The 144,179-nt window shown below is 40.1% G+C and overlaps 2 protein-coding genes across 4 annotated transcripts; one reads left to right on the forward strand and one right to left on the reverse strand.

The window, feature by feature from the left end:
- Positions 1 to 19,279: 19,279 nt before the first annotated feature.
- FANCB (FA complementation group B) lies at positions 19,280 to 50,976 on the reverse strand. The gene is made up of 9 exons (XM_066356441.1): positions 50,875 to 50,976; positions 41,717 to 42,728; positions 31,571 to 31,723; positions 29,780 to 29,872; positions 24,313 to 24,441; positions 22,693 to 22,859; positions 21,046 to 21,479; positions 20,693 to 20,930; positions 19,280 to 19,807 (listed from the first exon to the last, which is right to left on the reverse strand). The coding sequence occupies exons 2-9, from the start codon at positions 42,656 to 42,658 to the stop codon at positions 19,411 to 19,413; spliced, it is 2,553 nt and encodes an 850-aa protein (XP_066212538.1). The 5' UTR covers positions 42,659 to 42,728; positions 50,875 to 50,976; the 3' UTR covers positions 19,280 to 19,410.
- Positions 50,977 to 51,281: 305 nt separating this feature from the next.
- On the forward strand, positions 51,282 to 93,969 carry MOSPD2 (motile sperm domain containing 2). 3 transcript variants are annotated; one of them, XM_066356491.1, is made up of 15 exons: positions 51,282 to 51,400; positions 51,563 to 51,632; positions 66,661 to 66,816; positions 68,309 to 68,395; positions 70,003 to 70,157; positions 73,320 to 73,380; positions 75,649 to 75,687; positions 80,400 to 80,524; positions 83,351 to 83,527; positions 84,430 to 84,542; positions 86,902 to 86,998; positions 87,855 to 87,951; positions 88,237 to 88,366; positions 90,741 to 90,843; positions 91,436 to 93,969. In XM_066356491.1, exons 1-15 carry the CDS (start codon positions 51,392 to 51,394, stop codon positions 91,571 to 91,573), a joined length of 1,557 nt encoding a protein of 518 aa, XP_066212588.1. In that variant the 5' UTR covers positions 51,282 to 51,391; the 3' UTR covers positions 91,574 to 93,969. The 3 variants fall into 3 exon arrangements, with proteins under 3 accessions (XP_066212588.1, XP_066212589.1, XP_066212590.1); XM_066356492.1 differs by having other exon boundaries at positions 93,053 to 93,969; XM_066356493.1 differs by having other exon boundaries at positions 51,294 to 51,400; positions 66,666 to 66,816.
- Positions 93,970 to 144,179: the final 50,210 nt, after the last annotated feature.

The following is a 144,179-nucleotide window of genomic DNA, read 5'->3' on the forward strand; positions in this document are numbered from 1 at the left end:
TGACTGAATTATATAAACTGGATTTATAACTAGAATTGTTATTAGCTGAACTACCTTGAGCCACTCTGCTTCTCTGAGCTTCAGTTTACTCATTATAAAAAATGAGAAATAGTGGACTTCTCAGGGCTTTGGAAAGCATCACGTATAATTATATGTGTGAAAGATCTTGATAAATGATAAAGTACTATACAAATGTTATTTATTGTTTGGTGTCTGGGGAGAGACATAAAAGCTTAGCCAAGTGTAAGACAGGGATAGGAAGCTAATTCCACGAGTCTGGGAATGGTGTTATTGTTGACTCAGATCCCAAACAAAATCCTGAGAAATATCCCTGGCTTCTACCCCTAACACTCAATAAGAACCCTTATCACCTGTTTCACCATCACTGAGAATACAAACATGAATAATTATACAGTCAAGGCTCTATCCCTTCTAGTAGCAGCAAAATCATATCCTGTATCTATATCACATCTTCCCATATTTCACCATGACTTCAAGTCACTACACCATTCAAAAGGTGGGATCAGCATGAGAAGGATGGTCTTGGTTCTTCAGACAACCACCAAATAGAGAACTGCTAACAGAATTCTCACATAATCCTCCTGTTACAAACAAGTCCTGTACAGCTGACTGATCTGGAAAGATTAGTCAAGTTCCCATCTCAGGCTGCAAGGCATGTCTCATTATGTAATACAATAGACCAGGGGATTAAGGCTGGAGGAGCCTCCAGGATCAGCCACAGACTTGGCCCAAAACCTTCTCCATAAGAACTCTCCTCTACAGTACCCAAAACTCTCGTCTCAATTCCTGCTCAGCAGCCCCCTTCTTCAGTCTGCATTTATCAGATCTGATTGCCCATCTCAATCACTAGGGCTCAGAAGACATCTTTCCAGCCTATTTACAGGCGTCCCTAACTTTGAATCTTGGGAAGCAGCTATGAACTTCTGGTATCTTTTCCCATATTGAATAATGGGTGCTTTCACCTCTTATATTTACATAACCAAAGAAGATCAGTAGATTTTATGGGACAATGAATATCAAGTTTAAGGACACCACTTGTTACAGGCACTCCAGTCAATATCTGCCTTGACAGGTAATATATTACACAAGCAGTCACAAAGTTCTGCCATTCTGAGAGCCAAACTATTTCTCACTTTCCTTCATTTGCTTTGCCTTTGTCCTGGCCACATCTTTCAATGGGATTATTGTGGCAGCTTCCTAATGCTGCCTGCTTGGTATTGCTCTTTTCAACCCACTTTCCAAATGGTAGCCAGAGTACTCTTCCCAAATACACATCAGACCATGGCATCTCCTTGTTTAAAACAATTCAGATGCCTCCATTGTCCTCCTAGTGAACCCCTGACTTATCTGATCCACTGATCAATAGCTTATAAAAGGAGATATTTTTCACCATTTGTAAAGGCCAATTTGCTTCTATCAAAATTGACCATGTTCTAGTAAAACAATCTTTTTAGAGGATATTTCAGAGAGACAAAGACCTGGCAATTTCATCTACTGAAGGAAAATTAAAAAAATGAAAAACCTTCCTCCAAAAAGACTCCCTTAAACTTTGCTGAAAAGGCTCCTATCAGTTACTACTAGACAATCTTTGTGCCATATAACTTCAAGGAATAGACTCTTGGGTTCACATGACATGAAAGAAAGTACTAAACCCTGACAGAACTTGCATGTCATCTGTTGACCTGAAAGTAAAGATTTCCTTGAAATTGAAGCAGACATCTGATGACACAGCTTTCCCAAGAGATTGGGACCAGATCTATTGAAAGTTATCTGCCAAACCTTTGATGCTGACTTTAGCTCCTTAAGCTGTAAAGTTGTTTGAATTTTCTATTTTTTCTTAATGTAGGCATTCATTGCCATAAACTTCCCTGTTAGCACTACTTTTATTGCATCCCACAAATTTTGGCATGTTATTTCCATTTTTGTTTGTCTCAAGTTATTTTCTGATTTTCCTTTTGATTTCTTCTTTGATTCATTGGTTGTTCAGAAGTGTGTTGTTCAATCTTCATATTTTGTGAATTTTCCAGATTTCTTCCTGTTATTGGTTTCTTGTCTCATACCATTGTAGTTGGAAAAATACTTTACATTATTTCAGTCTTCTTAACTTTGATAAGACTCTTTTGCAGCCTAACATATGAAGAATGTTCCATGAGCCTTTGAGAAGACCGTTTATTCTGCTCCTGTTAGATGAAATGTTCTGTATATATTTGTTGGGTCCATTTGAAATAAAGTATAGTTCAGGCTCAATGTTCTTACTGATTTTGTTTAAATTATCAATTCATTGTTAAAAGTAGAATATTAAAGTCCTCTACTATTATTGTATTCCTATTTCTCGCCTTAGATCTGTTAACAATTGCTTTATATATTTAGGTGCTCTGATGTTGAGTGCATATATATTTATTACTGTTATTTCCTCCTGATGCATTGACCCCTTTATCATTATATGATGATCTGCTTTATCCCTTACTACATTTTTTTTACCTAAATTCTACTTTTTCTGATACAAGTAATACTATTCCTGTTCTCTTTTAGTTTCTATTTGCATGAAATGTCTTTGTCCATCTCTTTACTTTCAGCTTAGGTGTGTTCTTAGCTGAAGTGAGCCTCTTGTAGGCAGCATATAGTTGAGTCTTTTTAAAAAATCCATTCAGCCACTCTATTTATTTTGATTGGCAAATTTAGTCCCTTTATATTTAGAGTAATTATTGATAGGTAAAGACTTACTGCTGCAATTTTGTTGTTTAATGGGAGATACTTTGCTCATTTCTTCCTCTCTTGCTTTCCTCCTATGTGATTTGATCATTTTCTGTTGTGGTATGCTTTCATTCCTTCTTTTTATCTTTTTCTGTATCTACTATAGGGTTTTGCTTTTTGATTAGCATGAGGCTTACATAAAACATCTTATATTTGTAACAGTCTATTTTAAGCTAATAATAACTTTGTTTGCATACAAAAGCTCAACACTTTTACTCCCCACCCCAATTTATATTTGTGGTGTCACAGTTTACATTTTTTATACTGTGTATTCATTAACAATTTATTTTAGCCATTGTTATTTTTAATACTTTTGTCATTTAATCTTCACACTAAAGTTAAATGACTTATACACACCACCATTACAATGTTCATGTATTATAAATTTGACTACATATTTACCTCTTTCTCTTTTACACTTTCTCTTTACTTTTATACTTTCTGCTACTTCATGTTACTAGTGTCTTTTCTTTTCAACTTGAAGAATTCCCTTTATCATTTCTTGTAGGATAGGTCTAGTAGGGATGAACTCCATCAGCTTTATTGGGGGGGGGGGATCCCTTGTATGTGTTGAGCTTCTTTCTCTTAATGCATCCAAGATGTTTTGTTTTTAATATGTGAATTTTATTATGTGTCACAGTGAAGTCTTCATTGGGTGTGAACCTGACTGGGAAACTTTGAGTTTCATGTACCTGGATGTCCATATCTTTCTCTAAGATTTCTTCATTCCTATTCATTCTTTATTTTTTCTTTTTCCCCCTCTTACAGGATAATTTCAAATAATCTCTCTCTAGTTCACTGTTTATCTTGCTTGATGGAATCTGACATTGAAGCTACTATATTTCATATTTTAAATTTTTGTATTTCTCAGCTCAAAAATTTAATTGTTCTTGGCCCTGGCCGGTTGGCTCAGTGGTAGAGCGTCAGCCTGGCGTGCAGGAGTCCTGGGTTCGCTTTCCAGCCAGGGCACACAGGAGACGCGCCCATCTGCTTCTCCACCCCTCCCCCTCTCCTTCCTCTCTGTCTCTCTCTTCCTCTCCGGCAGCCAAGGCTCCAATGGAGCACAGTTGGCCTGGGCGCTGAGGATGGTTCCATGGCCTCTGCCTCAGGTGCTAAAATGGCTCTGGTTGCAACAGAGTGACACCCCAAGATGGGCAGAGCATCGCCCCCTGGTGGGCATGCCGGGTGGATCCAGTTGGGCGCATGCGGGAGTCTGACTGCCTCCCCGTTTCTAGTTTCGGAAAAATACAAAAAAAAAAAATTAATTGTTCTTTGTAATATGTTCTCTTTGTTAAACTTCTCATTCTTTTCTTGAACTGTATTCCTGATTTTGTTAAAATGTTAATGTGATCTCTTGTAACTCTCTGAAGTTTTAGCACAATTATTTTGAATTGTCAAGAAATTTAAGGATCTCCATTTTGGGGTGTTAGTTACTGGAAGTTTATTGTGTTGCCTTGATGGTGTCTTGTTTCCTCTACTCATGATATATGTAGCCTAGTCTATGTCTTCTCATTTCAAGAAGCAGTCACCTCTTCCAGATTTATGGACTGACTTTAGTAAGAAAAGAACCTTCATGTGTGGGTCATGGTATGCTGCAGCATGCTGTGGTCCTTGGTCTAGTGGTATAGGGTGCCAGTGTACAGGCATGGTGTCTCACTGGCTCAGGAAGCTGTTTTCTACGACACTGATAACTGAATGATACTGTGTGTTAAGAGCTGCAGGGTGCCTGTGCTGGCTGCAGTGGATGCTGGTGTCCTTGGCACCGCCTCCCTGTGAGGAAATGGGTCAGGAGGTAATTCTGGTCAGAGCTGGTCGTGTGCACATGGTCAGTTGTGGCTGCTATATGTAAGTGCCAGGGGCATGCAGATACATGGCTGCAGGGCTTAGCTGTGCCGGGCATGCGCATGGCAGTGGAGTCCTGTGACGGGAGTTGGGCTGTATCCAGACAGAGAAGCAGGTGCTGAGGCCTGGGCTTTTGACATGTACTCATGCACCAACAGGGGCAGCTGTGGGCATGTGCATGGTAGTGGGGGGCTAGCCACACTAACCTGAGCTACCACCATGCACCCACACAGCCACAAAGGTCTGATGTGGTTGCCAGTATAGCAAGATGGCTGAGAGAGGAAAAGGGGAGTAAGGAGGGAATCATGCCGCTGGTGTCTGCAAGTTCAAACCCCACGGGGCCCTCAGTGGTAACAGCCAGAAGGGGTCTGCAGTAACTGTGTGGGCGGCTGGGTTCCTGGGTGGCAAAAGCTCAGATCCTCTGTAGAACAGTCTGCCAGGGTCTGTGAAAAAGTCCTCAGTGATGAAAACTGCAGGAGTCCACAGATTCTACAAGGCCCACTGGGGTCCTCAGGGACAAAGGCCGCTGGGGTCCACCGCAGGCTCTGGAAACAACCTTAGCCCCATCGCACGGCTACCTCTGGTAGTCCTGCCAATCCTCCTCATTACTAGCCATCTCCCGATGTCTCAGCTATGCCGCTTTGGGGTGGGGTAAAACCAAAGTGGGCCTTTCGCGCCGGGTCCTACAGGGCTGGGGAACCCGGTTGCTCAGTTTTCCTTTTCCCAGCAAGGAGAATTTGGGCTAAGAAGCCTGAACAGCAATGACCAGCCTCTGGGATGTAGGCGAAATTAAACTGTCTTCCTACCCTTCTCTGTGCTGATATTCTCAAGTGTTTCTGGTCCGCTGTGTTGCCAAGGCTCTGTAAGTGGACCTCTGAGCTCTCCCAGAGCTGTTTTTGTTTGTGGATAGCTAATCGTCTTCCTTTCTGGGGTGCGGGGGAGACAGAGGCGTGGGTCTCCTGCCCCACCATCTTGGTGATATCAATCCCATTTTCCTGTACTTTAATTCTACAAATAATTTAAACTCAAGAATGACCATCATTGTTTTGTACGATATTTATTGACATATATTTACTGGTGATACATCTTTTCATGTTCTTCATTCCCTCCTGCATTTTCATGTTTCCAGGTAGTATCATTTTGTTCCTCCTCCAATATTTCTTTCAGAGCAGGCCTGTTACAAAGAATTTCCTTCATCTTTGTCTGAAAATGTCCTTACCTTTATTTTCGAAGCACATGTTTTGCTACCCATAGAATTTTAGGCTGTTATTTTTTATAAGCAGTTTAAAAAACAAAACTCTATTGCTCTCATATTTCAATTGTTTCTGATAAGATACTGGCCATTACACCATTGCTTGTCAAAGGTAATGTATCTTTCTTCTCTAACCACTTTTAAGCTTCTCTAACTGGCTTTATTTTTATCAACTGTTTTCCCATGATGTGCATAAGTGTGGTTTCCTACTTCTTTATCTGCTTAGAGTTTTCTGAGCTTCTTGAACTTCTGGGTTGATATCTTTCATAATTTATGAACAAATTCTCAACTATTACCTCTTCAAATATTGTTTTTGCCTCATTCTCCTCATCCTTTTCTTCCAGAATTTCAGGTACATAAATGTTAATTAAGTCATTTAATTATGTCGCCCTTGTCTCTTTTACTCAAATCTCTTTTCTACCCTTTCTTTCTCTGCTTCGGTCTGAGAATTTTTGACCTGTATCCCAGTTCACTAGTCCTACATTCTGCTATGTCCCTCTGCTGCTAAACTTATGAACTGAGTTTTTAAATTTCAGATGTTACATTTCTCAGTTCTAAGTTTTCTCTTCATTATTTAGATTCCAATTATTTAAAATTTCTCACCTTTTCACCTATTTTGTCCTCTTCCTCTATTTTGAATATATTATAGAACATATTTTAGAGTTACCTGCTAATTTCAGTATCAATAGCATCTCGATCCATATCTACTTTTCCTCTTAATTACCAGTCTTACAGTCCTGTCTCTTTGCATATCTAGAAATTATTTTATTGTATGCCAGGGTGTATAGAAAAACCATAGAGGTTCCATGGAAAAGAGAGTGTCTCGTTAGTCAATTAGGGTGAATAAGCTAATCAACACAATCCAATCAGAAACTGGGCTTGATCAATTACTACTTACTACTACAAGGTTAGTAAGACTGAATCTACTGGTTTGTTCATGTTCCTAGGTTCTGGAAGCACAGATACCCTTGGACCTGGACACTTACAACGGACAGTTCTGACCATCAGGAGTTTCCATCTTAGCCCTTTAGCCTCCTACTTCATTCAGTTTCAAAACTTTGCAAATGTCTTGGAGGGGAAACCAGGCATGTTTGAAGGCGAGTTCCTGCCGGGCAGCACTGTACAAGTGAGAGATTTCAGGACGCCTTTTAGGATTGCGTGCTAGCTCCCCATTTCCTGTGCAGCCACAGAACTATGAAAAGACCCCAAGGTGAGAACTGTATGCATTTAAGTTTCCTTAATGTTTCAATGTGTCATTACAGCACTATGCAACAGCTAAAAGACTGCTGACTTCTGTCCCCACGCAGAAGCCCTTTGTCTGAACCAAGCCTCATCCACAGCCTGCTCCCAGATAAACTAAGGCTGGCAATTAGCAAGTTACTTTGGAACAATTCCTCCTTTTTAAAATGATTTTAGTTCATCCAGTCCTTGTTCCCACAGTTCTCTGAGTCCTTTGTAATGCATCCAGTTTTCTCTAATGGGAGAACGAGTCTGTGGCAACCTATTTCATTTTACTAGTACAAAGTCCCGTTTCTGCAATGCAATTTAATTTCATTTTGCTCACTGTGTGAAGTTGCACGTGTTATGAAATGTATATTGGCATTTTCTTTTCCATTACATTTAAAGTTTTTCCCCCTTTTTCTTTTGATTCTTTGCCTTCAACATTTTCAAGACATTTTCTCTGTATTGTAGAGATTAGTCCCTATTTTAAGGTATTAGTCACAGATAATGTTGTTCCAATGTTACCTTGTTTTTGGCTTTATGCCTTTTTTCTTTAAAGACATTTCAACTTTTTTTTCTTTTAATGTGACTGAATTTTACAGCTTCTGGATTTTGTGAAATAAGTCTTCCCCATTCCAAGTTAACACAGAAGTTACCCTTTGTTTCCAGAAATATTTTTATTTCTTTTTTTTTATACTTGAAATTCTGGTCCATGTCTAACTGATCCTGGTAATTGGCACATTCTCCCGTCCCACTGCACCCCAGATCACTACTCGGACTTTCTAAGGCCACCTTTTCCTAACTGAGGTAGGATGTCATTATAATATACTACATTCTCATGTTTCCGGTCCTATTTCTAAACTTTCTATTATATTGTGGTGTTTGTCTATTTGTAATAAGAAACACACTTTTATTTACTGATATTTTACTTTATATCTTAAAATCTTGTAGAGAGAATCTCAATTTCCTGATGTGCTTTTCTTTCTCAGGGTTTTCATGGCTTTTCTGGCTAACAGAATTTTCCTTAAGAATTTTAGAATCAGCTTGACTTATACCAAAGAAAATCTATTGGTGTTTTTTATTGGGATTGGGTTAAATCTATAAACAGAAAACTGACATCTTAACAACATTGAGTCTTCCTATATAAGACTATATGTAGTCTTTTTGGAGATCCTTTATTAGTATTTAAGTGTTTTTTTTACTTTATATCTTCCACATTTCTTGCTATGGATACCTTTTTTGTTGTCATTACTATAATTAAGTTTTGTTTCTTATGTAGTCTCATTTTGAAGACAACAGATTGGACTGAACTTTATAATACTTGAAAATGTGACGGCTCTTCTGTACCTAAAAGTAGCAGAAGAGCTTAAGGGGGTACAAGAAATACTGTTTGAGTAGGAAAAGAAGATTGTTTTTGAATTCAGCCCATTTAATAAAAATGGGATAGATTCACGAAGGAGTTCAAACTACTATTCTCTAAATTCCCTACTATCGATAACCCAAAATAAAAATCTGGGAGCCCTCCTTGACTACCCTTCTCCTTACGCTGACCATCTAACTACTGTTTTTATGGTAAGCATCAAAATCACACTTGTAGTTATAAAAATGCATATAAGCCAGGTTCTACCCTTGACCATGCAGGATCAGGTCTAGGGCAAGTCTAGGCATAAATGTATATGCCTGCATGTACACACACACATTTAACTCCAGTGATTCTAAACCCTCATCTTTTAAGAATCATTAATAATTACAAACTGAGTCCTGTTGAGCATACATCCTAAATATCTCTGCAATACATTTCTTCATTTTTACCCTTTCCAATTTAAATCAATACTCCATCATCTCTTACCTAGACCACTCTAGTAATCTCACTGCTATTCCTAATCTACTCTTTGTCCCTTACAATCCAGGCTCCAAACAACTAACAAGATTATGACTATGCCACTTACCAACATAAATGCCTTCAAAACTTCTCATCTATGATTCCTAAACATTGATCCACTGACTAGTGTTGGCCCACAAGTTTCCAAATCGGTGTGCTGCAGAATGAGACTGAGAAAAATAAAGCCAATGTGGTGATTATTTTTTTCCACAAAATTAAATGCATTCAGTTTAAATCATCTGTGTTCTATGATCCTATATTTAGTATCAATATATTGTTTTATAAAATTATAGTGTGTCTTTTAAGCATCCTTACATAACAAAAGAAAAGGTTGTTAAATCTATGCTGGCCTCCCCAAATATTAAAAGTATATGGGCCCACATGATCAAAGTCTAGGAACCACTGATTGAAGAATTAAGTACATACAAGCTCCTTCATGTGATACAAAACATAGAAATTCTGCCTGCCCGGCCACACACATACACACCATTATCTCTTTACTTAGATTTTTTAAAACTATACTTCATTCATTAGTGTCTTTTGTTAAAAATTACACTAATATTATTTAAGCAGCAGTTATGTGCAAAGTACCATGCCAGATGGCATGCAAAGGTAATCAAGAAATGTAAAGGACCCTTACCGATAAGGACAACAGCCCTGATTTCAAATTTGAGTTAAGTATAATACTTGCCTATAATTAGTTAGCTACTAAATTCTAATTATAGTAATCAGAAAGAAGTATAGAATACTACAAAAGTACATACCAGGGGACTTGACCTGGTCTTGGAGGGTCACAGGTTTCCATGAGGAATGGAATTAAGAACTGAGATTTGAAGGACTTACGGGCATGAAACTGGGTGAAGAGTAGGATGGGCCAGAACGGCTTGGGTCATAGGAATAGCATGTGCAAAGCTTGAGTAGGAAGCAAAATGCTGTGCTTGAAGAACGGATGGGTTGTTAGAGACTAGTGTCCACAGGGACAGCAGCCTCCTAGCGAGGCTCAAGAGGTAGGCTAGACGACACTGCACCTTACATGCCACGTATGGATTTTGATCTTTAGTCTAAAAGTAATGGGAAGCCACTTAATGACCACTGAGAAAATGAAAAGATGATGAATGGCTTTTCAGCAGATAAGATCTGAGCTTTGAGAACTGTGGCTACAATTTTGTGAACAGGACTGTAAGACAGAGTAAAAAATATGGACACAAGTTAGAACACTGCTTAAATAGTCCAGTTAAGATTAACAATGGTAGTATGCATGGAAAAGGGAGGTAACCATGAAAATGGAAAAAAGCTTGATAAACATAAAAGCTACTTAGGAGGACAGACTGAAGGAATCTCATACTTTAATACTAACAACCATCTGTTTTATAGTCCTATGCAAACATCACGCTGTTTTTCATTGCCTTACAGTGACCTATTCTCCTTCCTCTAAAATACCCTTGATTTTTTAACTTTCAAAACTAATGTCACTGATAAGCATGTTAGTTCCCTAGGGCTGCTGAAACAAAATGCCACAATGTACTGTTTACAGTTCTGGAGTTTAGAAGTCTGAAATCAAGACATAGGCAGAGTCATGCTCTCTCTGAAAACTGAAACCTGTAGGGGAATCCATCCTTGCCTCTTCCTAGCTTCTGGGGGTTTGCTGGCAATCTTTGGCATTCCTTGGCTTGCAGCTACATAACTCTAGTCTCTGCCTACATTCTCACATTTCATTCTCCCTGTTTCTGCCTTCGCATTTTCTTATATAAGGACACCAGTTATATTGGATTAGGGGCCTAGACTACTCCTGTATGACCTTTATCTCAACTTAACTAATCACATCTTAAACTTCCAAACAAAGTCACATTCTGAGGCATAGGGTTAGATCTCAACATATCTTTTGAAGAGACACAATTCAACCCAGATCAAATGCCTATGTCAAAACATTTAAGTAGTGGTAAACAGTCAATAGTCAAAAGTCTCCCTCTCATCACCCAGGCCTAAGCCAATCAACAAAGGGTATTCAAAAACAGCATCAACCTCACCTGTGAGCTTGCCAGACAACAGTATCAGGCCCCACCCCAGACTTGCAGAATCCGAATGTAGAGTTGAACAAGATCCCCAGATGATTTGTATATACATTAAAATATGAGAAACATTGGCATATTGCATTAAGAGAAAGATGCCATTAACAACAACAACAAAAAACTTATTAAGCCATGCCCCCTGGAATAGTCAAGCTGATGTGTTTGTGGCATAGACGTAGCTCTCCAGCCCGGCAGTGCATCAGAATGACCTGGGGACCTTTTACACTGATGCCAAGGCCCAAGGCAGAACACAGACCAGGTAAATCCAAGTCTTCGGGGTGAGCTTAAGATGAACAAATCCTAAGAAATCCTCAGGTGATTCTTAGGTACAACCATGACTGAGCATGAGGCTAGAGCAATGTCTGGAGGGAAGCGAAGGGAAAATTAACGTTTAATAGGTATAGAGTTTCAGTTGTGCAAGATGAGAAAGTTCTAGAAACCTATTGCATAACCATGGAAATATACTTAATACTGAACTACACTTAAATATGATACATTCAATGTTATATGTTTACCACAATAAAACAGACAAAAATCAGACAATTTAAAAAGTATTCACTTTAATGTACATTGATATTATTTTCATTTTTTAAACACATTTTGTTTTCTAAAAGGGTTTTAAATATAACCACATTATGGGTTCACAATATAATAAAACAAATTTTTCAATCAATAAATATTTCAAAATCATATGATTTACATATTTTAAACCCCCTTTTACTGTCCCAAGTGCTCTGGTTTGAACTTCTCTGTGTATACATTTCTCCCTAGGCCATTCTTCATGGGGCAGCACTAGGTCTGGCAGACAATCCCTGACCATCGCAAAATGCTATTTATTCTATTTCACTGCTTAGTGCACAACCACCCCCAACATAAATACCCTGAGCCTTAGATCCCCAGTGACTACAATTCATAACCCCTGCTCGCAGATGGCATCCCTACGGGATATAGCAGTATTCCAATATGGCTACTCCCATGGAGCCCCAGTTCAATGCTTTTATGAACTCTCTCCGTGTGGCATACAAGCCTGTGCCACTGTCTCTCCCATTGAGACTGAAAGCTTTTTGAAAACCAAGAAGAGGCATATGTATCTTTTGGTCTCTAGCACCTACTTGTACACCTTGGCACAGCAATGTTTTCAATGAAACACATGACCAAATGAAAGAACTCTATCTATATCCCCTGCCACTTGATACACCACTGATATCTTTCAAGAGATGAAATGTTTTATCGGGACATCATTTGGGAGGATTAGAGCACACAAAGGGTGAAAAAAGAAATCAGAATTCTGCTCCTTTTCTTCTCAAGTGCTATAGTTCTCATAGACTAAAGATGTACGTTTCCTAGACTAGACAGCTCACAACTTTTCCTGGAATTCTAAGCTGTAACATTTATTTCCAGGCAATGATAAATAATTCAGAGAATCTCCAGACCTCCTTAGAGATGTCTCAAAAAGAAGTTACTTAAGGGTTATTTAAAGAACAGACACTACATTTCGGAAACCCCAGAATAAGAATGAGAAATGGTAAATGCAGTAATTCTGGAAAGTGATGGTTCTAACGAAGACAACTAAAGGAAACAAGGAAGAGAGACTGAGGCATTTAGATACACTTGAAGGGAACTAGTCAAGAGATAAAACTCAGCTGAGGCCATCAATCAACACGAAGAACTAGCTCACTACAGGACTTAAGAGAGCATGGCCCACATTTTCCTCAATATTTCAATTACATCAAATTTCTATTTTTCTTGAATTGTACATTTCTTGTAACTTATTTTTCTGCAATAAGTGCATTTTGTTAACATAAAAGAGTCAGAGGACATATATTCTTTTATTTCAAACTGGCTTTATAAGCCGAGTAGCATATGGTAAAACATCTGTGTACTCTGTTCCTTACTAGCTACGTGACCTTGGATATGTTATTTAACCTCTGTGGGTTTCAGTTTCTTGATCTATACACAAGAGGTTGTTAATGGTACACACCTAGAGCAGTATTAGCTAACAGAACTTTCTGTGACTATGGAAATGTTCTATTCTATACTGCCCACATGTGGCTATTGAGTATTTGAAACGTGGCTAATGTAACTAAGCAAAAGAAATGTGAATTATTTTCAATATCAGTTTAAAAAGCCAGTGGCTAGTGGCTACCACCCTGGAAAGCAGTTTTATGTGATTATAAGGATCATGTGGGCTAAGCATTTCAATCAAAGTCTGGCACAGAATTATCAATAAAGGTGAGCTATGGCTATTTCTCAGCATGCCACATCATAAAAAACTGGGTAACAGCTTTGTTCAATTCTTTGCCTAAATTCTGTGGATAATTATCTTTCCTACTACTTCACCTCTGGCTAATTCTTTCCCCTTCCTGTTGGCACTGGCTTCAGAAACCCCGGACTCGTCTGCACTCCAAGCCCCGCCCTCCTTCTTGGGCCAACATATGCACTGCAGGCTCATTCTCTCTGAAGAGCTGGCAGACTCTCAAGAGCACGTTTGGTCCGGGCTCCCTTCTGATGACACCTCCGCCACACTCCCAATGTTTTTACTCCATTTACCAGAATCTTTCAAATGGCAGAGCACATTCATTTCCTGTTTTATAAAATGTTCCATCTATTTTAGAGAGAGGAAAAAGGGAAGGGGAACAGAGAGAGAAAGAAGCACCAACTCGTCTCACTTAGTTGTTCCTTTTAGTTGTGTACTCATCAACTGCTTCTCCTACGTGCCTGAACCAGGGATCGAACCCACAACCTCAGCATGCTGGGATGACACTTTATCACTAGGCAACCCAGCCATGGCCTTGGCTAACTTTTAAAAGGATTTTATTATACTGCTTGACATACCCAAATTGCTTCCTCATTCTAAACCTTAAAACATCTCATCAAGTTTATATCTGTTACCTTTGAAATACTACAGGCTCTGAATTAATAAATGCCATGCATCTCTTTCAACACAGGAATACTACTCTATTTCTTGAATAGTTCAATAATATCAAATCAGGTTTTTTCGCACAAAGATTCCTAGAACAATCAAAACTGATAAAGATTTCTTTCTACTGAACAGGATATAGCTGAGGATATGAGAACAGCTGTTAGAAGAGACTCGCAGTCTGAATTCTTCTCATATCTAAGAAACACAAAAGATATGATCCTGCCATTTGTAATTTTATATTCTAATACAGGAAATATAGAGAAATAGGTCAAATAATCTGACATATACCCTTAACCCAATGAGGAAGATGTAATTGAACAAGTAGTCTGGTATAATATCAGAGGGAAGCTAAGGGACACAGAAGAAACGATTAAAAAAAAAACTTCTAGAAAAGCTATCTGATATAAAATATTATGAGAACTAATTTGAGTTGTTAAAAAAACAACCCAGCCAAGAGAGAAGCCCAGCGAGCCAATGAAAGGTGCTCTGTAGGCAGAGTGGGTGGCTCTTCCCTGCTCTTCCTCTAGGAGGTGCAAGCATCCCATCTCCATAGCACACTGTTCCTATTCTGGGACGCCATGTGTCCAACAATCAGCTTCATTCTCTGGGATTCTCTTCCCTTTTTCTAGCAGTGAGAAATCATTTCACATGCAAGTAATAGAAACCTTGATTTCTGTTACAAGTTATTTGTTTCTGAATAAGCAATCCTCGGCAGAGGGTGAGATTTAGGTTTGCTCAGAGGCACAATGAAACAATTATGCAACTACAACGTCAGATTCATTCAAAAGCCTAATTTCCTGTGATTAGACGGTAACACTCAACTTTTAAAATTAGGGCCACCCACTTCTATCTGGACAGGAAGAGAACCCCTTCTTCATTAAAGAACCAAGCTCTTCACCCCATGTGATTCGGCCCAGTTTAGGTCTTGCGCCCATTCCAACCAGTAACAGCTGTCAGAGAAGTGAACTAAGTGGATTATACAAATCAGGAGTAACTTCTGGAACTGGGAAGGGGGTCCACTTCCCTAATCTCATGAACTGCAGGAAAGAAAGTTTCTTTCTCTTTCTTTTTTCTTTCCTTTTTTTTTTTTTTTTTTTTTTTGATAGAGACACAGAGAGAGTCAGAGAGAGAGGGACAGACAGACAGGAAGGGAGAGAGATGAGAAGCATCAATGCTTCGTTGTAGCACCCTGGTTGTTCATTGATTACTTTCTCTTATGTGACTTGACCAGGGAGCTACAGAAGACTGAGTGACCCTTTGCTCAAGCCAGCGACCTTGGGCTCAAGCCAGTAACCTTGGGCTACAAGCTAGTGACCTTTGGGCTCAAGCCAGTGACCATGGGGACATATCTATGATCTCATGCTCAAGCCAGTGACCATGTGCTCAAGCCAGATGACCCACACTCAAACCGGCGACCTTGAGGTTTTGAACCTGGGTCCTCCGCCTCCTAGTCCTACGCTCTATCCACTGTGCCACTGCCTGGTCAGGCAGAAAGGAAGTTTCTTGAACAAAATGAGAGTTGTGCTATGAGGAAAAGAAGAAATCAATGTGCAACAGGCAATCAACAGAGTGCATTACATACTGGGTATCAATCTAGTACTAACTGCTTTGGGTGATTACTAATGGTATGCTCTACAGGCCTGTAATACTACTTCAACCTTCAGAGTAAGTGACTGCTATTGTGGAGAAATGGATAATTAAAGATGAAGTTAAAGGTGCTAAAGAAGTGTCCTAGCCGGACTCAGGACCATCATGTTGACCTACAACCATGCACACAGGTACTCTGTCCAGTGTAGCCCTTCACAAGTGGAGCACAGGAAGTCTGAACAGTGCAGGCACAAAGGTGTCTGATTTTCTGGCCTCATGAGCATTCACTACCTGAATAGTGCTGCTACCCTACTGAATAAAAAGCCAACAGATTTACTGAAATAAAGCCTAGAGAGTGGCCAGGCCATTAGCACTGTAAAGATTCAACACAATAGGATATGGCTATTTGGTTAAGGCAGTAAGCAATTCAAGTAATAACAGATCAAGGAAACTAAAAAGGAAAACAGAGCAAACCCATAAAGAATTCAATGAACCAGCATTCTTTCCACTGAACCACACTGTCTTTAGCAGTAAAAGCCTAAAGTTCTCAAGATGGGGTTATCCAAGACAGAAAACTGAATCATAACACAGTGGTGAGGTCATCATTTCCTCAAACTTTGGCTTTTCCAGTTGATAGTAAGGTAAGAAAGATACATTGAAATACTAAACTCACTTGTAAAGAGGTTATTTGGTATACCTACATTAATAACGTTAGGCTGCTTTTATAAATAAAAAAATAAGCAAACATTATTATTCTAAGTTTCTTGTGGATAAACTATTACAATTAAATTCCATCTAGTTTCGGACAGCCTCCACCTTCCGATTTAGTCTCTACATTTTACCCTGGGGTCATTCTTTCAGAACACGTCACGGACAGTTCTACTATATCTACTGACACATACTGCTCCCAGATTGCCACAATTAGCCCTGGAATTATTCCATTTCCACTTCCAGAAAGTCTGAAATATTTTTCATTGACATTTCATAGAAATAGAGCTGTCTCAATTTGCAATGAATTACTTTTTTAAAAAACCTAGTACATTATACTATCATAAAAACTGAGACAAGAAAATAACCTATGTTCTCTAAAACCCATTTGCACCATCAGATCATGACATTCAAGCACTTCTAAGGCATGGGGGGAATTAGCACTTCATAGCTGAACGCATGAAATGCCACTTTCTATAATCAACTTTATTTCTTCCATCTCACATCAAAATTTTAGAGCAAAAAGGATCAGAAACATTCCTTTTGGCCAGTATCCTTTTTGAGTCCTTTTCTCTCTCCTGACATTTTCTTATTACTCCAGAATTCTTACTGCCACCCACATACAAAAAAGGAATAGGATGAATTTTTACCCCTTTGAAATTCTTATTAAACTCCGTGAAAACCACTTATTTACTTTTTATTAAAATTATTGGGGTGACATTGGTTTAATAGGATCATATAGGTTAACTTCACTAGCTATTAGAGAAATACAAATCAAAAATCACCTTTTGCCCTGGCTGGTTGCCTCCATGGTAGAGCATCAGCCCAGAGTGTGAATGTTCTGAGTTTGATTCCTGGTCAAGGCACACAGGAGAAGCGCCCATATGCTTCTCTACTCCTCTCCCTCTCACTTCTTTCTTTCTTTTCTTTCTTTCTTCCCCTCCTGCAGCCATGTTTCAACTGGAGAAAGTTGGCCCCAGGCACTGAGGATGGCTCCATGGCCTCTGTCTCAGGTGCTAAGAAGAGCTCAGTTGCTGAGCAACAGAGAAACGCCCCAGATGGGCAGAGCATGACTCCCTAATGGGCTTTCCAGGTAGATCCTGGTCAGGGTGCATGCAGGAGTCTGTCTTTGCCTCCCCTCCTATCACTGAATAATAATAACAAAAAAAAAATCAACTCTTGGCCCTGGCCGGTTGGCTCAGTGGTAGAGTGTTGGCAGGCATGCAGGAGTCCCGGGTTCGATTGCCGGCCAGGGCACACAGGAGAAGCGCCCATCTGCTTCTCCACCCCTCCCCCTCTCCTTCCTCTCTGTCTCTCTCTTCCCCTCCCGCAGCCAAGGCTCCATTGGAGCAAAGTTGGCCCGGGTGCTGAGGATGGCTCTGTGGCCTCTGCCTCAGGCACTAGAGTGGCTCTGGTTGCAACAGAGTGATGCCCCGGATGTGCAGAGCATCGCCCCCTGGTGGGCATGCCGGGTGGATCCCGGTTGGGCGCATGTGGAGTCTGTCTGACTGCCTCCCTGTTTCCAACTTCAGAAAAATACAAAAAAAAAAAAAAAAAATCAACTCTTCACTGAAGTAAATTTTCAGTTATTTAAAACTTTTTCAGTCCATGAGAAACATCATATTCTGTAATTATTCTAGTTAGAATACTATATTTTAGCTTTGCCTAGAGTTAGAATTTAAGGTGGCTTAAAGCATTTTTAATTTTTTAAAAAATAGTAGCCTATGAAGTATGCCTAACATTTTGAAAGAGAGATGCTTTTCAGAGAAATGCCCTAAAATTCTTACATTCTTAAAGCCTTAAACAATTTCAGAGCAACTTTCTAAAAAACTTGAAATTAACGAGGTTTAAAACACTTTAATTTTTTTAAGCAAGAGAGACAGAGAGAGGGACAGATAGAAACAGACAGGAAGGGAGAGAGATGAGAAGCATCAGTTCTTCATTGCAGCACCTTTGTTGTTCATTGATTGCTTTCTCATATGTGCCTTGACCAGGGGGGCTACAGCAGAGCAAGTGACCCCTTGCTCAAGCCAGCGACCTTGGGTTCAAGCCAGAGACTTTGGGCTTCAAGTCAGAGACCCCCAGGCTCAAGCCAGCGACCATGGGGTCATGTGTATGATCCCACACTCAAACCAGCGACCCTGCGTTCAAGCCGGCGACCTCAGGGTTTTGAATCTGGGTCCTCTGCATTCCAGACAACACGTCCATTTTAATGGTCTCACCCAGAAAGCCTGCCATTTACATTCCCACAGGAGCTTGGTCTTTACAGAAATTTTTGAATTCTGACAACCTTGTCTGTTTGAAGTTAATTTTTATAAGCTAGATTTTACTAAGCAAAATACAATAAAAGGACTATTTAAGCTTTATTTTTTTAAGAGTTACACCAAAATACTGTTTGATGACTTATGCCTTCACTCAAATGGTAACTCTCAGGCAGAATTTCCCAACCTCAGCATTTCAGACTGGATCATTCTGCTCAGGGGGGTTTATCTGTGAGACTAGGGTATTTAGGAGCACCCCTCCATCACCATCCCCTCTCTCCTTGACAACCAAAACATGTTGCCGAACAAGCCGAGTACCCCTGGGGGGGGGGGGGGCTGGCGAGGAAGGCTGGAGGGATGCAAAATGGCCACAGTTGAGAACTCTTACTCTAAGGCAGGGGTCCCCAAACTTTTTACACAGGGGGCCAGTTCACTGTCCCTCAGACCATTGGAGGGCCAGACTATAAAAAAACTATGAACAAATCCCTATGCACACTGCACATATCTTAAAGTAAAAAGCAAAACGGGAACAAATACAATATTTAAAATAAAGAACAAGTAAATTTAAATCAACAAACTGACCAGTATTTCAATGGGAACTATGCTCCTCTCACTGACCACCAATGAAAGAGGTGCCCCTTCCGGAAGTGCGGTGGGGGCTGGATAAATGGCCTCAGGGGGCCACATGCAGCCCGTGGGCCATAGTTTGGGGACCCCTGCTCTAAGTCATGCTATTTAGTGTGTCGTCCAAACCTAAGATTCTACAAAAAGCCTCATCTTTTTTTATTATTTTTACAAAGGAGGCATATAATGTAAAATTTAAAAAATGGAACCAAAACATTCTGGCAGGGAAAATATTTTAAAATATAATCAAATGGAGATGATAATTATTACCCACTCAGTTTCCCTGCAGCAAGGTCTGATTTCATCTGAATCTCGGCTAATTTCAAAGTCATTTCTCTATAAAGGGCACCACTCACTTTTACGCTTGTCCCCAATATTTGCTTTTCTCTCTGAAGTTCTTCTCTGTAGGGCTGGACGTCTTCTTTTCTGTCTGACAAAGCACTGCTCCTTTCTGTGCTTGCTCCACACGTCTGCACCAAGTTGCTTTCTACCTTCATTAAGGCACAAGGAAGAGAAGAAAGGATAACCAGTTCCTTCTCCAGAGCTGATGCCAAATGATCGCTCAGGAAATCCTCACTTCCTGATTTTAGATTTTTGAAGAAACAGTTTATAGGAAGAACTCTGGTGAGATTATGAAGGCACTGGAACAAAACTGTTTGATTCCTGGAACAAAAACACCAAACAATATCATAAAACTCAGGAAAGCACAAAGTGGTTGTGTACAACACAGTCTAGCAATCGATTAATATCCATGTATAAATACTAGAGCAATGAACAGAACCAATAATGCATGCACATACTCATTTATAGAATTCAGACTGTAGCAATCAAAAATACATATCCACACCAAGTCAGTTAACTCATGAGGTTACGTACTCATACATTTTTTCTCTGAGTAAAAAGATCTTTTTTTTTCTTAGCAAGAGAGAGAAAAAAACAGAAAGGGAGAGAGATGAGAAGCAAAAATTGTTGCGGCACCTTAATCTGTTCATTGATTGCTTCTCGTAAGTGCCTTGACCAAGGGGCTCCAGCTGAGCCAGTGACTCCTTGCTCAAGCCAGCAACCTTGGGCTCAAGGCAGCGACCATGGGGTTCAAGCTAGGGATCATGTGATTACAACGATGATCACATGCTCAAGCTGGCAAGCCTGCACTTAAGCCAGATGAGTCTGTGCTCAAGCTGGCGACCTTGAGGTTTCAAACCTGGGTCCTCAGCATCCCAGGTAGATGCTCTATCCACTGTGCCACCACAAGTCAGGCTAAAAGATCAATACTAAATTTTACAATTTTCATTGTGGGGGAGAGGTAAGGGAAAATCTTAAAATAATAATTAGGTCCTAATCAGCAAAAAAATAAAAACAGCCAAAAACAAACATAAATTTGAAACCAGTGCAGCTGTTAAATGAAGCTATGTGTCCACTCATGCTATCCCAGGCAATGACCCAGACATGTCCCACAGTGGCACAGAACCCTACCGCAGGGATCACTGTGGGACACACGTTCATCACACACTAACTCTGCTGGACCCACTCCAATGTGATGTGCATTACCTGCAATAGACAATTAAAACCCCTTCAAATGGTGTCCTTTGTTTCCAGTGGAAGAGTGTCCCATACCAATTTTCTGGCTCTGTACAAAAGCAGATTTCTGGAAATTCTTTGATGACTTCACATTTCATGAGTTCTAAGAGCCACGCCTTCATTGGAGTCAGGGCATACCTGGGTGATGTGACTTGTAAACAAGTTTTGCGCAGAGCTGCAAGAAGTGCAAAGAGATCTTCCATGTGTTCTATGAGAAAAACATGTCACAAGTTCTGTCATTAAACTCCATTACCAAACAAGAGAGTTCTTAAAATTCTCGGACTCAGTTAGGTGTATAATTAAAAAGTACCAGTAACAATTACCTATAGGTTTCTTTGGAAACGTCACTAGGTGTTTCCCACTTGACAAATCTTCTAGACTTAACACAAGTCTGCCACATGGAATATAACGACGGTCAGAAGAGCTACCATTCCCTTCCTCCCTAATTTGTAGCAGCACAATGCAACAAAACTGACGGAATGCTAAAAGTGGAGGAAGATGTGTCACAGCAGTAATTATCTGGACATGCTCTTTCTCAGATGGTTGGCCACAAACCCAGCTCTTCGCTTCCTCTTCTTCACTATCAGCAGTCACCTTGATCCTTTTCGCCTCTGCTCCCAGTTCACGTGGCACTGAGCATGGTGCTGTAAAAGAGTCCCTGCTCAACTTGATTACCCTACTTTGACATTTAATAAGCCGAAAGCTGGAGCTACGGGGTTCATCCATTAACAACGATAAAGTCACCTGGTTCAGGGTCCTGTAAAACATCCGGATTTGGTTTAGTCTAAAAGTTCATTCTTTAAAATCAAATAGATGATTAAATGCCATATAGACAACAAAACATTTTATTCTCTCTTCTCCTAGGAAACATCATTTCAAAAGTAAAATGTATCAGAAAATTAAGCATAAAAGCCAAATACAGTTTTTTAAGCCTGTAATAACATTTCTCTTAAAATAAGAAACAAAAACACTGTAAATACAGTGGTACCTTGAGATATGAACAGACCAACATAAAAATTTTTTTTAAGATACGAGCTGCGACTCAGTATTTTTGTTCGAGATCCAAGCGAAATTCTGAGATACGAGTCATGATTCGGGAAGCTGCCACGAGTTGGCTCGATGGCGCACGGGTCCAGAATCGGCAGTTTGATATACTAGTTGACTAGTTGACTGACTTACAAGCTCAGTTACAGAACGAATTAAATTCCTATCTCAAGGTACCACTGTATGCTGGACTTTGTGAAAGTAAATTTTTTAATGGGAAAAAAATGGTAAATTAATGCCTGGATTTATTTTTGAAGTAAGCACCACTCTCCTTTTTTGTGGCATAGACAGAGAGAGTCAGAGAGAGGGACAGACAGGAAGGGAGAGAGATGAGAAACATCAATTCTTCATTGCGGCTCCTTAGTTGTTCACTGATTGATTTCTCATATGTGCCTTGACCGTGGGGCTACAGCAGATGGAGTGACTGACCCCTTGCTCAAGCCAGCGACCTTGGGCTCAAGCTGGTGAGCCTTGCTCAAAACAGATGAGCCTACACTCAAGCTAGCAACCTCGGGGTCTCGAACCTGGGTCCTCCACATCCCAGTCTGATACTCTATCCACCGTGCCACCACCTGGTCAGGCGCACCCCCCCCCCATTTTTAAACAAGAAAAACACTATTCATTTTTTAAAAGACTTTATTTTGGCAATAATTTAGAATGCAAACACTTCTAAAGTAAAAATTGCATTTTATACTCCCCTAAATGACTTGAATAAAATCTGCTTTTTAATACAGAATATTGTTTATCCCTCGGCAATGATCATTTTGGGGATATATTATTAAAGTTAATTTCATTTGTTCCTATTTACATTATTTAATATAGCTACTAGAACACTGAAAATTACATATGTGGCTTACGTTGTATTTCTGTTGGGGCCTGCTGTTCTAGAGCATCAAGATAATGGTATCATGTTAGAATTTACTTACAGCTTCAAAGATGTGGTTTCCACTCCCACAACCAAGCTATCATCTATCACCCGGTACCAGATCTTCTCTACTAGCTGCTCTACTGAATCTTGAGAACTGTCTGGTAATTTGTCATCACAAGTGTGGACGGGATTTTCTTCTTCACCGCAAAGAGTAAAAAGACATTCCTTAAAAAAATGTTTAAATAACTGATTACTAAAAAAATTATCAAATGCAGCAAAACTAAATAGTAATAATAATAATAATAATAATAATAATAATAATAATGTAAACCAGCTTTTGGACAGGCCTTAAGGTTTACGTATTTTAAAATAAATTATCTATCATATTACAGCACATATACAATTCACTGAAATAAAACTTATAATACATAATTAACTATTTAGTGACATCAAGAAGATGGCCTGATGGGAAACAAGACAGGGTATCCAACACAGCAGGGATGCAAACCGGGGGTCCATTTTGAAAATAATCTGACAATATGTACCCCAGGTATCCAGAAAACAATCCACTCTTTATCTCATCAGTGACCTACACTGATCCTATAACTGTAAAGTTTTGTACGAATAAAATGATTATCTTTGGACTAATCAATCATTCCTAAAACTTTATTTTTAAGTCCAAGCCACACTCACTCATTTCCATACACATATGGGTTTATAACAAAAGAAACAGGAGGAGGAAGAAGAGCAAGAGCAGTAAAGGTAATAACATACAACACTGACTGAAGGCTTCCTTTAGGTTAGGTACTATTCTAAATGTCATTTGTGCATTCATTTCTTTTACCTTTATAATAACCCTAATGCCCTCGGTCCATAGTATTATTATCTACATTTTCTAGATTTAAAAAAAGTGAAATTCAGGGAGGTAAAGTACTTTGCCCCAGGTCACACAGCCAACAAGGGGCAGAGCTGGGATCTGAACCCACACAGAGTGGATCCAGAGCCCATGCTCTGTCTTAACCACTACCGTGTCAATTGTCTTCCTCCACGTGAAACTAATGTGCATAAGTGCTATTTTTAATTAAGTCAACGCAGTTTTTGCTAACTTCCTATATTACTGTAGGCTTAAATAACTGCAAAGTAACTGCAAGGAAAACTAGGGTAAACTATAAAAAGCAGACATAGGGCTAAAAAATCAGAGCAATATTTAGGGATTTTAACCAGAGAAATAAATATCCTTCAAAATGACACATGCAAGAGACTAAAAGAACAACTATTATACTAATGATGAAATCATTTCATCATCAATACAAGGTTAAATAATGTTCAGTATTCTGTGTAAGAAGTCAGAAGGTACATAATTTATTTAGGAGTAATTTCTATTCAAATGATACAAATAAGTTTAATTCAATTTTTTAAAACAAAAGGACTTATTCTCAAGGTTCCTGACTACTGAGATTTTAATAGTCTACCAAATAAGAATAACTTGCAAATTGGTAAAATATTGGCTTCTTAATCACAGATTTATCAACGTCATAAAAGCCTACCATTAATAATCCCTGCCACTTTGCTTCCTGATCTGTTGAGCATTTCTAATACAGTCCAATTTCCAATTTAAATAACTCTTCAATAGGTTTAAAGCCATAAAATGATAAAATGGTCACATGATTAATTTTACCTCCACTGCAACTGATGTACTATCTTCTTTTCCTTGAAGCAGGTTCATTAAAGCTTTGTAAGATTTTAAAATAACTTTTTCCTGCAGCAAAAGATGCTTCTGTAATTCCTGAATAGAAGCCAAACCAACCTGTAAAGTAGAAAAAAAATCATTGCCAGAGACATAATTTCAAATGAAACCAGACATACCATTAATCCAGAGAGTACTCTCTCCAAATAGAATTCATTTTTCTATGGAAAAGCAGAGAATACTTCTCAGAGCAAAACTATTTTACTTGTAAATTTTAAGTCTCTAATTACAAAGGAAAATAACACAGCAAATAACCACAATAAATTTTCTGTATCAAATTGAGAAAAAGCCAATGTATTAGCATTTGCTTCACTACTAAGTTTAGTAATCAATTATAAGTAAATCCAAGCAATACATATAAAAATCAAAGCCTAGCAATACTCCTACCCCCACAAGCAAACTGTTTTTCTTATTGAAATAATTTCTACTTCAAAAAGCAAAAAACGTCATTATGTATAGAAATAGTCACTTTTAATTTGATACTATTTGAAATCCTCTGTTCATATAACCTTTATAAAAAATTTTAAAGATAATACATAATAGCTTTGAAACTGTCACACGTTTATTTTTGTTCTAATAAACTCAGTGTCAGGATTGACTCTTAACTGCTGGAGGAAAAATTGGCTCTGAACAGGCATACAGAAATGTGTTCCATTTATTATACCGGATAAATAGATTTCAGCATGAAGGATAAAACAGTCATGAAATACATTTTGCTACTGAAAATTTAAAAATAGTCATGTCAGTGAACTGATAGAACCTGTCTCATTTCAGATGGGTGTTTGAAACTGTTTTAAGTATTAATCTAGTTTTTAATATAAATGTTTTTGTTAGATTGTAAAAACACAATGCATCCTGTTTTTTAATTATTTTGAATTACATTGTAAGGTAGGTAAATTCTTTCTTTGTATCAATGAATAGAAGTTGGAGAGTGAAGATGGAATTATATTCTACTTTGTTGCACAAAGTATGTAAAGTGTCTAGCTAACATTTTAAAACTTCATCTGTTTTTTTAATCGAGGGAGAGAAAGACAGACAGACAGCAGGAGAGAAAGATAAGAAGCATTAACTCAGAGTTGCGGCACCATAGTTGTTCATGGATTGCTTTCTCACATGTGCCTTGACCGGGGGTTCCAGTTGAGCCAGTGACCCCGGGCTCAAGCCAGCAACCATGGGGTCATGTCTTTGACCCCACGCTCAAGTTGGTGAGCCTGCACTCAAGTCAGAGAGTCAAGGTTTCTAACCTGTGTCCTCAGCATTCCAGGCTGACGCTCTATCCACTGCGCTACTACCTGGCCAGGCTGTTGACTTAGTTCTGTGGGCTCCACATCACTCACACTCCACCACTCATTTACTGAGTAACTCGTAATTTAGGGGAAGGGAGCTATACCCATCAGAGGTGGAGCAAATCTGAGCCTGCTGAGGGGGAGGGAGTGAAAAGAGGAATATTTGGGCAGGCTAAAAATAAGTTCCCCCTCAGAAATGATCCTGTTCTCTCTTCCCTAAACCCTGAACATGCCCCCTACTCCAGCACTAAATGGTGACTCACTAGACCATTCAAATACTATCATGAAGTTTTGCTATAAAACACATGGTAAAGCACCATGGTACGACACTTAAATAACATAAAAGTACATCTCATCTTCCCTTCCTAGACCTTTACTTCCATCTTTACAACAACAGATTACTTACCTTTCCACAATTTTCCCAAGTACCGTATGTTAAGGAATGTTTTCCTTCTCCTAGCAAATGAACAAACAAAACCCACTCAAAAGCAAATATAGGAGCATACTACAATGCATGATAGCAAATCTTGCTTTTCTTTTACTACGATCTCTCTCATGCATGCAGAAGACTGCATAATACAAAGAACAGTTTACAGACAAATAATGAAGTCATGACCTATGTAACCACATCCAAGTCACAAAATAGCTCTACTAAAAACAAAACAAAACAAAACAAAAAACCAGCATCGCAGGAGCTGCCCAGGGGCCCTCCCTAATTAAGAATCTCTCTTTCTTCACTGGAGGCAACACTACCCTGGCCTTTAAAATAACTTTCTTGTTTGTCTTCATAATTTTACCATCATTGTATGAATTTCCAGAGAATAGTTTTAGTTTGTGTCTTGCTTCTTCTGGACTTTTTACAAGTTCAATCATTCTGTATGTACTAGGTTTCTGTCATCCATCTGTCACTAGGAGCTGAGCCGTCTCCCAGCACATGACTATACCAGTTTACTTCTCTAGCCTGCTGTTGAGACATCTGGCTTGCACCCAGCTGTGCGGTATTACAAACAATGCTGCTGTGAACATTCCTGTACATATTCACAAGTTTCTGCAAGGTCCTGGACTCCCAATTCCCCTCCAATAACTGGTTGGAAAACAAATTTCACGGGGGAAAGAACAGTGAAATGGCCTCTAGAATCTAGTTCACGCTCTGCAAGTTCCTCAATCTTTCTGCCTCCCCATTTGTTACTCCGTATGGAAAATGGGGGTGAGGGCAGACTTGTGAATCTCTCAGAGGCCTTCTGACACTTGGAAATCTTTATAACCAGTTAGAGCTACTGATACTATGTGGATACCTAAGGCAAAATGGAACCTAGCTATCTCGTATTCCCCACCTCAATGTCCCTGACTTCCTTTTATATTTCTTTCGTATTTTTTTCTCCTCTGTGCTACCTTCTAAATAATTTTCCTAACATTGTCTGATTTCCCAATTGGCTTTGCATGTCTTTGAGTCAACTGTTAAACTCATCTGTTGAGATTTTTTATTTCAATATATTTTTAGTTTATAGAAATGCTATGTGGTTATTGTATATGAGTAAATAATGCCTTGCTTATGTGCTTAGTTATTCTGTATGTGGCTCATTTTCTTTGAAAATTAACTTGTGAGATTAATATGAGGCCAAAATACCTTTCTAATCACAGAGAAGATTTGATGTTTGTTTCTGCCAAGTGCCTACATCACTACTGCTTTCGGTTAAATTCACATGGCCCTGGGGCAAAAGGAGCACCAGTGTTCTGCTTATCTCTAGGTTCTACCCTCAGAGTTTGGCTGGATAATTTATTCTTATATTTTCAGCTTTAAAAAAATTTTTATTGACTGATTTTAGTGAGAGAGGGAGAGAAAGAGACAGAAACATCAAACTGTTCCTGTGTGTGCCCTGACCAGCGATCCAACCAGCAACCTCTGCAATTTGGGATGATGCTCTAACCAACCAAGCTATCTGGCCAGGGCTGTTTTGAAGCTTTTAAAAGTATATTTCAGTTATCATTTTAAGTTACTTTATCAGGACAGTTGGTCCAAAGAAGTTAGGTGATATATTACCAGAAGTGGAATTTCTGAAAGTCATTGCTTTAATAAATTAAATTATTTTGGCATCATTTCTAAATTGGTGCAAATATCTACCTTATTCTTTTTGGTGGCTGCATAATATTCCACAGTTCAGGTATATACTAGTATTCACTTATTTACTATACTCCTAATGATGATATTTTGATTCTGACTAATTTTGTTATTTTATTAACACTTTGAGTAGTGACTTTTATTTTCATGTTCACTGACCCCCAGGAGTGAGTTTTTTTCTTTTTCAAAAAATGAAATCAGTTCCAGTTACAGTTTTATTAACTTAAAATCATGTTTGTTTGATAACCAATTTATGGAAACAATAAATTGTTGCCTTATACATTTTTAAAATAAATCGATCATACTCTGGATGGTCAAGAGGCACGAGGATGTACATGAACATTCATATTACTCAAAGGGTTAATACAACATAAACGGTTTGTTCAATCATCATTGCTTATGTGTATCTTATCCTCAGAACAGACTTCTAGATGTGAAGCTAGAAGAACAAAGAGCAGGTGCAATTCGCATTTTAGTAGCTGGAACTATTTTCCCTCTGAGGGTTGGACCTCTTTACATTCTCAACAATATTGTTTTAAAATACGTATTTATATTAAGAAAATTAATCCTGTCACCTATTACAATTTTCTTTTTATATAACTTGTCTTTATGTAACAAGTTAATGTAATCAATCTTTTCCTTTATGGTTCTATGTCCATTATGATATTTTATTTAACTATTGTTCACATGCATATCTTGTATGTGTTTAGTAAGCATTTGATGAATTTGCTTTAATAATTAAAGTAGTTAAAAATCATTTTAAAAGTGCCAGCAAAATATAAGTATTTATTATCCAGCCTTTTACAGAAAAGTTTGCCAGGGAGAGAGGGAAAAAGGTAAAGGATATCACAAAGAAACAGACAAATCCAAAAGAAGGAACATCTCACCCGGCCTCCTCATGAGTGTCATTTAAAAAAGAAGAGAAGGGACATTATTCTAAATAAAAAGACCAACATATCACAATCAAACGCAAGTGTAAACTTTTATTGGATCCTGAAACAAGTATCTTTTTTTTTTTTTTTTGGTAGTTAAAGACATCTGAATACGGGCTGAACAGTAAATAAGATTAAGAAATTTGTATTAACTTCCTAAGTGCGATAATGGTATTTGGTCGACATTCATCATAGAAGAATGTCTCTAATTTTAGAGATTTTTGCCAAAATATGTAAGAGTGAAGTATTATGATATTTGTAACTTTCAGATGATTGTGCAAAAACGTACCCACAGATGCACACAAGCACAAACAGATGAGACTATTATAATTTTTTTCAAAAGCAACAGTGGTTGAATCCATATAGATACTAGAGATAATCACTATCCTATTCTTTGAACTTCTCTGCATATTTGAAAAATGTTACAAATGGAAAAAGGCAGGTTACAAAGGTACATCTTATAATCACATTTCCATGTAAATCTGCATATATTCATTTAAAATATCTGCAAGACTATACGTGCCAAATCAGTGTTAAAACTGATTATATCTCAGTAGCAGAATAAAAAGTAATCATTAGTTTCTTTTTAATATTTCTTTACATAGTCTGAATATTTTACAGGAAATGTGAATTACCTTTGGACAACAGAAAAACTCCTTTTTAGAGAGCTTTATACGGAAAACTTGAGGGTGAACTGCTGATGTTTGGAACATGTTATGATTCATCACATTTGTTGTCCCTTAAAAAGAGATACCATGCTATGCTGATCTTACAGAGCAGAAGGAATGTGTTTTCAAAGTGAAGTTCTTACGTCTTATCTTATGAGGACTATTAAACTTATACAATCTTACTATAAAAAGGTATCATTTTTAGAAAATACATTTATAAGTGATGTCATCCTAGTTTTTACACAGGTACAGAAAAGGTAAATATCCTTTAAATGCCATTTTATCCCAGTCGCTGACTGAGTGCCTTATATTTTAAGGATGTTTCTTTTCAATGTTCTTTCTTTCATTTAAAAGAGCACTAATCTAAAAAAGCAAAAGCCAACAGACACTGACTTTCATTCCTCTTTCCAGAGCTGGAAGCACCAAAGAACGATTATCTTGTTTGTCTTCAAATAAGTCATCTTCATTGCAATCCAATGTCTCACTCTAATAAATAAAAAAATATGCTGAAATTAAATTTTGAAATAAATTGAAAATTCATAATATTAACAATATACAAATAAAGCTGGACCAGTCAGACAGAGACTTGACTTGGCGCGGTGACACACAATACAGTGTACAGAGATGTGTTGTAGAATTGGGCACCTGAAACCTATATGCTTTTGTTAACCACTGTCACCTCAATAAATTCAGTAAAAAGAAAAAAAGTTAATCCAGTCAAATGGTACTTTTCTATGTTAGACACTATAATATAAAAGATAGAAAAAATATATTTTCTCATCTTCTTATAACTAGAAAATATTACCACATATGTCACATCTAGATACAGCTTCAAAAAGTATCAGCTTACTAGACTTTTATAAAATCATAAAATCTCATAATGAGAGAAAATCAAAATTACCCACATTTTACTAATGAAAAAAAAATTGGAGGCTGAGGCACTTTATATAGATCTGAAATTTCAGGAGCATTATTTTACTTATGCTCAAAATCTTAAGATATTATAAACTATGGCTCATTTTTAAAAAGCAGCTTCACTCCATTTTATTCCTTAATTAATCCAACATTATCACGTTTATTGGTATGAGAGGATCTTCAGAGCAACAATAGGTAATTTGCAGTGTTTCTGTGACTTGAGTGACTACCAGATATATTACATTCAAAAGCATAGTCAGTTTGTATGACATTTGTTGAAAGGACACTCAGTGTATACAGTCACATGCCACAGGACATTTCAGTCAACAACAGACTACATATAAAACTGTGGTCCCAGATTACAATGGACCTGAAAAGGTCCTATCGCCTAGTGACACACTGATGTAAACAAACCTCTTGTGCTGCCAGTCACAGAAAAGTACAGGCACACGTACAGTGTATAGGACACAGAATTACGTCTGACACTAACACTTCATGACGATCATGAACAACTCTCACTGCTCTATGTGTTTACTATACTAGACTTTTTATTGTCATTTTAGAGTGTACTCTTTGTACGTGTAAAACAGTTTGCTGTAAAACAGTATGCCATATACCAGCAGTAGCCTCAGACATCTCATGTTTACCTCATCTTGATTGCATCGTTTTATGTTGTGCTTGACTTAATCTCATGTTGCTTTATAAATTTAGTGTGGCCTACATCGTACAGTATTTATAAAATCTACAGTAGTGTCCTAGGCCTTCAGCCCCGCCCCGCGCTCACCGAGGCCCCCAGGGCAGCTTCCGGTCCCGCGCCTCCATTCATGCTAAGTGCCCTGGACAGGGGTGCCATTCTGCATCTTTATGCCGAGTTCTTACTGCACCTTTTCTGTTTCGATTCATACAGAGCACTGTGCTACAACTGCCTGCAGCATGCAGCGCAGTAACATGCTGTACAGATTTGTAGTTTCGGAGGAAAAGGCTAGACCACATAGCGTAGGTGTGTAGTAGACTATACCATCTAGGTCTGTGCCAGTGCATGCTGTGAGGTTTGCACGACAAATGGCCTAATGACACATTTCTCAGAAAGTATCCCGTCATTAAGTGGCATATGTCTGTATTTTTAAAAAATTCAATCCAAATATTTTTAAAGTTCAAAAGTTTACTTAAATTATAAAATCACAAATATTTCAGTAATAGGTCAAAAGTTTTAAAGCACTCAAATTTCCTAAAATGGTTCTTAATGTATAAAAAGTAAAACAAACTTACTGAATAGTTGATGTTGTGCAGATCTGTTATTTTAAATGAGCTCAGGCAATCTGAACTTAAGGAGTCCTGAAAAAGCAGCAGTACTTGTTCAGTTCCAGCTCCAATAAAGTCATCTATGAGCACCGAGCTAGTCTTTTCCCACTTAGCAGCGACCTGAAAGAGTGGCAGAGATAACAGAGAAGGGAAAAAATCAGATAGGAACTGAATCGTCCATTGCCTGGAGTTGTGATCTGTCATCTTCGATCTTATACACAAGTAACGAGAATGGTGGAATAAACACTAAGAATTAAAATAAACATATCGAGGCATCAGAAAACATAAGGAGTTATAACTATAAATGCAAGGTACTTAAATTTAATATTTTATCAGTGTTTGTCCAGCTGTAACATTGCTGACTTCTATATTCAAATTTGATGACAATTTATAAATTCTAATACTTCTCAAGACTATTTTGGAAAGTCTAACATTTCTCACAAGTTAACTCTAGTGAAGGTTCTTTCTCTAACATGGTTAATTTAAGGATGACCCTCTCTCTCATAAGCCTTGGTGGATATATACAAGGTGAGGCAAAAGTAGGTTTACAGAATAAACTCTGCTTCGCCCGGAATTGAACCTTCTATTGCCCCAGCCTGTATTTATGATCAAAGAGTTCAGCTGTAGTAGGTAACTAGAAGGTACGAAGGTACGAGCAGACACTTTAAGAGCTCTCAAAGCAGAAGAACCTGTAAGAGTCAAGATGAGAAAAGGAGATCTGACTTTGGGTGGTAAACACACAATGCAACATGTAAATAATGTATTACAGAATTGTTTACTTGAAACCTATATAATTTCATTAACTAATGTCACCCCAATAAATTCATTTTTTAAAAATTTAGGCTCTGGCCAGGTAGCTCCATGGATTGAGCATTGTCCTGGTGTGCTCAGGTCATGGGTTCAATCCTGGGTCAGGGCACATACAAGAAGCAACCAGAGAGTGCATGAATGAGTGGAAGAACTAAGTGGAACAATGAGTTGATGCTCCTCTCTCTTCCTCTCTCTCTCTTTCCCCTCCCTTCTTCTCTCCCTCTATCGCTCAAATCAATAGAAAAGAGTTTAAAAAAAAGAAGTCAAGATGAAGTTAATATCCTAAACTCTGTTTGAGGAGAACACAGCCATTATCTAAGCTACAAAAAGGGAAGGGCTTCTAACAGTGGGGCACCTAGAACCATCCTAGCCTAACGGAATGACTTGATCAGTTTAGACTAGATTGTGAGACCTCAAGTTAGGAAGACAACTTCTTAAAGGTCCAAAAGCTGCAAGCCCGGATTGGTCCCCTGGAAAACCAACACCATGGGGATCAGAGACCCCTTCTCCCTCAGGCAGAAAGCTAGACTCCCACTCAGAATCCCAGGAGCACAGGGACATCACATCATCTGTTATACAGAAGGGCAGCTTGCGTTAGAGCAAGAATATAAGGAAGATTTTTCAATCTATATAACCAGATATCAGCCTTTCCCCTAGTAGGCTAATTTCTAAAGCAGTGATTCTTCACTTATGCAGGCAAGGAGTGCATTTGTAAACCCATGTCCTCTCTTCCTCCCGCCTCCCATTAGTATCATGGAGTAAAATAATTATTTAAGAGACTATGTATATAATAATTCTGTATTAGTAATAGGAATGTGCTCAGCATGTAAACACCATAGAGCTGTGCATTCAGACATGCACATACACATCTATAATCCATAAATCTAGAATAGTGTTATCCAAAGGAAATATAGAAAAACCACAAATGAAAGGCATATACATAATTTTACATTTTCTAATAGGCAATCAAATTCTCTAGTAACAGTGAAAAGAAAAAGGTAAAAGTAACTTTTACTGTATTTTATTTATTCTAATATATCCAAAATACTATCATTTCAATTCAATATAATCAATAAAAATTGAGATATGTTGGCCCTGGCCAGATAGCTTGGTTGGTTAGAGCATCATCCTGAAGCACAGAGGTTGCTGGTTCGATCTCCAGTCAGGGCCCATACAGGAACAGATCCATGCTCCTCTCTCTGTCTCTGTTCCTCCCTCCCTCCCTTCCTCTATTGCTAAAATCAGTAGATTAAAAAAATTAAAGCAGATAATCTTTAAAATAACTGAGATATTTGACTTCCATTTTTCACTAAGTCTTTGACATCTGGTGTATATTTGACCTTTCTAGCACATTCTAATTCCGACTAGCCACATTTGAAATGTTGAATAGCCACATGCGGCTAGCACTATAGCATCAGACTGAACACTTCTAGAACCTCTTTCCGTCTACAACACACCAGTATCTGTTTCAGGTATTCTTGACAATGATCTCAGTTTTGAAACACCTGCTACATAGATTCTTGCCAAAACTTGCAGAGACAATTTCTACTGGAGAGAAAGTGTAAGAAGACAAGAGTTACTCATGTATTTCCCTAGACTCAGCTCTCTGTTTCAAGTCCTGTCACTGGATAAAACCAAACGTTATGCCTGGGAGGGCCAATTTGAGAACACACTTACCTTGATTTTCATTACTTATTTCTAATTTCTGCTTGTTTGTATATAATCTCTCATTGTAAAAGCTGCCTCAACTCCTTTTTGGAATGAGGTACCAAAAGAATGGATGGGTAAGTCCATAACTAACCCATTTGCTATCACAGCTACCATTTTATTTTTTTAAATGTACTCATGTTATTATTCAAAGCCTCTTATATAGTACCACACACAGTAAATTCCTCTCAGAACTCAATGTTAGAAAATAAATACTTTTCCTTGATAGTGTATGTTCCGTTCAATTATTTTATTTATTTATTTTAGAGAGAGTGACAGGAACAGAGAAATGAAAAGCATCAAATCGTAGCCGCATCACTTTTAATTGTTCATTTATTGCTTCTCATTCGCGTCTTGATAGGGGTGGGTAGGAGGAGCTCAAGTTAAGCCAATGACCCCTGGCTCAAGCCAGCGACATCAGTCTTCAAGTCAGTGATCTTTGGGCTCAAGTCAGCGACCATGGGGTCATGTCACACTTAGGCTGGTGAGCTTACGCTCAAGCCGGGGACCTTGCGGTTTCTAACCTGGGACCTCAGTATCCCAGGCTGATACTCTATCCACAGCACCACCACCAGGCAGGCTGTTCCATTCAATTATAAAACCTGCTGTATTTACTTTTTTGGTCTTAACTGTTAAAACTAAGTGTAATCACTCATAGGCAATTACTTCCCTTAACTCTCCTCCCCATTTATTTGTAGATTCTTAGCATTTATTCCTGCATTTAAAGCAGTCAAATATTTTACCCTAAGCTATATCCAATTTTTATTATAAATATAACACCAAGATAGAGGCAAGAGCTACAAAAGTCCAAGGTTACTGAGGCGATTTAGTAGCACTGAACGTGATAGATATGAGGGAGTAGCGCCAGGGCTTTCCATTCAGTCTCTGCAGACAGTGCAGCCCAGCCCTGGCCGCAGGGCTCAGCTGGCTACAGCCCTGGCCCACAGTGCAGAGGGGGCCGCCCCAGTTCAGTCTCTGCAGACAGTGCAGCACAGCCCTGGCCGCAGGATTCAGCTGGCTACAGCCCTGGCCCACAGTGCAGAGGGGGCCGCAGGGCTCAGCTGGCTACAGCCCTGGCCCACAGTGCAGAGGGGGCCGCAGGGCTCAGCTGGCTACAGCCCTGGCCCACAGTGCAGAGGGGGCCGCAGGGCTCAGCTGGCTACAGCCCTGGCCCACAGTGCAGAGGGGGCCGCAGGGCTCAGCTGGCTACAGCCCTGGCCCACAGTGCAGAGGGGGCCGCAGGGCTCAGCTGGCTACAGCCCTGGCCCACAGTGCAGAGGGGGCCGCCCCAGTTCAGTCTCTGCAGACAGTGCAGCACAGCCCTGGCCGCAGGATTCAGCTGGCTACAGCCCTGGCCCACAGTGCAGAGGGGGCCGCAGGGCTCAGCTGGCTACAGCCCTGGCCCACAGTGCAGAGGGGGCCGCAGGGCTCAGCTGGCTACAGCCCTGGCCCACAGTGCAGAGGGGGCCGCAGGGCTCAGCTGGCTACAGCCCTGGCCCACAGTGCAGAGGGGGCCGCAGGGCTCCGCTGGCTACAGCCCTGGCCCACAGTGCAGAGGGGGCCGCAGGGCTCAGCTGGCTACAGCCCTGGCCCACAGTGCAGAGGGGGCCGCAGGGCTCAGCTGGCTACAGCCCTGGCCCACAGTGCAGAGGGGGCCGCAGGGCTCAGCTGGCTACAGCCCTGGCCCACAGTGCAGAGGGGGCCGCAGGGCTCAGCTGGCTACAGCCCTGGCCCACAGTGCAGAGGGGGCCGCAGGGCTCAGCTGGCTACAGCCCTGGCCCACAGTGCAGAGGGGGCCGCCCCAGTTCAGTCTCTGCAGACAGTGCAGCACAGCCCTGGCCGCAGGATTCAGCTGGCTACAGCCCTGGCCCACAGTGCAGAGGGGGCCGCAGGGCTCAGCTGGCTACAGCCCTGGCCCACAGTGCAGAGGGGGCCGCAGGGCTCAGCTGGCTACAGCCCTGGCCCACAGTGCAGAGGGGGCCGCAGGGCTCAGCTGGCTACAGCCCTGGCCCACAGTGCAGAGGGGGCCACAGGGCTCAGCTGGCTACAGCCCTGGCCCACAGTGCAGAGGGGGCCGCAGGGCTCCGCTGGCTACAGCCCTGGCCCACAGTGCAGAGGGGGCCGCAGGGCTCAGCTGGCTACAGCCCTGGCCCACAGTGCAGAGGGGGCCGCAGGGCTCAGCTGGCTACAGCCCTGGCCCACAGTGCAGAGGGGGCCGCAGGGCTCAGCTGGCTACAGCCCTGGCCCACAGTGCAGAGGGGGCCACAGGGCTCAGCTGGCTACAGCCCTGGCCCACAGTGCAGAGGGGGCCGCAGGGCTCCGCTGGCTACAACCCTGGCCCACAGTGCAGAGGGGGCCGCAGGGCTCAGCTGGCTACAGCACTGGCCCACAGTGCAGAGGGGGCCGCAGGGCTCCGCTGGCTACAGCCCTGGCCCACAGTGCAGAGGGGGCCGCAGGGCTCCGCTGGCTACAGCCCTGGCCCACAGTGCAGAGGGGGCCGCAGGGCTCCGCTGGCTACAGCCCTGGCCCACAGTGCAGAGGGGGCCGCAGGGCTCAGCTGGCTACAGCCCTGGCCCACAGTGCAGAGGGGGCCGCAGGGCTCAGCTGGCTACAGCCCTGGCCCACAGTGCAGAGGGGGCCGCAGGGCTCAGCTGGCTACAGCCCTGGCCCACAGTGCAGAGGGGGCCGCAGGGCTCAGCTGGCTACAGCCCTGGCCCACAGTGCAGAGGGGGCCGCAGGGCTCCGCTGGCTACAACCCTGGCCCACAGTGCAGAGGGGGCCGCAGGGCTCAGCTGGCTACAGCACTGGCCCACAGTGCAGAGGGGGCCGCAGGGCTCCGCTGGCTACAGCCCTGGCCCACAGTGCAGAGGGGGCCGCAGGGCTCCGCTGGCTACAGCCCTGGCCCACAGTGCAGAGGGGGCCGCAGGGCTCCGCTGGCTACAGCCCTGGCCCACAGTGCAGAGGGGGCCGCAGGGCTCAGCTGGCTACAGCCCTGGCCCACAGTGCAGAGGGGGCCGCAGGGCTCAGCTGGCTACAGCCCTGGCCCACAGTGCAGAGGGGGCCGCCCCAGTTCAGTCTCTGCAGACAGTGCAGCACAGCCCTGGCCCACAGTGCAGAGGGGGCCGCCCCAGTTCAGTCTCTGCAGACAGTGCAGCACAGCCCTGGCTGCAGGGCTCAGCTTGCTACAACCCTGGCCCACAGTGCAGAGGGGGCCGCAGGGCTCAGCTGGCTACAGCCCTGGCCCACAGTGCAGAGGGGGCCGCAGGGCTCAGCTGGCTACAGCCCTGGCCCACAGTGCAGAGGGGGCCGCAGGGCTCAGCTGGCTACAGCCCTGGCCCACAGTGCAGAGGGGGCCGCAGGGCTCAGCTGGCTACAGCCCTGGCCCACAGTGCAGAGGGGGCCGCAGGGCTCAGCTGGCTACAGCCCTGGCCCACAGTGCAGAGGGGGCCGCAGGGCTCCGCTGGCTACAGCCCTGGCCCACAGTGCAGAGGGGGCCGCAGGGCTCAGCTGGCTACAGCCCTGGCCCACAGTGCAGAGGGGGCCGCAGGGCTCAGCTGGCTACAGCCCTGGCCCACAGTGCAGAGGGGGCCGCAGGGCTCAGCTGGCTACAGCCCTGGCCCACAGTGCAGAGGGGGCCGCAGGGCTCAGCTGGCTACAGCCCTGGCCCACAGTGCAGAGGGGGCCGCAGGGCTCAGCTGGCTACAGCCCTGGCCCACAGTGCAGAGGGGGCCGCCCCAGTTCAGTCTCTGCAGACAGTGCAGCACAGCCCTGGCCGCAGGATTCAGCTGGCTACAGCCCTGGCCCACAGTGCAGAGGGGGCCGCAGGGCTCAGCTGGCTACAGCCCTGGCCCACAGTGCAGAGGGGGCCGCAGGGCTCAGCTGGCTACAGCCCTGGCCCACAGTGCAGAGGGGGCCGCAGGGCTCAGCTGGCTACAGCCCTGGCCCACAGTGCAGAGGGGGCCGCAGGGCTCAGCTGGCTACAGCCCTGGCCCACAGTGCAGAGGGGGCCGCAGGGCTCCGCTGGCTACAGCCCTGGCCCACAGTGCAGAGGGGGCCGCAGGGCTCAGCTGGCTACAGCCCTGGCCCACAGTGCAGAGGGGGCCGCAGGGCTCAGCTGGCTACAGCCCTGGCCCACAGTGCAGAGGGGGCCGCAGGGCTCAGCTGGCTACAGCCCTGGCCCACAGTGCAGAGGGGGCCGCAGGGCTCAGCTGGCTACAGCCCTGGCCCACAGTGCAGAGGGGGCCGCAGGGCTCCGCTGGCTACAACCCTGGCCCACAGTGCAGAGGGGGCCGCAGGGCTCAGCTGGCTACAGCACTGGCCCACAGTGCAGAGGGGGCCGCAGGGCTCCGCTGGCTACAGCCCTGGCCCACAGTGCAGAGGGGGCCGCAGGGCTCCGCTGGCTACAGCCCTGGCCCACAGTGCAGAGGGGGCCGCAGGGCTCAGCTGGCTACAGTCCTGGCCCACAGTGCAGAGGGGGCCGCCCCAGTTCAGTCTCTGCAGACAGTGCAGCACAGCCCTGGCCACAGTGCAGAGGGGGCCGCTCCAGTTCGCGGGCAGGGCACAGACAGAAACAGGTTCCTGTCCCTCCCTCTCTCTCTCTGAAAATCAGTAAAATAAGCATTTTTAAAAAGCACAGCCTCCCTGAGAAGGCAGCCTGAGTGGTATGGCAGCCAGGGCTTGGGTAAGTCCTTTGTATTTAATTCTCCCCTCCCCGAGGCGGAATGAAATCAATTTCATAAAGACCAAAAAAGGGTTCACAAAAATGAAATACTTCCCTTAAGACTACTAAGGGGCTCTCTTGGGATTCAAACCCAGATTAAGCTGTTCTTTCATCACCCTGACCCCAACAAGGAGTCCAGGCTACACCAGATGTTTCCCAGCACCGTCTCTTGAAAGAAAAAGCAGTAGAAAAAGACAGATGTTACCTTCCAAACACCTTCAAATTAAAATAAAAAAGTACAATGTGCTTTTAAAAGACTACTTTCACTTTATGAATTTGACTCCAAAGGCAAGGGAAGTGAAGGCAAAGATAAATGAATGGGACTACATCAGACTAAGGAGTTTTTGCTCAGCAAGAGAAACTGACAACAAAACAGACAGCCAACTAAATGGGAAATGATATTTTCAAACAACAGCTCAGATAAGGGCCTAATATCCAAAATATACAAAGAACTCATAAAACTCAACAACAAACAATCCAATAAAAAAATGGGAAGAGGACATGAACAGACACTTCTCCCAGGAAGAAATACAAATGGCCAACAGATATATGAAAAGATGCTCATCTTCATTAGCTATTAGAGAAATGCAAATCAAAACTGCAATGAGATACCACCTCACACCTGTTAGATTAGCTATTATTAACAAGACAGGTAATAGCAAATGTTGGAGAGGCTGTGGAGAAAAAGGAACCCTCATTCACTGTTGGTGGGAATGTAAAGTAGTACAACCACTATGGCAGAAAAGTATGGTGGTTCCTCAAAAAGCTGAAAATAGAACTACCTTATGACCCAGCAATCCCTCTACTGGGTATATACCCCCAAAACTCAGAAACATTGGTACGTAAAGACACACGCAGCCCCATGTTCATTGCAGCATTGTTCACAGTGGCCAAGACATGGAAACAACCAAAAAGCCCTTCAATAGAAGACTGGATAAAGAAGATGTGGCACATATACACTATGGAATACTACTCAGCCATAAGACATGATGACATCGGGTCATTTACAACAACATGGATAGACCTTGATAACATTATACGGAGTGAAATAAGTAAATCAGAAAAAACTAAGAACTGCATTATTCCATATGTAGGTGGGACATAAAAATGAGACTAAGAGACATGGACAAGAGTGTGGTGGTTATGGGAGAGGTGAGAGAGGGCGGGGGTGGTGGGAGGGGAGGGGCACAAAGAAAACCAGATAGAAGGTGACGGAAGACAATTTGATTTTGGGTGAGGGGTATGCAACATAATTAAATGTCAAAATAACCTGGAGATGTTTTCTCTGAACATATGTACACTGATTTATTAATGTCACTCCATTAAAATTAATAAAAAATAAATTTAAAAAAAGACTGCTTTCAAAAATAAACAGGATAGCTTTCTAATTATTTTCCTTTTAAGAATTTAAGTCCTCTATCTGTAACAAAGGTGGAATATGGTTATATAATCCCTGTTAACATAAAGGAATTTACAAGGCAAAGCCTGATAAAACACAATTTCAATCGGACATTTCTACATACACAACGTAACAATTAACATAAAAAATGCCTCTTGAACTTTCTAAATAACTTTTGTCCTAATGAAACTATACCTAGATTTTCAATCTCTCCTGCCCACTCAATAGAGGAGATCTTAAAGGACACAGTATTAATTTTGTCTGGCTGGGAAGAAGTATAGGACGTTCCGACATGTTTCCACAAAATTAAAGGGCCATCAAAGACCCTCATGTCATCCTTCAACTCATAGTCTACTGTAAAACTGAAACACTTTTCAAATTTATTGTTACTGTGAAGAAATAGTAGGAAATATTTGAAAACATTATTTTTGCTCTTGCATTCTATCATAATAGAAGGGAAGTTCAATCCAGTTCTGTAATCTGACACACATTTGCAACACAAAATTTTTAAATAGGCATTTTCTTCCTTTATGCTAAAGAATCCAGTGTACTTCTGAACAAAATGCATTTGTTTCTCTGTCAAATACCATTCTTCTGGCAGGTCATGTGGGCATTTCTGAGCAATACTGAGCAATATTCCCTATCAAGGTGATAATCTTGTGACAGAACTTTTAATTGCACTTATAATGAAATGGGTAGGGCACACAAAGTAAGGAACGATCTGCTTTGTCCAAAATAGCACAAAAACTTCAAAAGTTGTATCATGACAGAAATGTGTGCTTAATTTAGAATAGCATTGTCCAAGAGAAATACATAATATATATTAGTATACATTACACAGGGATGGGCAAAAGTAGGTTTACAGTTGAGTTTATTCTTGCATTATTATTTATTAATTATTATATTATTTACCATATAATAGATGTGAGTTTCATAATATAACATCATAAAATTCTCTGTGCAAGATTTTAGAAAATTAACACTTATCGCTCTTCTCTATGGAAGTTATTTGTCTCTTAAGGATGACGACACATTTCAAGGAATTCCTTTAGATTTCAATTTGTTTTAATAGATAATGACCAGCTTTTAAAAAGTTCAACTGATTTGAGTTTTCTAAGACTTATGAAGTCAGATCACTTATAAATTTATTCTAAGTAAAAAATAAACATCCAATTATCACAATAATAAAAACTAGTCATATTAAAAAATAAATTAATATGTAATCGGTGGTTATATATTTATCTATTTTCAAACAACTGAAAGGTTTTATGACTCAAGATGGCAAGGCATAACCTTTATCGGGTAGTATCCAGATCACTCTAAGAAAAAAGAGTAATGCAACATACATGATTTTCTTTTAAGAGCAGCACTGAAAATTGATTTGGATAAGATTCCAGGATGAACGTTATGAAGTGTAAGGATGCTTCCTAGGTCTAAGACTGTAGCAATTGAATGATTATGAGAATAAGTACTGTACCTCAAAGTTCTTTTCCCAAACAGCACAAGCACTGGACCTAAAGGATACAATGAAAAGGGGGCCTTCACTTGAATCCATAAGTTGAACTGCACAAGGATCTCCAGATGGAAGCTGGCACACACTTTTAGGACTCCCATTCTGGAATGAAATCAGCTGATTCTTCTGAGTAAGGGCAATCAGAGACATTCTGAGCTGGTTGTTGACAAGCTCAGCTGTGCACACATGCAGGCAAGTTATCACACTGCTGTAAGCGGGAGGGATAATGTATGTGTCACTTAAAACTTCTTCACTTTCAAGGACGTACGCACAAAATGTGGTATTGCGAAATGCATAATCTGATTTTGAAGACTTTAGGGTGCCTTCCTCCTCAGATAAATGGCATGTCTTTTGTCCTAATAAAACTATACCTAGATTTTCAATCTCTCCTGCCCACTCAATAGAGGAGAACTTAAAGGACACAGTATTAATTTTGTCTGTCTGGGAAGAAGTATAGGACGTTCCGACATGTTTCCACAAAATTAAAGGGCCATCAAAGACCCTCATGTCATCCTTCAATTCATAGTCTACTGTAAAACTGAAACACTTTTCAAATTTATTGTTACTGTGAAGAAATAGTAGGAAATATTTGAAAACATTATTTTTGCTCTTGCATTCTATCATAATAGAAGGGAAGTTCAATCCAGTTCTGTAATCTGACACACATTTGCAACACAAAATTTTTAAATAGGCATTTTCTTCCTTTATGCTAAAGAATCCAGTGGACTTCTGAACAAATGCATTTGTTTCTCTGTCAAATACCATTCTTCTGGCATGTAATGTAGGTATTTCTGCAGGCCCTTTATCTGCAAAATTTCCTTTAGACAGTTGAAAAACAAGGACTTCCCCATTATAACAAAGGAGTTTTTCTTGATCATTAGATGACATTGCTTGGTTGCTTGTCATTCCACAATATCAAGTCTTTGTGTTGGTCCGATTTTCTAATACAAACTGGTTGCATTTGATGCTTTTAAACCTAAAAATGAAATGAGAGAAACTGCCATGAAGTCAACACAGTTGAAGAGAAAACACTTTTTTGTTAGAGAACTATTTTATCTTTGTTGGAGAACTATTCATTTTATTAAGTTAACATTTTAAAGCTTTTTATGCTACCTTAATGTCACACTGAGCAAAATACACATCCCTACTGTTACTTCTGTGCAGCCCTAACACAGCTGGCCAAGAATGCAAATAACCACATTCACAAACACAATAATAGAATGTGTTAAGAGCAACTATTAAAAGCTGTAGGGCTCTATTAAGTAGCTACAGGTATTCTTTCTGCTTCAGGGAATTTGTTAAGGGTTCCCTCCATCTCTCTTTCAAACCTACTGACCTAATCTGGTTTACCCACTTCCTTTATTTTTATTTAACAGAGACAGAGAGATAGTCAGAGAGAGGGACAGACAGGGACAGACAGACAGAAAGGGAGAGAAATGAGAAGCATCAATTCTTTGTTGTGGCACCTTAGGTGTTCACTGATTGCTGTCTCATAGGTATGTGTCTTGACCGGGGGGCTGCAGCAGAGTGAGTGACCCCTTGCTTAAGTCAGCGACATTGGGCTCAAGGCAGCGACCATGGGGTCATGTCTATGATCCTAAACTCAGGCCAGCGACCCCACGCTCAAGCTGGTAAGCCCATGATTAAGCCGTATGAGCCCTCGCTCAAGCTGGCAACCTTGGGGTCTCGAACCTGGGTCCTCCACTTCCCAGTCCAATGCTCTATCCACTGCACCACCGCCTAGTCAGGCCCCACTTCCTTTACAATGACAATTCACTCTCAGTCAGCAATTCAAATTAGACTGTTCCTAAAGCCCAGGCACTTGGGTCCCTGCCTCCCTGAGGAACAAGCTCATACAGACTCTATGACCAAAATGAAACCCCAGAAAGAAACAGAGGATACTAAAACATGGCTTTAAAAAGATCTCCTTAGGAGTAATACACAGAAATAAATCTGAACTCTTACTTTGCAAAAACAATGCAGTTTTTAGACCAAAGTCACTACTCTTATACAAAGTGGAAAAAATAGAGGATTAGTAATATTATAGTGGACATAAGAATTAAATAACTATCAATTATTCATACTCATTATATAGCAGGTACAATACATACATTATTTCATTTAATACTTACAACTTTTCCTTTCAAGTATTGTTATCATCCCACCTTTTAAATGAGAAAACTGATTTTAATAAAGGTCAGAAAATGTTCCCAGGTTACAAGGTTAATCAGCAATGGCACTACCTTCGGAAGAGTGGCCCTCTAATCCCAGAATTTACACTCATGACCACCACAGTGTCCTGGCATGCATTCCCTTACTCTAAACACCAATTATACGAAAAGGCAACTTGAGAGAATGAACAAAGTAGAACAAAGAACAAAGGAACACCTCCCACACTGAACATACATATAAGAAAAAATGTTGATCTCCCCTTATTTAGTGGCTCTATTTGCTGAATCACTCCTTTAACAGTTGCTGAATGCTTAGCTCAAGCTAAGCAGAAATGTATGAGGTTAGAGAACCAGGTGAATGCTGGGCCTGCCTTTTACTAGATTCATGACTTAGGGCAAGTTACTTAACCCCTTTGTGCCTCAAGTCCACATCTATATAATGGAGTAGAGTAACTATATCTACCTCGCAAAGTACTGGAATCAGCTAATATAACCCACTTGAAATAGAATCCGGCACACAGAAAGTGCTCAATAAAGGTTAGCTCCTATCGCTACCGTCTTCATCATGGTCAGCTCTGGTTTATATAGTACCTAACCTTAGAAACACCAGAAAAACAGTTGCATACTTTAAAACTTTGTGAATACTCAAAGATCCCTCTCCACTATAAATTACTAATTCATACTCTCTTTCCCCTTACCTATGGATCATTTATATCAAGGAATTCAATTATTTCAAAAATAAATGAAAACAAGGTCAGTCACAAGTAAATAATGTTGTTTTCGTCTGTTGGATGAGAAGCAAACTCCAAAGGCTTAGGTTTTGGTCATTATAAATATCTACCAACAGTCCAACTAGAAAAAAGCATCACTGAACCATAATCTACAAGTTTAATGTAGCCTGTATTTTAGAGAAATGACTGATTTAGAGATTCTACTTAAAAACAGACTAGTTAGCATCTACTTTCAAATCTTATTGTCTCATTTCCAAATATATCACTTGTGGTTTTAAAACATATTCACAAATTCTTTGAAACGCCTTTCATTGAAAAATGCCATTTAATTATCTCGTTGAGTGAGGGCTGGTCCTTATGACTCCCTTTTAGCCAACAGAATGTGGCAGAAGTGACAGCGTGTAACTTCCCAGACTGGGTTATAGAGCACTATGGTTTCCCAGTCAACCTCTTCCTTGGATAGCCTGCACTGGGAAAGCCACCTGCCACATCACTGACACACTCAGGACACCCTGTGGAGATGTGCACGCGAAAGGAATTACGGCTTCCTGCTGATGGGCAGCGAGGGACTGAAGACTTTTGCCAACAGCCCTGCGACCAAGCCTTCTTGGGGTCAGACCTTCCAGTTCCAGTCAAGCCTTTAGTTAACTCAGCCCCTTGGAGAGACCTTGAGCCAGAACCATCCAGCTGAGCTGCTACCAAAGTCCCGATTCTCAGAAATTTTAAGATCATAAATGTTTGTGGCTTTAAGCTGTTAAATCTGGAACTAATTTGTTGTGCGGCAGCAGACAAATACATTACTTTATGGCTTTTTTATTAAATCGATGACATTGTTTTTGTGAATTTCATGAAACCTAGGACCTGAAGAAACTGGAGATATTGTATTGTAACACAAACCAGCAGAGGTAACTGGCTTATTGGTGTTGTTAGGCAATTAATGTCAAAGATATGGGACAAAGTAGTTTCAGCTTCCATAGTAAAAACTACAGGCAAGTAAATCTAACGTGTGGTTTTACTTATGAAACTAACTTCACTATAAAGTAAATATAAAGCATTTTAATGCTAGTTATAATACACCAAAATGTATGGAGAATAATTTCTGTATTTCAAATTTCCCACAGACATGTCAGGTCTCTTAGATTTCCAAAATAGGAAAAGCATAAAATGACATATTCAGAGTTAAAGATCTAAGAACACACTGTCTTTTACTACCTACTCAAATATTTTTCCAGATTTCTTAATAATGCCAAAAACAACCAAAAATAACTTCTGTACAGAAAAGGAATTTGTTATTTTAATATTAAATGTCACAAGCATTAATCATCCCAGCTCTGACTCACTAACATCCGACTGTGACAGGAGTCAAGACAATCTGATAGCTAAAAGGTCAGTATAATCTCACTTTACAGTATTGTTGCACTCTGACAAAGTTATGACTTAGGAAAATCAGGCCCCTAAGATTCTGGCCTTTTAACATTAAAAAGATATATATCACCAAGTGCCTTAACTTAGAAACCTCCACCTTCAAACCCTGTTGCAACTGCCACTATGACAGCCCAGGATTTCATCTCTCACTTTGGCTGAGGTAAAAACACCTTAGTTGGTCCTCCTTACTAGTCTCTCCCCTTTCCAATATACAAATTTATTTGTGCTATCTCAGTTATTGTTCTAAAACACAAACTTTATCTCGTAACTGCCTTCTAATTTAAAAGCCTTGCATGCACACCCACACCCTTCTCGATAGATCCATGATCCTTGAATTACTACCTGGAAAGACAGATGCTAAACATTGTGTATTGAACATATGAATGATATAGAGATAAAATGTTGAAAACCACTGTTATAAAGTTTAGTGTGGTTTTCAAAGCCCTACTATAACCCTAACCCAACATTCTTTCAGCATGAGCTCTAAGCAAAAAGCAAACTTACCCTCATGGGCTTAGATTCTTAATAGATTTAAAAACATAAATGACTATATAAAAGGTCATTATTTTTTATTTTTAAATACTATTACAAAAAAAAAGACACATATTTTCTGTTACTTACATGGGCCACCAGAAGCTACTAATATATTAAGGTATTTATAAAGATAATTTTTTCCCTCAAACTTTCTATAATCTTAAGGCTTATTAAATTCATATATATGTGTATATTTTATTTTATATTAATGCAATATCTGTTTTAAAAGTAAAAGCTCTTATCGTATGGTCATAAAATGAACCTTTAAACCTATGGAATAAGTGGTAATTTTTTTTTAGATAGAAATAATCCAGAAACAAGTGAAACTAAGGTTCAATATAGAGGTTCCTAAACCAAATAAACAAGCCCTGATTAGTCAATCACTGATTATCAGAACATTAGGCTTACTATTCCAGCCTGTTGGTCATTTGACTTTTTACTTAAAACTGTTTTTAAAAGGCTAAAGAAAAACAGTGGTAGCGCAATCCGGTTAAATGTTACCTCCTGCTGCAACTATTAGGAGGTGGAGGGGGATTTGGAAACAAATGATTTATAAAATAGTATATAATTATTATGAGCTTTTCCTGTCCTGTATTACCTTACACCAAAGTTGACTGTGTATATTTTATACATAAAACGTGAGTATACTAGAAAAACAATACATATTATGTAAATATAATAGGTTGGCAACAAATTATCATCTTTCTATTCTCTTCTCCACCAGCCTCCCAAACAAATATACCATGTTGCCTTTAAAGACTATTAAGTTCATTTGGGCACTGTGAAGTTCAGAACTCTTTAAGTTACTACTGGTCTGATTCAGGCCGATCAGAAAACAGCAGAACTATACTATCTGCAGATGAAATGTAAGACTCTAAGAATTGCACCTAATCATTGTTAGACTGCTCGAGGAACAAACAAGGCCTGAGTTTTATAAGAAATTTATTCATGAATCTGCGAACAGACAGGCTGAGTCCTAAAATGACATCATCCCCGAGTGTCTGGGGATTCAAGCCTTTATGGGGCTAGTGAAGGAGGTTAGCCTTGAAGGGGAACCCTGGGTGGGGTGATGGTTGATCACTAAGCAACAGAATACAGTGTGTCCGTAAAGTCATGGTGCACTTTTGACCGGTCACAGGAAAGTAACAAAAGACGATAGAAATGTGAAGTCTGCACCAAATAAAAGGAAAACTCTCCCAGTTTCATACTTATTCAGTGCAGTTCGATGTGGGCTCACGCATAGATTTTTTAGGGCTCCTTAGGTAGCTATCCCGTATAGCCTCTACAGACTCATCACTGACTGATGGCCTACCAGAACGGGGTTTCTCCACCAAACTGCTGGTTTCCTTCAACTGCTTATTCCACCTAGTAATGTTATTCCTATGTGGTGGCGGTTCGTTATAAAGGCACCGATATTCACGTTGCAGTTTGGTCATGGATTTGAATTTAGCGAGCCACAGAACACACTGAACTTTCCTCTGTACCATCCACATCTCGACTGGTATGGCCGTGGGCTGCTCCGCTGTATACACGGTGTTACGTCATCATCTGCGCATGCGCACGTGCTGCCACATCATCCTACAGAAACTGGGAGGGTTTTCCTTTTATTTGGTGCAGATTTCACATTTCTATTGTCTTTCCTGTGACCGGTTAAAAGTGCACCATGACTTTACAGACACAATGTAGATATTTTAAGTGATAGGCGGAGAGCTACAGGAACTGCCCTGGAGCCAGATCACAAAGTTTCTCCTGGCTAATTGAGGTTTCCACAAGGGGCCCTGGACCGGAACCTAACAATCCTATTAAACATAATCTTATGACCATAATACTGATAGAGGTCCTTTTTTCAACATATAGGACATTGTTACCTAAGGCAATTACCTTGGCTGTATAGCACAGGTCTACTGCTAAAGCTTTTTTCTACCTGGATGACTAGAAGTCATTTGTTGACGCCTCCCAGAATCAGTCTCCCTTTTCCCTTTCCCAACAATACGGGGTGGACCTGAAATGCAGGTGAATATGGGGAATGGTTGTTAGGAAAGATTAGTTAAGGAAGGTTTTCTATGGCATATTATGGACTTCTAATTTTCTGTAAGCAATGATAAACCACTGCAAGCCTTCTTTAAAACAGAAATCACAGTATAATGCTCCTGAATTATAAAGATCCTAGTGACAGTGTTGAAGACAAGGTGAGCTGAGATTATAGGCAGAGTCATCAATTAGAAAATAATTATGACCCTGGCCGGTTGGCTCAGTGAATAGTGTCGGCCCAGCATGCAAACGTCCTGGGTTCAAACCCCAGTCATCGCCCACATGAGAAGCGACCATCTGCTTCACTTTCCCTCCCTCTCCCCCTTCTTTCTCTCTTCTCTTCTGGTAGCCAGCGGCTTGACTGATCAAACGTAGGCCCTGGGCACTGATGATAGCTCAGTTGATCCGAGCCTCTACCTCAAGCACTAAGGATAGCTCAGTTGATTCAAGCACTGGCCCAGTTGATTCATAGCTCATTTGATTCAAGCACAAACAGGGGTTGCCAGGTAGATGTCAGTCAGGGCATACGTGGGAGTATCTCTATCCCCCTTTCCCTCAATTAAAAAATAAAATAATAATAAATTTAAAAAAATAAATTATTAGAGTACTTAATTAAAGGGAGAGGTGACTTTGGAAGGCAATATGGCAATTAATAGAAACGCATATATACAGCAATGTAATTTCTAGACAAGAATCAAGAGAAATGATCCTGCATAATTCACAAAGACATTGCTGTAGAATGTTCACTATGCTATTATGTGTGATATGAAAAATAGTAAAAACTTCAATGAACACCAATAATAGAATGAATGAATACAGATGGAAATGAATTAGATCTATGCATATCACCATGGCTAGATTACAAAAATAAAACGAGAAAAATTACGTTGCAGAAAAATGTATATGGCAGTACATTATTTATCTAAATCAGAACACATAAAACAGCATTATGTATATTCTGTTTACCTACAAGGGCTATATTCCAAGTGCTTTCTCTGTACCAGGTATTGATAGACTTTGGAGCCACTCATTTATTCCTTACAACATCCTTATGCCATAGGCACTATTACTACATTTTACAGATGGGAAAACTGAGGCATGGAGTTTTAGGATCTTCTCAAAGGCCTACAGGAAGTGACAGAGTCAGTATTCAAATCCAGGCAGCCTGGTAAAAAAAAAAAAAAAAAAAAAAAAAAAAAGAAAGAAAGATAAGAAAAAGAAAAAAGAAGCAAAGCTGTAAAGATAATGCCACATTCCGAATGTTCATTCTGGAGAAAGAGAAATGGGGCCAGAGGAAGACCTCAGCTATACAGACACGCAAGACAGACACTGTGGGTTCAGTTTCAGACCAGCACACGAAAGCGAGTCACCATCTTCTGCTGGTGCAGGGTCTTGCCTTCAATTTGTAAAAATGCAACAGATGTGAAGCACAATAAAGCAAAGTGCAATAAAATCAGGTGTGCCTATACATAAAATATTAAGAATGTATCCCAATAATTTTTAAATAATGTATTCCTTTTTCCCTATAAAATGTAAACAAAGTAAGTCTGGGTGAAAGATGCTCAAGTGTCATTCATGGTTGACTATGGATGGTGGGAACATGCGGGCAATTCTCATCCTGTGTTTGGTTTCCAGTATCATTCAATTTTTTAAAAAGGCAGTATCACTGAATGTGAAACGATTTCCTTTCGATTTTTTAAGCAACAACCATAAAATCTGTTCCAGTAAGTTAGGAATCAATCTTTCTCAACTTTGGCCCTTACTGATATTTTGCACTGGATACCTTGTAGAAGCACCCTTGGCTTCTCCACACCTTATAGCAGTGGCAGGTCCCCTCCTAGATGTGACAACAAACAATGTCTCCAAACATTTCCAAATGTACCCTAGGCGCAAAAATTGCCCTTCGGAATGAGTACAATTACGTTGATACATTGTAACACGTTTTACATCTAACTTTAGAAAACTGTCTTAAAGATTTCAAAGATATAGTCCTTGTTAAGTATCTCACACTCCACGTGGGCAAGCTGTTGCAGGGGTAAGGAAAGTTTCAAGTGAAATATCCCCGAATACAGCAAACATTTAAAATCTAGTTATCATCCCACTGGACGGACACAGGCCCCGGGACGCCCGCTTCCTCTCTGCTCTCCCGCCAACGACGGGACAGGGACGCCACCCCAGCCCCGCCACCCCCTCCAGGAAGGCTGAGTAAGGGCGCCCACGCCGGCTGTACCTCGGTGCGCCAGGCCCGCGTGCTAGAGTAGGCAAGTTACAGAGACTCCAGGGGGAAACCGTCCGCAGATGCTAAACCTCCCGCGCGCGCGCTGCATCCTGGGAGGGCTGGCCGGCAGGTTGCCCAGAGAGGCCGAGTGGGCGGGGCCTCCAAGCACATTGTAACTGTGCAAGTGAACGGTAGGCGGAGCTTACTCGGGCGGAGCTCCGCGGGGGAAGCACCTTCGATCCGAGACTGGCAGGGGTGGGCCCGCAGTGCAGGGGACGCTGGGGGCGGGGCGCGGACGAGAAGCGAATGGTAAGCCGGGGTTAGGACCTGGTCCTGCCTCCAGATCCAGGCGGCCGTATTGGATTGGGCAGCGCGGCGACACCTCCGCCCGCCTTCCGGTGTCACGCGACCGCCTCCGCCTCCCGCTCTTCCCTCTCTACCACCCGGCCGGCCAGGCGGGTGAGAAGGTAGTGGGACCGCAGCAGAAGAAGTGGGGACGGTGACTGGCATCACGTTTACGCCCGCGACCATGGCCGAGGTGAGAAACTGATCACACCGCAGCGCTGCCGGTCGCCTCCTCGGACCCGGAATCCTGCTCTGGTCCGGGGTGGGGGTGGATGCTCTCAGGTGCAGGTGGGCTGCGCAGAGGGGAAGCGGGACGGTGCGCGTGGGGTCTAAGAATCTCCCGTCTCCCTTTCAGTCTCACGCCCAGAATAAAGCCAAGCTCATCTCTGAGACCCGACGGAGGTTCGAAGCCGAGTATGTGACAGGTGGGTACCGCGTTCTCAGTGCTGAGACAGGTATGCACTGAGCGTCCCCAACTTTGCAGGAGTGTGTCTGGGTGTCTCTGTGGCAAGCATTAGGGACCATTTCGACCCTCCCGGGGACGGTGCCGGGAGCGTTTCCAAGGTCTTCTTCTCCGTACCGTGGCACGCACACTCCAGTCGGGCAGGCGATGCGTCCAGTTCTTGCTAAAGGGTTAATGTAAGTTAGAAATCAGTGTTTCTAGCATCTCGAACTTATAAAACTTGCAGGGTACTTTCCAGGCTGCAGTCCATGATTCCTCTGCTGGCATTTCACCAGCAGCTATCGGAAAATGACCCTGGAAACGGCCATAATACTATTCACGTGTACTTAATAGGTGGTCCAAATTCTTTAGATGTTTTGACTAATTCCACATGGTGCAACCCAGCATGCTACCCGCTGAATAAGCCTTCCAGTGCTGGAACACATTCTTATCTTTTCATCTCACACTGTATCTAGCAAAGTACCTGACTGTCCAGAATTGATTTATCACTTGAACATTCTATGTCCAGATGTCAAATACTTGAGTTGTCCAGTATTTAACTGATGATATAATTAATCGTTGTGATTTTTAAAAACATGCAGGATAATTTATTATGAATATGGTATAAATATTCTAATCCTGATCCTGCCACTTGATAGCTTACTTGTCTTTTCTGAACCCATTTAATAGCTTTATTGTCTTTTCTGTTCCCATTGCTGTGAAATGCAAATAATAAGGATTAAATGAAAAAGCATACATCAGACTAAACTGACGAGCATGGGGTTAGCATATACAGTAGTCTCTCAATGAATATTTTGCCTGGGTTGTCATTTTGGTGACTGTGAAAAGAGCTAACCTTGCACATCTTGATTTGAGTGCTAAGTAGAGGTTCCCTGCAACTTCATACTGCCCTAGATTATGTCATTTGATAACCTAGAACAAATAAGGAAATCTGTTCCCAAAAAAACCTGGTCAGTAAATCTTTTCATCCCTCCCTATCAATTTTCTTCACTTCCTAAACTTTGTACCAAAGAGTTGCAAAAGAGCTTGGTTCACTTTTAGTCCAGACATCTCATTTCTCATAGTATAGCTGGTTCCAGTAACGAAAGGACTCTAAAATGTCATTCTGTAGAAATGTGACTCTTCCAGCTACGTGCTTTATATCTTAAGAAGTAATGCACGAGGCCCCACTTTCAATCCCCGGCACCTCCACCAAAGAGAAGAAAAAAAGAAGTAACCCACAGCTTGACCTCATGAGCTAGTGTCCCCCCAGTAGTCATTTACTTCTGCCCAAGAGAGGAAGCAGAATATAGTCATAGAAATGGAGCAGTAGACAAGATCTCAAAAGTCATCCTGTTCCAATCTTTTTTTTTATGAAGAAAGTAAGGTTAGAGAGATTAATTTACTTGCTAAAAATGTAGTGGCTAGGCTGGAGCTGGTGTTCAGGTCTTCTGAATTTCACTGTAGCCCCATCCTGTAGAATCACACACATCATGTCACTCCCCAGCTTGAAACCCTTTTAGTACCTTCCTACTTTGTTTAGAATAAAAATCCTAATTCTTTGGTCTACAGTGCAAGGCTGTGCATGCAGCAGTTCTTGCCCACCCTCCATCCTCTATTCCTACTCTCTCCCTGCTTAGTACAGGTTCACCACTGCCTGCAGTGGGAAGTGTAGGATACATTGCAATCCGGTACATGTGCACACACAAAACTGAAGCAAAAGTTTGTTAAAGAATGCTTATTCTGAAAACCTTTGACTTCCTGATGCAATGACCCACAAAATTATCACAACCTACAAGCGTGACCCATGAAAAGCATGACCAGTCACACTGCCTCTGTTATGTTCTTCAAACAAATTGAATCTGTTTCCAGCTGACGACTTTCCCACCGCTCTGTGCCTGGAAGGTTCTTGCCCAGGTAGCATATGCATGGCTAGGTCCTTCTTTCCTAACTTGGTTTATTATATCTTGGTTTAATTCTTGTCTCTCTTGGTTTCAATGTATCTGAGAGGCCTTTAATGATTATTAAATAACCTCCCTGTCTTGTTTGTTTTGTCTCCTTTACAGGTCTTGCCATAACCTGTAATTATCTCATTCATTTGTTTACTTGCTTATTGTTCATTTCCTCCAATAGACTGTATATAGGTCGGGGGCAAACTGAACACTGAGGGCAAGATCAGACTCACCTCTGTATACCTAGGCCAGTTCTCAACACATACTCATTGAATGAATGAATATAGCAATGCTTAAATCTATACATAGGGAGGCTAGTCCAAGTCAGTATGAAGAGCTGTCCTAACCAACTTCCCTCCCCCACTGAAATCTGGCAAAGAGCAGCCCTCACAATATGTCTGAGGAAGACAGCGTTATTTCTAAGTAAAGCCCTGTGCAGCATTAAATATAGGATGGTTTTGTCCTTAAATACACTCAGTGGGGTATGTGTGAACACACACGGGTGGGTTATCTGCACAGCCTTGGTAAATATTAATTTAGTTAATTTAAAGACCTGCATGGAAAAGGAGAACAAAATCCTCTAAAGACTTTCTCCCCTTAAGGTTTCAGTTATTTCCTGAAATATAGCATCAAGTTGTAGGAAAGTGAATAAAAAGAGTAGATTGAGGGAGGTATTTTATTCTGTTTTTTCTATAAAAAGTGTTTTTGATTTGCCTGTGTTCTCCCTTTCAAATTTACTTTGCAGAAAGTAACTCAGGTTTTTAGAACATCCACTTTCCTTTTTCTTTAAACATCATTTTACCTTTTTCCTAATTTTTATTTATATTTTTATTTATTTTTATTATTTTGAGAGAGAGAGAGGAAGAAAGAGACAGAAACTTTGACTTGTTTTACTTCTTTATGCATTCCTTCATCGATTCTTGTATGTGCCCTGACTGGGGATCGAACCTGTAACCTTGAGGTATCTAGTCGACATTCTAACCAACTGAGCTACCCGGCCAGGGCTCATTTCACCCCTTCTATTGTCATTTTCAGAAGAGACTTAAGGCACCCTTAAGCAAATTCAATGTTGTTCCTAAAGGAAAATACTATATGCGACTACTGTATATCACTTTAAGCACAGGCTGTACTTCAGAAACTCTTTGGAGGTAGATTCTCGGAATTCTGAGCACCTTTTTATTTCCATAGAAATTAAGTTATCAATTACTGATAGATTTGTAGCTGGCAAAAAGAATAAGATACAAGACCATTATTGTTTTATTATTAATGATCTTTTTTTCTCATTGTTTCTTTGAGAAATTCCATGTGGAGTCTCAAATGAGTAACATTTCCTGTTTTCTCTTCCTTCTTGTGGGCAAAGCAAGAGACCTAATGCCTTGTGACAATAACTTACTCAGTTCCTCAAATACTCAGTGTGTGCTTAATTCTGGAAAACAGTGGGTCAATATTAGAGAAAGAGCTGAAGAAGGATGAAGCCCATTCCTGAACTACTAGAATCTCGTAGGAGCATTAAAAAGGAGCATTGAAATCTTTTTTAAAAATGTAGGAAGAGTGCTACAATCATTTCTGTGAGAGTCAAACGCAAGGAAGAATTACAGCTGGTTGGGGTGGCTGAGTTAGCAGAGTTAGGCAAATTTCACAGAAAGATGGTGTTTCTCGTGGACTTTGGAAGATGGTGGCACAGGGCCAGTGGAGAATGTGACCCAGGCGGATCCAGTGGTGTGAGCTAACAGACCGAATGGGCAGGTGTGGGGACATGTTCAGGGAGCCAGAGGCGGTGTACTTTGAAGAGCCCAGGGAGGGCAGGCCCACACGGCTCGGAAGAGTGGCGCGGTAGTGTAGAGGGCCCTGGGCACCCACGCAGTGCCTTTACGCGTTAGTGAGTTTCCAGAGCTGTTGAGGGGCTTGTCAGCTATGTTATTTCACGTGTGTTTTCTGAGTTTTCAAGTATATGAATTCATTTCAATGAACTTGGATGAGGAATGTCTGAGGAATCCCCCATCAGCTCATCATGCAGAGATAACTGCACTGTTTCCTGTCTTTTTTTTTTCTATACATTAAAAAAAAGTTTGAAAACCATTCTGTATGTAATTTTATATTGCATTTTTTACTGACATGATCTTATTTCCCCATATTTATGAAGCAACATCTTATGTTGCCATTTATATTCAGTTCTATAAATAAAAAATAATTATTCTTTATCGTAAATAGTCCCTTTTTGGACATTTCGCTTCCAGTTCTTTGTTAATACACTTTTTTTTTAAAGATTTTATTTATTCATTATAGAGAGGAGAGATAGAGAGAGAAAGAGAGAGAGAGAAGGGGGGGAGGAGTAGGAAGCATCAACTCCCATATGTGCCTAGACACCAGGTAAGCCCAGGGTTTTGAACCAACCGGCAACCTCAGCGTTTCCAGGTTGACGCTCTATCCACTGCACCATCACAGGTCAGGCAAATAATACACTTTTTTATACAGTAGTTCATATTATTTTCGTAAGACTCTTGTCTCAAAGTAGAATTACTGGTTTTCGTAGTGTGGTTTTAAGACACTTTATTTCACATGTATTAAACTTTCCTCTATAGAAGTTACACCAAGATTCATTCCCATCAGGCCATGAAAAAAGTGTTTCTCCATAACCTAACCCATGCCATCATTTCTTCACTGATGGTTCTGTTTTTCTTTGTGTTTGATTACTAGTGAATTAAACTTCTTTTCATATGTTTACATCCATCTGTGATTTAACTGCTTTTACTACTATGGCTTTATCATTGGTTTGGGGTTCTGTCTGTGTCACTTTCACATTTTCATTTTTTGAATGTATTCAAAATTACCCATTCCTGTGTGGTTTCTTCCATCGCTGTTTAATCATTTTCTGTCACCCAGTAACTTTCTGGTCCTTTCCTTTTTGTTTTGTCTTGCTTTATTACTGTTTTTTTAAGTTTTGAAATATATTTACAAAATGTACAAAGCATGAATAAAGTAAACACTCATGTACTCACCACTCAGCTGAAGAAATAAGTCTTCCCGTGTGCCCCTCCCTGCTCAGCCCCAGCAGCCGTGTGTCCTGCCCTCGATCTTACCCATTCTCTCGCTTTTCATTAGCTTTACCACCTGTAATGTATTCCTCCCCACTTCTTTCTTAAGTTGACTTATTGTTAAACTTTAAATAAAAGCTGAATATATTTTTCTATGGCCCGCTTTTGAAGAGTCATCATTTCGTCTACTATAACCCTACTGTCACATCCCTTTTTATAGCTGTGCATTAGTTCAGGGAATGAATGTAGCTGTTAATGGATTTGGATTATTTCTGAGCTTTGCTTTTAAGTACAATGCTGTTGTGAACATTCTTAGGCTTATGTGGTGCTTAGACTTTGTCTAAGGCAGTGGTTCTCAAAGTTGGTGCAGGAACCATAATTCTCTGAGACCATTTCAGAGTGTTTGAGAGGTCAAAACTATATTATTTTCACAATAACTTGAAAACATCATTGACCTTTTTCGTTGTTCTCTCACAAGCAGACTGTACTGTTCCCCAAAGGTTACATGGTGTGTAATGATGTCATTGTTCTGACCGTGACAGAATAAGTGCTTGTGTGTTCTTATGTGCAAAATTTTTCTCAATTTTAATACCTAATATATAACTACCAATAAATATAGCCCATATAAACAAAAAAGGTATTTGGGGTCCTCAGTTATTTTTAACAGTGTAAAAGGGGGCCAGAGACAAAGAAAGTTTGAGAACTGCTCTAGCGTTTGTACCCAACAGTGAAGTAGGTGGTTCATATGCTGTGCACACATCACCTTTACTGGGTAATGCTCATCTACTGTACTTCACAGAGGAATGAACCGGTTTTCATTTTAACCAGTAGTATTTGAGTGGCCTTGTTTTCACACACCCTAAAATTTTGCATTGTTAGTTTTTTGTTTTTTTCTTTTTTTGCCCATCTGATGAGGATGTTGGCACATCTCCCTGTGGTTTTAATTTGCATTTCTTTGAGTAATAGTCACATTGAGCATTTCTTTGTAACTCTATGGGCCATTTAGTTTCTGCTTCTGTGAAAATAATTTCTTCAGGCTTTTCTGGTCGCTTTGTTCCTCCGTGTAAATTAGAGGATCGGCTTGTTTCTGGGAACACAGATTTTGTTGGGATTTTGAGTAGAATTATGTTAAATTAGAAGGTCAGTTGTGCAAGACTTGACACGGTTATAGTTGAGTCTTTCAATCCAAGAACCTGGTATAATCTTTCTATCTGCTAAAGTCTTGTTGAAAGATTTATAATCTTCTCCATAAAGGTAAACCCATTTTTTTATTTATTCCCAGAAAGTTTATATATTTATTTTAATTTTTGAAAATACTTTTTTTATTTTTGTTGTTTAAATAGCATCCTCTAAGAATTTTATAAAGTTTTTATTTTTTTTATTTATTTTTTATTTATTTTTTTTACAGAGAGAGAGAGAGAGAGAGAGTCAGAGGGATAGACAGGGACAGACAGACAGGAATGGAGACAGATGAGAAGCATCAATCATTAGTTTTTCATTGCACGTTGCGACTTAGTTGTTCATTGATTGCTTTCTCATATGTGCCTTGACTGTGGGCCTTCAGCAGATCGAGTAACCCCTTGCTCAAGCCAGCGACCCTGGGTCCAAGCTGGTGAGTTTTTGCTCAAGCCAGATGAGCCTGTGCTCAAGCTGGTGACCTCGGGGTCTCGAACCTGGGTCCTTCCACATCCCAGTCCAACGCTCTATCCACTGCGCCACCGCCTGGTCAGGCTAAGAATTTATTTTTTAAATGATTGTTGCTGGTTTATAGAAAGTGCATTTGACTTGTTTACATTAATATTGAATTCAGGATCCTTATTAACTTATGTTAATCTTTATAATTTATCTCTAGATTAGTTTGAGATTTATGCCTAGACAGTAATATCACCTTGAAATAATGACAGTTTTCTTTCTAACTTTCCAATTTTTACATCAGAATAAAAGTAAAATGCTTTTACTTTACAGTGGCTGGAACCTTTCATGTTGACTAAAAAGTGAAAAAAAGCCTACTTGTCTCATTCTTGATCTTAGAAAGATAGCCTCACCTGACCAGGTGGTGGGGCAGTGGATAGAGCATTGGACTGGGACGTGAAGGACCCAGCTTTGAAACCCCTATGTCGCTGGCTTGATGGCCAGCTCATCTGGATTGAGCGCGAGCTCATCTGGATTGAGCGCGGGCTCATCTGGATTGAGCGCGGGCTCACCATCTTGAGCGTGGGGTGGCTGGCTTGAGCGTGGGATCATAGACATGACCCCATGGTCACTGGCTTGAGGCCAAAGGTCATTGGCTTGAGCAAGGGGTCACTCACTCTGCTGGAGCCCCCAAGTCAAGGCACATATGAGAAAGCAATCAATGAACAACTAAGGTGCCACAATGAAGAATTGATGCTTCTTATCTCTCTCCGTTCCTATCTGTCTCTATCTGTCTCTCTCTCTCTCTCTCTCTGTTTCTGTCAAAAAATAAATAAATAAAAAATAAAGATAGCCCCAAACATGTCACCATAAAGTATGGTCTCTGTAGAGATCTTTTATCAAAATGTTTCCTTCTATTCCTGGTTTGCTAGTTTGAATTTTTATTTGTTGTTTAGTTCCCATCATGACTGATGGTTGAATTTTACTAAATGCATTTTGTTCATCTATTGAACATATTAATTGCATCTGATGAGATGTTCACTTGATGTTTTTCTTTTAATAGTATTGTACATTGTGTTAACTCAGGTTTTTAAAATATATTGGTTGATTCAGTTAACTAATATTTTATTAGGACTTTTGAATCTGTATTCATAAATTGGCCTGTAATTTTCCTTTCTTATATTTCTTTGTTTTTGACATCAAGATTATGCAGTTTTCATGAGATTGGAGGCAAACATTACAAAAACATGTATTGTTCAGAAGAATAGAAATATTAACTGTAGATTTTGTTAAGTAAGTGTGAATATTTAAAATTAGGGTAACCACTAAGAGACAGAATTAAATATTTAATTTCCCAGTCAGTGGAATCTTGAAAGGGGGAATGAAGAAAACATAATCTCTCTGGTGAGAAGCTGGAAAGGAGGAAACGTAGCCGAGTAACTAGAAAACACAGAGTGAAGCAGCAGAAATAATCCAACTTTATCTATAGTTACCACAAATATATACTTGTTATCTGAATAGAGTTTTTAAATCTTAATTGCATGCTGCCTATAATAGCCTAAGTGGTCAGCAAACTCATTAGTCTACAGAGCCCAATATCAACTGTGCAACAATTGAAATTTCTTTTGAGAGCCAAAATTTTTAAACTTAAACTATATAGGTAGGTATATTCCTTATCAAGGTAGCGTCCGCACGTGGTATTTTGTGGAAGAGCCACACTCAAGGAGCCAAAGAGCCACAGTTTGCCTACCAGGGGTAACCTAAAATTATGTCGAAATGTTGAAAAGGCAGAGATGGAGAAAGATGTATAACACAAATATTAACCGAAGTTATCCTGTGTAATCTGTACTTTCATTAGACAAAATATTTCTTAGGGTGAAAAGCAATACATATAAAAAGGGATACTACTAGTAACAAAAGGAAGCCTAAAAAGGTAACACTTAGGAACTAAGAATATAAAAAGTAACAATGTAGTCTTAACATAAAGCAAAAGCTCTCAGAATTATAAAGGAAACTCAAGAAATCCACATTGAATGATTTTAACAAACCTTTTCCGAAATACACAGAACGAGCAAACAAGAAGTCCTTACGATTTTACGTTTTACCACCACAGGGAACAAAGTTGATATAGATATGTACGTATCTTATATATGTGTGTGTGTGAGAGTGTACAGCCTCCCCTGCCCAACATAGAGAATATATTCTTTCAAATATATATTTTGCTCTTGGAGCTTTTGCAAATATTCACCGCATATTAAGTCATAAAGTCTCAGAAATTCCAAAGCAGCTAGATCATACACACTATATTCTCACACCATTAAGCAACTATATTAGAAGTCACAATAAACAGGTACTTAAAAACAAATTAAATGCTAGGTAACTGAAATAACACACCTCTAAATAACCTATAGGTTAACAACTTCTTTGCAATGTGTGCAGTTCTTCTGCTCAATAACCTGTGGGTTAGTGAGGCTATGACAATGGAAATTACAAAATACTTAAAGCTGAGCAACAACAAAATATCTTATATGCATTCATTAGAAATCAAGGCCCAGATTAAAAGCAGCTAAAGAATCAATTCAAAGAGCTACAGAGTGAACACAAGGTCAGACAGAGAAAGAAGGAAGTAAATAAGGTAAGAGCCTATATTCATGGTATAGGGAAAAAGAGATAGTAGATGGAATCAACATAAACTAGTTTTGTGAAAGGGTTAGTAAAGTAGACACACCTGTCTATGGCCATACCACCCTGAACGCGCCTGATCTCGGAAGCTAAGCAGGGTCAGGCCTGGTTAGTACTTGGATGGGAAGTAGACACACCTAAGATGACTGATTAAGAAGGGAAGGAGACAGCAAAGACATACCCTACGAATAAAACCAGATATATTATATATGCATGTGACAGATTTTTTAAATCGTAAGAGAGTAACACAATGACCAGCTTTATCACATTAAGTTAGTAAATTTAAATGAAATGTAAAACATTTTGGAGAAAGAATTGTCTCTGAGAAATAAAAATCCTAAACAGATCAGTGACTCTTAAAGAAGTTCAGTTGGTGGGCATAGAGCTCTGGGATTCTTCCGGCCCCACCACCGTGCAGTCGCGCACACACATGAGGTGCAAGCAATTTTGTTAGTCCCAGGAATGTGAAGATGACTCATGTTCAGAAAATGCAGCAGAGGAATTTATCACATTAATGTAATGCTTTTCAATGAAATGTCTGAAAAGGTACAGCCCAACCATCAAGCTATAAGAAGATAAACATTGAGAAGTATCTTTTATCTCTTATACCTTTCTCCCTTCTCTTCCCTCTTTAGGTAATCATTTGTTTCTTTTTATTTTTTTCTATATCTGTTTAAGCCAATATGAACATACCATATTTATTAATAAAATTAAGTGGGGGGAAATGTTTATTTCAATAGAGAAAAACGACACTGGCTATAATCCAACTTTGTGAAAAGCAAACAAAACTTGTAGCAAACACGGAAAATTTTTCTTAACTCGAAGTGTATCTTGTAAAAACCTATGTAAGGGTCACGTTTAATTGTGAAACTTCAAAATATAATTCCCATAAAGTCAGCAAAAAAAAAAGATCTCCACTATTATTTCTATAATTCTACAGTATATAAAATGATCTACTTATCAGATGGCAAAAAAAAATAGTTTGAGGTTTGCCAATCTGTCATTATTGTCTCATGATAGCAACACAAAAACCACTAAACTGTGTAATAATCTAACAGAAGAAATGCACTTTTTCTTTTATGGGGAAAATTTTAAAATGATACTAATTATTGAAGGAAGACCTGAATAGGACAGCAGAGAGATGTGTCCACTAAGATACAGCTCTTACATATCCAGCATGTGAACCCAACTCTTGAAGGATAGGAGCTGAGGTGGAAAAGCATCTTCCCTCTATTTTTTACAGGGTTGCTAAAAACAACAACAAAAAGGCAGAATAGCAACAGAGGCCGTATGTGGCCTTCCAAGTCCAGGATATTTAGATAGTTACCATCTGGTCCTTTACAGAAAACGTTTGCCAACCCCGCAGTAGACTGAGGGGTGGTCCTCAAAGTGTGCTCCCTGGCCCTCCAGCAGCAGCAGCACCTGTAGGAACTTGCGGATGCAGGTTCTGGGATCCCACCTATGAATTGATGATCTGAGGGTGGGGGTCAGCAAGCCCTGTTTTAACAAGCCCTCCTGGTGATTCTGATTTTTGCTGAACTTTTGAGAATCACTGTTACAAGCCAGTAGCTTAATCCCATCATAAAAGATGACCTGCTTTAGATTCAGGGTAGGTGTGGCCAGCTACCAGAGGATGCCCTTAAGGGAATAATTTGTCATTTAGGCACCTGATCATTCCCATTGACTCCCATTTACACAGTCTAGCCAAAGAAAAAAGAAAAATGAAGAGTTCTTAAAAGTCCAGTCCTTAAGAAGAATTAGACCTGCATTCTTAGCCTTAGAACTGGTCCTGAACGGTTGTTAGTCAGTTGTCAGGCAATCTGAATGATGGATGCCAGGTGGTTCAGAAGATGAGCACCAGGTGATCTGGTAACATCTGGTGGTCTGTATAGGTGAGCCCCTCAGAGGGTTACCAGGATGTCCAGGTATTGACACAGGACTGGACAGTTTAAAAGTTCCCAGGCTAGTTAAGATTATAAAAATTTCCTCATGCCTCAATCTACTTGATATATAGTATTTAGCAGCTTGACTATAGTGACTCTCATTTTTTTCCCTCATTCTTTTCCTCAAAACTAATCTCTTCCTAATCTGTATGCTTTAACCATTGAGAGGTAGTCTTTCAAAATGATGTCCTGAAGAGGTAGGTATGTGGGGCGGTGTATGCGCACATGTGTTTTCATATCTTCAGTACCATTTGAGTATACACTTTTAGCTTCCTCCTATAATATCTGGACTTACCAAAGGACTGATTTTCTGAAAACTTCCTAGCGCTTGCAGGTTCAGTTCTCTGGGGGTTCTGTGTGAAAGCAGTAAATTTTTTTATCATAAGTACAGTTAATATTACACTTGGCCTTGTGATCCCAGGACAAGTTTTCCTTACCCTGGATGCTCAGTTACTCTCTCTCTTTCTCTCTATCTCTCTCTCTCTCTCTCTCTCTCTCTCTCCCTCCCTCCCTCTCTCCCTCCCTCCCTCCCTCCCTCCCTCTCTCCCTCCCTCCCTCTCTCCCACCCCGCCCCCGCTTCCTCTCCTCTCCTCAGCATTTTCTCTGCCCCCTTCTGTCCCCATTTTTCTCCTGCCTGTCTCCTTCTTCCCCCACAAGACTCCTCCCCAACCCTCTCCTTCTCTGTCTTTTCTGCCATTCTCACTTCTGTCTATGGGTGATGTTTAACAGATATTTCATATGTAAGTATATGTTTTATTAATACCAAGAATTTTATTATAACCAGAGATTTCTTTTTTCAAGAAAGAGAGAAAGAGATAGACACAAAGGGAGAGAGATGAGAATTATCAACTCATAGTTGTGGCACTTTAGTTGTTCAGTGATTGCTTTCTCATACATTCCTTGACCAGTGGACTCCAGCTGAGCCAGTGTCCCCTTGCTCAAGCCAGCAACCAGGGGGTTATGTCTGTGATCCTGCACTCATGCCAGTGACCTTGCACTCAAGCCAGCAACCTCAGAATTTCAAACCTGGATGCTCAGGATCCCAGGCCGAAGCTCTATCCACTGCGCCACCACCAGTCAGGCTATAAATAGAGATTTCTAATTTCAAAGATCTATGATATATTCCTAAAAGCTATCCAAAAGCAGTCGGCTTTAAATTTCTCAGTACTTGTCGCTGACTTGTTTATGGTATCCTTGGTGGTTATACCAGCAGTGGTTGTAATAATGAAAATAATATTTTATTCTTATGATTAATACCTACTGAGATTTTTACCACTTGCCACATATTATTCTAGGTGTTTGGTTCTCAGAGTTTAGTCTATAGACTCTTGGGGATGCCCAAGACTCTTAAGTTACCCATAGGGTCAAAACTATTTTCCTGAAATACTAAGTAGCCATTTGCTTCTTTCATTGTGTTGATATTTGTGCTAATAACACAGAAGTAATGGTGACAAAAACTGCTGGCTTCTCAGCCCAAATCAAGGCTAGCGCTCATTGTCGTCTTCAATCATCAGCATTTGCAGTTTAAAAGCCAATTTTATTTTAGCCCCTGATGATGAAGTGGTACATTTTATTAAATCTTGACCCTTGAATACATGTTTATTAATGTTCTGTGTTGCAACATTGGGGAGTGCGTTCAACACTGCTACATGCCTTGAGCTGCCAGCTGAATTAGTCACATTTTTCATAGAACATCACTTTTATTTGAAAGAACAACTGGCAAGGAAACTGTGGTTATTCAGACTCGGGTATTTGGCAGAAATTTTCTTGCAAGTGAACGAAGTGAGCCTGTAATTCGGAGAGCGCCGCGTTGGCCGGTGGAGAGGGCTGTCCAGCTGCCAGGCGGCACGGTGCTTCGGGCAACAGGCACTCCCGGCTCTCGGGATGCTACATGGTGTGAAGTCTTTCATATCCGACTCGTGTTTATACATTATAATTCAAGAGAGGTTGTCTTTTGAATACTGATGATTTTTTCAAATAACAACTAAAAAACGTTTTCCATCGTTTACCTACTACAGAACCACTCATTGTATAGATCAGAAAAATAAAGCCCAGATATTGAAAGCCATTTCCAAGGTAACATTCAGCAAAAGCATGATTTATGGTCTAATCTTATATGTTATAGTGCTTTAAACTTCCAAGTACTTTCATATATACATTTTCATCTGATCCTTGCTCAACTCTGTGAGTATATAAAGCAGCTTAATAAAGATAGGAAAATTGAGACTCAAAGAAGATCATTCTCTGAATGCACTTTATATTCTTCTGCCTGTTCAGCTATTATCTCTGAGGGTCTGAAATACAACCTAGCAAAGGGAGAGGGGATAGAATCAATGAGACTTGGTAACTAATAGATGCAAAAATAAAATGGAGATGAAGGAGCCAGAGAATTTTCTGAAATTTCTTGCTTGGGCCCCTGGGAGGGTATATTAACCGAGAAAATAAAAATAGAGAAGGACTAGATTCAGTCAACAAATATCCCCTGGAGGCCTTCTCCTCAGCACTACTATAATCGGCTCTGGGGGATTCTGAGAATGGATAGTGCTGTTACAGTCTATATGACGAGATATGGCATGCATGCCAGTGACTTGGATTCAAGGGGAAAAGTAGTCAATGCCTTAAAAAAGGCTTAGTTTCAGGCCTATAGGTGGCCCTAGCCAGTTGGTTCAGTGGTAGTGCGTCAGCCTGGAGTGTGGATGTCCTGGGTTTGATTTCAGTCAGAGCACACAGGAAAAGCACCCATCTGCTTTTCCACCCCTCTCCCTCTTGCTTCTCTCTTACTCTCTTTCTTTCTCTCTTTCCCTCCTGCAGCCATGGCTCGATTGGAGCAAGTTGGCCCTGGGCGCTGAGGATGGCTCCATGGCCTCTGTCTCAGGTGCTAAGAAGAGCTAGGTTGCTAAGCAATGGAGCAACACCCTAGATGCGCAGAGTATCGCCCCCTAGTGAGCTTGCCAGGTGGATCTTGATTTGGAGACATGCTGGTGTCTGTCTCTTTGCTTCTCCTACTCTCACTGAATTTAAAAAAAAAAAAGGCCTATAGCTGTTTACAGGTGGGAAGGAATGACTTCTGGGCACAGGGAAAATTTTATGGAAGAGGAAGCATTTGAAAGGAATCATGCAGAATGGTAGAATTTGTGCAGAGGTGGTTGTGAGGAGAAAAGGAATCTTCAGTTAGAGAAAAATAGTGAGAGCAGGGTATGGAAGTAGGAATATTAGATATACAGGTTTCTAAGAACATAGCATGTATGTAAGCAGATAATGAGACGTTATTACTGAAAACAGTTATTTCAGTAAATTATGGGAAATGTTAACTGCTGCATAATGGTCAGTTGTCTATTTTGCATTTACTTAATTTTTTTAAATGACACTTGCCAGACATGTCTTTTTAAGTACAGCTTAGTTCTTTACCTATAAAATTTTATTTTCCATTGAGTAGGGTAAAGATTTCACATTCAGATAACAGAATTGCTCTTCCCAAATGTTGGTTCATCATTTTAGAGTGTGTCGTGCAAGATATTTTCCTATAGTCTTCTTTTTTCCGTCTTTGGTGACTTATTTAAAGTAAACCTGCAGTCCTTAGATAACTTGATTCTCTTCACACTTAGAAATTCAGTAATCATCTAAGTTGCGTTTCCATCGGAGCCGCAGCCGTGTCAGTGTTCAGACGCCTGCTCTGTCTTGCGGGTCTGTCTTCCCCTTCGGCATTAGTGTCCTTATTCACTGCAGAATTTATCTGATTCGGGTTTTTATTACTGTTTCTTCCCTAGAGAAGCCAGAGAAATATGATCCACGTGATGTTGAAAGGTTACAACTAGATGATAACTGGGTTGAAAGTTACCTGTTTTGGAGACATGATGTTGTAGACGAGACATTGAAGATGCTCGATGAGAGTTTCCAGTGGAGGAAAGAAATGGCTGTCAATGGTAAGCTGTTCAATTTCCCCTTCATAGTATACTATCCGCTGCATAAAAGTGACTGTTTTACTTTTATCTAATAGTGTATTTGCAAATTACCTCGGCGCTCATCAGAAATATCAAAACGTAATGTTTTACACAGTGCCAACAACACTTTGAAAGGAGTGTCGTATGACTGAGTCTAAGCTAGATCATTCAGAAGACAATGAGATCACCAGGGAGCAGAATCACACTCAGATTCTTCCCTCACAGCGGTCTCCAAGTCAGTGCTTGTTTAGTTTGGTACTATTAAACAATAGCAAGACGGCATCTTCGCCATCAGGCCTGGAGACAGGAGATCCTGTCTCCCTGTTTTTCTCTGTTGTGGACTTATGTCATTTTCTAGCCCCAGAGTTCCTTGTGCTAGTGGGGGGTTCCAAATAGAATGAATGAGGGTCCCCAAAAAGCAAGCTTATGCTCAAGGATGCCCTTGGCAGGCTTCTTGTAACTGCTTAATTTCAAGGCCTACTTCAATGTTGACATTTTCTCCACAAACGGGAGTTTTAGATGTTAAAGGGGGTTTTATAGTAGTCTTCAAGAAGGATTTCCTGACCTTGAGGAGTGTAAACTGCGGTGTGATTGAGTGTGGAGACTTAATACAAAATAGTCAACAAATAAACCCGGAGCAGACGCTCTCCCCATTCGTTACACCTGTAGAAGGAATACATCAGAAGGGGAGTATTTAAGAAATAATTGATTGGAAATGTCAAAACTGGAAGTAATTTCAACAAACACTGAAGTGTTTCATTAATCAAGCAAAGCAATATAAATCTGGTATTTCTAAAATGCGTAAGTACAGAACGCACTTTTAAACTTAATAGTTTCTGTTAACATAGAATTGCTTATTCTGGTGGCAAAAAGCAGCTGGGTGATAAAACGGGGTGGGGAAAGAGGCGGGAATCTTTGCAAGTTCTTGGGGAGCTACCGGTGCATTTAACAGACGCCTGGGCACTTGCCTTGCTCCTGCCGAGCCCCTACCCTGCTCCATCCATTGTCAGCCTCCGGACACTTAATAGGCTCTTTCTGCTTCTCCTGCTAAAGGCGCAAGCATTGTTCTTGAAGTATTTTCCGTTTGCCCCAAGATTATAAAATATATTAGACTCTACTGGATATCAAACTGTAGAAAAAGAGTTATTTGGCAAACAAAACCACAGTAATTTCTTTTTATTAATTCTGAAGCTGTAATGTGGATATTTACTGATATGTTCTCTTGAAATTATCCAGTAGTGATAATATTTGTTTGCAAGTCTTTATATGAAACTCACCCAGAACATGGAAATGTGTCCACCTAAATGACCGACTGGTCAAAGGGTTTATTGTCAGACGTTATATCCAGATGTTTGAATAAGTTTTATCTTTTTTATATCAGAACTACTATATAACTTTAACCTTTGCATTGTGAATTTTTGTTTTTAAAAGACCCTTAAGTTACAATCACTCATCAAAGTTTATCACGTTTTAGATCTGACTGAATCTTCTATTCCCAAATGGTTATTGGAAATGGGTGGTATTTATCTCCATGGTTACGACAAAGAAGGCAACAAGTTGTGTGAGTATATTTAACTTGTGCACTGGTTTTTCAAGATGGTGAGTTACTTATCCATCTCAGCAGAATCAGTAATAGGCGACACTTTCTGCCTGTGCAGCACACAGCACGTTTCCTATATTGGGGATTGTTGGGCGTCTTGATTCAGCCGCAGTACTCAGTAGTTACATTCACACGGACAGCAAAAGCAAACACCACGTGCTCTAACAGCCAAAATCATGTAATTCAGAGTCATTATTTTCTTTGTAATTTGACTGTGCTACTAAAATTCAACCTAGTATTTTTATGGAAAACCTTTTGTGACAGTCCCTAATGGTTGATAAATGGGCTTTTCTCTTTTCACGTTTCCCAGTCTGCTCCCCCAGCTTCTTCCTGTGTCTGTGTGTGAGCAGGAGGAGCGGTGCCACTCACCCCTGCTGCCCGATTACTCTCCTCTGTCCCTTGTCCAAAGGCCAGCCTGGTTTCATCCCACGGCTAAGACTCGCGGGAGGATCAGAGCCGCGCCCCGTGCCCGGCCGCTGTGGCGTGGGATCTGTTCCTGTTTGAACAGCACTCTGCATTTTCCTCCTGTCGCTGACTCCTCTTTCTCCCTCTTTCCTCATTTCTCTTTCCACCCATCCCTCAAATGGGCTTCCCTGGCCTCATTCCTTCCTTGGCCTCTTTTACTTTCTAGCTGATGCAGTCTCTGGGGTGATCTCAGCTTCTTGACGGCTTCAGCTGCCTCCCCCAAACAGTAGTGAGGCCACACGCACGGACCTGCCCAGCTACCCGCTGACCAGTGCCACCACATTGACTGCCAGCCGGCTGCTTTCAACACAACAGCAGCTAAACGTCCGCATCCCACCCCTGCTCTGTGGCTGCACTGCCCAGCTTAGAGCAGCAGTCACAGGCTCTCCCCCTGACAGAGCTGCAATGACCCCTCTCCGTTTTTCCAGCACTTCCTCAGTTCCGTCCCTCGCTACCCCTGCCCCCTAGTCCCTTCCCAGGGCACCACCTGTCGGGTTTCCTTCTCGGCCTCTTCTCTGCCTCTTCCAACCTTTCTGTGCTGCTGCCTGAGACATGTCAATAGGAAAATCTCAGTGCCTTAGCAGTTCATTCAGGGGCCTTCGAGCCCAGCACTGTCTAGGTAGCCTCTCCTCTCGCCACTCGCCACATTGTGTCTCAGCTGCCACCATTCTGGACGCCTTGCCACACTGCGCCCCCTTGCAGGACACCCCTCACACCTTCACAGCCCCTGCCGGGCTTTTCCTCCAGCGGGAGCCTGTTTTCTGGCTCTTGACAGAACCAATGGCCTGCTCTTGTTAAGCTCAATGAAGAGCACTTGTAGATTATTTCCAACTGTTCTTTGTTCACCTGTGTTTGCTTCTCCCTTTACTCGGTAGTGAAGTTTGTTTATTTCCTGAGCGGATGGGGGAAACAGTTTGCTTTCTGCTACTCTGTCAGGTTCCCAAGTACACACTATTTCTCATTTTAGAAACAGAAGAGATGTTTTTAATACGAGAAACAAAAGGAACTATAAATGGAAAAATGAAAAGGGAAAGAATGACATGTATAAAATAATATTATGCCATAAACATTTTTCTTCTTTTTGTCTTATGTTCTGCTAAAAGTCTGGATCAGGGTGAAGTATCATATAAAAGACCATAAAACCATACTGGACAAAAAGAAGCTGATAGCATTCTGGTTGGAACGTTATGCTAAAAGAGAGAATGGGAAGCCTGTGACAGTGATGTTTGACCTGTCAGAAACTGGAATCAATAGCATCGTAAGCATTTTTTATTTTTAATTCTATGTTATTGTTTATCGTGGTGTGCTCCCTCTCTCCTGTCCTTCCTGCCATTTCCTCCCAACCAAATATTGCTATAAAATCAAGCCAGCCTAGTTATGTTGGGGATTTATTTCTGACCCCTGCATTGCGAGTGAAGTCAAACAGAATAAGGTTTGCGAAGCAATTTGCTTCGGTGTTTGGCATTGAAACTGTGTATTTCCTAAGAACGTTCCTCGTCTGATACATGGGATATAAAGGGAGGATGTGGAGGCTGGCAGGGTACTGAGCAGATGTGATAACTGGGAACTTGCCTATCAGAGCTCGTATCCGACAGCACCTGACTGTGCCTGGCACAGCCCAGTGCGCTCAGCAAACCCTGCTCTCCGTGCTACCATTAGATTCATACCCTGTTCTACAGTTGCGAAATGTTCTGCTGAGTTTTGCACATACAGCGCTTTGTAATTTTGTTGGGGTGTTTTGTTTCCTTGTTTGGTTTTTTTTCTGTTTGATTTGGCTGGCTTTGGAAACCGGTTTTCTCCAGGTGGTTTTCCCACGCCTACAAGCCTAAGTAAAACCTATCAGTCCTTATTTTGGGCCCTTGAGACCTACCTCCGTGGCAACTACAATCCCTCAGCAGGAGCGGGGATCCATTGGCACGTTTACTAGAATTGTTGTCTCTTACATTCAAACCTGGCTAATTCCGGTAGCAGTGAGGTGTCATTTGCACACCTGCCTGGGGCAGTGTTCAAACCTTTTTGAAAATCCACTTGACAAAAGTATGTTAAGAATCCTAAAGTGTTCACTTCATACCCTTTGTCTTTGTCTAACTTCTGGAAAGCTGAAGAAAGAATCCTGAGTACAGAAAAAGCATTATGAACCGAAATGTTTTTTCAGAGTATCATTTAAAATAATGAAAAATTAGAAAAAATGTATATGTCAACACAGTGAATTGGTAAATTATGGTGTACTAATTGATGGAGTATGTATAATGGTGCTTATAATGAAAAAGTAGTAATATTAGGATATACTCTTTTTAAAACTAAAGAGGCAGTAAGATTATATCATAGTGAAACCTAACCCCCAAAGAGGAAACCTTAGACATTAAAAAATAAGTAAATAAATAAACAACACAAACTGGAGCGAGCCACTAGAGAGAACTAGAGATGAGTTTGGGTAGTGAAACCACAGATTTTTTCCCATCATTCTATATCTCTGTGTTTTAACAGTTCATTGCTCCGGATTTTTTTCAGTAGTTTCTGTGTCAGTGAGATTTAGATTACAAGAGTAAATTGTTTCATGGCAAAAATCTAAATCAAAATGCCTAGAGAAATATTTTATAAAAATAAATCGTCACTTTATCTTTTATGCATAATAATTTTCTAATTATTAACCCAGAGTCATGAAAAAAAAGTTAATGTTTTTTATTGTCAAATATAGGGGCAAAGAATTGACTTGAACTGTCTGATTTTTTTTTAAGCTACTAAAGGTATGCTATCTCATTACCTTTAATTTACAAATAAGGTTTACTTGCATGACTAAATATTTAAATCATTACTGTTTTAAAGTACTTGGATCTTATTGAATTATTTTTATACATGACCCTAATGATCTACGAAGCATTTAAGTTGGCTTATAAAGATGTATACAGAATTACAAGGCAAGAAATTTAAAAAGGTATTTGTTAGTTGGGCCACTAATTTGGCTCTAAGCTTTCAGCTGCCTGCCTGAAAGAAATAAAATAATTTAAAATTATTCAGAGGCCATACATTAAAACCAGTATCTTAGGAGGACTGTATCATTCTCTATACTTAGAGAGAAAAGTCTTTCCTGGGTCCTCAAGGTGGGGGGGCATTTTACAAGATAACACACAGCATCCTTGAAAACATTCTAACAGAATGCAGACCAATAGTTTCCTGGGGCTTTTTATGCATACCCACTAATACAACAGCGGCATCCTATAAAATCCACTTGAAATAACAGTAAGTGGAGATTTTATAAGCAAGGCCATTTGGTTACATAAAAGATGAAAACAAGAATAATGGATGAAGACGTTTTAGACAAAGTCACTGGGAATCACAGATCATGTACTAGGTAACCAAATTTGTATACAAGCAGTTATTGAGATATTTGTTTGACTCCTACTTAACTACAATTATTAAGCTCTATGCACAGTGTATATATGATTAGTTATAAAGGTATTATTACATAGTAGGATCTACCTCATAATAATTATTTAATATAGTTAAGGATACATACTAACAGTTTACTGGAGTTAAAGATGCTGCAACTCACATGCTAGGAATGACTATAGATTTCATCTCTAGGAGAACCCACCGTTCAGCAATTGATGGGTTTAACTTTGTCTTCTTATATGTATCTTTCATCCTGTAGTCCTTGCAGGATGGCTGATCAGGACTAGTAAATCGGCGTTTGGCCATGGAATAACATGAAATATAAATAAAATGATCCATATGAATAGTAACCCTGATAACCTAATTTCATGTTGCAGTTGAACCAATCAGACAGCTATGTTTATAAAGTCTTCCAGAGATAGAAGTCAATGAACAACACTTACATAAACTGAGAAAGCCGAAGTCTAATGCTAGTTCCCCAAGTAAGAGGAAAGAAGCTAGAATTTAAATAGATACAGCAGGCCAATATAATCAGATTAATTATACAATAAAAATTCATAAAATATATTTTATTGAAGCTATTATGAGGTATAGAAATTAGCTTTGAAAAGCAAATAATACATATGTATTATAATCCAAGTAGTCAGGTAGTAAACTGTATACCTGTTTCAATATTTCTTTAATTGTTCAACAGGTTTTTCAGATTTCTCTCTGGAGAGTGCTTTTAGATCCATTTTATAATATATATAATGCCGAGCTACCTCAGCAGCGTGAGGTCTCTAACCAGTTTGCAGTAAAGTGAATGATGTTTAAGCTTCTGATTTCTTTAACTCAGTTTTAGTAGCTTTAAAAACATAAAACCTTAATTCTTGGGAATCTATATATATACTTATATATGAGCTTTATTTTTAAATAATTTAATAATTGTCTCACCTATATTTAATAATTTATCACCCTTAGAAATGTGCAGTTTAAAATTCTCTAATGTGGGCATTCTTACAGATTTAAATGTATCCTCTTTTTTTAGGACATGGACTTCGTACGTTTTATCATCAACTGTTTTAAGGTTTATTACCCTAAATATCTCTGTAAGTAACTTATTCCTTTATAAAAATATGAATTGTGGGAACTTTAAACAATGTCTGAGAATTGTGGAGCTTTATATTATTACAGATTTTAATAACTGAAATATTGCTTTCTGATGAAGAGCTTAAATGTGTTCATAGAAGTTTGAGCACATATTGTAGTAGGTACAGGAGAAATTTTTCATAAATAATCATTGTCCTTTACAGTTAGTTTTCAGAGTTTAAGTTCTAAACTGTATGGTGTCCTAAAGCATACATATGTACACGCACACATAGGGACATAAAAACACACTTATTTTCAAGATTATCAGATTTTTACTAACCTTTTAATTGAGAAATTCCTTTAAAATATTTATTATTTGGAATTTCTACATACAAGAAACAGATAAGCAATATCAATAAAGTGAACTCTGTGATAAGCAATACTCACATGAAGTACACTGTGTTACTAATTGCTACTTACAGATTGTCCCTGAGAATAGTGACCATGAGTATAGTGTACTACGTACGTTTGAATCTGGCATTCGGAGTTTGTCGTAATAGTGACGATTCCATTAATTACCTGAATGAAGAACTCCTAAACCTTGCTCATTTTTGATCTGTTGGATTTATATGATGGTTTCCCCCTGAAGAAATGAAGGTGCCTTCCCACATGAACAGTCAAATATTTTTAACCTCAGTGGGTTGAATGTGAAAAGACAAAAGAGAGGCAACAGACATCAGAAAATGGAAAGTCACAGGTCTGCCTGGGCATACCCCTGGCAAAGGCCACAAGGGGGTTTTTAGGACGTAGGACTCAGGCGATACTGAAGCATCCAATCCCTGAACCATCTAGATTTGGCATGCTTTTACATGATTACTAACATGAGGTAAGGAACGGACAGAAAGCATCATGGATATCAAGGATCAGTGTCATCGCTGGCCCTATGCTCTCATGTCTTCAGAGAGAATATTCCAGAATGTTTTTAGGAAAAGATAATGTCTGGTTTGGGGACCCTGTCGGATCTGCTGTTCCTTCTGAATTCTTCCTGGTTCTGTCATGTACCCTGATTCATTAAAGCTATCTGAGCAGTGCCAGTCAGTTGCCAGTAGGGAGTGACCACCCCATTATTAGCTTGTTTCTCTTGCGTATTATACACAAAAGGAAATAAAATACTCACTTGTTTATTGAACTATCTAATGGAGTTTGTGAAGAGCCATTTATAAATAGTATTATCATTACATCATAAAATACATCCAAGATTTTTTGAGAAAACTATTAATAAATTCATGGCTCAGTATAAAGACAAATTGAAATACTATCCATTCTAATCAACCAGAGATAATGTATGTATTCTACCTATATACTGTAGTTTTGTAGACACTGAATCTTGTATAATCTTAAGTTAAGCTTCAAACTCTGTCATGAAGCATAACTTATTTCTTAATCTCTTGAGTCCAAATCTTTTTAGACATATCCCAGATGAAAACTGAGGTATTAAGTAACAGACTACCTCTTTGCAGATACCTTGTTCTTTACATGTATTTTACTGCCCTACATTAATCATTCTAGGAGGTTCTCTGCTCAAAGGATGAACTTACATTTTGATTCTTCTGTAATACAAGAATCAATTGGATAACAAAAATCCCCTTTGTGGTTTCTGGCTCTTTCTCACAACTGTTAATAGAGATGTTTAATATCTTCATCTAAGTATGCAAATAATACTTCTGTATACTTTGGATTTATTGGGTTCCTGGAGCTTATAATATTAAGAAGTGGAAATAATTTTTGTTTCTTGAAACATGATGGTTTATTAAAATGTTGGGGGCAACTGTGAGAATGGTTTTACAATCTAATCTCTAGAAAATAATATTTGAAACCATAAATTACACGTTGAAATTGTTTTTAAAGTTCAGTGGACTTCAGCAGTAATGGGACATGCCACATCCACAGACTCCATGTACCCACTTAACTATTTTACTTTGTACCTTTCTGGAAACAACGAAAACAATAAACAAAAGGACAGGATACTTGCCAAAGGACAGTCATAGTTAGTGCATTACTTATTTCCCACGAGCCGTTCTCCTGGGTGGGCTCGTCACCACCCAGGAAGTTAACTGTAGTTCTAGCTCCACTCACCCTTCACTGACTTAGATCTGAGTCAGCCAGCTCCCTTTTCTTTGTTGTTGTTGTTTTTACTTTTAGATCATCATTTTTTCTAGGTCAGGTATAAGTGATATTACTACAGTGGTATTAAGTCATATTCAGTGAATTTTTTTTTTATCTTTCAGCAAAAATAGTGATCTTTGATATGCCTTGGATAATGAATGGTGAGTGTATTATACTTTCTAAAACAAAATATCTGATTTCCTCTTTTCTTTGCCAATTTAGCCATATTTCTATGGTTGTTTAAAAAATGTTTATATTGTGCTTGGTGTATAGAGACTAGAACCAGATCATCCACAGACTATTCTGAAGCAAACTGGGCTAAATTTCTACTCCCTTGGGACACCCACTAGTCTTCTCTAAAAACAGCCTCAGGATGTTTAACCATTCTGGTGAAACCATAGTCAGAGCCTCAGTTTGTCACCTACAGATGGGGTCTTTCACAGAACACAGGCCTTGGCTAGGTGTTCTCATGGGTTGCAGGTGTTGAGGAGGAAGGCGGGATGAATATGAAATTTACTCCAAATCTCTGTAGTCACATAGTCCTTAGACAGTCGTATTTTTTGATTAAAATATTTTTATAAACTATTGAAATACACTAGTATTCAAAACATTTCTCACAAAGAAAATCCCAGGTCCAAATGACTTCACTGACAAATTCTACCAAACATGTAAAGAAGAAGCAACACCTATCCTTTGTAAACTCTTCCAAAAAAATATTAGAGGGAACATTCCCAATTCATTTTATGAGCAAGTATATACCTAATAACAAGCATCACAGGAAAAGTACAGACCAGTATCCTTATGCATATAGATGGACCAGCCCTCAAACAGTACTAACAAACTGAATCTAGCAACATAAAAAGGATTACATACCATGAACAAGTGGGACTTATCTCAGGAACGCAAAGTCGGTTCAACATAAGAAAAATCAATCAATGTCCAACATATTACTAGGCTAAAAGAAAAAAAATGATCATCTCAATAGACACAAAAAGCATTTGAGGAGAAAATCAATACAGTCTCATGATAAATGTACTCCAGAAAGTAGGGAGAGAGGGCACAAGTAGTTGGGACAGCTGTGTACTTAGGAGGACTGCAGCGGTCCACTCAGGACTACCGACACTTCTGACAGCAACTGTTAAGTTCAGGGGGTTCCCAAAGCCACTCTCACTCAGGTTTTCTAGAGTGACTTACAGAACAAACTGAAAGGTATTACACTCAGGTTTACAGCCTATTACAGGGAAGGGATTCACATGAAAATTAACCAAGGGAAGGAAAACATAGAGCGAAATCCAGGGAAGTACCAGATTCAGGGCAAGTTGGTTTTCCAGCATTATTACGTGGCAGTACTAGGGGAGTATTGCCAAACAGGGAAGATCATCCAACCTGCAGTGTTCAGAGTTTTTATTGGGGTTTCATTCCATAGGCCAGACTGATTTACCACAGTGTTTATCTCAGTCTCCAGTCTCTCCAGAGAGCTACTGATATGTGTAATGCAAGCCCCCACCCTCAGTCATAGCATTCCAGTGTGACCTCAGGCCCCCAGACAAAGACACTCCTGTCAGGCGTGAAGATTATTGTCTCCCAGCAGCTGAAGGTAAAGACCTGATCTTTCTTTGATTAACCTCATTCTTTGCTACACAGAAGAGAACTCCCTCAGCCTGATCAACAGCATCTTTGTAAAACCTACATCTATGAAAAGCCACAGCTAACATGGAGTAATGCTAACTATATTTGCAGGTGGCATTATCTAGATGCAAAATTTTAAGGAATACAAACACAAGAAAAAGTACTAGAAGTAATAAACGAGTTCAGCAAGGTGGCAGAATACAAAGTCAATACACAAAACCATACACTCGCAATGAATACACCCAAAATGAAATTAAGAAAATAATTCTATTTATAGTAGCATCACAAAGAATAAAATACTTAGAAGGAAAATTAATAAAAGAAGTCCAAAACTTGTACAATGGAAACTACCAAACACCACTGAAGGATATTCAAGACCTAGGTAAACAGACATCTCTTATTCAAGGACAAAGACCTAATATTGTTAAGATCACAATACTTCCTGAATTGATCCACATATTCAGTGCAACCCCTGTCAAAATCCCAGCTGCCTTTTTTACAGAAGTTGATAAGCTTGTCCTTAAATTAATACGGAAATACAAGAGAATAATAAAAATGATCCTGAAAAAAAATGAAATTGGAGGACTCACCCTTCTTGATTTCAAAACTCACTACAAAGCTATAGGAATTAAGACATTGTGGTACAGACATAACGATAGATATATAGGTAAATAAAATAGAATTGAGAGTCTAAAAAGAAGCTGTAACATTCATGGTTAACTGATTGTTGACAATGGTACCAAGAGAATTCAGTGGAGAACTAATAGTCTTTAATAAATACTACTGGAAAAACGGAACATCTGCATTCAAAGAATGAAGTTGGACCTCTACCTACCATTGTGTACAAAAATTAACTCAAATGTAAGAGTTGAAACTATTAAACTCTTATAGTAAACCGTAGGGGTAAATCTTTTTTACCTTAGATGAGGCAGTAGTTACTTAGATATGACACCAATAAAGCACAAGTGACCAAAAAAAAGATACATTGGACTTCATTAAAGTTGAAAACTTTTGTGCTCCAAAGGACACCATCAAGGTGAAAAGACAACTCTCAGAATGGAATAAAATATTTATAAATCATACATCTGAAAAGAGACTTGTCTAGAATATATAAATAACTTTTATAATGCAACAGTAAAAATACATATAGCCCAATTAGAAAGGGTGAAAGAAAATGAATAGACATTTTTCCAAAGATATGCAAATGTCGATGCACATGTGACAAGATGCTCAATAATAGTCATTAAGTCAAAACCAAATAAGATAGTACTTCACAACCACTAGATGACTGTAATCAGAGACAGTAACAAGTGATGACAAGTAATGTAGAAAAATTGGAACCCTCATACATTGCTGGTGAGAATGTAAAATGGCAGTTCCTCAAAAAGGGAAACATAAAATAAAATTACTGTATGAGCCAGCAGTTCCACCCCTAGGTATATCTCCAAGAGAAATGAAAACATGTTGACATGGAAACTTGTACACAGATGTTCACAGCAGCATTGTTTATAGGAGTGCAAAGTTCAAACAAGCCAAATGTTCGTCAGTTGATGAACGGATAAACAAATGCTATATATCCATGAAATGGAACAATATTCAGCCATTAGAGAGGAATTAAATACTAATACATGCTATATCATGATGAACCTTGAAAACAGTCTGAGTGATTGAACAAAACAAGTAGAAAAAAACATTGCATGACTATACGCAATGTCCAGAATAGGCAATCTACAAAGACAGAACTAGACTAGTGTTTACCATGGACTGGGAGAAGAGAAGACAGGAGAGATTGCTGGTAATTGAGGGTTTCTCTTTGGTTTGATGCACATGTTCTAAAACCAGAGCGTGGTGATGCTTCTGCAACTGTGAATATACTGAAACCATTTATGTGCATACTTTAAAAGGGTACATTTCATGGAATGGAAATTATATCAATAAAACTGTTCTAAAATCAGATTTAGCACTTTAGATATTCAAGTAGGATAACTTCAAACATGTCAACTCAGACTTTTTAAATTGAAATTAGCAAAAATGTAAATATTATGTAAAAAAAATGTTAGGCTTAATTAGCCAAAGTAAAACTGTAATTTTTGAACTAGTATTCAGCATTTATTGTGCTGTTTTACTCCTTGATTTTTAATGGATGCTGTTGCAAATTAATACAGTATTCCTCTTTTAATTTCTTTAAAGTGTGCTTATAATATCATGATGGAAACAAGGTTTAAAAAATCAAGTGTAAATTATAATGACATGACAGAACAGATTATAATTATTAAACAGCTGGGTTGGATAATAGTTTATTCGTGCAGACTGTAAATTCCTCGCAGTTTCCTAAACTGCAGGGCTTGGGAGAAAGGCAGAAAAGTTGAGGGTTGGGGTGGACGTCAGGGTCCAGCTCACACCCGTATAATGAGGACTGTTCCTTCTCTCCCTGGCTTCCCATTGCAGAAGCTTTTTCAGACTGGGGGTGTTGGGCCAACAAGTGTGTTAGGCTTGCTCACTTGCACTTAGCCTGATTGGTGCATGGACATAGGGCAGCAGCAGTGTGGATAGTCTATGTAAGGTTGCGGGTGCTTGCCCTCGTGGCAGCAGACTGTACATTGTGGACTGCCTGCCGCCAGTGGCACGGGCCATTTGTTGCTATTGTTTGCCGGAAAGGGGGTTTTTCCTGCAGCCTGTTTTGCTTGTGAGTCCTGAGAGACAAAGAGAAGTGGTCTTCCCTGCCTGCTTATTGTCTGCCGTTACAAGACTAATAAACAGAACAGCCCACCATCCTCAGGCTCCACAGTTCTTTTCCCATCTGCCCGAACCCAATGGGAGCCTATATGGCCCTGGCCATTGCCACCAGCCTTACAGGGGGTTTATCAGAAGCATAAGGCAAATGAGTCTTCCCATTCTATTTTGCAGTTATTCCTTGAATCACGATGCTGTTTATATCAGTGTCTGGAAATCTAACTAGTTGGGATCATTGAGAGATTTGTGCAGAGGCTAAAACCCTGATGAGTTTATTAGAGAACATTTGGATAATTTAATCCTCCTGAATTTTCATGGAATGTTTGAAACCTGTAAGGGACAGTCACAGTGTAAATACCTGTAGAAATTGGAGAACCTTAAGTATCATGCCATGGGAAAATAAATATTAACAAATTTTAGCCCAAACTAATTTCAGAAGACCTGGGTTAGCACCTATAGTACATTAACTAAGAGAATGAAAAGAATTTAACAGAGTGACTTTTTTCTGCAGCTGCTTTCAAAATTGTGAAATCCTGGCTTGGTCCGGAAGCAGTGAGTTTGCTGAAGTTTACAAGTAAAAATGAAGTCCAAGACTATGTCAGCGCAGAGTACCTGCCTCCCCACATGGGCGGAACTGTAAGTATAGTACTTGAACTTGTTTCTAAAATAAGACTGGCTCATGGCACATTAGGCTGTTTTCTTTCCTCAAGGGAAAAGGAAAAGCAATGTCATAACATCTAAAGAAAGATCAGAAATCCCCCAGTATAGCAAGTAGTGTTACATTTTTTTAAGTTTTCAACTTGTTACCTTGCTATACATAAATGGTCCTAAACGGCAAGGTATTTAGTAAAAAGTACTCAGTATTGAGAAACAAGTGTTCAGTAAAAAGTCTTTTTGCTGCTGTCCCAATCACTACATTCCCCTCCCCAGTTCCATTTCTTATATTTATTTCCAGGGATTTGTATTGCCTGTATAAGCAACTATCGTACATATGTAACGTATATATAAGCAAAATAGTGTATATATATGTCTTAATTCTCATCTCTTTTAAACAAGTAGTATATTTATACATTATTGTGCATCCTACATTTTTCTTTATACCATGTCTTAGAGATTATTTCAAATCAAAATCTGAGAAGCTGTCTTATTCTTATTCCTATCTGCATAGTATTCCAGTGTCTAGAAATGAACCATGAATTATTTCATTAATAACCATTAGGTATTTAGTTTCCTTTTGATGTGTCTTTAGTTTGCTTCCAATTATTTACTGTTGAAGTCTTTTTAATTTAAAAGATAACATACGCTATCAAGGTTTTATAGAAATGATTTTACTACTTACAAATAAGAGACCAGGAGTAAGTAGTTATGTGTTAAATTCTTAATATGTATAACAATGATATGTGTTATGATAATGACTTTATTTATACACTGTGAGACTTATGGTACGCTTAAACTGTATGCTTTGGTTTAGCTTGATGGATAATATTTCTATCTGATTTTTATAATTCGCTTTGTATGCTGCCATCCTGGCAAAACTGTGTTCAGCCAGAACAAGAGGATAGCAAGATGAAAAGTTTTGCTGTGTCCCTTCTTTGTTTTCTTCGTTTAAAAAAACAAAACTTGAACTAATATTTTTAATTTGAGGTTTGCTGTTTTTCTATTTTGAGACATGGTATTTCATATTTTAACCTAGAAAACGCTTAGTATGGTTCATTTCGAGTACTACCCTTAGTTAAAATGGTGATTTGATTGACTGTCATTTTTTTATAGTTCGCCCATAGAATTGTTGTACCTTAAAATTAATAGCATTTAGTAAAATTTATTTTTATTTTTAGAGATATAAAGGGTTATTTTATTTCCCTTCTCTGATGTTAGTGGTATATTTCTTCAGGATTGTCATCAAAATTGTAATTAGGACTACTATTTCTTCACAATTTTGTTTTGTTTTTAGAAGGTAATAGATACACCTGATCTGTTTAAAAACAGCAGAGAATACGAAAGCCTGAAAAGTACCCCAGTGCAGTGAAAAGCAGGTCTCCCTGCGATCATTGCTCACTGCCACTCCCCAGGGGCACTCGTGCTTCCAGGGCTGCTCTCCTGCCGGAGATAACCTGTCTGTTTTACAGTTTTATGTAATGGGCACATGTCATATATATCCTACTGTGGGGTTTCTCACACCGTTTCTTTTTAGGTTACGCCATATTGATTCATAGAGATTTGCTGATTCATTAACCACGGCAGGACATTCCATTGTGTTGATATGGCATAACTTACCTAATCAGTTCTCTTTTGAAGGTACATTACTTATTTTCTAACCTTTTACCAGTACTAACAGTGCTGCCGTGACTATCCTTATAAATAACTCTTGGTACATGGCTGCAGCAGTATATGGAGAGGACAAACTCCTGGAAATGAAATCGTAGGTCCATGGATATACTTAGTGTTCAGTTTTTGTGTGTGTGTGTATGTTTGTTTGTTTTTTTACAGAGACAAAGAGAGGGATAGACAGGGACAGACAGACAGGAACGGAGAGAGATGAGAAGCATCAATCATTAGTTTTTCATTGCGCATTGCAACACCTTAGTTGTTCATTGATTGCTTTCTCATATGTGCCTTGACCGTGGGCCTTCAGCAGACCGAGGAACCCCTTGCTGGAGGCAGCGACCTTGGGTCCAAGCTGGTGGGCTTTTGCTCAAACCAGTTGAGCCCATGGCGACCTCGGGGTCTCAAACCTGGGTCTTCTGCATCCCAGTCCGATGCTCTATCCACTGCGCCACCGCCTGGTCAGGCAGTGTTCAGTTTTGATAGCTTTGCCAATCTGCCTCTAAAGAAATGTGCCCGTTTACCAATAACGTGTGAGAATGCTGCAACCACATTCTTGCCAACACCACACATTCTCATTTTTGCCATTCTCGTAAAAAACATTATACTTTTAATTTGCATTTATTTTACTCTACGTGTGATGCTGAACTTCTTTTAATGACTTAAAAGGCAGTTTTCATTGTTATCCTATGCACTGTATTATTCCTTGATTCTTTGTTCTGGCCTTTTAAATTTTATTTTCATTTTCCTATGCTCAATTTTTCTCAGTATTTGCATCCCTTCTAGGTTCGGTGCTATGCTTAAAAGGCTATCCCTGGTGGTGTCAGTTTTTTAGTCAGCCTGTGTTTTGCTCTGGAGCTTATATAGTTTAAAAAAATACATACACACACTTGCAGACACACTTAAAAGCTTTCATTCATTTGAAATTCCTTTTGGTCTAAAGACGCAGCACGGTGGTTTTACAGATGGCTGACCAGTGGTCCCACCCCACTGATTACATTTTCCCTTCCCGGTTTGTTTTTCATTTCACTGTCTAATTCAGTCTGTTTCCTTGGCCAGAGGAATGGATTTCAACTTTACTAAGAGAATTCTTTTTCTACCCACCCTTTAGCAGGCTGATCAAAAATTCTTTTCTTCTAGGACCCTTTCAAGTATAGCTATCCACCACTGGTGGACGACGACTTCCAGACACCATTGTGTGAAAACGGGCCTGTAGCCAGCGAGGACGAAGCTTCAAGCAGGGAAGATACGGAAAGTGAGGGCAAAGAAACCTTGGAAACAATTTCTAATGAAGAACAAACAGCGCTTCTGAAAAAGGTATTTTTAAGAATAAAATGAAATTAAGTCAAAAGCTGTGGCCTAGCCCCAATTCTACTAGTAGCTTGCTACGTGGTTTTGGGTCATTCACTACTCACCTTTCTGTCTTTCTACATCTGTGTATGTAAAGAGAAAGAAGGGTGGGGCTGGTTCCTACTTTTGTATAAAAATTGGCAAAATGAACCTGGAAGGAATTGTTTTAGCCCAAATATTTTTATTTATCTGAAATAAAAGTAATTAGAACTTTACTTTGATCCATTGCCTCTCTTTGTTTCATATTTTGAAAAGCATTTACCTGTCATGTTGTAATCAGGGGCTTGATAGATACATTATAATTTATAACACATTTGAAGACTCCTGGCCCTGGCCAGTTTGCTCAGTAGGTAGAGTGTCAGCCCAGCATGTGGACGCCCCAGGTTAGATCCCTGGTCAGAGCACACATGAGAAGTGACCATCTGTTTTTCTCCCTGTCCCTCTCCCTCTTCTCCTCTCGCAGCCAGTGGCTTGATTGGTTCCAGCATCGACCCCAGGCACTGAGTGAGGATAGCTCAGTTGATTAGAATGAGCATCAACCCTAAACAGGGTTGCTGGGTGGATCCCACTGGGGGCACATGCGAGGGTCTGTCTCTCTATCTCTCCTCCGCTCACTTAAAGAAAAAAAAAACATAAAAAATAAAGACTCTTAAGGGAAGAACTATGTTATATGTTCTAGTGACATTTACAGTAGGCCACTCAATTATATGTTAATGTAGCATTAATAAATTAAATATACAATTTAGATATAATAAAGCTAAGTTCATAGCTAATCAATATAATGTTTACTTGATGACATAATGACCTGCCCACTGTCGAGCATGAAACTAAATTTATCTTTTCTTTCTTCACATTTGTTTTGTCTGTAGAATAGTCTAACCGAGTCTACTTGCAAAACAGAAGAAAATGAAAAAGTTGATTCCAAGTTGAAAGCTTTCAAGAAACCACTGAGTGTGTTTAAGGGGCCTTTATTACACATCAGGTAATAGTGGAAGGTTTTTATTAGCTATGCTTTCATAACATATTTTGATCATCTTGAGGGAACTGCAAAGTAAGAAAACTTCTATACTGTTTAGGAAACTGGAGAAATAGAAAATTAAGGGTTATCTGAAGACTCACCTTGGTTTTTAGACATAGTGCCTATTTTTAGCTGTGTTTTTGTTACTTATCCCATTGGGTATGTTTAAAGGGCCCTCATATCAGGTAGTAAAAGTGAATAGTCATATATTAAGAGTAAATCTGAATGACAGGTATTTTTCTCATTTTACTGGTCCTGTTAGACTTGCACAAGTTCAAAGATGCCAGAAACAGCATTGAAATGTAGGTGTATTGGTGGAACATAAAAACGAGACTAAGAGACATGGACAAGAGTGTGGTGGTTACCAGGGGTGGGGGGAGGTAGGACGCAGGAGGGAGGGAGGGAGAGAGTTAGGGGGAGGGGGAGGGGCACAGAGAACTAGATAGAGGGTGACTGAGGACAATCTGACTCTGGGCTAGGGGTATGCAACATAATTTAATGACAAGATAACCGAGACATGTTTTCTTTGAATATATGTACCCTGATTTATTAATGTCATCCCATTAACATTAATAAAAATTTATTAAAAAAAAAAAAGAAAGAAATGTAGGTAGGTGTTTATCAATTTGACCTTCCAAAAGCTAAAGCTGAACCAGAAAAGTAGGTTTTTCACTAAAGCCAAATTTCAGCCCATCTCTATTTTTGTGTCCAGGTTATGCAATTCGAACGATTCAGAATTGTTTCTTTGTCATTATGTAAAGACCTTTTTTCTCACTAATGACGGTTTCGGTTGGTAAATCTAGTTAGCCTTATATTCATATTGCTAGCCCATCTTTCTTTAGTGATGGCTGAAGATATTTTCTTTCTCTTTACTTGGAACCTGTACATGTAAACTTTTTCGGTATGTCGTATGGCTCTTCTGACGAATACAGCCAGAGTTTTTAGAATTGAATCTGAGAGTTTCTAATTGACAAGATTAGTTTGTTTACACATATTGTGATCACTGTTATATTTGGATTTGTCCTGTCTGGGGGAGGGGAGGGGAAGAGAGAGAGAAACAGAAATGCATGTCCATGTTCTGTTTTCCCTCGTTTTTTTTCGCTATTTTCCCGTTTTGGAGTTTGTTTCCCACTTTTTCCCTCTACTGGTGTAGAAGTTAGGCTCTCTGTTTTTCACTGGATGCCTGCCAAAAGCATAGTCCTGGCTTATAAATATCAAGGGACGTCTGGAAGATCTTGGGAGGGAGAAAGCCATTCCCTGCCTCTGCCCAGATAGAGCACGGCACTCCCACGCGTGCCTACGGACCAGCGCGCATCGGCCTCCCCAGAGCTGCTCGCTAGGCCTGGGCTGGTGACTGAGAGCAGCCTGAGACCCAACGCCGCCCTGTCTTTCTGTGGCACGGTTCAGACTGAGTCCGGAGAGGAAGCTGGCAACCCTGCTCGCTTACAGCCTTGTGCAAAGCGGGGCCAAGCCCTACTGGGAGAGCGCTTCCTTAAAATCCTATGTTCTCTAGATAAATAAACATCTCTGATATGAAGACATTCCTGCTATAACATGAATTTATTTAAAGAGTTACCTTTATCTGAAACAGAAACATGCTCCTTCCCATTGTCTGGAGGCACCTGCTGCAAATTGGCCAATGTAACTTAACTACACAGACTTTGCTGAAGTCATTTGTTTTCATATTAGGTCACGGGCCTTACGGTGGCCAGGAATAGTAAAATCTGCATTTTGAGGCTCTTTGATTTATTTCACAGTTTGACAATATCTTTCTGCACCTCTCACCCCAGTTTTACTTGTGCTTATTTTTCTTCTTCCTTATTAAATAGAAAAAAAGCCTTTATTAGTAAGGAATGATTCTGTTGCTTGAATATATGTCTAATGGTCTTTCTTTGAAGTCATGCTCTTCTCTGCTGGTATAAAAACATGCCCCACTCGAATCTGTTTGTAATTAGAGGAGGTTGAGACGGCAGTTCCAGCTTTGCTTCAACTGTTACCTGTAACCTTCGGAAGAGCTTAAGGAAGTGCACCTTAAGTTGCAGCTGAATATAATTCAGAATCTTCCTCATTCTCTCCCTCTGTTCCTTCCCGCTTTGCTTTTGATCTTGGGGAAACCATAAGACTTTTTAAATAGAATGTATTGAATCAGTAACATTAAAATAAAAAATATATTAGGTAATTATTCTGTAATCTTCTCTTTTTTGGATAAGATCTCTTTATACAAATAAGCATAAAATATTAACCAAATGTTTTTCTTTAAGCTAGATTAGATTGTCATTTATTCTGAGTAATACAAATGCCTTATGTTTTTGTCATCACTTAGCCCAGCGGAAGAACTGTATTTTGGAAGTACAGACTCTGGAGAGAAGAAAACTTTAATAGTTTTGACAAATGTAACTAAAAACATAGTGGCATTTAAGGTAAATTTCTGTAAGGGAGGATAAATTATGTATGAAAATTTCACACGGGAAGTGATTTTAGTCGTATTTTAATTGAAAAAATTGATCATTTTGAACTTGCTCAGTGGTTTTATTGATGATCTTTGTAGGCATGTTATCCTGGCTTCCAGTTCCAACCAAGTGGCATAGCCAGTTTTTCCTGCGATCTGTATTTCAATCTTTATTTGCAGTGATATAGGCTAATGCCCAAATTAACCCTAGAGTTTAACATTTGTTGTAAATAAAAAATCCAAGGAAAATCACCCTTGGTAATATAAATAATTCTTAATAACAGTGAAGAAATAAAACTATAAAGTCAAATGTGTGTTTTCCACCAAGCGTGGTATATTTAGGAGTACTAGTTTTTACTGGATATTAAGCTGATACTGAGCATTAAGTGTGAAAAGACTGAGTCCACCACCACCCCATATTGTAGGTATTACTTCCTTAAATCATCTATTTAACTTAACTTGAACCACTAAGATGTCTGGTATCCTTTATCTGCTTTTTTTTTTAAATTTCTGAACACTATTGTAACATGTGCATTTAGATTTTTGAATGTGTTATTAAATTTCAGGTAATTGGCAGATAATAAATATTTAACAAGTGGAGGAATCATTTTATTTAAGAGGAAGGCTAAGTGACAATTGGACTTAAAAGATGAGTAAATAGTTTTTAAATAGCTTGAGTTCCTTTTTTCCTAGTAGTGGGGAAAGGTACATTCTATGCATAATCACCAAATTGATTATTAACTGCTGATTTTGTTAAAAGTCCTTTTTAAGCCGTTTCCCTCCAAAAAGCATAAAGGTTATTATGTGACTATTGTGTTTATAAACAGGTGAGAACAACCGCTCCAGAGAAATACAGAGTCAAGCCTAGCAACAGCAGCTGTGACCCTGGTGCATCGGTGGATATCTTTGTGTCTCCCCATGGGGGTAAGTTGTCATGTGATAGCCATGGCCTTGTAGGCAAATGGGTCTTCAAAGTCCTTCCCAGCATTAAATAATTTGTAATTGTTTTATAACGAGTAAAATTGTTTAAACTGATGCCAGTTGAAATTGTATTTCAAAAAAGAAGTCGTCATTTTTAGAACTGTTTCTTTTTGTATGGTAGTTTCGTAGCCTTATCTTAGTTTTTTTCTAGAATAATGCCTTAAGCTACATAGCTGATCCTCTGCAAACATTTCTGTTTATATAACAAGTTGCCCTTTCGGAATGCAGGTCTCACAGTCTCTGCCCAGGACCGGTTTCTGATCATGGCTGCAGAAATGGAACAGTCATCTGGCACGGGCCCAGCAGAGCTGACTCAGTTCTGGAGAGAAGTTCCCAGAAACAAAGTGATGGAACACAGGTCTGCTCTTGACTCGCAGGCGTTCGGATGTGGGCGGGATCAGAAAGAACCCGTGCCTGCATGGGGTTGAGTTTGGCTACATGGAGGCTCCCAGGGTGGGCCCTGAGCTCGGAGAGGCCGTGGGGTGCCCAGGCGAATAAGACCTGGACTTTCTCAAGATGGTTGCTAATAGCAGACGTGTACTTTCAGGCCAGTCAAGAATCTGGATGTGTCAGATGAACAGATCTTGTCTGCTTATACTACAGTATAATCATGGGTGGGGAGCAGATGACTGAGCGGCCGGTCGAGGTCCCTGGGAGTAGGGACTGAATGACCACTGATCTTTTTCACTTTCTCTAAATTTGGTAGCTATCTTCTGAAGTGAAGGTTAAAAAAAAGCCTTATAGGCCCTGGCCAGTTGGCTCAGCGGTACAGCATCAGCCCAGCGTATGGAAGTCCCAGGTTCGATTCCCAGTCAGGGCACACAGAAGAAATGACCATCTGCTTCTCCACCCCTCCCCGCTTCCCCTCCTTCAGCCATGGCTCAAATGAGCAAGTTGGCCTTTGGCTGAGGATGGCTCTATTGCCGAGCAACAGAGCAATGGCCCCAGGTGGGCAGGACATCAGCCCCAGGTGGGGGCTGCCAGTTGGATCCCATTCGGGGCTCATGTGAGAGTCATCTCTTCGCCTCCCTGCCTCTTACCTGATCTAAAGAAAAGCCTTGTCATTTCATCTTGCTAAGGAAGTCCCTAAGGCTAGGGCCTGGGCTCATACTCCTGTGTCCTCCTTTCAATTTGGTCTTTCCATAGATACCAATAAGATGCTTGTTTAGGATGAGAGCTCTCTAACAAGTTTGTCAAACATAGAAGGTTTTCCAATTCAGAGGATCTATTGCCTGGCCACTGATGAGTAGGATCTTTTGTTAATCTCAAGAGCTACTCAAAACAAGCCTTTTTATGGCTTGATCATGGACACAAGCTGTCTCCCAAAGGAGGGTTCAGAAAATCACAAGATCAAAAAGTTGACTCCCAGAGTTAGGATGAGAAAGCAAAAGGCTTCATTGTCTCAGGTGGAAAACGTGCTACAGGAAGACATGTGTCTGGGTTCCCGCAAGAACGGGAGATGCTCTGAGTCCCAGACCTGCTCATCTGTGACGGTAGGTGGGTGCTACTGGCGTGGGACTTTGCCAGGACTTACGGGACAGTGAAGGTTGAGACAACAAAGGCTCCTTTTAACAAACAGGTGCTCCCGTGGGAACTGGCTCAGTTGGATAAAGAGAATGCTGCTTGTTACTTTGTGTCTCGGATCCCCAAGCCTGTTTGGCTGGTCGCCAGGTGTATGCATCTCTTCATCGAGAATGTTCTAACTGGTCACAGAGCCAAGCTCTCAAGACACAGAACAGGACAAAGGAGAACTTCAGTGGGCCTAACAGTTCTCCTTATGACAAATGACGCAAAAGAAAACTGACCATCTCTTGGAGGAGAAAGGGTCACTAGAAAACAGGAGAACTGAACAAAAATCTACGCAAATCACTAGACCCAGGGAACTAGTTCACACAAGGACTTCTTCTAATTGAAAATTGGAAAGGAAGGGACAGAGACCTTTCCCTCTTAGCCTGGCACTATAGTGAGATACGGGAGAACTGCCTTGGATAAGAATTCTTACCTTCTCCAGCTCCCGCCGTTTTCCAGGGTCCAATCTGCAGGCCCCCAAGCGAGTATGTCTCAGCAGGTCGCACAGTAGGTCACCAAACTGTAGGGAAGGAAATATCATTTTGCTTTCCCCTTCGAGGTTCTTACCTGAAACTCCCTCCAACCCCCAGTCAAAGACAGATAATGGGAGAAAGACAAGTGAACTTTAATAACGTATATCCTCCTTTATGCATGGGAGGGAATCAGAAAACAGTAAAACTCCCCCAAATGGCCCAAAAGCTGATGTTGGAGTGAAGGAGGCAGTTATGGGAGGGTACCAGGAAAAGCAGTAAACAAGGGTCAGGCTGTCACATAGAATGAGGTCAGTGCCTTCTCCATGTAAGAGTTCCTAGAGACTCAGTCACCTCTTCACGCTGGTACAGAGGGAGACACCCTTACAATCGCAGGTTTCCTTTATAAAAGTAACTCTTACAAAAGGGCAACTTGGTTTTCAGAGCTTTTACATGGTCTGCTGTTTCTTTGAAAAAAATCAGCTCAAGATAATATAATACTTATGCCAAATCCTGTCCCCTTCAAAGATAAATACACAAGGCACTGCTACCGTATGTGAATCTGGGGAGAAGAATGAGTATTTTCACCTGTATTGCATGTAATTCTGTGCGGTCTTTTTTCTTTTTATATTTTACTTCTTTTTAAAAAAATTAAAAATTTTAAGAAGTTATATTTCCTTTGCATTTTCCTAGGTTAAGATGCCATATTGTTCAGAGCAGCAAACCAACCACTCTTACATTAAAAGATGGTGCCTTTAACATGTCAGATAAAACCAGTGAAGATATGTGTCTACAAGTAAGTGCTGGTTCCCTAACTAAAACAGTGGTGTTAATGTTCATGAACATTAGAAATCCAGTTTTCCCAACTGACATCAGGAAAACCTTTGGCATAGACACGGCAGAAATGCTCTTTTCTTTGTGAAGTGAAGCAAAATCAGAAGTGGTAAGCTGCCAGTCACTTTGGGGGATCTACTACTTTTCTAAAGCTCTGGCCATTTTAATCTGAACTAGGAACCGTGTTGCAAAGCGCATGGCGCTTGGGGAAATAATCAAACAATTCAGGCTCGTGGAAAAGGTCCCATGTAGCGCATTGAAGTTTAAAAGAAAGGCAGAGGGTGAAGGGCTCTCTTTCTAAGTAGCTGGTTTCCATCCTTCCAGGAAGAGGTCGCTTTGCTCCTTTCACAACTAGAAATGAAACCCTTTCCAAACGAGAGGAAGCAGATGCATGTCTGTATCTAATGCCTCGTTGCATTGCCAGCTACCAGCCTCTCAGAGTAGAGGGACCCCATCCTGTCAATGTTGGGATTCCTAATATTCCTGTTTGTCATCCACGTGGTCAGTGCGCAGTTTGATTGATACAAGTCTTTCATCCTTTTTTCCCTGTTTAGCTCAATCGTTTACTAGAGAGCAATAGGAAGCTGGAAGACCAAGTTCAGCGCTGTCTCTGGTTCCAGCAGCTGTTGCTTTCCTTAACAGTGCTATCGCTTGCTCTTGTCGTCTCTTTCTTCTATGTGTCGTACAGCTAAAGAGACGGTGCTCGGGAGGACACGTGGCCCTTTCACCCATTAGTTGGAAAAGGACCCAGAACTTCTCCACCATTCTACTAACAGTGTCACACATCTGTGCTTCCTAAAAGAAAATATGCAACATATACAGGGGAACAGATCCATGTCTTCAAAATAAACTCTTAGACTAAAGAAACACTGAAGAAATTGATGAGCGTATAGCTAGTTAGTAAAAGAAGTAAAGGCATATCCGTTGTGTAAATGAATAGTTTAGATATAACTTATATTTTTCCTTCTGATCCAAATACTTTTAAAGCTTAAGTTTTATCATGTGTATTATATATTAGAGCAAAACGGAAAAGTATAACATGCTTTGTTGCAGCCAAAAAATGTAATCTGCTTTTTTATGACATGATTATTATAGTTGGGCCAACTTACTAGCTTTTCTATACTGTGTATATAGAACATGTATATTGGGGTGTAATATGCAGAGTAATTTCTGTAATATGACTTTGGAATTTTGAGAATTACTTCCAGATGCTAGTCAATATTCTTTTGGAATGTAAAACTATTTAATGCCAAACTGCCTTCCGCCTTTATTTCATAATCTGTCTTCCTTAACTGCCTGCCTTTTATTAATCTAGGACTTTTAGATAAACACTCTCATTTAGGTAGAATTTGGAAAACTGAGTTCAGTTGGATGTTCTTTGAATTCCGTTCGTGTCTCCAGAGGGAAAGATCTTTTCGGTTCACTTTTCCCTCTTTTTTATGCTGTTTCACGTTGTTCACTATGGCTGGACCCTGACCCACCGCGTCATTTATTATTAAGGCCTGATCGTCTCTGTCACACCATCTTCACCCTCTGAAATGGAAGTAATTACATACAGTTTTTGAAAAGTTTGTTTTTGAGGTGCATAGCAATATAATTCGTTTACAGTGCAATTCCTTGTTAAAGTCAGCCTTGGAAAGGGAACTTGATAAAAGACGAGTATCTGTAAGGGTGAAAAAAAAAAAAAAGAAAAATCAAAATTCAGGTGTTCTCCATTTAACAGTGAAACACGTAACTGGTGATCATCAGTAAAACCTTCAGACCAGGGCTAAGTGACTTGCCTGATGCTCTGCCTTTGTCACAGTTGGTACCCAGGACGGTTCCTCGACTCCTGAAGAGACACCTTGCAGGAGCAGAGCCACTGAATTACTTTGTTCTCGTGAACATGACCAGCTTTCAGTCCATGCTGGTTCGTGTAAATCTACTTTATAGGAAAGAAAAAGTAGTCTGCCTATAGAATAAGTGTTTAGTTTTGATTGAGCAATGTTTGCAGATTATTTTAATTATTCTGAAGTGTAGTGTTAATGGCTTTCATCTGGAGAAGTTGATGATTCCAAAACTGAGTTATGAAGAACCGTATAACACCATCCCTAAAGAACTGGCCTACGAAATAAAACCTTAAAAGGACACTGGTCTGCTACTTTGTCTTAATTTGGGTTTTTCTGTTTCAGTTTGCCAGCTCCAGCCGGAAAAGTGACTGCAGTCCACCCTAAGTACTATCATAGCACCCCTGTGTTTGTGCACAGCGGTTTTCCCTTGTATGTTAGATTCCTGGCTTTAGAATCATCTGATCCCAAAATGTACGTTTCTTTGTTCCTCAGCAAATAAATGAGGAAATAATTAGTCAAAATTGGAAACATATTGTCCTAACAGTGTCCCTTTAATGTTTCATAGAAAAATTACATTGACTCACCAAAATGTTCTTCCTAATGTCTGGTCATTGAATTTAATAACATATCTTGTTAACATCTGTGTGTCTGTTCAGTGTGACTAAGCAAAATTACTAAAAATTGACTATAAAATCAAAGGCTTTTGTACTTGTCTTGGTTAATCACTATATTTACACTTGATTTTATTGTCTTCATCTGATTTTATTTAATCGCATTTGTATGATTACTTTTGGTACTCTATAATTATTTTATTTTGAATCATATCATTACTTTCTCATGACCAAATTACCAAGAATCAACATATAGATTTAGACTTTTTTCACGAGGATAGAAATGAATAGATTTTTACATGAAAACATTAATTGAGATATCATTGATTTGATCTGCAAGTAGCCTAAAAATGCAATTGCTGGTAAACCTAGCCTCAAATTTCATAATAATAGCATCACTTTTTATATCTTGCCACTAATTTTGACTGGATTTAATAGCACTTTATTGTATAATTGCAAAGAAATATATTCCTAGAATTGTTGCCAGTGTAATTTCTCTAATGTTCTGGTGCTTTTCATATATTTTCAGTATTTTTATTACTATATTGGTATTTTCTTTGTATAAACTGATCAAAAGAACATGTTTTCTATTTTAATATGTTTTAGAAAAATAATTGCATTGATGAAATAAATATCATCAGGAAAACATCTCTGGTCTCTAATTGATAAAGCACCTTAAAACCCACGTTAAAGCCACTGTGACCTTTTAAAGATCACATCAATTTATTTTAGTCCTGTTTTGCATTTTTATAAGGACAGCCCTGCCAGCTTCCAAAGATGCAGCTGTTATCTGGTGCCCTGTCCTTAGTGTGTCCGCTTTCCTCCCCCTGGGTCAAGGTCTGGCTGCCCATCACTGGAGCTCTGTTTTCCTCAGACTTAGCATTGGAGTGTCACGGCTGGGGGCTCCACGGTGAAACCTGTCACCAGAGCTGCCCTCCATGCCCCCAGCCCCTTCCCTGCCCCACACCGGTCCCAGCTGGCCATGGGGCACATGGAAGGCAGCCCATGGTGTGGGCATGGTGGTGGTGGGGGGGGGAGAGGCCCTGGGATTGGGGTGGGTGGTCCCCTTGCCACCGTAAGACACAATGCCCAAATGGCAACTACTGCTCCATAGAAATAAAACAATAAAACGGGTCTATCTTCGAAACAGAAAGAGGAAGAGATAGAAAACCAGCAGAGAAAAAAAATGACAAAGGTAACCTTGTAACAAGGGCCACAGCTGCTGTGGCTGCGCAATCTTCTTTCCTAATGGGAGTTACCCTGACATCAGAACCGCATGGGCCCTGGAGGCATAGGGCTGCCCTTCTCTCCCTGGCACAAAGGGACAAAATGGAAATCCATTTGTCCCAGCTGAGGCGATGGTGGGTAGGAGAGGGCTCTGAAGTGAGACTGCCTGTCACTTGCTACCTATGTGACTTAGGAACACTAATTGACTCTTCAAGCTTCAGTTTCCTGCACCCTGAGTGAGTCTGATCATCATAGCCCTCCTTACCGGGACCCAAGTGGCCGACTTATGTACATACAGCTCTGCGAGGCTGGCCCTGCTTTGCTGACGCCTCCACCTCCTTCCCTCCCAGCTTCCCAGAAGTTTTCACATTGGAGTTGCTCTCCCTGAATATTGCCACCTCATTCAAAGACAAATGTCCGTTCTGCAAATGTCTCCTTGCTTTGCACTCCTACCCTTGCCTTCTTGGCGTCCCGCTCTTCTTCTGGCCCCCAGGCCGAGGGCCACACCTAGAAGGCCAGTGATACTCGGCTGCCTTGACTCCTGTGGAGAAGAGTCCCTTCCGGTCTGGGAAGACAGAGGCAGAGGTTTCCTTCTACTACTGCGCCCCCTGCCCCTTCCAATACATCACATACACTGAATTGATCTTGCAGATGCATCCTATAACCGTTTCCCCTTAAATTTGTAACAATCCAATCAAAATATCAAAGGATTTTACACATCTTCATGATTTTGTCCTTACACTGAATAAAATTACCCCCCATAATCTCCACACATTTTCTCCCCTTCCCTACACTAGTCATCATGTCCCCAACCACGCAAAATAAGACTTACGTCTTGCACACATTAAAATATTTGAGACAGGCCCTGGCCGGTTGGCTCAGTGGTAGAGCATCGGCCTGGCGTGCAGGAGTCCTGGGTTCTATTCCTGGCCAGGGCACACAGGAGAAGCGCCCATCTGCTTCTCCACCCCTACCCCTCTCCTTCCTCTCAGTCTCTCTCTTCCCCTTCCGCAGCCAAGGCTCCATTGGAGCAAAGATGGCCCAGGCGCTGAGGATGGCTCTGTGGCCTCTGCCTCAAGCGCTAGGATGGCCCCAGATGGGCAGAGCATCGCCCCCTGGTGGGCAGGCCAGGTGGATCCCGGTAAGGCACATGCGGGAGTCTGACTTCCTCCCTGTTTCCAGCTTCGGAAAAATGCAAATATATATATTTGAGACCGTTGGTTCAACTGGCAAGAATATAGAAGAACATCTCCCTGACATATAGGAGCAAGATATGTTAACATTTTTAAATCTCTCTAGAGAGAGTTTGAGTGTCCTTGAGACTCTGCCAGTGCAAGCTTGTCTTCAAAATTCTGGGAAGTCATCATAAGATCTTGTGCTTTACAAATAAGGAATCCAATTATTTCTTATTATTAAGGGAACTAATTATTTTTCTCGAGGTAACAGCTAGTTGGTTCCAGAACCAAGAGTTGAACAATTTGCCCAATTCCAATACGTATCTGTTACAACCAACCAGACCTGCCACATCTGAGTTGCAGGTTGAAGTGTTAAAAGAACGGGTCTGAGAGCTTCACTTTCACTAAACAGCAGAAGAAAAGAGAAGACAGACTACAACTGAGCCTTGGACAAGTACAGGTTTGAACTCTACAGGTTCACCCATACATGGATTTTTTTTTTCAATCAATACTATTGTTTTTTCTCATATGTTTTCTCTTATGATTTTCTTAACATTTTGTTTCTTCCAGCTTACTTTATTGTAAGTATACGGCATATAATACATAGAACACAAAACATGTTAATCAACTATTAATGTCATCTGAGGCTTCTAGGGAATAGCAGGCTATTAGTAGCTAAGTTCTGGAGGAGTAAAAATTACACTGCTCACAAAAATTAGGGGATATTTCAAAATGAATAGGACGCTATAAAATATCCTCTGATTTTTTTGAGCAGGATATATACAAATTTTCAACTCTGTGAGGGGTTGGCACCCCTAAGCTTGACAAGATGCAGAGATGACAAAATACAATATTCACGCCAGATCCTTGGCTAGCTAAGGAAGTTTCTTGGTATTCTAACCTACTAACTGACCTTACTTTGAAAAAGGTTTGTACCATACAGGTTAATGTACTGTTTACCTCGGGGAATTGGGTGCGCAGCATCCACCTTCTGAGAGGTTTATTCATCACCATAGAATGACATATAGTAGGGTGTGTTGCTACTAATTGTCTCAGTCATAAGTCTAGCGATCTCAAGGAGTCATGAATTTAATAAAATCAGAGCATATAAGTTTTCTATTGCCTTGTAACAAACTAATGCAAATCTAGCATATTAAAACAACACAGATGACAAGTTGTGTGGCTTGAGCCCAGCACAGCATGTCTGGGTTTTCTGCCCAAGGTCTCACAAGACTGGAATCAAGCTGTCAGCCAACTGCATCCTCCCTGGAGGCTCAGCTGGAGAAAGATTGCAGCCAAGTGCCTGCAGGCTGTTGGCAGAGCACCGTTCCTGTGGCTATCGCACTTAGGCCCTCGATTGCGTGCTGGCTAGCAGCCAGGGACTGCTCTCAGCTCCTAAGGGCCACTCCCAGCCTTTTCTGTGTGGACTCTTCCATACCAGTTCACAACATGGCTGTTCCCACTTTAAATCTCTTCTTTCAGGAAGGGCCCGTTCTGTTTAAAGGCTTCCTTGATTGAGTCAGGCCCACACAGACCAATCCTCTTTCTTTTTTTTTTTTTTTTTTGTATTTCTCTGAAGCTGGAAATGGGGAGAGACAGTCAGACAGACTCCCGCATGCGCCCGACCAGGATCCACCCGGCACGCCCACCAGGGGGCGACACTCTGCCCACCAGGGGGCGATGCTCTTCCCCTCCGGGGCGTCGCTCTGCCGTGACCAGAGCCACTCTAGCGCCTGGGGCAGAGGCCAAGGAGCCATCCCCAGTGCCCAGGCCATCTTTGCTCCAATGGAGCCTCGGCTGCGGGAGGGGAAGAGAGAGACAGAGAGGAAGGAGAGAGGGAGGGGTGGAGAAGAAGATGGGCACTTCTCCTGTGTGCCCTGGCCGGGAATCGAACCCGGGACTTCTGCACACCAGGCCGACACTCTACCACTGAGCCAACCGGCCAGGGCCCCAATCCTCTTTCTGATTAACTTAAAGGCAAGTGATTAGGAACCTCAATTATATTGCAATATCAGTTCTTCTGTATAAGCTAACCTAAACCATGGGAGTGCTATCCCATAACATGTAGTAGCCCTGTACCCCACTCGAGGAGAGGGGTAGATCAGGTATTGGGTGGACCCGCAAGCTCACCTACCCTATTTCCTCCATTTTACAGACCAGGAAATAGAGGGTCAGAGTGCTGACCCCCAACCTTACCAAGTCTAGTTTCCTGCTTGGAATTCACAAATGTCTTCCACATGAAAGGAAATAGACCAGAACATCTCTGCTAAGCACCAAATGACAGGCGTGGGAGACACTATGTCTCTACTGCAATCGGCTTGTTTTAGTCTCATAGCTCAGTGTGCCGAAGTATTCAAATTTTTATAAATAAACTATTAAGGGAAAGTATGTCACCACTATTTTAAACATTTATTTAATCATAAAAATACCTTCAGAAGCATTCTCACAATAAATTAATGTGCTCAGGCCAAGGGGACTCCCAGTAATTATGTGCTTTTGTAAACAAAGTTCTGGTGAAAAACGGTACATTTTTTTAACTTTCCCTTTTCTTTTGCAATAATATTCATTTCAGCTACTTTATTTAAATTAGTTTTGGGGGACATAAATATACCCTGTGAAGGTAGCTACGCAGAACAATTTAAACTTGGAGAAAGGAAAGAAGCTCTGGCACATACTTGTGTGGTGAACCCAGCATTTATAGTGTCTGATGTGCCCTGGGCCAAATGCCAGCGCCTTGAGTTCTGCTACTCAGAAAATCCCCTGAAACGTCCAGTTCTAGAGTTCTGGGTATACGTATGTGCATCACAAACCTCCTCGTTTTTGAAAGCCATCCCAAACTGTCCTTCACGGACTTACTATTGCCTCACAAATTCAGATTCATATTCTTGTTTCGAGCTGCAAGAAGCTTCCAAACACCGAGTAGTATGCCTGTTCCCTGTTGCTCGACCTGGAACTTGAACAAAGAACAGAGTCGTCTGTCTTTCCCTCTCCAGTACTCCTCTAACTTTTCTGCATCAAGCCTCCTCTGAAATGCTACCACACAGATGCATTCTGTGCAGGAGACCTGACTATTTGCAGTTCCATTTGCCCTGGACCGCTTTTGCCCACTAACAGGCAAATGTGCTTGAGCAACTCGGCTCAATGAGAAAATCACTCTTCTCAGTCCGAAACTAAGTCAAAAATGCATTTTGGGAACTTGTTTGGTATTCTCTGTGACACTAGCTACTTCCTTTTAGCAGAGCAAAGAGGGAGGAGGTTATTATTAGGGGCAATAATAACAGTATGACACAGTCTACTAATTTTAATTTTTTTAATGTGGCTGATGGCTAAGTTGCTAAAAAGGAAACGTTAAAGGAAACTGATGTAAAAAAGAAAAAGCTTCCTTTCAAATCCAGTATTTACTGCTCTGGGATCTTTTAAACTATGTAAGATCTTAGTCACTGAAAGTAGAGTTATGTCTTACAGAGAAGTAACATTCTAAAGTCAGTGCTTAGGGCAGCATTGAATACGTTGAGAATTTTCTTAAAATTTCATTTAAAAGATGCCTCAACAGAGATGGACATAGCAATCCATAGCTTGGTGTGTTCAAACTTTAATTGTGAGACCAGATAAAGTATTTAATTTATATTTTGGGGGAGGGTGTCATGTAGTACAATAAATATATGTACTGTGTCTTTAAAACTGGAATCGCCATCAGCAAGATTCTCTTAAGAAGCATAAGAGAATTGAGAATGAAAGAAAAACGTTCATATTAACTCTTCTACATACACTCAGTAGAGCAGGCCCTGTTGATTATAAGATTGAGAGCCAAATATAAGTGAGCTTGCTCACATAGGGCCAAAATCAGAACTGAAATCTGGATTTCCTCTTAGCCAACCACTTGAGAAAGGGTTTTCACCATATCTCTACTTCTATCCCACTCTCTGTTTCTCATCCATTCTAATGTCTATTTCTATCACTTGAACCGAACAGTACTTGCTGAAGTCCAGCAACAACTTCCTGTCACTTCATCAGTAGACTTGCTTCAGCCTGAATTTGAAGCGAGTTCTTGCAGCAGCATTTGGCTACACCAACTGTATAGCCAGTCCTCCTTTTTCAATCCAGAGTATCTCTCACCTGGACTTCTGCAACAATCTTAGGAAGTGTCCAGACATCCCCTTTGATTCTCCGCAGTTCTATCTTCATATTGCATTCAGGAATATTCAGAACCCATTGAAAATGCACATCCTATCATTTCACTCCTCAGAGTAAAGCCTTCAAGCGGCTTCCATGGATCTTAGCCCATGATTAAATTTCCGAACTTAGCCTACAAGCTCCTGAATGATCTGGCCCTTTCCTCCCTTTTCTGCCGCAATAATGGCCCCTCTCTCCCTCTTTATGGTCTGGTCCTATCTCCCTGCCTGGAATTTTCCTCTATCCCAACAACCCACCTTCACATTTTCACATTGGCTCTCAGCTCACTGTTTGTTCAGAGAAGGTCCCTCTCTTCCCACTCCCACCCATTTTATTCAACATTGTATGGAATGGGAGAAAATATTTGCATGTTATATCTGATAATATGCTAATACCAAAGATAAATAAATAACTCATACAACTAAATAACAAAAAATATGATTTAAAAATGGGCAGAAGATCTGCATATTACTTCTCCAAAGAAGACATACAGATGGCCAACAGGTACATTGACAGATATTCAACATCACTAATCATCAGGGAAATACAAATTAAAACCACAATGAGACATCACCTCACACCTGTCAGAATGGATATCATCAAAAAAGATAACAAGTGTTGGCGAGGATGTGGAGAAAGGGGGGTCACTTGTGTACTGTTGGTGGGAATGCAGACTGGTGCAGCCACTGTGGAAAACAGTATGGAGTTTCCTCAAAAAATAAAAATAGAACTGTCATACGATCCAGCAATTCCACTTCTGGGTATTTATCTGAAGAAAATAAAAACACTAATTCAAAAAGTGTAATGAACACTTCCATGTTCATTACAGCATTATTTACCATAGTCAAGGCATGAAAATAATCTAAGTGGTGTTCACCAATAGATAAATGGATAAAGAAAATGTATCTAAAATACAAAATGAAATATTATTCAGCCATAAAAAATAAAATCCTGCTATTGATGACAACATGGATGACCTTGAAGGCATTATGCTAAATGAAATAATTCAGACAGAGAAAGACAAATACTGTATGATTTCACTTATATGTAGAATTAAAAAAATAAATAAATAAAATGAGCTCATAGATTCAGAGGACAGATTGATGGTTGCCAGAGGCAGAGGGTGAGGGGTAGGCCAAAGGGGTGAATTGAGTCAAAAGGTACAAATTTTTATACCAAAAAAAGGTATAAATTTCCAGTTATAAAACAAATAAGTCAGGGATGTAATGTACAGCATAGTGACTATCGTTAATACGACTGTATCACATATTTGAAAGTTGCTAAGAAAGTAAATCTTAAATGTTCTTATCCCAAGAAGAAATTTTGTAACTATGTGTGGTGACAGATGTTAACTAGATTCACTGTGGTGATCACTTTGCAATATATGCAAATATTAAACCATTATGTTGTACACATGTAACTAATATAATGCTATATGTCAATTATATGTCAGTTATATTCCAAGTGAAAAAAAAAAGCTATCTTTCATTCCAAGGATATGATCAGGCCCTGCTATTAGATATTCCCATGATGCCACCACATTTTCTCCATAGCACTTATATTATTTTAGCTTTTTATTTACTTATATTTATTTAGATATTATTAATGTCTTTTACCCCATTAGGCTATAAACTCTACAAGGAAAGGGATGATGCTCACCATCAAGTCCCCATCACCTAGTATGTACCTGCCAAAGAGGTGGAGCCTACTTAATGAAGGAATTAATCCTTTGGATTTAAAGAAACAGACTATTCTGAAGTTCTAGGTTAGCCTTCTCCTTCATTTCTTGCTTTTCCCTCCCAAGTACATCAACCAATTAATATCAACTAAGCACAGCTTTTGGTTCTGTAGGGAAAACAGCAAGTAAAATAGACAATGGCTGTTCTCTAAGAACCTGGAGTACCTGGCCTGCAGCCCCGATGGGAATTATAAATCAGTAGGACAAGTGGATTAAAAAGCTATGGTTACAGCCTGACCAGGCAGTTGTGCAGTGGATAGATTGTTGAACTGGGATGTGGAAGGACCCATATTCGAGACCCCGAGGTTGCCAGCTTGAGCGCGGGCTCATCTGATTTGAGCAAAAAGCTCACCAACTTGGACCCAAGGTTGCTGGCTCGAGCAAGGGGTTACTCAGTCTGCTGAAGGCCAGCAGTCAAGGCACATATGAGAAAGCAATCAATGAACAACTAAGGTGTCGCAACGAAAAACTGATGATTGATGCTTCTCATCTCTCTCTGTTCCTGTCTGTCTATCCTTCTCTCTGACTCTCTCTGTTCCTGTAAAAAAAATAATAACAAAATACAAAAATTTAAGAAAAAAAGCTATAGTACATATACACAATGCAATACTATGGGGCCATGAAAAAGAAGGAAATCTTACCATTTGTGACAACATGGATAGACCTGGAACCTATTATGTTAAGTGAAATAAGCCAAGCAGAGAAAGAAAAATATCATATGACCTCACTCATTTGAGAAATCCAATGAACAATATGAACTGAGGAGTGGAATAGAGACAGAGGCGGGATCAAAGGGTCCAGAGGGAAAGCGGACAGAGGGAAAGGGGAGGAGAGGAAGGGAGCAGGAAGGGAAGGAGATTGGTGAAATTACACACACATAGCACAGTGTTATAGAGAGCAGAAAAGCCAATCCTGGAGGGAAAGAGGGAGGGCGTTACGGGGAAGGAGGAAAGGGGAATGTTGTGGGGAACACGGGATGGGGGGATGCATTTAGGGGGACACTAGAATCTATGTAAACACAATAAATTAATATTTTTAAAAAGTCAGTACGGCCATTGTCTTTCCAAGCCTTGCAAAGATGCTCCTTCCGTCATTTGTCTTAGACGCTAGAGCAGATAGTACTTGGGCTCACCCAAATGTTGACTGTGCAGTGAGCTTCCCCAGCTTTTCTTACCTTACTCACCTCAAAGCAGAGATGACTATGGCTCCGTGAATATCATGGCAAAGAGGTTTGTCAAGTGCTACTTGCTATCTCTGTAGGCCCACGTTTCCCCAAGGAGATCCCTTACAACGCTAATTCCATAGTTTATTCTGGGCCAAGAGTTCCCATCATCATATGACTTTGAGAAACACTGTTAAACAAAATTAAAGTTTCCCCCAGAGAATTCCTCAGAGTCTTTAATGTACTAATATATGACAAATCTCCAAGAATATTATATATTTCCCAAATTTGGAAAACCATGGAATCCCTCTTCAAGCAATATATTTGGGGACTAAGTATCCTGAGAACACATTTTAGAAAACATTGTGTTGGGAGTTTGAACACGCGTTGAAAAGGTCCTATATGCCTGCAACGAAAGTTTAAGTCAGGGCCAAAGGTGATGCTTCAAAGTTAAAATTCCATGTTCCTTGTCAATCAAGGAAGGAGGGATTTACTAATAAAGCTCAGTATAGATCTTCATATTCTCATTTTCTAAATTCCATTTGTAAAGTTAATTTAATATGACAGATTGTGTGTTTTAACTAAAAGCTACATGCAGTCTCAGAGACCTTCCTGTGGATCCGCACTTCCATGTCCTATTTTACCCCCTCCAGCTAGTTTATAGTTGAGTCGTGACTAGATTGCATATATCTGACTCTCCCTCCCTTATCCCTATCTAGACAAAATATTTGTCTGCTATCTTTCTGTGGATTGGTTAAATATGTGAAAAACTTCTGCAGTCCACCGAGATGAAAGCTCACCATGCGCCAGCCTTATTGATCTCTGCTCAGCGTGCTTTAGGCCAACCCACACGCCGCTCTGGGCCTCAGCTCTGGGCCTCCGCTCCCGGCCTGTGGGCAGTTACTACCCCTGGGAAACACATCCGCCTTTGTTGGCTTTTCTTCACAAAGGGCAAGTCCAGCTAGACCTCAAGAGCAGTATGAGAATCCTAACTCGGGACTTGACTGCAGGTAAATACTATGTTTAAAGTCAACGGCACTTTTAAAATATTGGCAGACTTGGCTACAGCTACACATAACCCTTTCATCTCAGCCAGCCTCTCTTTCTGTGTTAATGGCATTTCCTTTTTGAGTCTTATTTTCCATCTTGATGTTTCTGTAAAGACAAATTCGCAGAGCACTTTATGCCAGAGGGCAGATGCTTCTTCACTCATGATGGTGTTATTGCGAAAATGCTCCGAAAAATAGCAGTTTCACCACTTACTTTATACATTAGAATCAAAGGGGAAGCCATAAGGGGATTACATGAAATTGACCACGGATAGATTAGGGAGGCCAGAGAAAGCAAAGCTGGGAAATCGCTGGGATTGGATAAAAAGTAAAAATGTATGTACTGAAACTTCTTTTACATGGGCAGGAATAAGATAGCTAATAGTTATTTGACATAATAACAACAATGAGGGGGTTTGTTGGCCCCCCGCTCTGGTGGGATGCCTGCCCTGAGGGGGGGCAGGAAAAAGATGACCCTTACATTTCAAAGGCATTATTATCAGGTATAGGTATGTTACTGTAAATGCGAAAGACAGCAGACAGGCTCCATTAAAATAAGCATTGACCTTTGGTACAGAAAAATCCCTCCCTGGGACATGACTACCACCATGAACTGTTTTTAGTTAGAATGTTTTAATTTTAGACCATCCTGTGTGGTGACTTTAGGTCTCTCAGCTAGCAAGGCCGGCATGCAGGGCTCCCTGAGCTGGTCAGGTTTAGTCTGTGGCCCTTTCTTTCTCTCTTTTTTTTTCATCCACACAATAAACCCACTGTCAATTGAAAATATCTTAATTAAAAATGTAGTTTAAAAATGTATTTAATACACCTAATAGACATATAGTCTATTTTTCCCAGGTTATTTATTTAGAACTGACATATAACATTTTGTAAATTTAAGGTATACAATGTGATGATTTGACACATATATTATGAAGGGATTATTACAATAAGGTTAATATATTCATATTATACAATTAACATTTTATTGTTGTAGTGAGGACATTTGAGCTGATTCTTTTTGAGAAACAGGAGACACAGGAGAATCTCTGCAAACAGACTAGAAGTTACCCTTTGGACAGGATATTTCCATTTCTCAGAAAAATTTCCATTTGCATGTCTTTCTCTGCACCAGGAAGAGAAGGGCGACTCTAGATCGCCAGAAAATCATATCGGTGGAGATGTGCATATCATTTTAATGTGCATAACAACCTTACCTTTGTTTTCTTCTTTTCCTGGTCACATTTCATAACTGCCCTCCAACCTCCAACTGAACAATTTCTTTTGTCTTTAGCTGGGAATGGTATTTAAGGTGCTGGCATGGTCCATTTCAGGGAGTTACTCAGTTTCTCTGGGCCTATCCCATATATACAGGAAGTATCTATGTTATTAAACTTGTTTTTTTTTCCTATTACTCTCTGATTACAGAAAGGATCTCAGCCAAGAACCTAGAAGGGTAGAAGAAAAATGATTTTTCATGCCTTACACAGCTACAGACAATGTCTAAGTGTGTAGCTTATTTTGCAATAAAACTTTATTTACAAAAACAAGTGGAAAACAAGATTTAGCTTATGGTCTATAGTTTCCAACCCTGTCCTAGAATATTCCACTGCCTCATTGTTCGTCTGCCTACCTCTTGTATTCCCTACAACCTGCCCTCCACACTCCTAACAGAATGACCTTTCTGAATGCAATTCTGACTGTAGTGGAATCTTCCAGAGAGATATGGATATTAAATATCTATTCTTTCCCACTTCATTGTCATAGAGTTCTGGTTTTTAGTTTAGTAAATGGCAACCCAGAAAAAAATACGATATTGACTAGCCTACTTCCCAACAAGGTGTCAGTCAATATGGAGCAAGTGCTGGCCAGTGAACTATATGGAGAAGTATGGTATGGGATTTTAAGGAGGGCTCCTTAAAAATTAGGAAGTGTCCTTGTAGGGGTTCAGAATGAGTCACTCCAAGGTGTACCCCTGTAGTATATGGCTTCTTCTGAGCTAAAGGCAACCAGGACCCTGTAGGCTCACAAGAAACTCTCACCTCCCCCTTAAAGAATTTAAATTAGGAGCTGGGCCCATAATAAGAATATTGCCAGAAATAACTTTTTATGACATCTGCTCTTCTTACCATCCTGCAATGACCTTCCTCCTCTCCAAAGCTACAAGGCACCTCTACCTCATCCTTACTCCAAATGCCATATACACCTCATTTTCCCTTTCTGTCTCTGAGCCTGTCAGGTGTGTGGGTATGGATATAATTAAATGTGTTTATTTTCCCTTGCTAACCTGTCTCATGTAGATTTAATGGCCAAAGAACCTTGAGGGCAGAGGAAAGTTTCTTCTTCCCCCATAGCCTATTGACTTGGAGTGCAGAAGTAATGGGAGAAATTTCAGCAACTATCATGAGGATAGAAGTCATACAGTGAAAATGGCAAAAAAAATAGTCGAGTTACTGGTGTTTTGTGGTAACTTTCATTCTAGCTCAGATTCCATATTACTAAAATTTTCCCTGTGTGATTGGGCAGTAAATATCTCTCTTGTTCAATCAAATATTGTTTTATTTGTGTATGTGTGTGCACAAACATAATACTGATATTTTAATGATATATCACTCTGGACTAGTCACAGGAGTTCTTCCAGTGGCAACTAACAACAACAACAACAAAACAACAACTAGTGTCTAGAGGGTGTGTCTCCTGAATAAGGTTCTGCAGTCCAACAAGTTAAGGTTAACACTGTCCTTTCTCCTATTTCAAGATGGCTGCTACAACTCCAGGAATCACATCTCCATTAAAGGCAGAAAGAAATGGCAAAGGGATCTGCCAACTACACTTGTTATTTTAACTGGAAAATCAGTAGCTTTCACAAAAATTACCCCAGTATACTTCAGCTGAGGTGTTCTGCCATTTCTCCAAATTCAAAGGAGTCTGGAAAGGTCGATATTGAGTAACATGTTCTTCTGCCTGGCCCATTTGGCAAAGAAAGACCTGGCAATATTGGTTTAGCCAACTTTCAGTGCCTAAAAATAATCTAATAGTTACCCACATCCTATAGGACAAAGGCTCCAATAAAAAATTCAGCTTTCATATGTCTCAGAGCAATGCTTCTCAGGCTCTACTGAACGTAGGGATCCCCCCCTAGGGCTCTTGTTGAAATGCAGATTCTGACTCAGCAGACCTGGGTACAGCCTGAGGGTCTGCATTTACAAAAAGCTCCCAGGTGTTGCAAGTGTTACTGATCCTTGGCACCCACCTCGCATAGCCCGGGCTGACAAAGGCTTCATAATTTGACCTCTGCATTATTTCTAGAGCATCATCTTTTGCTTCTTCCCCTTCCGTTCTCAGTTCCAGCCATACTTTACTTTCAGTTCCCTGGAAGGGTCATGACTCACTGCTGACTCTCTCCAATGCAGTACTCTCCGCCAGAAACACACTCTCAGCTCCTTTGCCTCATCCTATGGATTGCTATTAATGCCTTAGGGCTCACTGGGTATCCCTTCCTTCAGGAAGGTTTTCCAGATGCAATTTCACCCTCTCTTATCTTTGGATCCTCAGGGCTGAGCCCAAAGGCAAGTACAGTATGGGTTGTTGAACAAATACATGTTGAATTAATGAATCAATAAATGAATTAAAAAAAGATGCACTATCTAAAAGTCAAATGCTAAATCTCAGTTGGAGTCTTGATAGCCAACTTTGCCATGGATAACATCTATAAATGATCATGCTTTTCCAAAGGTATTTATTCCTTTTATTAATTCAATAAAAGTCATCAATAAAACCACTAAAGTTAACCTGAACTATGTAATTTAAAGGCAACAAAAAGTTGAACAAAATATAAAAACTTAATAAGTTCTTTTTTTTATTGAGAGAAACAGAGAAAAGGACAGATAGGGACAGACAGACAGGAAGGGAGAGGGATGAGAAGCATCAATCCTTTGATGCAGCACCTTAATTGTTCATTGATTGCTTTCTCATATGTGCCTGGACCAGGGAGCTCCAGCCAAACCAGTGACCCCTTGCTCAAGCTAGCAGTGTTGGGCTTCAAGCCAGCGACCTTTGGCCTCAAGCTGGTGACCTCAGGGTTTCAAACCTGGGTCTTCTGTATCCCAGGCCAATGCTCTATCCACTGTGCTACCACCTAGTCAGGCAAAACTTAATACATTCTTACTACAGTAGTCCTCCCTTAGCTGTTGATTCACTTTCTACCTTTTCAGTTTCTCGTCAACCCTGATCTAAAAATATTAAATTTCCCCAAACGTCAGTATTGTCTGCTCTTGACATCCAACCATCAACATCATCATGGCTTGATGACCCAAGATCACCTGAAGCAGATGATCGTCCCCTGACATACAGTCAGAAAGTCAATAGTGACCTAGCACTATGGCACAATGCTGATGCCATTTACTTCACTTCATCTCATAGACGTTTCATCATCACATGTCATCACAAGAAGGAGGGTAAGTACAGTACAATGAGATATTATGAGAGACAGAGACTACATTCACATATATATCATTATAATTTTTCTGTTTTATTATTAGTTATTGTTAATCTCTTAATGTACCTAAATCTATAAGTTAAACTTCATCATAGGTATGTATGTATAGGAAAAAACAGTATATATATAGGGTTCCATATTATCTATAGTCTCAGGCATCTATTGGAATTTCTTTGGCTGTATCCCCTATGGATAAGGGGGAACTACAGTACGCTGCAAGGATTACTTGATTTAATGCGTTGTTCTCTCCCTTTTAGTCTAATATCCTCCAAATTAGTGGTATGGAGGACTGAGCCAGCCAGTCTACTGTTCATTACTGGTTCACATAAGCACAGAAATGGAGAGTAAGCATTTAGAGTAAAGCATTTTGCCAACTTTGCAGAGTGATATTATTTCCTTTAAATCTAACCAAAAACTGGTTTGTATTTTATAGGGGGTTTTAAAAACTTTTTTTTTTAGTAATTCATTTTTCTTGCATTTCAAAACATATTGGCAATAGGTGGGGTGTTTTTTCAAAATTGTTATTTCCCTATAGATAATTTTGGAAGCATTACTCTAAATCTTCTGAACTGAATCAGACCATCTAAAACAGTAGTTTTCAACAGGTTGTGATTTTTACCCCACCCCCACCCCCACCAAGGGAACATTTGTCATTGTCTATTGACATTTTTGATCATCACAATGGCAAAGTCACAGCAGGCTTTATTGGTATCTGGTGAGTAGACACCAGGGATACTGTTCAACATCCCACAATACACAGGACAGCCCCTAAAACAAGGAATTACAAGAATCATCCAGTCCCTAATGTCAATAGTGCTGAGTTTGAAAAACCCTGATCTAAAGATGTAAGCTCATATTCTGAAGCCATTTTAGAAACAATTTTTTTCTTCTGCCTCTTTTCAGCTGATAAGTTGCTTGTTCCTATCAGAACCACAAATACAAAAGTCACATGCTTAAATGCTTACACAGATTTGATAAGAGCAGTCTGCTCTTCTTAGGGTCAAAGATTCTTCCCTCTTCCTCCTAATACACTTGACTCCTTCGTGGCAGAGCAAAAGGAGAAGCACCCTATGATATTTTTGCTGCAGAGGATCTCATGACTTTTTCCCCCTGTCATCAGTTTTCTGACAGCTAGTTCTTTGGTTTCTTGCATTTAGAACATTTGCTAGCGCTAATTTGAAAGCAATGCTGAGATGTTCACATTACAAAACTTTGCTGACCCTCTGGGCAGTCATCTCTAAAAGAACTAAATTAAAACTCTTTTCTTGTTGGCTTGAAGTTGCTGTTTAAGCTTCTTGAAAATCACTTTTCAAACACATGTAAACGAGTTCAAATAAGCTTTGCTGAAGAAAAAAATATAAAGTGATATATCTATTGTTGGTTTTGCTTATTTGCATTTGTATTGCTACTAGAAATCATTTAATTTCCATTAGTTTTTATTCCATGACCTGATCCTTTTCTTCATTTTGGCAGGGTCAACTGCCTATTTGCAGATAAACACACTCAACGGCAACAAGGCTACTATCTGCATGTCAACAGTGAATTTGAACCCAACAAATTTCCTGAACATCTTGTAAATGAGGTCTCTGCAATCTTTACTGAAGCCATTCTTAAAAATAATCTTCCTTCTCCTGCTGTTGCCTGGTATTATTTTTCATTAAGAAATGATGATTGTTTTTACTGTGCAAATTTAATAAAATGAGGGTTATAAAGCTTCTATTCCACAATAAAAGTTCTGATTGGTATGATAAAATAAGACCTATAACTTTTTGAGTGCCTACTATATGCCAGCTACTGTTTTAAGCACTTTAAATATATTCTCATTTAATCTTTATGACATACTTACACAATAGGTACGTTGTTCTCTTTTTACAGAGAATTTCTAGATGACATGACTTGGCCAACGTTATAAAAGTAGTGAGCTTTAGGGCTAAGATCCAAATCCAAGCTTGCTGGATCCAGAAGCTGTAATCCTACCCATCCTCCCTCTCTTGTAAGTTGAGAGTCACATAAAAAAGCAATGCAAGTAGAGCAGGAAATAACGATGGTTTATATGCTATCAGGCTGGTCACAAGAAGAGCCACATGGAAACAAGCATAAGTCCCATGTCTTTAGAAACTGTATCATACCTAGCCTTGTTTCTCCCATAAGCTTATCCTTGCTTCTCCCATGCCTATCACAGAATGAGTCAGTATTTGTTAGTTTGCCCCGTACTAGAAGCTGATCACCCATATATTTGTTCTCCACTCACCCCATGTTCATTGCTCTGTGATTTGAAAGCCTGGTCTGGAACCAATAGTTATAAAACCATGCATTTCCACCCTGGACAGCCTCTAATGGCATCCCATGAGCCAATCACATATCTGTGCTATGACCTGTCTCTACTTTCCTGTTCATCTTTGGCAAGGAGTATGGGAGCTAAAGTTCAAGATAGATTAAAGGACAAAATCTAAAACAGCTTTGCTGGTTGGCTCTGAGATGGAAAATTTCAGACTTTCCTTTGGGAAGAAGAGGGGAGGGATACTGAACAATGGTTAGGATGGTCATGCTAAGCAAGCATTTCATTCCTTTTCTTCAAGTAAAGTATCTAATGTTTCTTTCCTTCTTCATGTCATCATTGCTATTTGTAGCTTAGCAGACCCCTAAAACTTAAAATGACAGATCAGAACCATTATGGAAGAAAGTATGATGGTTCCTCAAAAAACTAAGAATATAATTACCATATGACCCAGCAATCCCTCTACTGGGTCTATACCCCCAAAACTTAAAAACATGGGTACGTAAAGACACATGCAGCCCCATGTTCATTGCAACATTTTCACTGTGGCCAAGACATGGAAACAGCCGAAATGCCCTTCAATAGAGAATTGGATAAAGAAGTTATGGTACATGTATATACTATGGAATACTACTCAGCCATAAGAAATGATGACATAGGATCATTTACGACACCATGAATGGACCTTGATAACATTATACTGAGTAAAATAAATAAATCAGAAAAAACTGAGAACTGTATGATTCCATACATATGTGGGACACAAAATTGAGACTCATGGAGATAGATGAGTGCAGTGGTTACCAGGGGGAGGGGAAGGGAGGAGGGAGGGGTGGGGAGAGAGGGAGCGGCTTAAAGAGAAACAAAATATAGGGTGACAGAAGATGATTTGACTTTGGGTGATGGGTATACAGCATAATAGACTGTCCAGATGATGTGGAGATGTTTTCTCTAAATCTATGTACTCTGGTTGACCAATGTCACCCTGTTAAATTTAATTGTCTAAATTAATTAATTATTTTTTTTTTTAAAGAATGAGATCAAAGAGTCAGAGTTACTTCTCAGTTGCTCCCAAGGTAGCCTCAAATTGTGGTCTCTGAGTCAGCAGCATCTACCTATTAACTTTTTTATTCAGATTCTTGACTATAAAGGACATTTACTATGAATGATTCATACATCTTGGAAATCATTGACCACACAATCAGATGAGTTTACAACACTGATTCCAGTTAACTTAAGGTTATGAGCAGCACTGTTTGTGATAACTATTCAAGTCTTCGGTGTCTCCTTTATAGATGCTGTCAACCCTCTTTATCAATTTTTATATTTTTTTGGAGAGCTTCTTGGCCATGTTCAAAGCATTATCCATTTACTGGTTACTTTTGGTCTGTCCATTATCTGTGTGTAGATGAAATGTGCTTATTGGTTTAATAAGAGTTGGCTATGCCTCAACCTCTAGCTTCTACATGTAATGTCACTTGAAATCATTCATTTGTTCACCCACTATGCAGGGATGACAGTCAGAATGAATACATGCTTTTAGCATACCTTCAGCCAAAAGCAAGGAGACCTCTGACAAAGGTATCATTTTTCTTGGGAAATTAGCACAAACTTCACAAATGAGGAGGCATGGGAACTGGCCTTATGGGAGGAGTGGGAATTCATCAAGCAGAGAATAGAAGTCAATTTTGAAGATAAATCTTATATCAAAGATTAGATGAGAATTTCTGTGTCCTTCTTCTATGTCTCAAGGAGTCTATAATACCATGGCCTTAAACTATGGGTACCATTTTCTAATTTATTAAAGACTGCCACAGGCATGTTTAGAATCATAATTTCCCCGCAAAGAGGAAAATAAATTGTAGAGTAAACTATTCCATAATATTGAAATGGTAAGAAAACAAGACAACAGGCCCAAAATGGAGTAGCTTATGCTAAACCCCACATCCCTAAAACTCGACTTAATTTAATTACAGTTTCAGCTCTCCCAAAAATAGAATCTTAAACCAGTCAATCAGGAATCACCTGATCAGCACTAGTTAGCTAATCTGCCTGATAGACCCCCGCTATCCCCAAAGTGACCTTGCAATAACCACCCTCTTTTTTTCGCCTGGTATAACTTCTTTGTTCCTGCTCCCTTCTGAGAATAAAAGTTCTTCATTTTGCACAGCTCCTCGGAGACCCTTTCTATCTGCTAGATTGGATACTGTACAAATTGAATTGATTTCTGCTCAAGTAGACACTTAAATTTTTCACAATATTTCTCAGTTTATCATTTAACATTTCAAATGCAGTTAGACATGTAAAATTTCAAATTAGGCCCAAAATACACCCCCACCCAAAAAAAGCATCCATAGATCAGAAGTTCATTTTCTTCTTGCCCAGTGATTCTCAGCTAGGGAAATTTTTACCTCTAGGGGACATCTGGCAATGTCTGGAGACATTTTGGGCTGTCACACTGTGGAGTGTGTGGATACTAGAAGGCAGAGAAGATGTTAAGCATCCTACAGGACACAGGACAACCTTCCACAATGAAGAATGGTCCAATCCAAAATGGTAACAGTGCTTAGGATGAGAAACTCTGTTTTAGTCTGTGCCATATGGCTAAGGGTCCATTTATTTCTACTGGCATTCTTTCATTTGTGGAAAGGAAATCAGTCCTGCTCAGCTCTTTGTTCCTTAGACAGCTTAAATGATGACATGTAAGAGATGTCCCACCCTCACTGCTGCATAGTTTCATCCATAAACAAGGCCTTCATGAATTTAGAACACTGTGCAAACTCATGTGAATTTAATAACTTTAGTTGATGGGAAATAAGATAAGAGTCAGAGCTTCGGGGAGGACATCATGGCTCCAAGGCTGTGGGCCTATCACTGTCAGTCCAATATAAATATTTATGACAGTATATCCCACCATGACTATATTTGTCTGGAAAAGAATTGTTCCATCCCGCTATAAGCAGAAACAGGTTTGCTAAGTACAGCCTCTATTATTTGGAGTGAGCAGTCTTACATTTGTGCCAGGTAGAATGGTGCAGAAATTCAATATTTAGTCAGCAAACATGCAAAGAACAGGGGGTAGGGAACCAGACTATCTTGGTCTAAAGCTGCATTTTTCAGTTCAGTAGCCATAACCACACGTGGCTGTGGAGTATCTGAAATACGGTGAGTCAAATCAAGATGTTTATAAATGTGAAATACACATGAAAGTTCCAAGACGTCTTCCGGAACAAAAAATGCAAAATGTCTGTCATTTGTATTTTGATTACAAGTTGAAATAATTTTTTGATATATTGGATTAAACAAAATACTAACATTAATTTTACTTAGTTTTAATTTTAGTGGGGCTATTAGAAACTTTAAAATTATGTATATTCAGGGATGGGCAAAAGTAGGTGTATAGTTGTTTATATGGTAAATAATACAATCATTAATAAATAATAATGCAAGAATAAAGTGTATTTCTCATACTTACAACTGTAAATCCACTTTTGCCCATTCCTGTGTAATATATAGCAATACCCTATATATTATGTATGTCTATTGGGACAGTGCTATTCTAAAAGCACACATTTCTGTCATTCTTTTGTAATCCTATTGCAATGATCTTGAAAAGATCTTAAGGTTCAGATATCTTACAGGCATGTTGTCCTTTAATCACCAGGGCACTGGTTCTCAACTTTGACTGCACTTTGAAATAATCTTGGAGAGCTGTTAAAAATATTTTTATGGATGCCTGTGGACATTCATAGGCAGAAACAAAACAAGACAACAACCCTAAATCAAAATCCCACATCTTGTACAAAAATTAATTCAAAATAGATCACAGTTTTAAATGTAAAATGTAAAACTATGAACTTTTCAAAGAAAACATAGGTGAAGATCTTCAAGATCTAGGGCTACATAGCAGGTTCTTAGACTTTATACTGAAAGCAAACTCATAAAAATGAAAATGGGTAAACTGGCCTTCATTCAAATTAAAAGCTTTGCTCTGTGTAAGCCCTTGTGAATACAATAAGACAAACCGCAGATTGGCAGAAAATAGTGGCAAACCTATATGTGGCAAAGTAACTAGACTATCTAGAGAAAGCTCAAACTCAATAGTAAAAATATAAATATCAAATTAAAATTTAGGCAAAAGACATGATCAGATATTTCACTGAGGAGAATATATAGATGGCAAATACACACATGAAATGTTCAACATCATCAGCCATTAGGGAAATGCAAATAAAAACCACTGCACACAAATCCACAATGACCTCAACATAAATTCTGATTGAAAAAATACCACACACACCCTCCAACATCCCCCACTTCTCCAGATTTAAATGGACTGGAGTGTGGTCTGGACACTGAGAGTTTAAAACCTCCCCTCGTGATTTCAATGTGCACTGAAGGTTAAGGACAATTCTGGGATAAAGATAGCTCAGTAGGAATTTATAAAACCCAGCCTGAAGGCAGGTGAGGGAAGGTGTTCACTTTGGGCTTTCTGATTGAGGGCTGTCTTTGCACTCAATCCCCAAATAAGACAACGCAGCCTGTTCTCAGTATGGTTTATGTGCCAGAATAATGTCTAGCCAGAGATTCAGCTATTTCTATTCACTGGAAGGAACAGAACTTGGGCAAATTGACCAAGTTGATGCAATGTGATACCTTCCTATGTCCTCTCTCCTTCCTCATAGTTTCCAAGTTTGTCTGCACCTTGGACTCATCTGGGGAGCTTATAAAATGTTGATGCCTGGATCCTGCTCCTAGAGATTCTATTTCATTTGTATGGAGTACTGCCTGGACACCAGGCTGTCTTAGACTCTCCACAGGGGACTCAAATATACAGTGAAGAAGAGCAGAATATGGAACCCCCAAATGTGCCTCTTTGGCATAAAGACTATTTTTGTTTGTTTGCTTGTTTTAGTACAAGAGAGAGACAGACAGGGACAAATAGACAGGAAAGGAGAGAGATGAGAAGCATCAATTCATAGTTGCGGCATCTTAGTTGTTCACTGATCGCTTTGTCATATGTGCCTTGACTGGGAGGCTCCAACCGAGCCAGTGATCCCTTGTTCAACCCAGCAATGTTGGGCTCAAGGCAGTGACCATGAGATCATGTCTATGATCCCATGTTCAAGCTGGCAACCTCACACTCAAGCTGGATGAGCCCATGCTCAAGCCGGTGACTTTGGGATTTTGAACCTGGATCCTCAGTGTCCCAGACCAACACTATCCACTGTGCCACCGCCTGGTCAGGGAAGCATAAAGATTATTTTCAGCCAATTTTTTGAGAAACATCAGACACAGGAGAACCTCTGAAAACGCTAGGTTACTCTTTTGTAAGAGAGAGTCGCATTTATAAGGGAAATCTCCAATTATATAAGGGTGTCTCCCTCTCTGTACCAGGAAGTGTTTGCAAGTGTGAGGAAGAATGTAGATGAATCATTACTGGAAACACCAGTACTCCAAATCCAAATGTACCCTCTCACAGATAAGACCCCTACAGTATACCAGATTCTGCCATGTGAACCACGCAGTGTTCATGGGCATGTCAATTCTATAGATTTGCTGAAGAGGAAGTAGCTCTTATGCAAAACGGTGACATTCAACTCATCAACACTCTACCTCCTGGTGGGAAACCATTATACCAACATCAAAAGCAAATTAAAGATAAACTAATTTAAGTACTAAAGGCTTCCCCCTTATCTCCAGAGGGGGCTGGCATTTGTGATCATTCTTCCAAAGTGGTATGCCACCTGTGTGATAAGGTGCCAAAGAACTGTAAAACTTAGTATTGGCAACACCACTTTAAAGAGGAAAAGTCAGACTTCTTGCTCCCTCCATTCTGTGGAAAATGGAGGGTGAAGAATGCAGAAGCTTTCTGGCTTATAAGGACAAATGGCTCATCTAGTCATAATTTAGCTGTAGTTCTCTGGAAGGATTGAAGCTACTACTTGCTAGACAACAAAGAAGATAAAGGTTATCTAAAAACTTCCTTTCCCTTTCAATAAGAGACAATGTTTGCATATCTTACACTGATTTTAACTCTTCCTCCCTTCCTGGAATCCTGAGAGTAACATATACCTCTAGACAAAGGGATGGGAGGTAGACACTAAAAGATTTGTGAATATCTTTGATATGTAAAACGACATCACTGTTGTGTTACCTTGTAAGTTTTAATATGTAGGAATGTTTTTCATAGAGCCTATAGACGAATGTTGTAAGCTTGTTAATGATTAATTATTGTGTCATGCTCCTCCTTCTTTTCCCCCAATCTATATGGGATAAAGTCTATATAACTAGCCTCAGGGCTATTTTGCACACACACGATTTGGGTTAGCTATACTCTGTGTAAGTCAGATGTAGCCAGCTTATTAATAAATCTCCTAAAAATTCTTCTGTATCCTGCCTTGGTGTCTACGTAACCCGCGGAATTAAGGTACACTACTTTACAACACCTGCGGACTGTCATTCCCATCAGAAGTACCTGATGTTGGTCAAATAAGTTTGTAAATATGATATGTATGTTTGCTTGCTTATAGTTTGCATTGGGTGTGGGGTACAGGCTGTAAGCAGGCAGGATCCTTACAGCCTAAGGCTTAGTTTTAAAACTAAGCTTTTCCCCACACCCTTGATTGTTGCATGGTGGGGGTTGGTGCACTCTCAGGAGGAATTCCATTATGCCTCAGATAAATGGCTTTTTGTATCAGAGATTTCCTAGTTTGTATATTGGATTAAACATTTTGATTTCTACACTATAAGGGAGAGCAGGAAAAGGCCACGTGGAGGAGAAGAGAAGCAGCCAAGATGGCGAAGTGCTGCAGGTGAAGCCAGTTTGTACAGAGTTTGTGCAGAGAGAAGGAGATGGGGAACAGAGGTGAATAAGGCTGGTGAGCTAGAAACCTTTGATTCTAGGAAACTCAGATAAGTCAGTGGTTTTGGGAGCCCTGAATGGAAAGGGAAGCATTTTCCCACTGTTTGTACTTCTTGCCCACCAGGTGCAAGCTAGAATTAAAGGTAATGGCCCACCAGTTCTTGGCTCTGTTGTTTCATTACCGTATGTCGGAATCAAATGTGAACCTGCATGGGCCAGACGGCTGTGGTGGTGGCCATGGCTACTGGCCATACACCTGATCACACAGCCTCAGTTTGAAGATATCCTCCTGCATTTATTTCCCCGACTCCACAGTAGTGGAAGACATCTTCTCAAGTTAAAAATAGCCTCTCCACCCCCTTTCAAAGGGCACTTTCAGTTTCAAGATGAACATCTGAGAGGAGTCACCACCCCTGGCAGCAATCTTTAGGGAGATTTGGAAAAGAAGTTTAAATCAATGTCATAAAAGAGAATCGGATGCTTTGTACTATGATTAAAAGCCCATCCTCTCATTGAAAGGAACGCGTGCCAGAAGATGAGTCACAAAGACGATGGGAGCGGGCTGCTAAAGAGCAAGGAACAGCCTGTTACGGGCCCCGAAGCATGGCTAAAGGCAGGCAGACAAGTGGGATGAGTCTGTTGCCCCAGATTTTCTTGGGTCCAGTGATCTGGAAGCAAGCATTTAAAGCATCTGGGAGACACTGTGGTGGTTTTTCCCAGCTGAGCCCACTGGAAGCTCTTTCCACATGCAGATGGAGGTGCAGATCAACCAAAAACGTAGGTTAGAATGAAAATGCTATTTCTAAACTTCTCATGGGTTGTATATGGGTCTTTTCCTGCCCCAGGGGCAGTCTGTCCTGGGGTGAAGAGATTATTAAACTTAGGGGGAGGGGTAGAATAGCTCTGTGGGGTTCAGCCTAAAAGCTCAGACAAGTCTGCTTGCAAAGCTGTGCATGCATGTCATGGCCAGAAAGAGACGAGAAGCAATTTCGTTTCATTATGCACAATGATTTTTCCAGACTGTTTCAAAATTCCAGTAAAATTAAAAATCTATACAGTGGTTCCCACACTTGGGTGTGTATGAGAATCCCCTGGGGGGCCTATTAAGTCTGGTTCTGCAGGTCTGGGTGGGGCTGGCCCCGAAGAATTTGCATCTCTAACAAGTTCCTGGAAGAAGCTGATGGGCCAGGGACTAGGCTCTGAGAACCCCTGCTGAGAATAATTCTGGGTATTTTTAAACCTTGCAGGATGACTTACACATGACTCTGAGGATTTATACCCAAGAACCTCTTTCTTTGTAGATGTTTGGATCATCAGTAGGTCAAGTTAGCATGGGACTTGGAGTCACATGAAGATGCTAACTTTGGATGCTCATGATATGACTTCCGTGACAGAAACTTCTGGTTTCACATACAAAACAGCAGTTGACTGCAAAACAAGAAAAATAATGTAGATAAATTGTCAGGCGCATAAAGGGAACCAGTTCAAATACTATAGAGATGTTTACCTGAAACCTATGTACTCTTATTGACCAATGTCACCCCATTAAACTTAATATCTAAATAAACATTAAAAAGTCCAATGCAGAGAGCAGTGTGTGTATGGAGGTGGGGGGGGGGGCTGGGAAGATGAAGTTCCTTTGTGGATGAGATGCTCTTCTTTTATAGAAGGACGGAGCAGCCTAGAGGAACTAAGTGGGAGGGTTTTGGTTATTTACTAATCTCATGATTATTAATGTTCACAGGGATCACAAGGTGGCTGAGTTATTCACTGGAAAGAATTTCCTAGTTGGGAGGTTTGTGATGTTGGGATATAGTACCAGTGGATGTGGGGTTTGTCTTCTCTGATAATTTAAATTTAGGACTTGACCACTGTTTATTGGTCAGCCTGGGCTGGTTTTAGGTAGACTCTCCTAGATGCAGGAGAATGGATTTAATGACATCTAAAATTCCATTTATTCTTTTTTTTAAATCTTTTATTTATTTATTTATTTATTTATTTATTTATTTATTTATTTATTTATTTTACAGAGACAGAGAGAGTCAGAGAGAGGGATAGATAGGGACAGACAGACAGGAACGGAGAGAGATGAGAAGCATCAATCATCAGTTTTTCGTTGCGACACCTTAGTTGTTCACTGATTGCTTTCTCATATGTGCCTTGACCGTGGGCCTTCAGCAGACCTAGTAACCCCTTGCTCAAGACAGCGACCTTGGGTCCAAGCTGGTAAGCCTTGCTCAAACCAGATGAACCCACGCTTAAGCTGGTGAGCTCGGGGTCTCGAACCTGGGTCCTCCACATCCCAGTCCAACGCTCTATCCACTGCACCACTGCCTGGTCAATCCCATTTATTCTTAATGTAAAGTAAGTATGTAAAGAAAAATTAGTGCTCCATTGAGAAGCTATGTATGATCTATAGCTCACTCTTCCCCATCATCTCATCTTGAATCTATGAAAGTTCTATAAACTGTGGATAACTTATAACCAAATAATTTTTGTGTACAGACATGCAAATTCTGTCCTGTGAAAGTTCCATCAACTTCTCTCCCTCACTGCAAGAAGAGTTTTGTCTCTAAAATTCTGCAATACCACTCTAATGCCAATGATCTGGAATTCATGCAGACTCTGTATGTTAAAGCTACAGTTCCCAAAATTGCCCTCACTTCTGACATCAGCTGCAAGTTTGATGGTCCTCAAGCCTCCTGCAATGCTGACCAACTGGCTACAAATTCAGTGATTCCCACTGCCCTTTCATGTTCGATAATTCACTAGAATGACTATCAGAACTCAGGAAACCTCCATATTTAGGGTTACAGTTTTATTATAAAGGATACAAATGAGGATTAGGCAGATGAAGAGGCATGTAGATTGAGGTCTGGGAAGGTATTCAGTGCAGAGCTACCACGCTTTCTCCTTGCAGAATCAGGGCACGTCATCCTCTCAACACACGTTTCCCAATCATGAAGGTCCCCAGAGGCTGGTGTCTTAAGATTTTACTAAGGTCCGTTATAGAAGCTTGATTGACTGGATCATCGGCTACATAACTGAACTAATATCCAGTCCCCCTCCCCTCCCTGGAGGTTGGGCTTGTATTACCTGGCTCAAAGCCCAACCCTTGAATCACATGGTTGATCTAGTCATGTGATTGGCCCCCATCCTGAGTCATCTTCTTAACATAAACCCCAGTGTGGCCTAAGCACCCACCTTGAATACAGAGATACATCTATCACTTGAGAAATTCTAAGGTCTAAGTTCCCTCAGAATTCCAGGAACAAAGGCTAGCCCAGTACTTTATTATATGACAGTCCCTATTTGCACATTTGTTTTAATTTTCTTGATGTATAAATGTTTCTGTGTTTTTGGATTGTTCTTTTAATTGGCTACAATATCTGCTAAGTTACTCTTTTTGAATCATTTTTTATTTATATTTTTATTCATTTTAGAGAAGAGGGGGGGTAGGGAGGAGGAACAGGAAGAATCAACTCCCATATGTGCTTTGACCAGGCATGCCCAGGGTTTCAAACTAGTGACTTCAGCATTCCAAGTCAATGCTTTATCCACTGTGCCACCACAGGCCAGGCCGTTTTGAATCTTAAAACTTAGGTATCTGCAGCAGAGGGACAGTTAGAAATGATCTTGGACCATCCCTTTATTTTGTAGTCAATAACTTAATGCCCAAAGGTGACAAGTAAAGTGCTCTTGGGCCTCACAGGTAGGGCTGACCCGGGGTTGGAATTTCTGCTTTCCGACTCTTATGTTATAGTTGTAGGAGAGGAACAATAATTTTCCCTCTATATTTCTAGGTTACTTGCTAAGACCCCCTCTAATAAAAGACAGACCAGTAAGAGAAAAACAAACTGAAATTTAATAACATGTCTGGCTCCTGTACACATGGGAGAGACCCAGGAAAACAGTAATTCTCCAAAATGGCCCAAGACAGCACTTTCAATATCATCCCCAGCCAAAGAGAAAAGGTGTAGAGGCCAGGGGGATCAGTTATGGGAGGTGACCAGGAAAAGGGTAAGGTTGTTATGCAGACTTAAGTTCTGCTTTCTCCATTGATAAGAGTTTCTAGAAATTTACAGTCATCATCCTTTTATGTTACAAGGAGGGAAACACCCTTATCAATGGAGATTTCCCACATAAATGTGTATTTCTCTCATGAAAGGGCAACTTCTACTTGGTTTTCAGAGATTATTCTGTGTCTGCTGTTCCCTAAAAATAATCGGCTCAACGATCCCTATGCCCAAGAGACACATTTTGGGGTGGCATATTCTTCTCCCCTTCATGTTCTTCAGCACCATGTATACCACAAAGCCAGGCCCTCTTTTCTCCTCCCTACATTCTCTGCACATGCTTGGCGCCCCAAAGAGAAGGCCATCCAAGCTGGTGTTTACAAGAATTAGGAACTCTCTGCTTCTCTTGTTTGACTTCCTTTACATTAAGAACCACTTGGGAATGAGTGTGGGGCCTTGTCCCACGTTTACCTGCATTGCCCAACACAACTGCACTGGCATTTGAGGTGTGCTTAGTAGAAAACTCTTTATAAATACATAATGATACACAATACATAAGTACACAAATAAATAATAGCAAGTAATGATAATGAGCACTCATAGGACAGTAGTGGTATGTCTACAAGTCCTTTTTCTTGTGTTATCATATGTAAAACTCACAGCAATTCCACATATTACATACCATTATAATTATTGCTACTTTACAGATGAGGAATCTGAGGCTCACAGAGGTTGAAAAACTTATCAAAGTCATCCAGACAAAAGGTGGTAGAAACTAGCCTGTTTCTTGAGTTAAGCTTTTAACCTCTAAGCTGGCATTTCTCAAACTTGAGTGGTCATCAGACTCTCTCAGAGAGCATATTAAAAGCACCTAGGGTGGGAAGTGAACTTTGTATTTCTACTAAGTTACCAGGGGATAATGATGGCTCAGAGTCCACAGATGGCTGATTCTGTAATGGACACAGGGCAGCAAAACATAGGAAGAAATGTAGGTCAAGTCATAAACACTGAGGGTAATCTTTTTGCATGTCTTCCATTTTGACCAAACAGATGTGAGTGACTCAGATCTACTCTCCCATCATTTATTAAACATACAAAGGGATTGGGGTGGAGCTTGAAAGGAAGGGATGTCCTCTAGGATTGTTGTAGTCTTTCATGAGATGGAAGAAATGCCAGTGAAGTGAGCTCTTTCTGTGCAGATTTCAAAACTGAAATATGGAGTTGTCTCAGAAGCAGAGCAGCATGCCAGTTGTACATTCTGAGAAAAGGATTACAGGGAAATAGAAAAAAAAAACTCATTTGAAACTCTGCTTTTCTACAGAAGCCTGGGCCAATCAGTATGAAAGTAGTAGACTTTAAGGGAAAAAGTACAGCCATTGTTTACAAGCCCCAGCCTTCTGCAAGACCCTAACCTTGGCCTCCAGCTGTGACATCATGGTCAGCTGCCACTCTGCTGTCCAAGGTCTACACAATCACCCTAGTCTTTCTCAGTTAAGGTGAATGGATCTGGACTGTCAAATTCGACATCAAACACAAGCTGGAAAATACCTTAAACAAGTGTCCATGCTGACCAAGGAGGTATCTTTGGTGAGAGAGTGGCCATTTAAAGTGGTGGTTCTCAAACTTAACTGCAAAATGGCATCACCTGGGGAACTTGTATGACTCCCAAAGCTCAAGCCATAGGCCAACCCAATTAGAACACAGTCTCTGAAGAGGGCCCAAGGATTGGCATTTCTGAAGCTTCCCAGATGATCCCCTTGTGCAGCCAATTTTAAGTCGGTGCTATAAAGCAGCACTTCTAAAATTCTAAATTGCATAGATTTCCCTGGGGATTGCGCTAAAATGCAGACTGTGACTCAGGAGGTCTGGACGGGGCCTGAGAGTCTGCATTTCTAACAAACTCCTAGATGGTGCTGATGCCGCCTCTATCTCAAGTGTATTTAAAGCAGCTAGCATGACTGGCAGAGTTCTGCTGCACTGAATGCAAAGATTTCCTACTGCTAAGCCCAATCTGCTGGCCCAGTGCCTTAGCAAGCACCAGTTAATGTCAGGAGAATGTCAGCTACCCAGCCCCATTCCAAGTGTTAATATCCTGTCTCTGGTGGGGAGTCAGGACGCTCCCGAAACAGCTGCAATTCTAGTGTCTCATGCTTAGCCTCACTACATGAAAGGTGCCAGGATTTCCTAGAACAGCACATATGTGTCCTTCTGGATAGACCGCTGGATTCATTAAACCCTCAGAAATCCTATGCTTAGCATTGCTCAGTGAAATCAGTTTTCAGAAAACAGGATAGTCTTCCATCTGATGTGCCTCGGGTTAAGCCTTGCCAATGATTTTCTGAGTAATCAGGCATTTCCCTCTCCCTCCACCACAGAAATTCTGCAAAATATGATTTGTGTTGGGCATATCTTTCCTCTTTTGTCCCATGCTATTACTGTTCACCAAATCTGATCATTTACCTAACTAATCTATTGATCACAGCCTCCTCTGCTGTAAGGTGTGGTCCTATGACTTGGTCTCAGCCAAGGGTGGGTAGTAGAAATGACATGTGTCACATGCAGACGTGGCCCATGAAAACCTCACCCCATATGATCTTCCACGCACTTCCCTCTCGGCCAACGCGGTACCAATGAGCTTAGCACTTTGGGAGCGATGTACTGCAGACGGCAGAGGCACACGGCGGCAGGGAAGCTTCCTGCCAGTCAGGAACTCCTCTCTGATTTTATGTAGAAATACACTTCTTTCATGTGCAAGCCATTCCACACTGTGTGATTTGTTACAGTAGCTAGCCATATTTTACTTAATATACTATGCAACAATTACAATTCCATTTTCATGCCAAAGCAGAGCTTGGGGATATTTGGAAAGAACCATGAGGCCCTGGCTGGATAGGTTGGTTGGAGGATTGTCCTGCAAGCATAGAGGTTGCCGGTTCAATCCCTAGCCAGGGCACATATAGGAACAGATTGATGTTCCTCTCTCTCTCTCTCTCTCTCTCTCTCTCTCTCTCTCTCTCCCCCCCCCCACCTCTCTCTAAAAACAATAAAATAAACATTTAAAAAAAAGGAAAGAAAGAACCACAAGTCATTAAGGACACACTGTGTGACCCCCATCCCATCCTGGAGAGCAAGATGTTTGTTGCAGGATTTAAAGGAACTCTTTTCCTCTTCATCGATCCCTTTCTTTATGCCTCTCTGCTGTTAGACTGTTGCGATGGGGCTTGGGAGGGACCCCCTCCTAAGGGAAGAGATACAGGAGCCAAGGAAAGAGAAAGGAAAAGATAATCACTTAGGTCTGCTTCTCATCTTGGTTTTAACAATGAGAACGATGAAAAGACAGATTCACACATTGTCCAAATAACCTCAGCAAAGGAGACAAGGCAGAAACAATAACCATGATGATGATGGTGACAATGAGAACTAACACTATTAAGGGTTTAACACATGTCACCAGTGTTATAAAATTTTATACACATCACTGCATTTGTTCTTTAGAACAACCTTATTATTAAGTAGTATTAATATCCTCATTTTTCATTTTTTAAAAGATTTTTATTATTGATTTTAGAGGGAGAAGAGAGAAAAAAGCAGCGGGGGGAGGAGAGGCTATATGCCTTGACCCGGCAAGCCCAAGGTTTCAAACTGGCGACCTCAACATTCTAGGTTGATGCTTTATCAACTGTACTACCACAGACCAGGCTATCCTCATTTTTCAACAGCAAAAATAAAGGCCCAGAGAGATTGACTTGACCACTCTGCAAATGGCAGAGCCAAGACACAAACCCAGGTCTCACACTCTTGCCAATCATACTGTGCTGTTTCAGGATCTGGGAGATGAGATACCACCACCAGTGAAATGGATGCAAGTGTCTGTAGTTGTTCCTGTCTCTCAGTAATGACACTGCAGCTGAAAAGAGCAGGGATCCAGCAGAATCAGGGAACCCCAACAACTGGGGGCCCTCAACACATGTGGCATAGTCATAAGAAGGAGTCCTTGGGTAGCTCCCATCTGGCAAACTACAGAGTCTATTTTTCACCACTGCAACTGGCTAAGACCCAACATAACACATTTACCTCATGTAAACTCTAAATCAGGGGTAGTCAATCTTTTATACCTACCGCCCACTTTTGTATCTCTGTTAGTAGTAAAATGTTCTAACCACCCACCGGTTCCACAGTAATGGTGATTTATAAAGTAGAGAAGTAAGTTTGTTTTATAAAATTTATAAAGCAGAGTTACAGCAAGTTAAAGCATATAATAATTACTTACCAAGTACTTTATATTGGATTTTCACTAAGTTTGGCAGAATAAATCTTTATAAAACAACTTACTGTAGTTAAATCTATCTTTTTATTTATACTTTGGTTGCTCTGATACTGCCCACCATGAAAGCTGGAACTCCCACTAGTGGGCGGTACGGACCAGGTTGACTACCACTAGTGGGCAGTAGGGACCAGGTTGACTACCACTAGGGGGCGGTAGGGACCAGGTTGACCACCACTGCAAATGAATGAATGAATGATGAATACATCAGAAAGGCTTGATTACTTCTATGTCTGTTCCCTTACACTTGTAACTTATCTGTATTCTCATAGTATTTAAATTTTATTATATTGAAACAGTTTAATTATACAGGCAAAAAGTATTGCAATATATAAGTATATTTGAGGAGACTAAGGTGCAAATCTGTGTACCTATAATCATGCCGGAGATAGAGAACATTTCAGGATCTTTGAAGTGCTCTGTGTGTCCCTCCCCACTATCCTATTTTTCTATTCTTCCACCTCCAGAAGATATTCAAAATTACAGCTAGTGCTCGACTTACGACCACGATTGGTTACGACAGACCAGTCATAACACAATTTGGTCATAAGTTGAGTAGGCTATATGTACAGTACTGTGAAATAATGTTATAAAAATCTTTAAGTCATATTTTATCGTAATTTTCTTTCATTATTGTTATATATCATAATTTTCTTTGTTCATTTTATGCCATTTGTATCATCTCTACACCATTTTGTTTCTTATTTTTACATTCGTCAGGTTTAAGTAAAACACTGCTTTACCAGTACAACTGGTTTAATATTTGCAAAAACAATTTCCTCTTGGTAGACATCTTGGGAGGGGTTGGATGAAAAATATTCAAGACACAAAACACAAATTGCTGTACCGAGTCTGGGATAACAGTTGAAATGGTGCACGCGGAGATGGTAGTGCTGCCGGAAGCTGGTCCGCACTGTCGTATGCCCAGCTGGGCAACACTTGCGCTGCCTGACATGGAGCAGACGTGGCTAGTGATTGTGGTTAAAGTCGAATGGTCGTAAGTTGCATAGGTTGTAAGTCGATCAATATTTGTTAGTCATCCCCTTGCTTTCTTTTTTTGCCTTCCTTACTCCAGGGTTTCTCAACAGCAGCACTACTGACATTTTGGATGAGAAAATATTTTGACATAGGAGTCTGTCCTATGCTGTTATGAGTAGAATTATACCTCTGTCAAAAAAGATATATTGAATTCCTAATTCTCAGCTCCTCAAAAGTAACCTACATTGGAAATAGGGTAGATGTAATTAGTTAATAGGATGTCAGAGTGAGTCTTTAATCCATTATAATGGGTATCATACAACTTGACATGAACGGAATTGTACTCCATCTGTTCTTCTGTGACTTGCTATTTTTTGATCAGTGTGATGTATTTGAGATTTACCCAGGTTGGTGTGTGTAGCTGTAGTGTACTCATTTGCTCTGTTGTATGCCTCTCGCCCTACCCTTCCAAAGGAGAAAAGGTGGAGACAGGGAGATTTCTGAGCTGCCTCTTCTGTACTGTGGATTGATTTCTTATTCACCCTAAATCTAAGGGAAAAGCTCTTCAGGGCTTTAGCTTTATGGAGGGTTTTTCTGTGAAGGGCTCCATCCACCTTAGTATTCCCTAGCCTTTATTTTCTGCTCCCTGGGGCCCATGTAGTCTCTAAAACAGAACTTGAGGGTGTCATCAATCACCCTCAGTGTGAAAGCCACAGGAGCCCTTCTCAGGTCCTGGGATGCCCAATTTCCCTTTCCCTTAGTCTTTGTAGCAGGGGTCAGGAATCATTTTGGCTGAGAGAGCCATGAACACCACATATTTTAAAATGTAATTCCCTGAGAGCCATACAATGACCCATATACATTATACATTATCCAATAAAAATTTGGTGTTGTCCCGGAGGACAGCTGTGATTGGTTCCAGCCACCCACAACCATGAACATGAGCAGTAAGAAATGAATGGATTGTAATACATGAGAATGTTTTATATTTTTAATGTTATTATTTTTTTTTATTAAAGATTTGTCTGAGAGCCAGATGCAGCCATCAAAAGAGCCACATCTGGCTTACGAGCCATAAGTTCCCGACCCCTGCTTTGTAGATTTCTTTCTTTATTGACAGCCTGGTGGTGCATTTGAATAGCTCATTTCTTCAAGATTGTCAGAAATGAAGTGTGCTTTTTCTCTTCCAGAAAAGAAGAGAAGCAATTCTTGGAAATGTATTGATCAGGCTGGTAAACCTTAAGAAATTTTGGAGTTGAACATTAAAACATCTTGAGAAACAGTATGCTAATAGCTGACCATCATCTTTCTCAAAGCACAGAGAAAGAAATATTGTACCATCTTATAGAAGATTTCCCCTCCAGCATTACCTCAACCACTGCATCACTTCATTCCCTGTCATTATTTCACTAATTCCACCATTAAGCGTACATTCATCCCTGAGCCTAGTTCCAGAAGAATCTCCTTTTGGTTGCAGGGGTCCCCAAACTTTTTACACAGGGGGCCAGTTCACTGCCCCTCAGACCATTGGAGGGCCACCACATACAGTGCTCCTCTCACTGGCCACCAACGAAAGAGGTGCTCCTTCTTTCGTTGGCGGGGGCCAGATAAGTGGCCTCAGGGGGCCGCATGCGGCCCACGGGCTGTAGTTTGGGGACACCTGGGAGAATCAGAAACCTTGAGCTTGGAAGCATCATCTGCATTCTTAGGCTGAACTTTTTAATATCGCATGGCCCTTTGGCATTCTATTAAGATTTCTAGGGCCATTCTATAATTTCTGGGTCCAGTGATTTTCCTGTAGAAATTTCACTATAATTACTAATGAGGTTGGCCACACGATATTGCCAGAAGCCAGCTCTGAGGCAGTCTTTCCCATTAATAAATTTAAATACAAGTGTGAGGCAAACTTTTACACAAATTGAAAAAAAGACAGGTTGGGAAAGGGGAATGACTGTCAATGTTCTGACATATTCCAAATGCCAAAGCCCACAAATCTGATTTCTACTCGGCTGGCTTATGTGCATTTCTGTGAGAGGTCAGCTTCTTAAGAAACACCTGCTACCTGACCTGGGACTCTCTGAGATTTCTTTTGGGGTGGATTAGACCTCATGGATATTTAGATAGAACCTCAAGTTGAATTCAATGTCACATTTAACTCCTGTCTTAGAGGTCCCCTTCTCACCCTTGCACATCAGCCAGTAAGCAGATGATGGTCATCTTTTCTCCCCAGCTTTATGAAGGTATAACTGACAAAATGATAAGATATTTAAATTAGGCTCATGGCTATACTTTGCTCATCACTTGATAAAGGCAGCAAAAGCCCAGTTCCTCACAGGGAGAATTTGACACGAAAAGCCTTGCTCACAATCGTAGAAGAAATAGTACCAGGTGGTCAGGGCTTTTAGGTTCAGAGAATTCGAAATGTAGGTAAGGATTATTAAGGAAGGAGGCTCTGGCTTCCAGCTCACTGAATCAAAGCCCTGAGGATAAACCAGTAGATTCCCCAAACAGAGAGGCGTTTTCATGCTGTCTGTTAAGGTTGCACTATCTGAAAGTGCTGAGATTTGACCATTATTGACAAGCAAAAACAGCAGCTTCATATAACTAAATTTACATATATGCAGAATCAAGAATAATAATGCTTAGGTGACATTGAATGTTTACTGTACTCTTGGCACTGGGCTAATATTTTACATGCATTCCTTTATTTATTTTTCAAATTAAACCTGTAAGGTGACTGTTATTATTGGCATTTTCCCCAATAAGGAAATTGAAATGTAAACTGTTTGCATACTTAGAGCATTTACCATGAAATATATAATTTTTGTTTTGTTTTTTAAAAGCACCCCTGCTTAATTAATAAGCTTTATATTCCATTTCCATGTTTATTTGGTAATTTATAAATACTACTGGAAGAATGTGTTTGAGTCATTATATTTCTCTGCATGACGAAAAAAAGTGTCTAAGCCTAGGATATCAATGTATATTTAGCACAGATATTTTCTCACAGTTCAGTCATTTATTAATAGGTTTCTGTGTTGTATTAGAGATTACAGACTGGCCCAATACCATCAACGTATATATACTCCAGTTTGAAGCAGAAATATAGATTATGCTACTAACATCCACTTCCATAAGGTTGATGAATGGATTCCATAAAATTCTAAGCTTTTCAAAGAGTCTCTATACATTTTCTGTCATGCTGAATTTGTATGGGGGCATAATATTTAAATCTATTATAAAATATATTCTCTGAAAAGAAAGAGAAGTAAAAATTCCCCTTTTGCCCTAGAGCCAAAATAGTAAGTTAGAAAAAGTTACTAAAGCATTTCAGATGTTAGCCTTATGGGCCTTCACATAGAGGATGGTGAACCTTAGATTTTTCAAAGAACATTTATGATGAAAGGATTCTGTACTACTCTAAGACTGACAGTGTCTATCAAAACGTCAAGCATTTACATTTTGTAAAATAGCTAAGAGGGCAATCTGGGGCATAACTGTTCAAGAAGAAAGTTCTGGAGTGCATAAGTTTCCTCCAGCAAGTTTCAAATGATGCCATTGAGTTATATTTTCATTTATGTGTTAACACAAACATAGGAGGCAGGGTTCCATATTTAACTAAACTTGAGGACTTGTATTGTTTTCAGATAAATGCTTCCTCTTTTGATAGACCTCAGAAGGAGAATGAAAAGAAAAAGTATATTTGAAGGTGTATTAAAATGGAATTTTATAAGTAAGATATAAAAGACTAAGAATTTTTCTCTTCAAGATTTTGAATGAGACTACAGTTATACAATATTTTAGATGAAATAAAGCATTCAAGTTAATTAAAGTTCTGGTTCCTAGAACTTTCACAAGATACATATTATTAAGGAATAGGGATTTAGGAAGGTAATATTAATGCTAGTCTTAAATAGAGTCTAATAACTAATGTTATTGAGTTCTTGCTATGTGATAATCACTTTAGAACATTATCTCTTTCAATTTAATATTATATATTGTTAAACATGGTTTCATTGGAAAATATACTTTAGCCTGACCAGGCAGTGGTGCAGTGGATAGAATGCCAGCCTGGGATGCTAAGGACCCAGATTCAAAACCCCGAGGTCACTGGCTTGAGCATGATCTCATCCAGCATGAGCACAGGGTCACAGACTTGAGTGTGGAATCATAGACATGACCCCATGGTAGCTGGCTTGAACTTAAAGGTCACTGACTTGAAGCCCAAGATCTCTGGCTTGAGCCCAAGGTCGCTGGTTTGAGCAAGGGGTCACTGGCTCGGTTGGAGCTTCCCTGTCAAGACACATAAGAGAAAGCAATCAATGAACAACTAAAGTGCTGTAACTATGAGCTAATGCTTCTCATTTCTCTTCCTTTCTGTCTGTCTTTCTCTCTCTTGCACTAAAAAAAAGAAGAAAGAAAAATATACTTTAATTTCTCTTTGTGCTTGAAAAAGATAAGATAGACTGATTGATAGAGACTTCCAAGTGATAAAACTGTCTCTAAGTAAACTTATTATAAGTAATGAAGAAGAGAAGAAAAATATTGACAATAGAACTACATAAAAATTAAAATGGTAGATCTGTTTAAAAGTAAATGTATTTTAGCTTAATTATTCTAATCTTTTTCAATTTGACAGGTAGCCTCTCTGACCACCAAGGAAACTGATACCATAAAGTACATACAAATAAAATGTACATTAATACTTCCAGCATCTGGTGAGGGTGGATTAGATGATTAAGATCCACCTTCCTGTTAGGATATAAAGACTTTTTACAGATAAATAGAAGACAGACAATGAAAAGGGAAAACAGGAAAACCACCTGCATAGGCACATCCCAATAGAAGAAATTTAAATGGTCAATATCATATGGAAAGATGCTCAACCTCATTGGCTGTTAGATAAATACAAGTTGAAATCACAAGATGCCATTAGATATGGAACAGAGTGGAAAAAATAGAACACCTGATAATTCACATAAAACAGAAGGGCAAAAATTTTAGAAATATATGGCAATGCTAAATACAGGGTGGAGCAAAATACAGTCCATGACCTAGCAATTCCATTTCTGGTTGTCTAAATCCCATAGAAATACATGCTTACATACACTAGAAAACCTGCCCTAAACTGTTTCTGACAGTAGAAGCTCCAAACAAGAACAACTCAATAGAAGAACTGAAAAACAAATGGGGGTAGGTCCATACCATAGTCTACTAGAGAGTAAGGAAATGAATAAATTACCCATTCATGAAACAGCATGGACAAATCTTTGTGTGTGTGTGTGTGTGTGTGTGTGTGTGTGTGTGTGATGGAGACAGAGAGAGACAGGGACAGAGAAAGAGATAAACAGGGACAGATGGACAGGAAGGGAGAGAGAAGAGAAGCATCAATTCTTTGTTATGGATTCTTATTTGCTCATTGATTGTGTTCTCATATGTGCCTAGACTAGGGGGCTACAGCAGAGCTAGAGACCCCTTGCTCAAGCCAGTAATCTTGGGCTCAAGCCAGTGACCATGGGATCGCGTCTATGATCCCACACTAAAGCCAGTGACCCCACACTCAAGATGGTGAGCCCATGCTCAAGCTCGATGAACCCCTGCTCAAGCCAGTGACCATGGGATCACGTCTATGACCCCACACTAAAGCCAGTGACCCCACACTCAAGATGGTGAGCCCACGCTCAAGCTCGATGAACCCCTGCTCAAGCCAGTGACCTCAGGGTTTCAAACCTGGGTCCTCTGTGTCTCAGGCTGATGCTCTATCCCAGGGGTCCCCAAACTTTTTACACAGGGGGCTAGTTCACTGTCCCTCAGACCGTTGGAGGGCCAGACTATAAAAAAAACTATGAACAAATCCCTATGCACACTGCACATATCTTATTTTAAAGTAAAAAACAAAACGGGAACAAATACAATATTTAAAATAAAGAACAAGTAAATTTAAATCAACAAACTGGCCAGTATTTCAATGGGATCTATGCTCCTCTCACTGACTACCAATGAAAGAGGTACCCCTTCTGGAAGTGTGGTGGGGGCTGGATAAATGGCCTCAGGAGGCCGCATGTAGCCCGCAGGCCATAGTTTGGGGACCCCTGCTCTATCCACTGCGCCACTGCCTGGTCAGGTGCATGGATAAATCTTAAGCACAGAAGATGAGTTAAAGAAGCCAGGCTACATACTGTATGATTCCATTGATACATATTTCCAAAACAGGCCAAATTAAACCATTATTATGCAGTATGATAACACTAATATAACAGCATATTATTATTTATAATACGTACACACACGCTAATTATGTAGTACAATCCCAAAGAAGCGAAAACATCAATATAATGAATAGGGGGCAGAAGTGGTTCAATGTTTTGATCCATAGAGAAGACACACTGGTGTTTTTCAATAATATTTTAAATTAAATATTTATGTTTTATGCACATTTTGCATGTTGATTGACAAGATGAAACAGTAAAAAAACTTATTTTACAAAGATAAATTTCTTTATGCCATAAATATTAAATGGATGCCTAAGTGTAACTGGACCTGTGCTAGAGATAGCGCCTAGGTGAGCCAAAAGAGAAGACAGTCTTAGGTGGTTTCATTTCTTTTATTTAGTTCGAGTTATCAACAGAAATAGGACTGGAAAATGCTCCAGTTAGAGATGAAAAGAACAGAAAAGTAGGTGACTGAATAGAGCCAAAAACTGTAAATGGCTCCTGAAACCTCTTATATCTAGGAGGAAACTTAATCTGCTAATGAATTTCTCAGGTTTGAGCTCTATCCACAAGATTGTTTGAAAATTGCTTGGCTTTTCTCTTCAGTTCTTTGTGCTCTTTCCACATTGCTTATCAGGGTGTTTTTTTTTTAATTTCCTTAAACTACTGACCAAGCACTTATAACATTTATTATTTGGAGGAAAAGAGAAGAAATCAAATTCAATTCATTTGAAAGTCCCTAAGTGTTAGAGCCTATGGGGTAAATACAAAAATCAAACTTGAAAACTTCTGACCTTTCTCTCACTGATGTTATGTTGAAAGCAATTACATGAATTTATATTTCTAGCCCAGAAAAGAAAAAAAAAAAAAACAACAAAAAAAAAACACTCGGCCACAACTGTATTTCTTCCAAACAGCTTACTGTGTCATATTTGACAGCTTTCTCTACTGCTGTAATTTATAACCTTGAGTGTGACAACAGATTTTTCAACAAAGGTTGTGACTCTTGACTTAAGAAGTGTAGAAGTTGAATCCTGAACAAGGGAGTAGGTCTTTAGTCAGAATGTACTTGTACATCAACCAGTATAGTGGCTAGAAGAACAGGGTAGCAATGAACAATAACAGACTGAAATTTTCTTCTGTGTGTGTGTGTGTGTGTGTGTGTGTGTGTGAGAGAGAGAGAGAGAGAGAGAGAGAGAGAGAGAGAGAGAAAGAGAGAGAGAGAGGGAGACAGGGACAGAGAGAGACAGAGGGACAGACAGGAACAGGCAAACAGAAAGAGAGATGAGAAGCATCAATTCTTCGTTGCGACACCTTAGTTGTTCATTGATTGCTTTCTCATATGTGCCTTGACTGGGTGGCTATAGAAGACCGAGTGACCCCTTGCTCAAGCCAGCAACCTTGGGCTCAAGCTGATGAGCCTTGCTCAAACCAGATGAGCCCACGCTCAAGCTGGCAACCTCGGAGTTTCGAACTTGGTCCTCCATGTCCCTGTTCAATGCTCTATCCACTGCACCACCGCCTGGTCAGACTAAAATTTTCTTGAGAGTGATAGAAAAGACCAAATCTGAATGCAAATACCTGAATTAAAGCCAGCAAGCATGTGTTCGACCACAGCAGTAAGGAAAGAGTGGGCAGTCAAGAAACTTGGAACAGATTTAATTGCCATGTAGATTATGAATAGAGTATGACTACCGAGATAAAATGACTCTTATCTCTGTTTAAATACTACTTTGCTATATGCTGCTTAAATATATTTGAAAAACATTCTCTGGAAAGCTTAGTAACTTTGAATCTTTTCAGAAAAGCATATACACTATCTACATTAAGTGTGTGAATCCTCTATGGTTGCCAAGAGACCACAGCATTTAAATTAGTTCTACCTTCAAAGGGCAATGTTATGGCCTGGCCTGTGGTGGCACAGTGGCTAAACTATAACTAGAATGCTGAGGTCACCGTTCAAAACCCTGGGCTTGCCTGGTCAAGGCACATAAGGGAGTTGATGCTTCCTGCTCCTCCCCTCTCCTCTCTCTCCCTTTCTCTCTATTCTCTCTCTCTAAAAATGAATAAATAGGGGCCCTGGCTGGTTGGCTCAGTGATAGAGTGTTGGCCTGGCGTGCAGGAGTCCCAGGTTCGATTCCCGGCCAGGGCACACAGGAGAAGCGCCCATCTGCTTCTCCACCCCTCCCTCTCTCCCTCCTCTCTGTCTCTCTCTTCCCCTCCTGCAGCCAAGGCTCCATTGGAGCAAAGTTGGCCCGGGCACTGAGGATGGCTCTATGGCCTCTGCCTCAGTCGCTAGAATGGCTCTGGTTGCAGCAGAGCAACAGCCCAGCTGGGCAGAGCATCACCCCCTGGTGGACAAGCTGGGTGGATCCCGGTCGGGTGCATGCGGGAGTCTGTCTGACTGCCTCCCCAATTCCAACTTCAGAAAAATACAAAATAAATAAATAAATAAATAAAAATGAATAAATAAAATCTAAAACAAAAAATAAATTAAAAAAACAACAAAGGGCAATGTTAGGAGAAAAAACTCATTTTCTCTTTATTGGGAAAAAGAGGTATGCAGTCTAATGTTTAACAGTATATAACATCACTATTTTTCTCAGGATTTGTTTGTATGTTACTGGAAATAATTTACAACCATGTGTCTATGTTGTTCAAGAGTCAACTGTGCTTTGTTTGATATTAATATAGCCATTCCAGATTTCTTTAGTTTAGTGTTGTCATAATATATCTTTTCTATACTTCTACTTTTAACCTATTTGTATTTTTATTTATTATTATTATTTTTTTGTGAGAAAAACAGAGTGAGGGGACAGACAGGGACAGACAGATAGGAAGGGACAGAGATGAGAAGCATCAACTCGTAGTGTGGCACTTTAGTTGTTCATTGTTTGCTTTCTCAAATATGCCTTGACCATGGGTTTCCAACTGAGCCAGTGACCCCTTGCTCAAGCCAGCAACCTTGGGCTCAAGCCAGCGACTTTGGGCTTCAAGTCAGCAACCTTAGGGCTCAAGTCAGTGACCCTGGGTCATGTCTATGATCCCACACTCAAGCCAGCAAACCTGTGCTCAAGACAGTGACCCCATGCTCAAGCTGGTGAGCCTGCGCTCAAGCCAGCAACCTCGGGAGTTTTGACCTGGGTCCTGGTCCTCAGCATTGTAGGTCAATACTCTATCTACTGTGCCACCACCCAGGCAGGCTGTATTTTTATATTTAAAGTGAGTTTCTTGTAGGCAGAATATTGGGTCTCAATTGTTTATTTAATCTGATGATTTTTGTCTTCTAATTGGAGTGTTTAGACTATTTACATTTAATGTAAATATTTTAATGTTTGGGGTTAAATCTATTATTTTTTCATTCTTTAATATTTGATTCATTTATTTTCTTTTGCCAGAACATAATAATGTTATTTTATATAAAGTTTGAAATATTACCTACAGCTCTTATTCCTGACAAAACAAGAATAAAGATAAATTATTTGAAAATACATTATTTGAAATTACAAAAGTAACCAAGAATAAAACTTAGAAAAGTAACTATCAAGCATTGTATGTAAAATATGGGGGGAAAAGTGAAGGATGGTGTATGAGATAATTCTCATATTTTATAAAAGTTTTCAATAAAAATTATCTTAATTTGTTAAGGTGAGAATATTATTCAGAGTTATAGAAATTATCACTAGAAGAACTAAAAATACAAATAAAGAGTTCCATCAGGGGGTATTATTGGGTATGCAAGGAGAGGCAAGACAACATTCTTTTTCTTCATAAGTTTGCCTTTTTACTATGCTAATGCTTTAGTTCAATCTTTTTAAAAGATTTTATTTATTGATTTTAGAGAGAGGAGAGAGAAAGAGAGAAAGGGAAGGAGACAGAAAAAGGGATGAGGAGCAGAGGGAGGAGCAGGAAGCATCAACTCGTAGTATTGCTTCTTGTATGTGCCTTGACTGGACAAGTCCAGGGTTTCGAACTGATGACCTCAGCAGCCGAGGTCAGTGATTTATCCATTGTGCCACCACAGGTCAGGCATTATTAGTTCAACCATTTTTAAAATGAAAACTAGATATTGTAGAAAGTAGGAAAGTTAACTATGAAATATTGAGACTTTTAAGTAATATTAAGGGCCTTTCTAAAATTAATGTGTTCTTGGAAAAAAAATGGAAGGAAACCTCACTTTGGGAACCAAACGTAGAAAGTATGCCCTAGCGAGACCGAGTGTTCTTTTGAATCAACTTTCTTCCACTGGGTTGACAAAAGAGACATCATCTAACAGAAAGAGTTTCAGAATTACCCGTGGAACTCAGAATCATCCCCATCAGCGTTTAAGCCAGAGCAAACAACTGTGACCAAGAGATGTGAAAGCACAGCAAGGACAAGAATGGGTTTATCTCCCACAACCAGGCTCTGGGAGCTCGCACCAAATGATTCATCAACCATGCAGTAATACAAATTTGCACTCACTTATTACTTTAGGCTGAGGTGGAGTTCCTGTGTTTGACTTTTTTTTATCCTTAACTATAATTGTATGTCCTTCTCATAAACACTATGATTTTTACTGCTCCTTAAGATTTATCTGCCATGCAGAACTGATTTTCCCCTACTCACACATCTCTTCTCCAAATTACTCCCATTATCTCAACACAGTTTGTTTAGTTGTTCCTATAAGCACTTCTGCTATTTTAGATGATAAGATATTATCTACCTAGCCAAAGTATATTCCTGATATAAGCAAAATACATGTACAGAAATAACTAGATTAGTGTCCATACAAATCTAAATCATCAAAGGCAAAGGAAAAATTGCCAGTTTCAGCTTTGTATAACTCAGTAGGGTTTAACTTTTCTCTTTGTACCTCTCTCTCACTTTATGAGTGCCTGAGTAGTACATAAGGTAACCATGACTACTGGAATGAAACCTCTTCGTGTGTGAAGGCAGAGGCTGAATATGTTTGAAGTGTGAGTTATATTTCTATATCTTAAGATTGTTTAACAAATTGGACTTGTCTCTACTGTTCCGCTTCAAGTGGCTTTCGTCATTATTTGAAAGGTATGTACTTCTTCATCTGAAGAACCTGCTGGTTTAATACTTGTAACACATCCTTGATATCATATTTAGAGAAAATTTTCCTCCTGTTCTATTGCCTGATGTTTTCCCCTCCACGGAATTCATTTCCAAGTAAATAGCCTAAGAAGTGGTTTTATGAGCATTAAACAAGTAATTCCTTGGTACATTAGTTTGGTAGCACTTGATAATAGCTTATGGGAAGAAAAACAATTCTCAAGGTTGATATAGTCTACTCCAGGGAAAACAAGTTTTTAGCCATAGATTCTCTAAAAGCAGGCAGCTGGACATTTGCTTAATAAAAATACTTAAAAAGTGCTTGATCAGGCGGTGGTGCAGTAGATAGAGCATCGGACTGGGGTGCAGAGGACCCAGGTTCGAGACCCCGAGGTCGCCAGCTTGAGCGCGGGCTCATCTGGTTTGAGCAAAGCTCACCAGCTTGGACCCAAGGTCGCTGGCTCGAGCAAGGGGTTACTCAGTCTGCTGAAGGCCCACGATCAAGACATATATGAGAAAGTAATCAATGAACAACTAAGGTCTCGCAACAAAAAACTGATGATTGATGCTTCTCATCTCTCTTTGTTCCTATCTGTCCCTGTCTATCCCTCTCTCTGACTCTCTCTGTCCCTGTAAAACAATAAAAAAAAAAGAATGGCTCAATAAAGCCAATTTTAAAAAATACTTAAAAAATAATGATCTTTGAGTATCAGATAGTATACTATGTAAGGGACATAAATTTTCTCATTTCTCAGACTCATATCAACCTTGCAAAGAAGATTTTGTCATTCACTTTAAACATCCCAACTAATAAGTCCCAGAGACTGAAGTCTGAGACTGTTCCAATGTATTCCTTACTGCACTGTTTAAAAAACATATTAAATACCAACTTTTGTAGTAGGTCCTTTTGAGATATTGTGATCTTTTTAAAAAAAACATATCCTTGAGAGATTATATCTATTATCTATCTCATTATGTTATGGTAGACTTTGCCACCCAAGTTAATTTTTTTATGTTCTGCTCATTAAATGCAGATAAAATTATAATAAATGGCCATTACTTGTCTTGATCTTGTTTCATCTTCTATTACTATATAAATTATTGAATGTGTTTTGTTGTCATTTTGAGGGAAGTGGTATATCTAAAAAGTAGTACTTATTAAACCAGTGATTACTGATATATTGGTAAGATTTTGCGCTACTACCATGCCTTTTCTTTTTTTAAAGAGCTCAAGGTATCAAGAAATGATGTTATCTCAGCTTAGCCCACAGCTAGCTTAAACTTGGGTCTAACCTCAATTTCTTCATTCATAAAAGACAGGTAGTAATACCAACCTTGCTGGGTTTTGTGAGACTAGAAGTGCAAATGCCCTTGACAAACTTTATATTATTACAATTATTGGTAAATCATGAAATTCTTTTCTTCAGTTTTATTGTTGTCTCACCATAGTACAATTGAATCATGAATTAAACTGGTGATTCTCTCAATGAAAGAGTTTGTAGCACTTTTCATGAAAACCCAAGAAACCCTGAGATAGTGACAGGTTTTTAAGAAAATTTGACTGCAGTTAGAACTCACCATTTTTCTTCAGATTTAGTCTGAATACTACACCAGGAAAGAGAATTTCAAGGTTTGAGAAAAATCATAAAAGCATCCCCAAAGTCTATAAATATTAAAAGCCATTATTCTCTTTTAAAACAAAGTATTTTGAAGAAGACAACTGATGACAATCAACGCTACTGTCCAACTCCAGAGAACACATACTAAAATAAAAGCATAACATCAGAGTAAACACAGTTAAACCTCAAGGATTAAAAGAGGCCAAGAACTGTCAAGACAATGTCGGCAAAGCCTAAGAAATTTATATTGTCATCAGCTGTGAGACAATCGTCAGAATTAGGTCAAGAAACTAAAACAATGCCAGAGTTTTTCTCGCTATTCAGTTTCCAACCTGGGATCACAAATATATGTAATTGAGACATCTTAGATGTCTTTGAGTTGTTCAGGAAGAGTGAAAGTCAAAGAATTCCTTTGTCCTTATTTATTTATTTAATCATTTACCTATATTAGTGTGGATGCATACTTCTTTGTTTTATACTTTGTGTTATAATCAAACATTACTTTATTTTGTTGCTTAAATTGTTCCTGTTTCAGACATTGAGAGCATGTTCAGATTGGCTTCTGAAATTCCCAGAATTCCACTGTGATTTAGAAAAAGGAGAAACAAGTGTGGGTGGTGGTGCCTGGAAATAAGGGCAGAGCACTGGGCTGGGAATGAGCAGACCTCAGTTCTCGTCTTGCTTTTGAACCAATTGGTTTTATGACTTAGAGCGAATCACTTAGCCTTTCTGAGCCCAAAGACCTAAGGCACTGTAACTCGGTGATGAGCAAGACCTGGAGCCAACCACCTCTACTTACTAGCTGTGTTAGCTTAAGCAAGTCAATTAACATCTCTGTGTCTTATTATCTTTCTCTAGAAAATGGGGATGAAAATAGTAACTACCCTACGGTTTCTTGGTTACAACTTGGTTACTAAGTTACAATTTAGGGATGATTTAAGGTTTAAATGAGTCACAGGATATTGTATCTACTCTGTTTAGGACTGTGCCCGAGAAATCATGAGCACAGAATGACATGGTAAAATGAGGACAGTAAAATCCAACCCACCTTACTTTACTTCTTGGGATGCTGTACAAAATGGGAAAAAGTAATATACTCCATGAAATTGTTGTTGCTGCAATGAACAATAGTAAACAATAACACAGTGTTCTGTATCCACAGTTCATCTTTCTTCAGATTCTCCCCCAACTTTTTTTTTACCTTTTTAAAACTTTGGATTTCACTAGCTTTTCCACTAATGTCCTTTCTGTATTCCAGGACCCCATCCAGTATACCACACAGCATTTAGTGGGCACGTCTCCCTAGGCTCTCTTGTCTGTGACAGTTTCTTAGACTTTTCTTGATCTTAAAACTCTTGAAGACTACCGGTCAGATATTGTGTAGTGTTCCTCATTTGGGGCTTGTCTGGTGTTTTTTATGATTTAGACTGAAGATAATAGATTTTGAAGGAAAGAGTGGCAGAGGTGAAGTACCCTTCTCACCTCATCTCATCAGGAAGGAAATATGTTATGTCCACATGACTTACCTCTGCTGATATTAACCTTGATGATTTGGATAAGGTATGTCTGCTAGTTTTCTTCACCATAATGTTACTACTTTTCCCTTTCTGTTCTTTATGCATTAGAATGAGTCACTAAACCTAGTCCCCACTGGGGTGGGAGTGGAGAGCTAAACTCTACCTCCTGGAGGGAATAGGGAGCTAAATATGTTATTTGGAACTCTTCTGTGTGGAAGGTGTGTCCTTTCTCCCCCTCCCATTTATTTATTATTCAAGTATCAATATGGATGCATGACTGTTTTATACTTTGAGTTATATGCTAATACTTTTTGATTTACCTTGTCACTGACACTGTCCCAACTTTGACCATTGGGAGCTTGTACAGGTTGGTCCTTTTGACACGCCCGTGTCCTTCCTTGCTTTCTTGCACTACAAAATGCTCTGGGTTCCTCTTGTGTTACTCTGTTTTTCCTGCTCTGGTTCTAGAATCAGTACTTTCTCTAAGTTCTCATGACTTTTAGTAGAGAATGGTATATCCCTGACTCTTAACATGATGGGAACAATGTGGGGTCCTGAACTGAGTCCTGAGTCCCAACACAAAGCAGCTGTGTAGCTGGGAAACCTTGTAATTACATTGAGTCTACCTGCATAGTCCAAGATAACCTCTGCACTCAAGAGCATTGATTTAGTCACACCTGCAAAATCCCCTTTTCATGGAAGATAACATATTCACACGTTTCAGGGATTAGGATGTGACTTTTTTGGGAACTGCTACTCAGCCACTATTGCCTTTATTCTTAATATTTCAGGGATTGATTTGTCAAATTAAGAGTTTTGGAGACACTGAAAATGAAGGGAGTGAAAACTCTGGATACTAATTTTCATGAAAAAAATTAGCAATGGTTAATACAATAATTATAATCTTAACTAATAATTAGTTTGGAATTTTGCCAAAAAGGCCTTAGAAATACATGTTTTTGAAGTTGCTCACCACATTTTGCATTCTCTCTCTCTGTCTCTATCTTTTATTTTCTTGACCTTAGAGGTCTCTTTGCCAAAATGAACTCTCACCTCCTTAAGAAAAAAAAAAATTACAGTTACACCCTCTGTTTTTGTCTTTATAATGTGTTTTCTTCTTTTCCATCAAAAAGTCACATGTCTTTCCTTTGATATTCTCTGGCTCTTATCCAATCTTTTTCTTTTTTTTTCTCTGCCAAGCTTTTACAAAGATTTGCATATACAAGTTGTCTCAGTCATTACTCTATAATATTTTACTACAATAAATTATTATACTACATATAATATATAGATATTTATTATTTAAACACTTCTAGTAACTACCTAAAATCTTATTTTTGTTTTCTCTATTCTGGTGAAAATATATACTTGAGGGAATCAATGGCGTCTTTAACCACCAATACAATAGCCATTTCTGTGTTCTCTCTGGGCATTCGTCACTTTCCATTTAGGGACTCAAATTGCTCCATTTAGGGCTTGCAGACCATGTGTGGTAGATAGCATTACTGTTTGCCAAATATTCACCTCCCCTGCTCCCTGCTCTATTTCCATTGAAGAAGTAGTATTCTTCCAATCTTCCCATGGATGCTGGACTTAAACACTGGAGGGTAAGGAAGAAGCAACAGGGAGTGAGTTCAAAGGCTAGGCCTCAGAGGCCTTGAGGCTTTCTCCCAGCTCTCTGGAAATGTGCATATAGTGACCCGAGGAGAACATACAGCTGTGTCAGCCACACCACAGATCAGCAGGTGGGAACAGTGCGGCCCTGGTCAGCTGTAGAACTGTGGGTGTGAGACTGGAGGTGGCCCTGTGAAGGGGACTGTCAACCTTCAGCATCTGTGTGTCTTTGCCCAAGAGCTTTCCCTGACCACTGGGGTCCACCTTGCCCCTGCTTGCACATGTGGGCCAGGAATGCTGGGAAGTTTACATCTCTACAGGTAACCCTCAACCAATGACCGACAGTGATTGCTATATAGCAGTCACCTTTCTTTCCCCTCCGGCAGAAAAACTCAAAGACCTACATTCTGCACTGGCTCCTGGAGTTTCTCAGGGAACTGAGCTGCAACTTCCCTAAGGGATAATTTGCTCATTAATATACTCTTTACTGGATCTCTTCCCTTATCTGTCTCACTTCCTACTCCTTTTCTGCATTCCTTGTTTAAGAGTATGCTTCTGGCTACCCATACTAAGATAGTAAGTAGATTTTATCTATCCCGTTGATATGCCACCCAAGATGGTGCTCACTCAGTGAGAAAACATCAGGAACAAGAAGCTATGAGAGCTGAGAAGTTGTTGGAAGAGGCCAAAGCTGAACCTCTCAATCTCTTCAGTCTTCAGCAGCAGAGAGAACCCTGAAATCCTCCATCCTTAAGAGCTCATACCTTCAAACTTCTACTCCACCAGAGAGCCAGTATTTATTAGTATTTAGCTCCTTTGAATGTCAGCCACAGGAGTATCAAAGATCAGAGAGTATTATCCAGTGGCATTGTCATAGTCAAGATGACAATAGCCACTTTAAGTCCAGAGGCACCTGTCTCTTTTCTTTTCTCTCCTACCTGCTTCTCTATATAGTTAGTTCTGGAAGTGGGCTGGGGAAAAGCATGTCTCAGAGTTGATTAAGCTTCCCCACTTGTTGCAATCATTATTTCAGTTTAAGCTAGTATTGTGGGCAATGGAAGAGATGAGCTATAAATTAAGTCTGAGATTGAAGTTGTAATCTACATTGGTCTTGAAGTAACTGAAAGCCACCTGAAGGCAATAGAATATTCCAAGATATCCATTAAGTGATGCACTATTTGGTAGGAAAAAGAGATATGACAGCACATAGTTGAAAGGAGGGATTGGAAAAATAAGTCCAGTCACACTTATGGCCTCTTCTTGATAAGGTGGTTATGAGAGTGACCTCAGTCATGAATAAAATTCAAGGGTCTGTGTCAGAATGGTTTTAACCTCAAGAAGAAAAAATGTCAGGA

The sequence above is a fragment of the Saccopteryx leptura genome, chromosome X (assembly GCF_036850995.1).
Source record: "Saccopteryx leptura isolate mSacLep1 chromosome X, mSacLep1_pri_phased_curated, whole genome shotgun sequence".
Classification (NCBI taxonomy): domain Eukaryota; kingdom Metazoa; phylum Chordata; class Mammalia; order Chiroptera; family Emballonuridae; genus Saccopteryx; species Saccopteryx leptura.

What these genes read in the sequence shown, in the direction of transcription:
- FANCB (XM_066356441.1), bottom strand. Translation starts at nt 42,658, where the DNA reads ATGACAAGCAACCAAGCAATGTCATCTAATGATCAAGAAAAACTCCTT. An exon ending in CTCTGGAAAGAGGAATGAAA is followed by an intron (nt 24,442 to 29,779) that starts GTCAGTGTCTGT and finishes TCTACTTTACAG; the next exon opens with GTTGGTTTGGCTTCTATTCA. An exon ending in GTTTCCAAAGAAACCTATAG is followed by an intron (nt 20,931 to 21,045) that starts GTAATTGTTACT and finishes TTTTTCTCATAG; the next exon opens with AACACATGGAAGATCTCTTT.
- MOSPD2 (XM_066356491.1), top strand. An exon ending in GAAAGAAATGGCTGTCAATG is followed by an intron (nt 66,817 to 68,308) that starts GTAAGCTGTTCA and finishes ATCACGTTTTAG; the next exon opens with ATCTGACTGAATCTTCTATT. An exon ending in CTCCCCACATGGGCGGAACT is followed by an intron (nt 80,525 to 83,350) that starts GTAAGTATAGTA and finishes CTTTTCTTCTAG; the next exon opens with GACCCTTTCAAGTATAGCTA.